Here is a 119,328-nt window from a genome sequence, read left to right as displayed (position 1 = left end):
GGGGAGTTTTTCCTTATCCGCTGCGAGGGTCATAAGGACAGAGGGATGTTGTATGCTGTAAAGCCCTGTGAGGCAAATTGTGATTTGTGATATTGGGCTTTATAAATAAAATTGATTGATTGATTGATTGAATACAGAGGATATAAAGGACTTGAGTAAGTATAATGAAATTCAATATGTGTTCAACAGTCCCATGTTTTGAGGGTACAAAAGTTTAGGCAAGGGGGGCATCTTGGAAAATGGTCTTACTTAAACATAACCCTTAAATTTGTGTATTTTTGTAGATTAATAAATATATCAAATTTAAAAAAAAAAATTGTGTAACTTAAATTATGTTTGGCAATTGAATATCTGCCTTTCATATCACTCAAAACGAATGGTTTGGTCCAATGGTTTCACGCTTTCAAAGTGGTATTTTCTCTCATGAATCAAGGCAAACTATGGCTTAGCCAAAAAAGCTATCGTTGTCATTTTAATAAATATATTTTCTGCCATAAAATGCACTTGTTATTGGGATTGCTTTAACCGTAACTTCCCTATTTGTCATTTCATTTCCTCAAACGCGGGAAACAGCGCCCCTCTGGGTTTTAACGGTTGGTACATGTTAGTCAATGTGTGTGGTTAAAAGACGACACTGCACCCGTATGGAAGTTGCCGCAAACAGGTCAAGTGAAGTTAATTGAAAAGTATTAAGCAAGATTCAGTCACCGTCATGGCACTAGTTACGAATGGACACGTCTGAGGAAAACAAATAAGTGAGGAAACAACAAAATGTCAGTATTTTATCGAAAAAAGTGTTTGAATTAACGCTAGCTTAATAGTTTTTAAATGTGACTGATGTCAGTTAACATTCACGGTTAACCTTACCGCTCTTCTGTAAGCAGCCTTGAGGAGACCTGTCGACAAACAAAATGGCTGCCAACATGGATACTCCTTTTCAGTGAAATGAAGGAGAAATGACTTGGTCGTCAAATAACGTGAGTCAGACACACCCTCTGTCCCTCTGTGAGTCTGTCCTTGCTAGCTATCTTTAGCTAGCCATGCTAATTTGCTAGCTCCTTCGCTGACGGTTGTATGGCTCTGGGATTGGGATGTGGCCTTCTGGGTCTTTAACTCCTGGCTGTGTTCGTGTTGATATTATAGAGGTTAAATACTAAACTTAATTTATATATTTTCAGGATTCAGTATCAGTGTGTACCTGTATCAGACAAAAGACATTATGCCGTGTTGTGCTGTATATATTTTTTATGCTAATAAAATACTAAGACATGCATAAGTCATGTTTATATGTTCATAGTTTTTAAAGTGACCTTAAATCTGCTGTCAAAAAGTTGACTAATTATGGTAACTGGCACCTCTTCAGGAATAACTGCCACCATCTGTCCTCAAGGATTTATGTTGGGGCTTCTGCCACTGCCATCATTACTGCATTTAACTATCTAACTATCAAATTATTAATGGTTGATGTATTTCTTTAAAGGACTGGTGTGTAGGATTTGGTGGCATCTGGCGCTGAGGTTCCAAATTGAAACCAAATAAATACCCCTGCCCTCACTGCTGCCTTTCCAAGTGTGTGGGAGAACCTTCAGGTAATGTAAAAACATGTAAGGCATCACTAGAGCCAGTGTCTGGTTTGTCTGCTCTTGGTTACTGTCCAAACATGACGGCACAACATATAGGGCTCTGTGGAAGACGACCCGCTCCTATATGTAAAGATGAAGGACTCATTCTGCCCTAGCAAAAACAAACAATTCTTAGTCACAGAATTATACACATTTGAAAACATAATTATGGATATTATATTCCTATATTCAAAGTATTTATAACCATTTGATCAGAAATGCATTGCATAATGCCAAAGTAACGGACACAAAGCAGTTCTCATATAGCAAATAATTCTTGTCTTGGAGTGGATTTATCCTTCATGAAGTCAGCGTTCAGCTTGTTTTGCGCTGTTCAAGTCGATCACTGTCAAAGCTGAAGTGAGTAGAGCAGAAAAACACGATTAAAAGCCAAAGCAAAGCAAATCAGTGTGTGTTTACATATTGCAGAGTGCTGGATTTCATCGTACAGTGGAGCCAGTGATTAGAACATTATTAAATCCTGGGGTTCTGCCTCAGTCATCATATCTGGAAAAAATATTTCCAAATAAAATAACGTTTTGTCAAAGGTCCTGGCTTAAAGAGCTTATCTGATCTCAACTCATGTGTCACATGTCGCAGAGAAAGTGAAATAACTGCTGCCGCTGACTTTTAACAGTTACTGTAGCTCTGCTGCTGCCGACAGCTGTTCCTGGTAAAGTGACTCCTGCTATCAAACACATGAGATAATGCTGTGGCTGCTCAGTTAGCCAGATAATTGTGGCAATAATCTATGTAGCAGCAGACAGTTTGGTTAGTGATGGCAGATTAACCCTTCAAAGGCCAGTTTTACAATTGTCTTATGGCTCCAATTGTCAAGCTGTCCAGGAAATGTGCAAGGTGCCGTTAGAAAACTGAATATCCTGAGCTGCTGGGGGAGAATATACAGTGTGTATGAGAGTCTGTGTATGCCTTTTGATCTGAGGGTCACACACACACAAACAGATGAACATATGAAATAATTACATTTCCTGCATCCAGGAAGGACCTGAGTCAGCATAATCCATCAGTAGGGAAATGATACTGCGTAGATCAAGTGTGTAACTAGATTGTAGACCAACCACCCACCCGTCTGTTACATGTGACTTATAACATTAGCGTAAGCAGACCATGTATATTCAATTTCTGAGGGACATGATGCACAGGCCTGATGCCTCAAGCGGTGTGATCATTGTTAACCTGAACAGACAGTTTAAATTATAATTTGTTTGGTCTTCAGGAGAAAGAAGTCAGAGATTTTTCACTGATAAGAGTATTTTGTTAACGCTGATGCTTATATTATCATACATTATCCTAAATGAAAGCAGACTATTGTAGTTAAGTAAAAAGGCCAGTTTTGCATGAACTGTTGCTTTGAAAACATTTAGCTGTTGCATAACGCCGACCACAAAGACTGGTTTCAAATATCTGTGCAGCAGCCATACAGGAGTCTGATTCAAAAGCAAGTCAGCACACATGCAGGCACGTGCAGAAGGAATCTGGCTTTATTACAAGGTCAGCGTACGCAATCAGAGAGCTGAAGGCATAATGGCACACAGATGCATGAGTGTTAGAATGCAGAGACAAAGATGTGGTAATGGGGAGGCAGAGACATGTATGTGTGTCATTGGTGTGTGTGTGTGTGTGTGTGTGTGTGTGTGTGTGTGTGTGTGTGTTGGAGAGAGAGACAGAGAGAGAAAGAGACACATGATCCCAGTCAGGCTTTAGTGGGGTTAAAGAGTTATGGAATCGTGTTGGGAATACTTTTTGAATGTGGCTGTGTATGCTGTGTGAGTGTGTGTGTGTGGGAATATACTCCAAGATTGTGATCAAATTCTTGACTGACCATGATTACACTAAAATTCCTGTGGGATGCTCCTTAATTTGTGTTCTCACAGACACACACACATACTCACACAGGAGATCTCACTGCTAAATAGGGCTGAACGGTATGAGAAAATAATCTAATTGTGATTTTTTAAACTAATATTCAGTGTGCATTTTTCAATCAAGGAAATATATAATAACTCTGGTATGGACACCCGGCTGCCAGATTCAGGGGCCGTGGAGCATGCTATGGATTGTGGATATATATTTGTATCACAGCTAAGTAGAACAGCTGTTTTTGGGGGGCCAAATTGCCTGCTGTTGCTCCTTACAGTTGCTCCTTACACAACAACATGATTCAGAGTGTGTGAGTCTGCTAACTTGAACTATGTTCTGTGTAGAGTTTTTTAATGTGTCCCTTCACTGTGCCAACTTCTATATTAGCCTGTCCTTTGGTGTGAGCTGCACCAAAGCAATTTCATACCGATACTGACTGATTGATGAAGGCAGTAAAGTCCTCATCTTGGACAGTTTATATCAGTCTCTCTTTTATGTGTCCATTCTGCTGCACACTTTCCAATATGCTGGTATACTGGATCATAAAACAGGAGTGCAGTCTGTTGAAATAAAGAGCAAGTGCTATCCACAGATCCGCATCTACAGATGCTTAGAAGATTTTGTATTTTTGAGATTGCGTGTGTTTCATATCCAACTGACTCTTTTGTTGAATTCAGTGGAGGAACAAACAGTATATACTTCCTTTTTCTGCCTGGTGGGAAAATCAGTATTGCCATTGTGGTCTTCAGGAGGTCAGTGAGCAATCATGACAAATGTATGAGTGTGTGAATGTGAAAACATAGCTACACTACATTTTTTATTAGTATGTTTAATTTATCAGCCCTAAAGGTCACTGCTAATATTTGGCCAGCTGCCATTGGTGACAAACTGTGTTGTCATGGGAACCTCTCAGTGCCATTTCCTCTGTAGCGTAAGGGGAAAAAAAGAGAGAAATGGGAATTAAATTGTGCAGGGCGTAGATGAATAAGATGAGTCAGATTTATTTCGAATGTTGTGTCTGTAGTAAACTGAGTCCATTCCCATCCTGCAACCTCATCATGACAGCTGAAAAATATAATCACATACTGTAAAGTAACTCTATTTAAAGTCCTTTATTATTTTAAACTGAAGGTGTGCACAGCAAAATTAAAAAAGAAGAATATTGGTTTGAGAAAGTGATTAAAATCATCCCTGCATATTAAAAATATCTCTGTAGTGGGCATTATATTGAACTTCCAGACACCTCATAAATGTCATCTTTTTGTATTATCACTGAAAACTGTAGAGTACCAAAATGTAATTTTCACATCTATTAAGTGCAGAGAATTGCATTATGGGATTGAATGGGATTGTGAACAAGTCATGGACACTGCTTTATTTGTTCTATTGTGGGAATTTTTGAGGGTGCCAATATAGTGCACAAATCTCACACAGAGATTTGACTCAAATAAAATGGTGGACAATAAATAAAGTGCACTACAGAATGAATATGGAGTGATTTTAGACACAGCGTTTGTGAACACAACTACTCAAAACTTGACTATAATTATGATGCAGTTTGGATTTGGGACACAGATAATATTTCCTGCAGCATTTTATAGTGGAGGTGCTTTGCCTGAAACAAATGTAGTTCATCTTAATGGGTTATATTGATGTCAAATTAACTAGATTACATGTGACGCATTTTATCTTGTGCTTCTGGAGTTATGTGTTTTTGCAGGCACGAAAGGAATTCTTACTGTCATATTTCTTAAAGGGACTTTGGCGTATTATTTTCCACCAGGAGCAGGATGGGGAACAATCTCAAAAGGAATCCAGTTGTTGTCTTGCAAATAGTGACCCTGCAAGATCCCCAGTCTTTACAGAATCTTATAATGTGTGACTATAAACTCACATTGTCTTTGAAAAGCCTGAAAACACTTTTAAAAGACTGGAGTCTGACTCTGTCTCTTATTAAAAGTCTTTAGTGCGTGGTAGGCATTAGGCTCAAGGGAAAACACGTATTTGCATTGACATCACATGGCAAAGGCCACATGTTTAATGAATGAGGTGATTGTAATCACAGCTACAGTAATTAATCAAAGCAGCAAATTGCTATAAAATTACATTCTGAGTATATGTTAATTGGGAAAACAGCCCAATCAGGCCCAATCAGGTGATCATGTCTGATGTATAAGGAAAAATAAAACCCTCGCTGCACTGCAGGTCAGACACCAGGCTGCGGTTAATTATGTAATCAGTTTCCTTTGGGAAACATCGAAATGTGTTAGGAACTCACAGGGAAAGAATAAAAATAAAGCTTTAAAAAATTTAAAATTACCAATTTATTTTCATGTAGATTAATGATTTCATTTAACACATACTTTACCATTAGATGAGTGATTTACTGTTGTGAATAAACAGTGCAAATACTTTACTCCATATACAAAAAAAAGCAGTCTACCAAAAGGCATACTGACACACTCAAACAGGCTGCTGGCTTTAAAGCTTTAAAGCTCCGACATAAGTGTGGCGTACGCACACAGGTGTTCTCACTTATTTAGCCTAATCCCACATTGTCTCAGGAGTGTGTGTAAACAAACAGCTTAATCGACATCTCCCTCATCTCTGTGTCAAAGTTATTGCACAAAATTGGACAATTTACACCTTATTAGTTGAAGTTTGATGACCTCATGAAATTTCCAGTCTAACTCCACCCATCGTCAAGCTGAGCTGACGTCTAACTAAGAGTGAAGACACCTCTATAGATGTGCCGTTCCTGCATTTGTGTTTTCTTGTAAGTCAAAACTATAAATTTAGGAAGAAAATTAATTAGTAGCAAGTGATATTCGCATGCCTGTGAGGCTTTTTTAAATGCATTTACACAAAGATCACCATTTACTGTATACAGTCAGCCAATAGGGGGAGCCAAAGACATTATTAAGTCACCCCATGGTGTCTCATAGATGACCTTAGTTACAGGTATGGGTACCTCTCTATCTGTTTATGTTCCGAAGATGCTGTACACACAAAACGTCTCCCATTAGTGCACATTTTAGGGAATATATTGTTAGTTTACTGTTGAATTAAGATGATGTTATGAAATAATTTTATGTATTTCGCCTCACTGGATTGCATGCCTTTTACTTTGAGCTAAAAACGCTTTTGAATTCCAATAGTTGAACTCAAAATCACTGCTCTCAACTAATAAGATACTGACATTTTAGAGGTATGAATTCACAAAAAGAACCAGACAAACAAAAAAAGGATGAACATTGTCACATACTTTAACTTTTTTCAGATTTTTTTTTTTTTACTGAGAAGAGCTGCAGCATTCGTTAAATTTCTGATCAGGGAGGCACTTTATTGAAATTGTGACTTCTATTTTGGATGCTCTTGCTTTAGAGGACTCCCACTGAGACTTATAATGCGTGCATTTGTTGTGTTTGTATATAGACAGGAGATATACAGTGTGCATGTGTGAGGGAGAGATAGAGAAAACCATCTAGGAGAGAGACCTAAAAGGCTTTTATTCAATTTGTTGCGCAATTCTGGGAAGAGAAACACAATAGCCTGCCATGAAGGAATAACTGTCAGGAAATTTGGTGTTTTTCTGTGAGTGTGTGGTGAGACGGAGAGAAAATGTGGCAGATGGTAACAGAGGTCCGACAAATCCTCTCTCACCATAACAGGATTTGATGTTTTTTTTCTTGTGATATTTCAAACACAACACATGACTGGTCGTGCTGCACTGCTGCCAGTTTAGGAGCTGGTGCCAACTGGGACCAGCAAGTAAGAGACGTACTTTCTTTTTACAACACAAGGTTTGACGTCAGCAGGGAAATTGTGATGGACACTATTTCACTGACAATTTTATAGAGCAAACAATAAATCAGTTCATCCAGCAAATTTATCTGCAGATTTATTGATAATAAGTTTAAAGATAATACATACCACCTTTAAATAAAACTAATATCTTCAAAGTTTCTTTACATTTCTGCTTGATGTTTTAGTTTGAGACAGATCTATGATGAATGGTGATTATATGTGCACAGTACTGATGGTGCCAACAAACACGTTTGCATGAAATAATGAAAAGAGTTTGCCACAGTACAAAGACATTCTCTCCCACATCCATCTCCCGCCAGCCTCACACTACAATACCTTTCAGCACCTATTGGAATGGGAAACAAAAGCTCTGTTTGTGTGTGTGTTGGTGCAGATTTTGGACAGGCCGACAAAAGCAGCGAGTGTCAGAAAGAGGGAGATAAAGTCTTGCTGTCAGCTACTCTGTTAACTCACAGAGATTTTGCAGCCAAACACAGACAGTTTGAGGTTTTGTTTTCTTTCTTCCTGGCTGTTTAAGGGAAAATCAGGATCCATGTTCAGTATTTTGAAATCAACCAGGCATGCCTAAGATTAGTAATATGGTCTCAGGACTTTAGAGGAATGTTGGAGCTGTTTAATTTGATCAGGAGAAACCAGCTGATGGAATTTTGAATGATTATGATGTATTTTAAATAGATGTTATTTTCCTAATGTGGTCAGATGTCTCATACAGTCAGTAGTTTGTGTGGATCAATATCTCTTTGGCCTACTTGTATCGATAATGTCGATATAATTATTAAGCTTATTTTTATGTGTCGATCCTTTTATAAAATCGAAAGGTGCTAGCAGTTAACGGTGGTAACCCCATACATAGTGCCAAACACAAGCAACAGAGTAATGGTGTTAACCAGGGGGGAACCAGAGGGTGGACGCTACGCTTCTGCAATGACACCATCCTTATATCAGTGGTAAATGCCGTATTAGCACAGTGCAAAGTGACAGTAATAAGCTAGCCAGTAGGATACACTCATGCACTAACATGCACTCACACCTGGACCGTCTTACCATAACAAACCACAGAGAAGCTCAGACTACAGCGCACATAGACAGAGCTACTCAGGATGCCATTACTCAGCTATATCTTTACATACAGTGGTTTGCTGCAATATTAACGCTCTGAATGTTGCATATAGGGCCTTAAAATAGACATGTAGAATATCTGCCTGAAAACACTACTGCACAGCTTCTTTGTGTAAGTACACAGGAATAAAATGAACTTGTATCCGAAAACCGACCTGTTGTTAGAGTGAACGCTCTCCCACAGTCATTCAGTTATTGACTCCTAACCCACAATCCTTTTAAACCCAGTTGGACTGGCTGACAAAGGCAGTGCATGTGCACGTGTGTGTGTGGGAGCGCGTGTGTATGCACTTTGCATTTCACCTGGGATTGTCTGTCTCATTCCTCCTTAAACCACCAATTTCCAGCATAATAGACTTTGAAAATGAAGCACAGAGAAACAGGAAGTTGTCATCAAATTGCCATGAAGATGCACTAAAGAAGAGGTCCCCATGGGACATGCAGGATAAACACATGCGCGTCATGTTTATCTGTGTATGTTTGTGTCTGTGTTTGTGTTACAGAAGCCAGTGTGGGGTCAGTGATCACCAATAAGGAAGGGATTTAAAGTTGTGTGTGCTTGTGTGTGTGTGTCTGGGAGGGAAGTGCAGCAAGTGCAAGTCCACCATGTACACAGTAAAAGCTATTGTTCCCCTGCGGCCCTCTTAAGGATGATCCGGCATAGCTAGCTAATGGATTACGTCCAGTTCATGAATATGAAAAACCTTAACCAACCTCATACATCAGACAGTGTTTCTCACTCATGCACTTAAAAGCATCGCTCCATAATGTTTGAGTGTCCCAATACGACCATATAAAACATTAATTGTGCTACAAGTGTTTATTATATTGCAAGAGCAGATATTGTCGGGAAAAACCTGGAAAACATTAGTGAGAGATAAAATTTGGGCATTTCTCCTTAAATGTATTTGCTGTTGGCAGGCTTTTATTTACCTTACATCCTTTACAGTCTCTGCTCTTTGCTGACAGTACAGTATGAGAAGCTCTCAGACCAAACCCAAATGATGGATGATTGACTTTTATTGGAATTCCTTTGGGTTCCTCCTTTCATCTCATTTCTGCTTTTATTGTTCTTTTGTAAATGACTCTTCATTAAAGTTTTTTATAGTCTATACATCGCGTTTAAAGAAATGGAAAAGGTAAGCAGAGCTGCGCAGCTGTAAATCTCTGTGATAACGTTTCAGAAGTAGAGGTGAACCTTTTAAATTCTCCAAACATGGATCGTCGGGAACAGAGACGTCTGATTTCACATGGCTGCCAGACTCTGCTGAGCTGCTGCTGCTGCTTCAGAGTCGTAGAGAGGTTACAGAGTGCAGCCTGCGGCCTCTATTCTCGCTTTGATCCTTTGGGATGAGTCCGAAAGTCCATCCTGCTGAAGTAACCTTGATCTCTGACTCTCTTGTGGAGAAAGATGAGACAGAAGTAGAAGTAGAATTAGAGATTAACTGACTATCCCAAACAAATAGAGGTCAGTGTGATGTGACCTGATAATTTATGTGTGTTTGTTCTCCTGCTGGTTTTTCAAGTTTATTTGTGCGTAACTGATGTTGCTCCCTCGGCTGCAATAATAATATATGAAGGATGACAGATGAAGATCTCTCCTACTTGGAGCTTTCCAAGTTCAGCATGGATTAAAAGGCACATGTTTTTGCTGGAAACTAATTGCAAAGTAGGGAGGGAGAGACCCAGAAAGAGGAAGAGCAGAGGTCAGCATTCCTGCTGGTCCTCCGAGTCTAAGAGACACCCACTGCACTGAACAGTAGAAAGCACAGGGTGTCCTGCTCAGAGCAGTCAACTCTGCCAGAGGTCAGTGACTGCTCAGAGTCATTAAAGCTGCTCAGTTTTTAATGTGGTTAACAGAGCAGTTATATGCTTTTAAAGATGTGGGAATTTGTGGTGAATGATACAGAGAACAAAGATAAAAGTGCCCTTTGTATAAATGTAGATTGGCATTGAAGGTTGTGAAGCAAAATTCAGGATAGCATTCAGGCTGAGATAGAAATCACCCACGTATCCTGGATCAGTGGTAGCCATGGCAACAGTTTGCCATCCTATAGACAGATAGTGGCACTAGCTGTGTCATAACGCTTTGGAGTTTATTGTCAGTTGATAGCAGCACAGCTCTGTAAGTCTCGTTTCTGTTGTTTGCAGTGGAAAAGACATCTAGCTGTCTGTTTCAAAAATCCCCTTTTCCACTGCTCAAAAAAACCCAGAAAACTCCCGCTAACTTGTGGCCTTTTAATGCCTGGGAAACGTTTTCATCGGCATTCACACCTGGGTGAAGTGACTCTGCAGTAGACACGGGTATTTATCGCCTCGGCTCCGTTCGGCATTGATGGAAACACGAAAACCCGTGAGAACACACCAATTTTGGCTCCTTAACCGGTGAGTTGCAATGATGAGCCGTCACCAAATACTGCCTGTCTCCGCCCAAGCAGCATTCAAGCATTGATCCAAAATAGTCTGCACTGAGTTTGAAAGAGGGTTTCGTGCTTTGTTGTGAAGTACCTTGTAAAGTCTGTTTGAATGTGTGCACTAAAACTGAGTAATCGATTACCTTTCTGACATTTAATAATGTTGATTGAGATATCACTACCAATTATGGTTTACAGGTACATGTGATGAGTTGCTGATATGGGCGCTATAAACAGCCACAGCAGTGAGTAATGGTGGCAAAAATAGCTGCTCTGGTATTGACAGCTTTCACGAGTGGCAGACATATTGATTAGCAAAGGGTTGATTAATTATCTGCACCCATTAATCAGGATGACTGAGACATATAAAGCAGAACCATCAATTACACAACTGATGAAAATACTGCACATGAATGTTACTGGCTTTGTCCGTAAGTAGAGTTTTAGTCGCCAATCTACACAGAGTTTTATGCATCTGGCCAGATGTGCTGACGAATGTTAATTAACACCATTAGTATCTCAAATCTGGATCTCATCGAAATCTTTCATCTGCATCCAAAATAAGTTTTACAGGGCAGGATAATGAATTAGTCTAAACAAAAGCTGTCTGCATACAAGTAATCATTTTCTATCAGGAGACATTTTTGAGGTCAGAGTTTGACATCTGTCGAGTTTGTCAGAGGACATTTTTGATTGTATTTAAATGGTTTATTGTTGTTGGAGTCAGATGTGATGTGTGTTCACAGTTATTCTGAAGGTCAAAGGATATGTGTATATATACTTTTCTAAAGGAGTGATTAAAGTAACCTTGATGTCACCAGGGTTGAGTTACTAGAATCAAATCCCATGATGGCCTTTGTTGTGCCCTTTGCAGGACTTCCTTTAAAGGAAAAGGGGAGGAACTCTGGGGAAATGTGAGGTGAAGTGTTAGGGAACAGAAGAATGGTGAGTAAAACAAATATATATATATTTAAAATACTTTCTTTGTTTTTCTTGAGCTCAAAATTCCACTAGATTGATGATTAGAATAGGATAAAAGAAATATTAGATTTAGATTAATCATGGCTGATTATGTCCACCAAAACATGTCCAAACTTAAAAAAACAATAAGTGGGAGACTGTAAGGATATCCTGTTCTACCATGTGTAATGTCGTAAAAAGTTTGTGTTATATTTGATCCCATGTTATAAGTTCCCCTGCGCACCCCTACGTATCCAGATACCTCGGCAACAGTATCTGTTTTTTTGAGCATTTACTAAAACAATTGTCATTTTTGTGGAGTAGAGTCTCTAAATTCATCGTCTTTGGTACAAATAATAGGTAATAAATTCAGATGGAAGACACATATTGGCCTAAATTATGTGAAATTTATTATCACAACCCTGTTTAAGATTAAAGACTTCCTAAATCATTTTTTCTACTACTTTATTGTATTGACTTCTGTAAATTAGTGCTGGAAATATAGGGGAATACATATTAAACAATTGCAATTCTAGTTATACCAATTAAAATTTTGTACATCAAAAAGAGAGCCATAAGTCATCAGTTTTTTTTTTAAAGCAACTTATCAGAAACCAATGATGTTAAACAGGTTGTTGGTTTTTGTTAAAAGCTGCAATAAGCTGTAGCTATAGCTCATACCTCATACCTAATTGTCGTTCTCTTCCTTTCTTTTATTTCATGTTGTTCAGTTTCTATTTAAAGTCCCTGTGAAAGAAGTTAGAGCATCCTTAGCTTCCGTGCTGTGATGTATTTCCTAGTGAAACAGAATATTTGTATGGTGTACAGTTAGGATACAGTCACACACGAGCAAAATTGTCATTTGTCAAATATTTGCCTCCTGTTCACTTCCATTCACTGTGTACGAAGGGGAGAATAAAACAGCTGCTTCTGATGGTGAAGCAAATTCACATCTTCACATCACGTGAAGTTCAACTGTGATGAACTTTGACTGGTGCAGTTGCAGCCTCAACTAGGGATGCACAATAATATGGGCACGTCATCGGTATGAGCCGATATTGGCTTTAAAATGAACGAAAGCAGCCAGCATGCTTATTCTTATTTTGCACAATGAATTAATATGACATACATTGAAAAGCATTATATCTCATGTCTCCATCTGCTGATGGGCCATTATTGTAAGAGTATGCATGCATAATATGATATTAATTCCGCCACAGAAGCGACTTGATGATCACTAAAATTAGGGGGGGGGAGTTGATATAGTTTGCGCGATATGGAGCTACAGTGGACTGTTGGCTTCACACACACCTCCCTTACTGTTAGATCAGGAAGAGGACAAGGGAGAGATGAATAAATTAGACCTCGAAATGAGAACAAAGGTTTCGCTCTGTCATCTAATAGCTACTACTCACAGACAGTGGAGTGTGGCTTTATGTGACTGCCGGTGTGGCGAGCTAGTTGCCTAGCATCTAATTTGATTGTATGAGCTTTTGTAAACACCCCTGAGCACAGGATGATTAATCATCAGTAAAGTACTGTGACATATTGGGACATATATTGGGCATATAACAAGGGATACGTGATCAGTTAAAGGCGCTGTATGTAAGAATGTGGCCAAAACGGTTACTGCACTCAAATTCAAAATCCTGCCGCGAGTCGTGTCCGCCCCCCCTCCCCTACAGATTCGAGGTTGCTGGACAGCGGCACGCTGGAGACTGATTTGTTTGCCCACGGGCGGCTGCCGTGGCAGGGCCGCGTCGCCGCGTCCTTGATCTTCGGTTTTCCAGTGGACCGTTCGAGCAAGTCCGGCTTCTCTGCTGATAACGCTGCTTCTGGGATACAGCTGAGGAGGAGTCGGCTGCTAATGCTATGTACCGGGACACTGCTAATGCTGCTGCTGCCGGGATACAGCTGAGGAGGAGCCAGCTGCTAATGCTATGTACTGGGACACTGCTAATGCTGCTTGTCGTGCTGCTGTAGCTCAGTTGTAACTGTAACTGATGCTGACTCTACTGACTGTGTGACTGGTAGACGGCGGTGGGTGGCGCAACAGGCCAAAACACAAATTCAAAACATAAACATGATTTGCGGACCGTAAAATTTTTTTTTAAATGCGAATATTCTGGCTGTACTATTGTTGTCGGTGAGATCAGTATGTTATATGAACATTATTCCTTAGTCTCTGTGACATATTAGGAGGATTTTACAACTATTTGCTTTAGATTTCTTACGTATAGCTCCTTTAACACTGGGGAACAGGATTAAAAATGGGTTTTGTCATTTCACTCGGTCTTTGAAAAGCATCTGGACAAAATTTAGTGTAACTTCTTTGACAGTTCTTACTTCATCCACAAGGTAAATAAAAGCCAAACTGAGGCGGCCACAATCTAAAACAGCACAGAAGGTTTCAGTTATCTGCTGCTTTTTGGAGGATGTGTTTTAGTGAAATATGTACATTCCTCTTTTTTATGGAACATAACATCCTGGTGCGCAGTAAACATCAACAGCAGTTCACTTTATTACAGTGCCAAAATGAAACGGTGAACTTTGTTGGCCTTCCAGCTTGGATGTTTCTGTGGGTTATCATGCAGTGCCAGCATATTTCATGCTAATGTCAAGGCACAGAAGAAGCATCAGCTTCACAAAGAAAGATATGGCTGATCTCCATTGTGGATCTCAGAAGTTGTGGTTTCAGCCCAGATGATACTTTTCAGCGTTACCTTCCCTCACTTTGCCTCCATCAGAGATTTCAGAGATGCCAAATAGAGGCAGTAATATGAAACCCAACATGGGAATTTTTTAAGTGGTTTATGTTTGATTTATTAATGAGGGCCTGTTTCTAAATATCATCCTCTGTGATTACAATGCAGTTTTACAGTAATGTTCCTAATGCACACACACCTCTGGAGTCAGCATTTGATAACATCTGCTGCCATTAGGAGGCTTTTGCTGGATCAATATGGAGAAAAGTTCTGCATACTCTGTCCTGTTATGATTCTTTTAGGCACAGAAAGGGTCAATACAGTGTGCTGTGTGTGTATTTTGAGAACACGCACAGCTTTACTTAGAATTTCCTCAAAGTATGGACCTACAGTCGAGATAACATCCTCCTCTTTGTGCCTCTCTGCCCCCATATGTACCACCTAGTAAACATCCTCCTCTACCTCCATTCCTCAGGAATGTCCCACAGCGTTTATGTTCTTGATGAGAGCGAAAACCTATGTGTGTGTGTGTGATAAGCCTGAACAGCTCTCCCCTGTCAGAAGCGCGTGTGTGTGCAGCTGATGAGTGTAATGACGTCAGAGCTCTCCTCTTTCTTTTGTGTCCACATTCCTGTTTTACCTCACACACACACTCTCTATTGATAGTGTGTTGTGTTCCAGCATGTCATTTGGGCAGTGATTTACTGTGTCTGACAGAATTCTTTAGTTCTGGTATTAATGATTGGGTGTTAGTTGTGTTCCATCAGTGTATGAAATCAATACAACACAGCATATTATATTGTGCATATTGTGCTCACTGGACAAGGCAAGCTGTGTGCTGTTATGCAGACAATAGAGCTGCACCTAACCATTATTTTTTTATCTATTAATCTAACAATTACTTTTTCAATTAGTCGACTGATCTGACGACTGATTTATCGTACTTGACTTAAAACTTAAAATGACTATGACATGAATTTATGTCTTCACTGGAGTAATATGCAGTTAAGTTAATTACTGGCAAACGCATTTTTACATCAGTGTGGAGCGAGGAAAATAAATGATTTACAGACTGTAGCAACAGTCTGGAAAATCAATTTAACCCTCTTTCTTGCTCGTGCATGCCCCTTAAAGCAAACAGAAAAAATAAAATGGCCGAGTAACAACGTTAGATGACATGTGAGCTATCATTAGTGGCGGTGCAGAAAATTTAAGTGACTTCTACTAACAGAAACACATTGCGCGTGTTGATAATCCTAATTTATCACGCCTGGGTCGGGATAAAAATTAAACAGGATGGTGCTTTCTGCTGCTGTCTTGACAAAGCGCTTCAGGATGCTTTCTCTTGCAGTGTCTGTGCGCTGCAGTTGCACTCCTGTGAGAAGTCATTTTCATTTTGTAAGCAAGGTTTTCAGCTGCAGCTTATTCTCTGGAGCAGCCGGTTAACATAGGTTATTACTGTCATGCTTGAGACCCTCTGGGACACAGGCTGAGGGTAATGGGGGCACCAGATCAATGTAAGTGTTGATCCCTGCAAATCTCTTATATGTCTGGAACACATCACAGCGAGCAGGCGCCTTGCATCCGAGTACTGGCAGTATCTTATTTTTAACCTATTATAACAGAGTCTGATTCATAAAAGAACATTTACAGGTTACTTCAGGCTTGTTCCTAGTTCACACGACGTGACTTAAGCCCTGTACCCCGACAGATGCTCCAGATCAGAGGCAAATTGGACTTGGCTTGGCGCTCACAAATCGTCACTTGGGCATCATGTGTAAACTAAAATATGCAAGCTGAGAGGCTCACCAATGTATTGCTGACGCATCCCAGATATCTAGGATCCCATGGAGCGATGCCTGCTTCCTTTTGGCGCCCATGTTAACCAGTTGGGCTGTTCACGCAGCACTCACCGTGGCCCCAAGCTCTGCGGCCGGCTTGCGATCTGCAGCGATAGTCTCTGCATCTGGTGTATTTTTTCCATGAGCTGTGAGTAAATCTGGTAAGAAAGCACTCTGATAATCTAGCATGAAGGATATAAAAGATATATTAGATATGATCTGATCATGATAAATGATAGAATATGCATCTAGTGCTTCCACATATTTGTCAGTTGTGTCTAAACAGAGAGCACACACACACACTCTCTCTCAAGCATAATCACACAGAGCTCTCTGAGTGATTAGACAAGAGCAGAGGACCAGAATCGCTTGGCATGGAAAAATGTGCCCCTGGAGTGAGCAGCTAGGCAGGCTGATTGGGGGACTGTGTGAACATGACATAAATATCTGGACCTGCTAGTGACCTACAGCTAACAAGAGCGCAAGACTCGGATGGGTTGAGGGGATTCCTGGGGGAGGGTTTTGACTGTAACAATAAGAACCTTTCTGTATGTGTTGCATTGTTAACACAGACACCGACTTTACCATTTTATTTTGAGGGAAATTGTAGTTTGGAGATCAGATATCAGGGGATTCCTCCTGGTGAGTGTGTGACCCCTTGTCTCAGCCTTATGGTTAGTCATGTAATGTGAAAACCACAACTTCTAGACTCCCAATTACAAGACAGCGTGTTGTTTAGTGTGAACAGTACAGCTAACTGATGACTTTGACAGTCCTGCAGTGTGAACTGGGCTTTAGTTTCATCCACAAACTGTGCATCTTTTTAATGTGCATGCACATGAAGCAGCAGATCATAGACTCAGTGGGGCTTTAAATAGCTCCCATGGTGACAGCACAGGTCACCTACATGCATTAAACATGTGATGTATTTATGAATGGGGAATGATGAACGGAGGGGTGAGGAGAGAATGAAGGGATCGGGTGAGTTTTCTATTCTGCTCAGGGATTCAAGAATGATATGGGAATAAGGATCTATATGATGGATTAAGATAAGTCACTTGAATGTGGCGGCTGTGTGGTGATCTCACACACATGCAGCTTAGTTTGAAGCACTGTGTGAATAATTCTTCCAGTTTTAACCTGTGTTGATGTATGGATGCCTTATTTGGCGTGTATGACCTCGACAGCACACACACATACTCACATGATTGTACTGAGATTAATGGGAATGCCACCCTTTGGCATGTAAATGGATGAAGTCATCACAGAAAGAGCAAAGTCAGTAACAGCATTATTTGTATCAGACTGGATGCAGTGTGAGTCCCGTGAAATTGTCTGTGTTTTTTTTCTCTGCTGATGTCTCTCTGGAGAAAGAGAGTAGAGAGACTGCCACATACTTCTGTGTGTGAGTGTTAGAGATATCAGTCGTAGAAATGTCTGCCTTCTCTGTCTTTTGCTGCAGCAAGGACTCAGCCTTTAGTACATGGCGCACCCGTTCTACCAGGTGAGCTACTGGGTGCCTCGACTGTTTTTTTGTCCCCTAAACTACACTTGCCAACCATACCACAGCGCAAAAGGAAGCATGCATCTACTCATGGACGAGAGGCTCATGCTTGTGACAGCACGAGGTGAAAATATTAATGGTGTCCTGCTCGCTGATACAGTTGGCAGGTGAAATTTAGTCACTTTTTTAAACACATTACATACTCAAAACCTGCTAGTGGGTAATATGGGCAGCAGTGAGAGGGAAACAAGTCAAAGGCCATAGTGAGAGCAGAAAGTGTTCTGTGATTATTTAGGCTCAACAGAACCTGAGCTATTTTTTTTGTCCTGACTGTCTGTTGTGCTCTTACAGCAGTCTAATATTACTACCCTCGTCAAGACAATTATATTTAACACTACACACTCTGCTACCACAACCTCTTCCTCTTCCTCGCATCCTGCTCTTTAGAGAATTCATATGTGGGTTTTAACACCTTGTAAAAAAAAAAACCCTGCTTACATGTAGGCATTTGTTGTGTGACCTTTTACATTCACACCGTGTGTCCTCCCTTCCTCTTCTGTGATCTGCTCTGCTCTCTGTGTGGTTCACTTGCATCCTGCAAAAAAAGACTCTCAGTTGAACCCTGTTATTCTTTCATCTTCAGCTGCGTCAATTCCTACTCGATGAGTTCAACCAACAGCTTGGTGCTGAAGCCAATGAGCAAGTGTCGTATCCTGTAGGTCCTCTAAAGCACTGTCACTTAAAGTAATGGATAAACAGTGCCACAATATTAATCAACATCCAGTTTAAAATTTGGTCCAGTAAACGCATTTTGAACACTGCAGCTGGAGTTGATGTACATGAGTTCACCAGACAGAGCGATGGGGATATGTTAAAAACCAAAAAGCCTTCTGAAGAAAAACCCCTGAAGTTTATTAAAAAGAAACTTTTCAAGAAAGCAGTGACTCATCACTTGAATTAAACAGATGCTGTGGCTTGTTAACAACCTGACTGCACTTTGTAAAAACACTTTCGCACCACTTTGAATGAATTCTAGGATTCATTTGTGAGACTGAGACATGATATTAGTAATACAGCAGTGTGCTTTCTCAGAACTAAGGCAGTACCATCCTGTGAATTATCCTTTTCTTCATTGGATAGTGACATAATAAGACTAGATATTTTCCACATTTCTAAAGGAAAACCAATGTTTGTGGCTTCAGGCCATGTTTTCAGAATCACTGATGTGTGTTGTAATTCACAAGGAGGCACAGAGGGTAACGTGGGAGGACAGACATGGCAGAAGAGGAAACATAAAGAGAGGTCTATCAATATTTATGGATGACAAGGGGTCAGAGGGAAAGGAAGTCAGACATGGAAAGCGATCTGAGGAAGGTAGACGTGGATTATGTATGAGGGGAGACCAGAGGAAATAGATGGAAAGGAGTGTATAAACAGAGATAAATGGAGACATGTTAATGTTTGTGAATAGTTTAGAGCTTTAAAAATAATATTGTTATTCCGGCGTACATGCAGTTTAGGTTTGAGCTCTTCCATCTTCTGTCTTTTATTTGTAGCAGCAGTTTTATCTTGCTGTCACTGCGGGACCACCTACTGTTGTTTTATCATTTAAATAGTCCCCTATACACACACACAAACATGCTCAAAATGCACTTTAGAGCATTTTTTCAGAGCCAATTGAAACAAACAGCCTAATTTATCAAGGGCACTGACATGTACCAACAAATAAGGCTAAGAAAAGTTTGTAAATATGATTATATTTCCTTTCCTGTTCTGCTTTTACTCATCAGGAAGTATAATGACATACTGTATGCTCCATCCAGCTGTTAAAGGGACAGTTCACTGCAAAGTCAACAATACATGAAGCTGCTCACAACAAGGTCTGTGGATTATCTCGAGTAACTGGCTCTTGATTTCTGCAAAGAGTTTCAAATGTATTTTTTTTTTTTAAGCACCACAAGCTGAGTGCCATCTACTTTATTATGTTGAAGAGAAAGCAGACATCTCTACGGCTGATATACTGGGATATACATGTGAATTTGTTGTTGACATCCATCCATCTATCCACTTAAAGTGCCTTAAAGTAGACCACACATCCTCCAGCTCATCCTGGGAGATCCTGAGGCACTCCCAGGCCACGGCCAGATGCTATATACGCTGCAGTCCCTCCAATTATATCTAAATTACATGACACAGTATTAGAAACAGCTTTTGTGGTCCAAAACAGTATGACCATAAACTACAGCTCTAAAACATGCCAAAGAAATGCAAACACGCATGTGAGTTCAGTACATTGTCTGGAAATATTCAGAGATTACTTGATTACTGTTAGAAGCAGTGTGACATACTGCACTGACAAACAGAACTTTACTCATACATCAATAAACTGTTTTAGTCACGTAAGCCAATTAGCAGATCGAGCTGCTGACACATAATCTTTTGACCGATACATAATGTCATCTTGAGGAGCATAATCTCCACATAATTCATGTCTGCAAAACTGGATTGGTTTGACCGAATCTAAAATCACTCGGCCTGTGTCTCTTATGATGAAGTTGACTTACTAATTGAACTGGCTGAGGTCACAAGGAGAAAAATTGCGGCTTTATGGTAGATTTTCCCTTTCAGATTGGAGCCTCACAGGCCTCATTGACCTTCAGTTTATTGATCAGGAAGCCACTGCCAGAATGCTTTCTGTTCTATTGCGTTGTCTCAGAACAACAGTATAACCGAGTGCACGTCAGTATAGGGACAACAACAAGATTAAACTGCAGAATCAATAAACCTGTTTCTTTCAAAATAAGATTTCAAAAGATTCCTGCTTTGTTGAGGTGAGTTTTTGAAGAAAAATTGCACCTGACTGTGGAATATATTATTCAGATAACCACCTTACAATTGATAGTTAAAACAACAAAGAGACGGACACAACAAGAAAAGAACATGAAAAATGATGCATTGTAGAAATGGAAATACTCGTAAGTCAAGTTAGGAGATAAATTCTAACTTTTCTTTTCTTTTCGTGGCAGAAATGGGCCTCCATAAAAATTCTGATGCTATTAAGTAAAAATTTTAAGTCGTCACGGGGGCTGTGTTTGATTGACTCCTGATTTCTGGAAAATGCAGCACAAAACATCACAACAGTATAAAACCAGCATGGCGCCAAAGTAAATATGTGTGTGATATTTAAAACAGACGCTGGTTACTCCATCACTTTCTGACACACGATGCCAGGAAATAGCTGCACACACACACACACACACACGAGGTGCATTATAATAAGTTACAAAGCTCCATCAACACACACACACGCACATGAGGGGCAGCAGCTGGTGACTAAAAGGCTGCGGTCTCATCCAATCAGGGAACATTTTAGTGTGCTATTAGAGATCACCTTGCTGTTCTGGTTTTGCTGTAAAGTCTAAAGATGTGGTTGTGTTTCCGGCCAGGATGAACGGAGCGTGGGAATACTGAGCCGGTCACATTTCAGGCATGTAATAATGTTCTACAATCAGGGAGATTATCTATGAAAAACTCCCAGCCTTCTGTGGTTCTTCAAATCAGCGGGGAATCTCCTGTGAAACCAGATATCTTTTTTATTTGGCTAATATAAACAGGATTTCTTTTTTAATAATGATAATAATAGTAGATGCACGGCAGCTATAAACGTTTATCCAAGTCAATTTTTTTTCATTTTATCTTCCAACAGTGAAAGTTGATTGTTTAAAATGGTGTAACATCTCTAAGCATTTATTATCCTGCTGTACATTAAAGGCTTTAAAGTTTACTTTTAAGGTGCTTTCACACCTTACCTGGTTGGTTTGGTTAAAACAAACTCAGGTCCGTTTAACCAATAAGTCCAGTTGGTTTAGACTGGTGTGAAACCTGTCAGTCAAACCCTGGTGCGGATGAAACAACCGAACCGAGACCGCCTGAAAAGGTGGGTTTTGGTTCGCCTCCAAGTGGACTATGGTGCGGTTTGTTTGTGGTGTGAAAGCGAACCAACCAACCACAGGATTGTGCTGTTTTGTATCTGGCTCTGTGAACTTCGTCAGTGTATTAAGCCCATTGCAAAGTATGTGACAGCAATCCCACAGTACTTAGGATCATTTTTGTACAGGAAACCTCCTTTTCTTCCCGTCACACCTCTACCTGTCATCTATAACATGTTGTCATTTCTATAATTACTGCTACTAATAATGCTTATAAGATAAGCATAATTTATTTCTTTCCAAGTGCGGAGAGAATTTAAAACTGCATCATATTGCTTGTGACATCCAAATCTTGTCCAGAGCTCTGTGGCATCACTTACCTTTATAATATTGGCGTTTTGGTTTGGAAAGGAGACAGAACTTGCAATCAATAATATCCATTCTGCCCCAGCGTGGCCACAAAAACATCAGCAGGAAGACCACAGCAGCATCCGTCCGCCATCAGTCTCTGAGGAAGACCAATACTTTCTGTCAGCACACTAGAGATCCTGGTGTTTATTTCAGGAATCTGTTGGGAGGATACGACTCCCAGCACTAAACTAACAGGTTTAGTTTGGGTAAAGCTGTGTGGTTGAAGACAGAAAACATTTTTCCAAACTTCTTTTTTGTTTGAGTTTCCTTCAGAGTTTGTCCTGTAATGTGTGTGTGTGCACGCGCTCCTGGCTCTGCCTGTTTGCCAGGTTCAGACATCAGTTTCTTATAGCAAGTCCTGACAAGGCTCACTGTTGGCTCACACACAGAGCTAACACACTTCTTCAAACACACACCCATGTACACAAAAATGTGCTACCAGTGAGAATGACTTATTTTAATGTTGCACTGTTTTGTTGATTTAGTGTTAGTTCCCCTTGGCCTAGCAGAAAATTCCTCATGGGTTGTGGACTTACAGATGAACAGAAAGAGAAAAGTGTCTCAGAGCTCAGAGTTCGCTTCTTCAGAGGAGGAACCTGGCTGTGGTCCAGGTATGAACTCATTGCGCTTCACAATCAGCAGGTAGGAAGGGAAGACACTTACCTGAGCTAATCGGCTATTTCACAACAAAGCAATGACTCAGGATCACCGACAGCAGATACTTTAATGCATAATCTCAGGAGATGGGCTGTCATCGCTTTTTAAACTGACCTTGTTCTCACAAGTTACTCAGCTTCTCCCAGTCCTCATTAGTGAGAATGTCATAAGGAATAAAATGAAAGACTCGCAATGAGAAATGCAAGGCTTCAGCAGAAGATTAAGAATAAAAATGTGTTTGGCAGAAACAGGGCTCTGAGGTACTACAGGTGGAAAAGAAATCAACATAATGACTGTGGCACAGGACAAAGATCCTCTGAGTGTTTGAAACTGGCAGACAAATAAAAAATACAACTGAAAACATCAATACATAATGTTGTTCGTTAAATAATTAAAAATGAGCCAGCTAAACAAAACATGAAGGCCTTTTGACATTTCCAGCGAGTGGGAGCAGACTGTCAGACAGACCTGTTGAGGGTAATAAGGCAGCTCTCAGAGAGACAGAGGAGGGGAGGGGAGGACAGTTGCAACCACGTTAGAGTGAAACTGGATGTGTTCAGACCTGAGACACGGGAGGAATAGACACAACTCTGCAATAATAATAATCATGTAACTCTCAAGAAGATTTTGTGTCTTCAGGTCAGATTTACAGTCATTAATGTGGCAGCAGTCAAGTCCTTCAACTTGCTGTATTCCAGCTTTTTTTCCAAACTGCTAATTGCTGTGGTTTTGTACTACACTTACCACAAATCAGCTGTCAGTCAGAAAGCAATACTTTGGTTTTCTGTTTATAAAAGCTTAAGTTTTAGGTGATCGTACATTTAAGGTGACTCACGCGAAATATGTTTTACTTTATTTCCCTCCCATATAAATCGAGAAAGGTCTAGCTGCAGAGCTCCAGGCTCAAGCCCATCTCCTTTGTCGGACTCTCTCTGGTTCCAAGCTTGGAGAGGAAAGTCTGAAAGTATGTATGCCCTCCAGAGACAATCATCAGGATACATTAGCATACGTCGATTAGTTTGAATAAGCTACACACCCTCCACCAATAACGCCAAGGTAAACATTACAACCTAATATTCAAATATAACTGTAACTTAAAAAGTTAGGTAATGTTACATGAAATAATAATGTCAATGCTAATGTCACAAGCAAACTAACATTAACATGAGCTGAAACGACATTTGTTTGCTAACAGTATTAGCATAGCCAGCTGATGTTAGCGAACTCATGGGATTAATAGGCTTACTTATACAGTAGCATGGACATGATAAAATGTATTAAATATACGCTCAGTAGGGGCTACTTTATTAACGATATCTCAATAAATAATATACTTTGCAGTATTATACAGTGGCATATAAATGTTATTTGTTGATGACACACGCAATAGCACTCGTGATTTTTGTTACTTTTAGCACCTAGAAGAGAAACACTTCTTTACAGTCCTTCAGATTTCATTCAGTGATTTGGTGACATTTGTGGTTACAGGTGGTAACACTAAATGCTGTTTATTACTACAGTGAACACTCATTAAGCAGCTACTTTGTACAAAATACAACAGAAAAGCAGCTGGTGTGTATATTTACAGTGCAGCCAAACAACTTATATCATTTTAATAAAGATATGCATTTTATTTAAAAGTGATTACTCTTAGTTCGGGTGACCGCTTCATAGTAAAAGCCCCTGAGAGATTCACCAGTTGAACGCTTTTAATGTGAAGCTGTGAAAATGTTCGGTTAGCATTGGCAGTGACTTAAAGCTGATATAGCTGTTGGAGACTGTACACTGAGACTGATAACAATGAGATAAAAAACGATCACCTTGGATTACACTGGTGCCTTGTTCCTGCGCATGAAGGTAATTCGAATCCTGGACTCCGCCACTAACAATATTATAGAGAGGTAATAATATTACCTGTCTATCGAGTAAATGAGTTGACTGGCTATTTACCGTAAACGAAATCTTAAGGATAACAACTTTAAACTGAATATACTGTACTCATATTAAAATGTGATGGGATCTTAAATGGTTTCAGTGTCCCTATATGCAAAACACAACGATGAATACAGTGTCTCTTCTGGTAAAACAGGTTTCTAATGTACAGTCACGTTAAAGGAAAATGCTTCCTGACTCATTTATTTTTCTGCTCTCACTGTGGTGCAGTACTCACTGCGGTAGCTTGAGTGATTTATGAAAAAAATTAGAAATAGTGACAAAAGCACACTTAACTTCTCCCCTAGACGAGCCATGTCTAGACCACTGACTTCTCACACAAAAACACACACACCTTTTACCAAGTCAACTTTGCCCACTTGCTATTGTCTTTGGCAGTTTCTGTACTCACAACATCACGTCTGCATCGTCTGTCCTCAGAAACACTATTTTGTACTTTTCTGTCTGAACAGATGTATCCTGTAGGGCTGCACAGACCCATCTCCTCTGATAAAATTCCTCTAAGAACAGAGAGCAACTACAGTTGCCCACCACACTGCCGTTACTCAAACTCTTATTATCAAGCCAGGATTAGTCATTTGGTGTATATGTCATATCTGTGGTTTCATATTATCAGCATAACCAACGGCCAGGAAAATGTCAAACCAATCAATGTTATGCTGATATGAATAGAGTCACATAATACGTAGAATCACTGGCTTCTGTCTGATAAGTGTGACAGCAGTGATTTCATGACTGTTGCTGCCAGTAGATAGTTTTAGACAATATTTAGAATTTATGCATTGGACCTTTTTAATGCCATGAAATGCACCATATGGGCTTACACAACACTGGACAGCAACAACAACCAGGATGACCACATGACCAGTCACGATATACAGTTCCACAAATTCAAAAAAGGGAATACTTCCAAATATTCAACATTCAGAAAATGCTGTGGCCACATCTTTTCACCAGGGATAATTTTGTGTGGCTTCATAATCCCAGTATTCACATCTGTGCTTAACAAGTCAAGACTCCCATCCCATGTATGTACGTATTTCTTATAGCCTGTTTTGCTGTGAGTGTATGCAAAAAAAACCCACAACAATATTTATTTTTAACTCAACCTTTCCTATTTCTGTTTCAAAATAAAAGCCCTCTGACAACATTTTTGTCGACAGAATCTCTTCATTAGTCGACACAAGGATTATTTTTGTGAAATATCTGTAGGACCGTGGTCTTTCCACGGCTCTGTAAACTAGTGGAGTATTGGCTTTTAATTGTGGAAATGCAGTACTCATAGCAAAGGGCAGCTCTGCAACAGCACCACAGCAGCAACACTGTCCGTGTGAACACCTCACACGCGAGCTGCAGCAGTTCAGCGAGGTTGCTGTCACATGCTGCTCCCGCAGGCAGTGTGGCCCGGGCATCAGGAGCTTCCTTATAACCCCACACTGATAAACACAGGACATTACTTCCTTTTATTCGTCACAGACCCTAATGTTCTTGCTGCTAACACTGGCAAAACCTTCATAGCCGCTGTAAAGGACACATTTTCAGTCAGAACAATACCAAAATATTATCCACAGTGACTCTGACACCAAGTTAACACTCTTTAAACACACTTTTAAACACCTGGTTATCAAGCTTACTTTGCAGATAAAATTCAACAGAAATACACAAACAAGTTTAGTAGGCAACTACATTGCCAGGAAAATAGTAGAGGTGTGTGTGTGTGTGCGTGTGTGTGTGTGTGTGTGTGTGTGTGTGTCATTCACATGTACTTCCTCAGAATTTCAGTCAAAGTCAAAGTCAAGTCTTTCTCTTTTGTCCCCTTTAATCACTGGATGTGATGACTGATACCTTAAGCCCTGGGATAATTACTTACTTCTGTCAAGCTGAAACATTTTCATTTTGCGTGTATGTGTGCCTTGTGTCAGAGCGCACAGTTATATTAGGATGCTATAGCTATATAAAGTAAACATAGGAAAAATACTATGAGCAAAGCTTGCGTCAGTTGGGTGTGACCCTTAGTGTTGTCTGGTTTTGTCTGACTTTCTACTATTTTGCTGTTTTTTTCCTGTAAATATTTCAGCTCTTACCTCGTAACAGCCAAACACACAAACTTACAGGACGCTGACTAAGACCAGGGTGGTGTGCTGTCTTGTTCGGTAATGACACGACCAAGGAAACAAGTGACATGACCTCATGTGTGCCCACACAGCTGGGTGAAAAAACACTGGGTGAAATAATTAACACAGACAGACTGTAGTTTCCCAGTTGTCATCTGAACCTTTGCAGTAGAGATCTTTGTTTTTGAGTCATAAAGTGCACAGTTGTTTGTCATGATCTGACTTTGGGTCCATTTGTACAGCACTTAAATGCTGGAATATTACATAAACACTGGCGTCTCACTTACTTCGGGTGAAAACTGTTTTCACAGTTGTGATTGTAACACTGGAGTTGTGGAAACCCTGTTTGTTGCTATATTTAACTACACTATGTGTCCAGAGACTGTTTGTCACCGCAGCATGTAATAGTGGACATTTAAGAGTTAGGCAATCCTCCGTCTGATTTCTCTGTTACCAAAGGGGAAATCCCTCTGTGGCTCATCCGTTCTTTCTCACTGGCCTCTCCAGCTCACTCTCATTTTCCCCCATCAGTGTTTCTCCCTGTAAATAAGGCATGGGATTCGTATTGATGTTACAGTAAGAGTGGAGGAGAGTGACTGCAGTTTGCAGAGGAAGCGGTTTCATGGGGAGAGGAGAAAAAGGAGAAGAAGAGGTGGCTGTCAACAGTCAGCCCTCGGTCAGGGATCGACACACCTCTCCTGTCTGATTTATGTGTTGTATTTCTCAACAGTCCGTTAGGCGTGAATTTAGCAAAATAGGCCATCAGTGGGTGGATGGAGAAGATCTCATCACACTTGAATGTTCTCAAAATTCATTTCTAGATTTACAAAGCTTCAGACTGTAATCCCTCTGCTGTGCCTCATAACCACTGAGGTACATTTTAGCAAAGCAGCTAACTCCTGTTTTCTCTAATGCTCAAAGGCCAGTGGCAGAAAACTAAATGTCAACTTTAAATCACGCAGTTGTTCAAAACATCTTCTCTCATCCCACCACCTCCCCTTTTTCTCCTCCCAAGTCATGCTGATATCACAGCAGCAGGTTGGCCATGTGTTAAAGACTGAAGTGTCCTTCAGCAAGTGGCTGATTGCCTCCAGCAGGGATTCAATTCTGTAAGTCGTTGTGACGCACAGAAAAACACAGTTTGCCCAGGGCCTTATCATACATCACCTCCCCAGGCTTTGCAGCTGTTGAAGCTGTAGATGGTGAACTGAACATGTCAGTTTAACCCCTTCTGACTCCTTACTTACTTTTACCTTTTTTACATCATTCATTCATAGCTGTTCAAAAGCTTAGAGATAGCAAGGCACAAAGCAGACACACAAAATATCTTGCCTAGATAATTTTACACTTGAGAAAATGCTTGCACTCAAGCCCGTTATCACCAGTGGACTCCCTAAAAACTTTCACCTTGGAGCGGTGCCTCAGGACCTGCTGTATCTCGTCTGCTCACATGGGGTCGTCTTGTCACTTTTTGGATAAGTTAGCAAAGCTGTAACCTAAAAAGTTGCTTATTGACCAAATCTTTGCCCAAACTCAAGATTAAACATACAGGAGACCTCAGGCCTAACTGTAACTTCAGAGTTTATTTTGATCATTGATTTAAGAAGATACACTTAGATGTTTACGTCTTTTCAAATGACTTAAGCTTTCCATTTTAGCAGATTACAAAGACAATGGCGGCAGATTTACAACCCCAAATTCTTAGTTACATTTGAAACAAATGTCTTGAATTCAAGGGTCTTGAATTTTACTGAAAGTTAGGCAAACACACACTCCTCATTTATAGCTTATTTCCTTAGCCAAAATTAACTGTTATTGGCTGTTTCTATCACCAGGAACTAGCTAGTTAATAATCATTAATTATGACCAACTTGATGCCTTAAAAGTCAGTCTCATTGCTGGATGTGAAACTTCCAGTGAATGTGTGTCAGTCCTGACGAAGGCTTTTTTCAACGTAACCTGCAACAAAACACAAATGATGTAGTTGGGTAATGATGTTGTTCTTGGCTTTTGAAGTCGTGCCAGGTCACTACCCTGTAGGCAGTAAGCTAGTTAGCTGGGCATGCTTATATTTGTAGCCTGTGTTAGAACAGATACATTCTTTTTAATCTTGCACTTTTGCAGTAGTGCTAAAATAACAGAAAAAAAGTGCATAGATGATTTGTAAAAATGTTCATTCATGTCAGCAAATGTGTTTCTGTAAAGCAGCTAAATTGCTTTAACTAGATTTGATGAAGCATTTTGTCTAAACTTAGCTATAGCAGGCTGTATAAGGCTCCTTTTTGGGAAGAACTAATGAGCAGGCATCTTATTAACCAGCAGCTTTTTCACAGTGTTTATCTGCTATCTAGGGACACTCAACTAGAAAGCCTCCCAGTTGGAGTTTGAAGAGGAACAGTGCACCCTTTCAGATGAGGCACTGGTCTTCAGCTTTCAGTTTTGTGGTTTCACAGTATGACTTGATGTGATTTCTGTGAAAAAAAACCCCCAAGGACAAATGAAGCAGTTTTATAAGCTATTACCAGAAGAATGTTCCTTCATTATAATCAGGGGGAGGAAGATGAGTAGTCATTTTCAAATGGAAATTTAAAGTCGGGCTGGAAAAGCACAGCAACAAGGAGTTTTTAAGCTTTTTTGGCACAGTCAAGACTTTCAAGACTTATGTTGGCTTAACTGGACAGACAAAACATTGTCGTATTGTTAAAAAATGAGACTCCATTTTCCTCTTGTATCGCGACTCTTCTAACAAACATGAAGCATACATGTGACATCTACTCCAGTCTTGCATCATTTCCCAAACATTTGCTTCATAGAACATGAAAGAAAGTTTTTTTCAAAATGCCAAAGATTAGAGCTCGATATTAGCACTGACGCAGCTAAAGTCAGTTAACCACCATAATAATCTGCATCTTGTTCTGACTTAGTCACTTCCCCCAGAGCTATAGGCCTATTTTCCGGTGTGCATGGTGAACTGGTGACCTCAAAAGTTGCTTTTAATCTTTGACCAAATGTTACCTCCAGATCATCAGCTGATCGCTGCAGAGAGAAGATAAGGGCAACTCTCCTTATTATTGCCCGTTGGTCAGTAATTCACTCATTCAAAATAATAGAAATTATTTAGATTACAGATTGACAATGAGAACAACCAGAGAGACACTACTGTGCTTTTTCACAGAGGATTATTCCTGGCAGACCTAAAGTTACAAGCTGTGACAGGAAATTGTGGCAAGATGCAGTGCTTAATTTGTAAAATTAGAAGTAGGGGAACACTTTGGGCCTCTGAGTGAGCAGTGTTCCCCCACTCCCAAAAGTGGGGGAACACTTTTTTTAAGCGGCACCCGAGCCGCCTCACTGCGCGACTCCAAATGGAATGGTTGTGACATCTAGTTTTGTCACCGTACCAAAATTGGGAGCCACGGTACGATACCAGTGGAAGTATCACGGTTCTGAGTAGTATCAGGATACCACGGCAAAAATGAGGCAGATGTGCCTTTTGTCATTTATAAAAAGATAAATCACTTTTCTATNGAGAGAAATGTGAACGGCTCGTTTCTCCTCTGACACGCTACATACCTGTGTGCCGCCATGGCTCAGTTGTCCAGGTACTACTGGGCAGTCATGACGCCAAGAAGAGGAAATTACTGGACCTGGAGTCGGACTCGCCGGTAAGCCGTTATGTTGCGGCGCGGAGCACTATGAGCCTCCGCCATATTTTACCGCCGTATCCTGTCTGTGACCCCCGTTCAACCCACAACCGGCAGGATTTGATTTTTCCCTTTCTGCTGCTGGTTGAAATCTGTACTCACACAGCGAGCTGAATGATTTAATTTGCGCGCACAAAACTATTTTTAGTCGCCAATGCGAGTAAAATGCTCGCACGTAGAGCTCTGTGGAAAACAAATCACTGCCGACAAGTAAAAATAAATAAATAAAAACTTTCACTGCTCAAAGATACTCACATGCCTGGAAAACAAACCACTACAGCAGCATATTATTGACCAGCGCATGGACACTCACCGTCTTGCGATTGGACTTTGAACTATCATATGTAGGCTACTGTGGAGTTTTAGTACCATGGTCTACCATTACTAGTATACCCTGCAACACTAGTGACATCAGCCAAAACTGTATGTAGTTTTTAGATGCGAAAAGTTCTAGACCCATGCAAATTAGTTCCGGAACGCACCAGGACCTTTTCTGAAAAGATCCTGGTGCGTTCCAGTACGTTCCGGCTCAAATTAAGCACTGGCAAGATGTTAATATTACTATACCATATTTGATTTCTATCTGCATGGCAGGTTCTCCTTTTCAGAACTAGAGCGGATTGAAATTTGTCATATGAAAGTGAAAAGTATTATCCATCAACAACTCGTGTGGGGACAGTTTTATGTGACTGCACCACAAGTTGTTAACTGACTGAATTTTTTTGACTAATAAGGAAACAGATAATCTGACAGTAAAAATCTGATAATATGACTCAAGTTTTCTTCGGTCAGCAGGTTGATGCTGCATTTCAGTTGCTTTCATCATACTGTTTCTGTTTCTTAGATAAAAGCAAATAGACATTATATACATTCTTTTCTATGCTGATGACCCCCAGCTCTGTAACATCTTTAAACACAATGATTTTTTTTCTTTAAAATATGTTTTTAAATTCTAAATGTTGTCAGGCAAGAAATAAAATGAAAAAGAAAGGGGCAGTGATACAGTTAGATAATCAGGATGGGACCCCAAAAACAAAACCTTGAACCCCTGCAGATTTTAAAAACTAATACTCCATCATAAACATCCCTTTGAATCTTTTTTAATTTCTCACAGCTCTCTGGGTCAGTCTCTACTATAATGGTCTCACTATCTGGAATCAGAAAAGTAATCTGCACACTCACACATACAAACTCAACACACACGTCAGCTCCTTCCTTCCTCTGACCTAATCAAGACACCGAACAAAACGATATTATCCAGTTAAACAGATGGGGTAATTAATCATCTATTCAATTATGTGGAATAAACTCAGTTACAGCTGATGTGTTCCTGGTGTCTGGTTAGCCAGTTGGATGTAATTGTTTATTAGTGGGACATTAATTGACAGAAAGCAAGCAGCTTATGTAGTGAATTATGGATAATTGTAGGGGGAAATGGCTTTCTTGTCAAAGTGTAATTGAATGACGTGGGCTTTCTTTGGCGCAGGTTTGAATCTGACTCTCAACACTTTTCCTGTTATCCCATAATGGCCGCAGTTTGACTGTAGGTGGTGTGAGCTTATAGGGAGGTGTCATTGATGAATGACATCATTATCTGGAATCTGAGCAGCCAGCAAAGCTGTTTAGTGTGAGCCTAGCAATCGATCATGTCTGTAAAGTCGTATATCATGTCTCATAAATGTAGGTTGCATTTGTTGTGTGAATATATCTTTTATTTTTTATCTAAGATGTGTTACTGTTGAATTGTTGAACCATTTAACATGCTCTTACCTGTGATTTTCTGCTCCGATCTTTTCGTAGCTACTAACAAAATCTACTCCTGCTCCTGACCACTCGTAGTGCTTGAGTAAATTTAGTAAAGCACATAAATATTGCTTGTCACTATTTGAAATTACACAGATGCCTTTGAAACACGTAATCTAAACATGACAAAATATTAAAAATATAACACATTTAGTTAAATTAGTTGGCAATCAGCAGGTTTAAGATCCAGATTAGGTTCATGATTGTGAATTATCTATGTAAATCGACTCAATAGATTACACGTTCTTTCTACATGTTGAATGATGATAATAAAAATATCCATAAGGACAGCTGGATCACAGCCTCTTCGGCCTCAGTTTAGCAGGGGCAGCAGGAGCAGCAGGAGCAGCAGGTGGTGGAGCCACAAAGGAGCACGCGCCATCTGAAAGAATTATTTGAGACAACACGTGTTTTTTGTTTGTTTGTTTTTTGTGGCTTTTTGATCATTTGAATGAATAAATCTGATTTGAAAAATGTTTAATTTACGTTGTATAAAACAGAGCTTTAGGCTATTAAGATTCAAATAATTTGAAGACGATGCATACAAAACTGCTGTAGGCTATATGTTGTCCGTATCATTTGTTAAATGTTAAATAGCTCTACATTCCGACAGCCATCACTGATTTAGAGTTTATCCATTACGCACAAAACATCTCTGGTTTCCCGTTCCCACTTCATTCAAAACCCCACAAATGAATCTTCTGTTTGTTTGGTGACCACTACGCTATCAGTGATGGTTTTCAGAATGTATTATGATACAACACCTTACCGTGCCAGCGATGCGCTTGTCTTCAGCAGATAGCTGTGACTGTGAGCCTCCTCCTTCTACGGCTGCTGTATTTTTTTGTGTGTGCTTATGCGTTTCTTTGCCTCCAGTTTCATATCAAACCATTTACGCTTCACCTCTGACATGGTTCTTTGTACTACGGAGACAACATTAACAGCATCTGTTACCTCCCTCCAGGCTTTTGCCTGTCCCTGTCACACCACTACTAACTGAAGAAAATAAAATGTTTTTTCTTAAGTCCACTTCACCCAAAATTATTTTGATCTCCGCTTCGGAAAAATTCTTTTTTTTCTCTCTCTCTTCCTTTGTTTGCACCATGACTGACGGGTCGACTGGATGCACCTACACCTCCTTATATGGTGGTTATTGGCTATTCATGGGCGGGGATTTATGCTAATTGCTGATTACCGGGAGCGTGCTGTCACTTTACGATGGATTGGCATTCATGATCATACACAAGTGTTTCCCGCGGCGTTCCTGAATCCGGAGTAGGTTTTTAGTAGCGTAGGCTTTTATGTGCACATCTACACACAGATTTACTCACTTTTCATGAATGAGACCCTCTATGTCTAACCCCACTGAGCAACTTTGATTGGAATAAATGGGCCTGCCTTAAATGCTATTTCCATTTTTCTTTATACATCCATTGTGCAGGTAGTTTGGTTAGCCAACAGCTTGCCTTGGAAGTAGATCCCCATGCAGTTAGCTGCCATCTAATGAAATCCACAGGCTGCTTACTGTGTTACAGACTTTGTGTTACAGACTTCAGACAGACTTTAAATTTAAGATATTTGGATAGCTTACCCCATATATGTTGTTTTGCTACAGTTATGTTTTGAAAATCTCTACAAAGGAAACTGTAAGTGCAAAGTTAGTGCAAAATGAGACCTGTATGGTGAAATACCATAAAGTTCTGCGTTCAGACCTTTACTTAAAGGAGCAGTGTGTGGGATTTAGTGGCATCTACCGGCGAGGATTGCAGATTGCAACCAGCTGAAACTTCTCCTGAGTGCCAAGCATGAACTCCCAGCTAGGATTTCTTCATTGTTCATTGTTCAGGAGGTTTTTACCGCAGCTAAATTATCCGCTGAGCTCTCCTCCTCTCCAACACAAACGGACCAGGTGATTAAAACTGGTGAAAACACATAATAATACAGTATCATGTTACAAATGAGTGTTTCTCTGATGCTGTTTGGCTCCAGATGTTGAGGGTTTTTATTTCCATGGGAGCTGAATTATCGGCAGAGGTCTCTTACTCTCCAAAACAAATGGAACCAGTGATTTAAAGCGGTAAAAACACTGAATAAAGAACTTTTCCACTGTCCGGCTTGTAATGGAGGGGCTGCTAATTACGGTGGCTAGCCCCACTCCATATGTAGATATAAATGGCTCACTCTACGGTAACGAGAACACAACAATTCTTATATTCAGGTGATTTTACACTAAAGAAAACATACTTATTACGTCATATTCAATTTCTGTCAATATATCACCCTAAATCCTACACACTGAACCTTTAACTGAAGGTAAAGAAATATATAATTTACCAGTGTATCAAACTTCAAAGTACTCATTGTGACTCACACTCTCACAGTGTCTCACCTTTTTTGCACAAGAAATAACTGCAGCTTTCCATCAGCACCAACAGTCACACCTTGATCTTATCAGTCAGCAGGAAGAAAGCCATGATGACCTTCACGAGGAAAAACTGTGGTGGTGTTTAGGTAAATACTGATGGTGATTGTGGTTATAGTAGTTCACGCTTAGATCATTTGACATACTTGTGACTCATCTGAAAAGCATGCAAAGACACAGGAAGTTACATAACTTCAGCCAAACTCGAGAACACATGGTCTTTACATACTGATAAATAGCCCCATGCAGTCAATCACTGTGTTATACACTAACACTTAATGACAGACTGTTCACACCAGTGTCTGATGCCAAGGGGCTCTTATTTCACTGAAAAAGTGGGAGGCAGGGGGAGAGAGATTAATTTTCAGAATAGACTGACAGAGTAGGAGAGGAGATATTGGCATATAAATAGGCTGTGGCATTTAATGTCCCAAAAGCTGAATCATAATTCTGATAAATTAGATTATCTGGCTTTTACTGGCTATTGGTGGAAGGAGAGGAGAGAAGGAAAGGTTGCAAGAAGAGAGGAAGAAGAAATAGCGAGAAAACAACTCATGACATTAGAATGATTTGTTAAAATGGCAAAAGTCAGGGCAAAATGGTGAAGTGTGGCTGCAACACATTAGATCTCAACTGATGATTGATTCTAATTACTTAAATGAATCTATGTTGTGTGTGTGTGTGTGTGTGTGTGTGTGTGTGTGTGTGTGTGTGTATGTGTGTGGTCACTTCTCTGTACACAGGAAATGATGTGAGATTTCTCCATCCACACAAAGCTGAACTCATGTAGGGGTGTGCACAGAAGATGTGCTGACTTTGTGTAGACTGTTACACTCATGCAATATACAAAATAGTAAAATTTAAACCCATTGCCTAAATGAATTGCATGATTTCAAAAACAAAACAGAAAGTCTAAACTGTGTCAAAATAAAAGCTGTGTAACTGTGTGGTGTGGGTGGGAATGAGTAGTGGGAACCGAATGCTTTCACAGTGGGGAAGTCAGAATTGCATTGGGCCATATTGCATAATTCTTCTTTAAAAAATGGAAGTTGTGCATGCAGCAGGTGGAGTTCAAGATAAAAACAAAGTCAGTCATTTGTTTATGACAAACAATGAGAAGGCTGTTGACAAAAATCTGTGAAGTCCTCCTGACTGTTTTCATGCACTTTTGAGACAGTCCCTAACTTCAGCTTGTGGGTTTCCCGTTTACTGTCAAGTCAGATCATGAGATAAAACGAACACCTGTGCAATATCAGGCAAGCTTTTCCACAAAACTGATAAAGATGAAACATGCTTTAATGTCTGAATATTGAACTTTATATGAACTACACCTCTACAGTTTAGACTGAAACTATTTGTTTAGATTTTGATCCATCAATATTGTGGATAATCATGCTGCTTTGGCTACTGGCAGTTCCCGCTCTTACTCAGAGTCAAGATCTGAAGATAAAAGACAAAGTTGGACTGACTGGAAGTGTGGGTGTGATGTCTGTGCTTTTATATAGAGTTACAGGTTATGACTCTGAGAAGCGGTGGTGTGAAGTCTGTGGCAACTTCTGTCAGTAATGACAGGAAAAAGTGAATATTACTGCAAAAAGTAAGATGCTGTATCTGTTCACACGTGAAAAATGTATTCATAGTTGTTCAACATCTTTACTCTGATCGTGAACATGAAATGACAACTGACAGCAGCAGACAGGAGAATGGTTTTATATTTGACAGCAGCGATATGATTGGCTCAGGAAGATCGTAGCAAAATCTGGTAGGATCACTGAGAGTGACGCATAACGTCAGCTGACAGAGTAGAGGCTGGAATGAGGCAGAGAGATCTGTAAATGAAATGAGAGTGAGTGACTGAGCTTCATTTGTGACATATCTAAGAGTCCAAGATAGTGATAGAGACGTCAGTTGCTCACCTTTTATTTCTTTTATCAAGCAAAAGTGCAAGTGCAGTTTTAAAATATCATTTTAGGTGTTTTGATTTGACAGAAACTATTTATATTCCATCATCAGATAGTCAGCGATAATGAAGTCTGCATGAACCAAACTATGAACCATGTTTTATTGTATATTGCTTTTACACAAAATGCATTCAGTGACCACATTTTCCCAAAGTTGCAATACTGATACTGTGATATAGAAGTTACTCTGGATATTAAATAAGAAACCCTTAAACTGACTAAATGAGTGTCTGCTTTTGGATAATCCAGTAACCAGACAATTCGGTAAGTCTTACAGTAATTACTCATTTGCAAATTTTTGATTACTTGGATGTTGGAGCTTCACTGTGCAGAATGATGCATGTGAGACTTGAAAGCTGCTTTCACATCCATCTGCTGAAGGTGGAAAGTTTCTTTGTGTTCCCAGTAAATCAGTTTACAGTAACACATGAAACATAGAGGCATGATTCTGTGACATCAAAACTAGCACACAAGACATGCAATGTTCATGTCAAACTATGGACAAGAATGTGTAGATGAAATCTGAAGAATTTTGTATGAAGTAATTGAACTGGGAAAACAAAACTTAACAAGATAGAAGTTGATCAACTATGTAATGCTTCCTGTTGTGAGTGTTTTTAAGGTCAGGTGAGCCAGTGTATGCGTCCTGAGTAAGAATTGTTTCCAGTGTTACGGTTGAATAAGCTTGATTTAAGACATGTCAAGTGTTTGGTGGTTTGACTCAGTTTTAGCGATGAGACTAACTGCTTGGCCAAGATGCATTTTTGTAACGCAGACTGAAGACTTTTAAGAAAGCAGCTTATATCACTGACCTGTAACTGACTTATGAAGAAAAGACACCAGAACAATGAACACACTTAAGATCATAAAACTGTGGCTGGAAGCAAAGCAACTCAGCTCAGTCACAAGACCGTTCTTGACTTCCTGTTTGCACATATTGTCTATGATTTGTCGTCAAAGACCACATAGGCTGTTGCGGTCATTGCTCACCTTCTACACATTGGCCTACTTTGCTTAAACCACAGAAATACATTGTGCTCAAATGATTGAAAACACACTGTAAACAAGTCTTAAAGCGACGTGGAGGGAAAGTTCATTAAAACAGACACACAGAAACTGAAACACACGTCTAAGAGAAAGAGTCGCCTGCATTCCTCACATCTGGAACCCATCCACAATCAGTGTGTGTGTAGAGGAGCAGGGTTACAAAGCAGGTCAGACAGAATTTGTGGTGGATGAGATGTTTATTTAAACAAGCCATAAAACACACACATACACACTCAGTGCATTCAGTTTTATCTACAGTACCTTATAATTACAGAGGACAAGACATCCAGGTAGTTAGCATTCTGACATCTTTACATTTCAGTGCTGTCTGTCACACACACACACACACACACACACACACACACACACACACACACACACACACACACACACACACACATTGCCATGCACATATACACAATCTTTTACCTATCTTCGGCACATGGACATAAAAAAACATACATAAAAACAACAGGAAAAAGCAAGGGCATGCACACAGAGGCTTAACTCACACATCGAGCCCACAGGAAGTAGTAACACACTGTGGTAAACACTGAACATTTTGATGCTGAGCTCAGAACCAACAGCAGACCTACGGAGGCAATAAACTGCTGTTCTCACAACACACGAACCAAACAAGATCATCACTGCTCACACACACACACACACACACACACACACAAAGGCTTACAGCCCCAATGTTTACCTGATGCTCACAAGTACTCTGGCATCCTCAATTGAGAACTTCTTGTTTTCTCACATTTTACACACTTGGAGGACTCCCAGTTTGAACTGGACCCCTGCTGTTGCATAACCCCAGTCACTTGAGTTTGAATGTTTTTCTATTTCAAGAGATTTATGACCAGAGATCACATAAAAATCTGTAGTAGCTTATTTTTTTTTTGTCAGACACTTGAGCCGTGTTTGAATTTGATTCATTTGAAAGGAAGAGATGCTGTAATGCTTACAAGTCCCCATGGTGTTGTGTAACTTTACCCAGTATGAATCCATCATGTGTTACTTTAACCAGTCTGACAACATAAAAAAAATGGAAACAGGAAACTCAGTGGTCATCTAATTTCAACAAGTCAGACAGAGCTGACATCATTATAAAGTAATGACGTGTTACATCGGTGGTGTGAAGGCAAACCGGCATTTTCTGGTTTCGCTTCAGTCGGTAGTTGAACATGTTTGAACAATCAGCGCGAGGCTGTAATCAGAGACTGAAATCAGGACGTTTTCCATCTGGGCTATTAGTGGCATTTTAAGTGGATGTCCTCAGTCCCATAACAATGGTGGTCTTCTTGAGAGACACACATCCACCAAAAATAACATTTCAGTATGTTCCCTCGTAAAACTTATGCAGTTCAAATGGCACTTCAGTCGGAAAGTTGATGGATAAAAATAAAGGGAGCTGTTTTCATAGTTTCCAAATAACTTTAAGGCGACGTGACAGAACAAAGTACCTGCCAAGAGAAAATCAAACGCAAGCGAGTTCGTCTACCAACTGAGAACTGATATATGACACGAATTGAAAACAAAACATGGTACTTTTTAAAGGGTAACAGACAATTTATATCAACAACGTAGAGGCTCAATACTCACGTCACTGCCCATGGATTCAGGCTAAGCTAACACCTTTCATTTCGAAGAAAGAATAACCTCCAGTTAATAATAATTAACAAAGAGAGAACCTGATCTGTAAAAGTGTTCTGAGAATTGTTTGTCATTAAAAGAGGTAGTTTGCTCTTTAAAAAGTACCATCATTTGCTACAACTGTGTGCTATCATTCATTTGTCATACATAAGCATCACAATTATAGCCGGATTATACCAGAATATTTACTCTCTGCTGCTACTTGGTTATATAAGAAGCAGAAGTTTTCAAGTCAAAAGGTAACTGCAGTCTCAAACGAAGAACATTTTATAAAATACCGTTGTGATATAATATTATGTTATATGCTACATAATGTACATGTCTGTATAAATGAGTATATATAATCAGCATGACCTCTTCTGTGTTTATCACTCTCCCACCCACTCCCTGAGTGAAGTTTTGAGTGTCCTCAGGCTTGTTGGCCTTTAACCTTTCCAGCAGGAATCTAGTAGGTGTTTGAGGGGGAAGGTTACCAAAGCAGAGCAGGGGTTAAAGTCATCAGTGAAGAAGCTCAGAGGGGATGAGATAATGTTCTCAAGATGAAGTGTTCGAAAGAGAAAGTCATGCCCCGCATATTTCATATCAAATATCTGAGTTCTCGTTTGCACTTGTGTGAACGTGCCTCATGTCTAGATTATATCTAGGTTTGCGTCAGACAGGTACACGTGGCGTTAAAAGGCACCACTTTGTTTTACTGTTGCAACAAAAGGCCCTTCTAACAATCTGTGACATTAAATTTTACATACTTCACAAACTGTGGGCCTCATTCACCAAAACCCACTTATGCAGTTTTCACCAATGTTTCTGTATTTGGGATTTACTTACTTACACTCAAGAGCACTCTTACTCACATTTTGCGCTGACATGTTTGTGAAATGATTGCATTTTCTTTCATTCTACAGTTGTATAATAATATAGCATTTAATTTACAGTGATATTTTTACAATTTATAATGTTTTTAAATTATTTTTTACAAAGCATTATGGTCTTTTAAAATAAACATTCGGCTTCACTAACACTTTTCATATCAGTTAATGGGAATCATGCCTCCTAGAAATAAATGATTAATGATCATGCTTGAAAATATCAGTTGGTTTGGGCAGGCAGGACAAAAAGTGAAAAAGCAGCACTCTGAGTAACACAAACATTGCGTGAAATGGACCACCTGTCACCTTCTCCCCCTCTCTCTAACTCAAAAACACACACATACACAGCTTGGAAAGCACTGTGGCACTAATGTCCGTCCTAACTCCTGACAGTTGTGCTTTTACAATGCATAAAGTTTGAGGTTCGCGGATCAGGTGGTTGATTTAACACGTATTTTAAGCATCCCACGCATCTTCAGACTTTGGGTTTGGCACTCCTGACTTACTTCTCTAAACTTTTCCTGTCCTTCTGCAGTTTCTCTGTGCACACAGCCCTGCAGTCTCATGGCGTTTACCTATGCTAATTATGATCAACTGGCACATGCTTCTTCTGATTCAGTGGGATTCATCATTGCAAGAACACCGGTGCGAACAGTAGGGTTTAAGGATACGTCATGAATCGAATGTAGACTTTTCTTGGGACCTTTCTTAAGAACAAATTCAAGAAAATATTGGTGAATGAGGCCCTGTCTTCTTTCAGGAGCATCAACTGATTTGATTGTGGTTATTTTTTGTAGGCATGCCATTAAGTTTATTCTGGTTTACTTAACCTTTTACCGACTCTGTAGGACTTTCCTTGACTGTGCTCTATACAACTACATGTTTAAGGAATGCTTCACCTGCAAATTACCATTTGTATGTCAATTAGTCATCACGTTACCTTATACTCGTACGCATGCGCGTGCTTAGGCACAATCAAGGAGCACTTCTTCACAAATTCAAATACACAATGAGAAATCGATATAGGCTACAAATAGTCATTTTGCTGGTAAAGTATTCCTCTAATGTTTGTGGTTCATGCCTGTATGTGACATCTCACTGGGCTCACCATTCCCAGGCCCAGTAATAACTGTTTGGAAAGCAGCATTTGAATCAGAGAAGGCTTCAAGTCACTGGTTACCTCCTTCTTTGATAGATGAATATCTTCAGTATGTTGCATTCTGTCACATCTCCTTTCATGAACATCTTCTTCCAACTGAACATCTCTTTTTTAATACAGTGTAGACAAAAGCACAAGTGCAGTTTGTCTTTTCGAGATCATCACAAAACCTGAATGAAGTCTCTTTCTTTCTCCAGCTCCCATCAGCAGCCTTTTCTTTGAATAACTGAAAATACAAGCAGCAAAGGAGACAAAGTGTTGAGCTTTTACACTTAACGTAAAGCTGTGGAGAAGTCAGTATGCATTCAACATGCATACACTTAGCTGAAATGCAAGGAGTTGATGGAAAGACCCAGTAAATGGCAAGAGGCAGCCACCAGCTGATAGAACTGGTTAAAGTGTGTGTCAGTTAGGCAGACGGGGCCATTATCTAACGGAAACACATTCATAAAATAGATAAGACACACCAGCCACGTGGGAGGGATGTTGTGGCCAACGAAGAGCATACTGTCCAGTCCGGTGTCCAATAAATATGAATATGAAATAAGAAAGTACTGTTATGGTCATAGATCCTCCACAGTGTGAAAATTCTCAGTGTACTCCAACGTGGGACGAGACAGCTCCAGGTTGGCCGGAGAATTCTCTTTGGCTATCGATGATTTAAAAAAGGAACCCCTGGTGTGTTCCAGGGGGCCACGGCACACCAAGGCCCAGCAAAAGTGCAGCACGCTGGGGGAGAGGAGGATAAAGACCCAGGGGTCGATGATGGAGTTAACAGAGATGAAGCGCAGGGCGATCAGGTCCAGGCGGTGAGCGTCCACTTGCATTATAGAGTTGATGTAAACCCGGATCTGAGAGATAGATAGAGAGGAAGGAAGAGGCGGGGAGAGGGAAAAGAGACTGTGTTAAATTGGCTGCCACGGTATAATCCCACGACTAACACCATCCATGACAAACACACAGACAGACACATCCTAGATAACATTCTGCTTTAAATCCTATACTAAACCATCTATAGCAGCTGTAACACATGAAGCCTGGGACCAGTTTATGGGGGCAGTAGGACAACCTGACATAGAAATTGAAACCACCTATCAGTTAAAATGCCAAGCTGATATTCATCATGCATGTTTAGAGTCTTAAATGTCATGACCTTGTCAATGACCTTTTCTTTGTTTCTGTTCCTCTCAGTAAAACTGTAAACTGCTCTCAACTCGAGATAAGTATGCACATTGGAAGATGAAAATAGACAAAGCATCAACCAGTCACCTGCTTTCATTTTCACATGCCTCCTGGTCATGATCTCTCTCTATCTATCCTCCAAACATACAAAGAAGCCTTGATATTAAAACATTACAGAAAGAAAGAATGCACGTGTGAGAGTGGATGAGAAAAAAAAAGAAACTTAACAGAAAACGTACCTTTATTTGGTCTGTACTTCATTGCGGTTACATAATGAATTAAAAATGAGTCTAACAGCTTGTCAGCCTCGGAGGGGTTACAGCTGCTTTTTCAGTCATCCATCTCAAGCGAGTCTGACATCACAAACACGCTCCTATTTTAATTATTACAGCTCCTGACACAGGTGGTGTCACGGCTCATATATATAAATCTGACCTGAATCATATTTTTTACGAAATTTTTTTTGTTCTTTTTTTTTTGCATGGGTAACTACAGGGATAGCATGTTGGGATGCGAAAATGCAGATGTTTGACAACATTCAAGATAATTTTCTGCAAAGTAACATAATTACAATTTAGCTCTCATGTCTATTTATATTTCCTTGCAGCCCTGTAAATTATGATCAAAGTATTGTTGGGCTAATATACCTTTTTTTTTGTATTGTCGCCAAGGGATAGGGCTGCACGTTTTATCAAATTTTAATTTTGATCACCATTTTGGCTTACCATAATTAGATGAACATGATTGACAAAAGTGCTGCATATCAAATCAAGCTTCCTTAACTAACAGCCATGGCAGCTGTCATGCACACAACAGCAACTTGTGAAAAAATGTGTCGAAAAATGATATACAACAGAGAGAAGACAGGTGAAACAGACATCATATGACTAGATCAGAAGGTGAGAAACTAGTTCCTCTATTTTGGTGCATGAGACTTGTGCCTGCGCTGCAGAGCAACACATTTAACTTGTTAAACCATCTGAAAATAGCACCACAAACTGCAGTATCATAAAGCATGAAAGGCAAGAGGAGGAACGCCGCAACTTCCACCTCACTGAATACCCGTCCTTACCCAGCGTAACCTCAGACATCCACAACAGCAATATAGTATCACCGTACTCATCCAGTTTCCAAAGACAGACTGGAATAGCCAATGCAGTCGCATCCCATTAGGCAAAAGACACGTGTCCAACAAACACTTGTATTTATATTTTGCTTCTCGGAGATGCACTGAGTTGAGCTGAAGAAGAACCTCGTTTAAAGTCTTAATCTGATGCAAAGATTTAATGAGCAGGAATGTAGTGCAACGTGAAAGTGAAAGCAGTGCTCGTTGATTTAATTTTGCATGTAAAGTTTTATTTATACTGTCCTTCCAGGAGATGCACTGTGAATGAGGACCAGTCTTATTTTAATGTAAATATTTGTAGATTACCAGGAATGCAGCACAACATGGAAGCAGAAGCAGGGCTCTGTTTATTTAAACGTGAAAGCGCAATGAAAAATATCTTGTCCCTAAAATCAGTGAATAATGGCATCATGCAGCCCTGCTCAGGGAACGCATACATGTCAGTTACCAGAATCTCACAACCACAAAGACTCCTCACAGAGATCACTTAAGTGAGTGTGTCCTTCGGGTTTTAGTCTCAATGTGTTTGCTCAAACTAACTTGCATATAAATGTTGTAAAACGCACAGCAAAAAGCACGCTCTCTAATGTCATCCTCGTACATGCAGAAAGCACTATCATTAATCCCAGAATACACAGGATGTTTGCAGAGAATGGAGTGGTGCTCTCGTTCAGGATATTTGAATTACTCTCGCCAGCATCATTTTGTTTGCTTTGAGAGGCTGAGCGGCAGATGTTCAATGCTGAGACCAAACCAAATAAAATTTCCCAGGCTGATATGTAGCTGTGTTAGTTTACACACTAAGATACACAGATAATCAAAGAGTCTTGGCTGTGAAAGACGGATTGTTTTCATTATCACTGTCTTTGTACTGTCATTACCTCGAACACCACTGTCATCACCAGGGACAGTACTATAAATAGATTCAGCCATAATTTGTTCACCCAGTATTTTTTGACAAATTGTTTTTGCCCTCTTTATGAAATGACTTGTGATTGGCGGTAGTCTCCTGTCATGGGCTAGTTTTTCCAAAGCCTGAAAACAGAGCCAACAGGAAGTGCCAAGATCGAGTTTTCTCTTAGTCCTCTTGAATTAAAATACCCTGAAAGGTTATTATGGGATTTTTGCCCAGTGACGCCAATATCAAACTGCCTACCCCAGCTTTAACCACAGCCCCATTATGTTTCAGAAAGAATGTTAACTGAAGAACAGGAAGGCAAAGGTGAAAGTTTTTGTGGATACTTCATCATCTCCAGACTTTCGTTAGCACAGCAGAGCACCGAACTCCATCACTAACAAATGAAACTGACTGACTTATTTTACTGTTATTTATTATTTTTATTTTGACCGAATATGGTCACTGGGTTTTGGCTTCGTAGAGCAGAATGATAATGATTGCCTGTCTTGTGAAATGATGAATATGTGCAGCCGTTAGCCTTTTAAAGGAAGATTAAAATCAACACTATATTACACACACACACACACACACACACACACACACACACACACACACATTGTTGTGATTTGTGTTCTTGGGCAGCTGATCATTAGTAGCTGTATTACAGTCTTTGACCTTTTCAAATAAAAACAGCATTTGAATACAGCTGTTTTTAGTAGCACCATCACAGCCAAGAATGAGCAGCTGATTGCATTCATTATTTCCTGTCTATGGTTTAAATATGGCCGTGAAATCAGCTTCTGCAATGACTGGCCAAAGTGAAAAGCAGTAAACTCACTGGGATGATGGCCACAAAGTTGAGAGCCAGCACATTATTACAATCCATGGAAGCTATGACTAGTTCACAGGTTCAGAAATTCCTGCTGCTGATCTCTCTGGAGGTCTGAGAGGAACAATATCCAGTCAAATGTGAAAGGAAAGTTGACCTTCGAGGTTATGAAGTCAGTCTATTCACCAACACAGCGCTGCTTCTCTTATTCCTCCCTGTGACATTTTCCATTCAATCCACTTTATGTCTTCAGCTCTGCCTCACACCCACTCTTTTCTCTCCAATTTCTCATCTGTTTTTTGTACTGAATCAGATTTGACTCCTATAAAAGCAGCCAATTTCCTAAGATGGCAGTGGTTGGACCAACATTGTCACGCCAATCTCATTAGGGCAGCTTCCTGTTGCTTCGTCCGACAACCTAGTGACTAAATTGTTGCTATGAAGACAACAGCTGCCTTCCCAGCTAACTACACAGCTGTAGAAGCCACTTAAGAGTCGTGCTTAAGGGCACATTAGCAGCTGTTAGCTCTTAAAAACTCGCTTCTGCAGATTTTCTCAATTGCAGCAGGGAAATGTTGTTAAACGACTAATTCAGGGAAAGTTATCTCACTGCAACAACAAAACCTGTATACAGTTCATACATAAAACAATTGAGGTGTGCTGTTTTTTCTCTAAGTGTTGAAAAACTCCACGCTACCCCAATGTCATTTTAAACAAAACCACATGAGATCATTACTGTGATTAGTGCCAGGCCTTGCCATGTGTGTGGGACCAAAACAAAGTAGGCGAAAGATCGTATGTGCGTGCGGAGACAGATTTTTTTTGTTTAGCTGGGCTCAGCCGTTAAATCCAACTCTCACTGTGAGCCCATTTTCTTCTGCTTTCTCAGCATCAACAGGAAGCGTAACAAAAGTGTTTATGTGAAGTGTCTGTGAGGGGTTGATGCTCAGAAGGAAAAAAAACACTGTCTTCACTTTGAGTTTCATTTTCAAGGTCAAAATTTAAAACAAGCGCTGAGCAACTATGCAAGTAAGAGGTGACAATCTCTCTTAATCTCCGCTTCTGGCTGTTTTTCATTAGATTTAATGCAAGAGAATGTTCAAAGATCCAATTTCAAAGGCGCATGCTTGTCTGCACCCCAACACATCCTCATACAACCACATCTAACGAAATAGTGCCTCACGACTGACGTTACATACTTAACTTGAAGTTATGTAGGTTAGGCTTTGGCAAGTAAAGTTATTTAGGTTAGGTTCAGGAAAAGAAACATGATGACAAATGACAAACCATGCTGTAAAGAACTGTCACATGATGATAGACACAGATTAGGAGCATGTGTCATTTAAACAGTAGAGTTACTGTAGAGCTTGCGCTGTCTACCTTTATAGGCTATGTATTTTTTCCTTTAGGCGAGCAGAATATGTATGTTTCACAGTTTGAGCTTAATGCTTTTGAAATGGCTAGGACAAGCAATTGCATCCATGTATATGTATTATTAACAGCGTAATTGTTTCAGAGAGGGAAAAAGATGCTATCAGATTTGTATCGGTATCAGCAGATACTCAAGGTTGCGTTATTGCTATCAGTATTGAACATGAGACAGTGATATTAAGCCGTCCCTAAAAGGTGGTGTATGGAGTTAGGAGATTTAATTTGAACAATTTATTGAGAGTTAACTGAATGAAGCGTCCTGTTCACTCTACTGCCAAAAATACATCACATGTGATTGTAGTTTCATGGTTTCAAATCAGGCCTAGGACCTCAGTTGTCATGAGAAGGCAAACATGCCTCCATAATCAATGCGTTTGGAACCTGCAGCTGCACCATTTAAACTCCGTCACTGTATTCAAATGTGATGTTGTCAGTGTTCTCTACACTGTGTCTATCTCTCCATCAATGTCTCTCTGTGCCAGAAGGCTTTTGTCTGGCCTTTTCAGTCTTTAATGCAATCACAGATAACCAGAGGCACATCACACAGACACAAACACATTATCAGCCCCAAGTTTCAACTGAACAGAGGGCACAGCAGAGAAATGCAATATGATCTTGCTGTGTGTGCACATATGTATGTGTGTGTGTGTGTGTGTGTGTGTCTGTTATCCTGACCTCAGACTGTGGTATCATATTGCTGCATGGACACCCCTGAGTGTTTATATAAGGCTCTTAATAAATAATGAATTTGTAGTATTGTTTAGTATGCTTGAATGTGAGGCTGCAACTTACAGCTACTTTGATAATCGATTTATACTTTGATTGTTAATCGGCTAAAAAAAATAAAAGCTAAATATTGTTATTTCCAGTATTTTATTTAGAGATGTAATATATATTTAAATTGGATTCACTTTAGCAAGCGTCTTACTAATAGCATGAAATACGTCACATTATACTCCAGTGTCTTTCCGACCTAATTTCGGCAAATTAGTGTTAGCTGTGTGTCTGTTTTGGTGAAAAAAATATATGATTACAGTTTCAAAACAAATGCAGCAAATAGAAATACCTTCCATCTGTTTTCTCTCAGTTTTGTGATGGATTAATATCAGGGGCTCAGCGGCTACGTTGATCCAATTGTTGGTCAAAACAGACACGAATCTGCTTGAGTATAACATAACGTTATGGAGTTGTGGAAATATTTCCAGCCATTAGTCAGAGACAGTCCAAAGTAAGTTTTTGATTCCTGTACAACTGAAAAAGCTTACTTTGGAGACAAACCAGATGGCTTAATTTCCTTTAAGTCATCACGTGACCTTAGGAGACGTTGCTACAGCGTTTTCCGTGCATCATATGATAGAGACCCAAAAGTTTAAATCGATTTAAACGATTAGTTGTTGCAGCCTCACTGTAATGTGTCGCTTTGGCAAACGTGACCACAAAGCAAATATAAAAAACCTCTTGCGTCTGTCGAGCTTTCCATTCTACCGCTACACGTGTCCTGTTTCCTTCACTGGCAGATTTTATCAGCTGATGAATTCTGTGATTATCTGTGATAATCTAAGTCCAAACTGCAGCAAGTAGCGAGAACACTTTTCAGAGGTGTTAAGTGACAAGTTTGTTCCCACCAACACATTCACAGACATCACTTCTGTAAAAGAATCTTTGAAGAGGCCACTGAGGTCATAGACAATGCCCTGCTCAGGCACTACAACACATTAAGGATAGACCATCACCTGAACACTGAACAGCTGCTATCCGCAGAGATGTTTTTACCTTTATCTACATTATAAAGAAGAAAACAGGAAAGGTAATTCTACGTGAGCGTAGATGCTCCTTGAAAATAAGAGACCACATCCCCCTCTGCATCATCACTTAGTGCGCAGTTCCAATGAAATATGGTTAAAAGGTTTTCTAGGTCTTCCTGCAGGGCAATGAATGGAAATGTCTGCCACTAAGTTAATGTGGCCATTCTGGGGAAATATGAGGAGAGGAGAGGAGAGGAGAGGAGAGGAGCTACAGAAGAAGAAGATGAAGAAGATGTACTTTATTAATCCCTGGAGGGTAATTTAATTTTTTCAATCTGATGTCATAAGTACACAGGCCCAAAATACACACACATGCACAAACAGGAGCCATAGATGCATTAAATTGAGAGATGTCAGAGTGAGGGGTTGCCAATGGACAGGCGCCCTGGGAAGTTGGGAGTTCAGTGCCTTACTCAAGGGCACCTCGGCAGTGACCTGCCGTCAAACTGGTGCCACTCCAGCTACCAGTCCACACTCCATATTTGGTCTGGATGGGGACTTGAGCTGGCGACCCTCCTGTTCCCAACCCAGATCCCTATGGACTGAGCTATTGCCGCCCCAGAGGAGGAAAGGAAAGATAAGAGAGGAGAGATGGAGGATGAGAGGAAACTACAGATGGAACAAGAGGAGAGACAAATGCGACAGCCACAAGTGATTCACCAGTAGGAATGACACCGGAGTCCCATTATAAGATAAATTAATCATTTATGGCTGACATTAATGTTGTGATGACTTCTGCCTGCAGTGGTGAAAGTCCTAGTTACCATCACTGGATATCTGATATAGAGGTAAGACAGGCTAATAGCTGGACACAGCAGACATCAAGATGTACATATACAACCTAATGGATAAAAGGGCTAATGTACTGACTTGTAATCAGTGGACAGCTAAATGATAAGGTGTTTCCCCCCCTTTTCATCAAGTCCGCATGTGTATCTGTCCGTTTACACCACTCAGTATTTAGGAGAACCCATCATCAAGTTGTATTTAACTCCAAAAGTGGATGCTAACAAGCAAGGCTAACTAGCTTCCATCGGGAAGTGGAAACTCGTTAGCCAGAGTAACGTAGATACTGGTTAACAACTGGTTAACTGCCTGTGTGGCTGTTGGAATTTAAATGATATTAAATATTCTGTCCACAGAGATATTGCATCAAGCATTATCAGCCTGAGCCTAAGATTTATGTCCCCTAAATAACACTAATTTAGGGTTGCTGTCAATTACAATTTAGACCAAATAATAACACATGTCAAAGCAAACATTAAAGAACAATCTGCTGATACCACAAGAGAGTATCTGCTGTAACCTAATCTGATTCTCTTTCAATCTTATCTTCTGTCCTGTTCCTTTCTTACTGTCTGTCCTTATTTAATGTCCCTGTACCCGAGTCATCTATTTTACTCAGCTTCCTGATGAGGTAGTTAAGAAAGCCAATGTAGTAAGCTGATACCAGTGTCCTTTACCTGCCTTCAGTAGTCTACATCTGGTACACAATGTACAGCGGAGGACAATTTAATAAACCATCTCTTTTAAAGCTAGGGTAGGTGGTTTTATTTGGGTGTCACTGGGCAAAAATCTTAAAATAGACTTGCATCCATAACATATAGTCATCCAAGTGGTCTGAGAGAAAACTAGACCTCTTCACCCCTTTTGGCTCTATTTTCAGTCTTTAAAAGATTTAGTCCGTGACGGGAGATTTTAGATATCATAGGTCATCTCGGCCAGAGGGCATTCCTATTGGCTGTTCTACAAATGCAGACGTGCATGCATGTCCCTTCAGTGAAAGCCTGATTTGATGGTCCTGCAGAGAAAGCTGCTATTCCAGCGTTGGCAACAACTGCCAACACTGCGGGGCAACCCAAAAAAGGAGGATGGACGTTTCAGAATAGAGTCTGACAATAAACCCAAGAAAATATATTGGCAAAGTGTTTCAGAGATGTTGCTAATACTTTAGCCCCCTGCTAACTGGAGCCGCAGGCCGACGTCTGTGGCTTCATGTTCCTGTTTATGGAGCTAACATTCTAGAGCCACGAATGACAGTGTGTCCTCTGCTTCACTTTCTGTTGCTACAGATCACCTCGCCAATAGAAGAGTGGGCGGCAGTTTCGAAGAAGGACCCCCGAATCCAGCCAGCGCAAACCCCAGCTCCAGGTGACTGGATAGCCCCGACTCCCCGCCAGATATGCTGCTTTTGTTACACAGGATAGACCTGGTGCTGCCACTAGCCACCAACCCACTGTGACACCTGGTGCTGGGGTATTTATGTTTGCCAAATTCAGGCTGTCTCTGAGCTGCTTTCCTCCCAGGAAGGCAGTCCACAGCAGCAGGGACTGAGGCGGAGGGACTGTGGGGTGGCTAACCTCCTAATTCTTGTCTCATTTGTGGTCAGATGAGCAGAGACAGACAGAGAGAGGGCGGGGCAAGGAGGGGCTGAGTGAATGCACAGCACCCAAGCACCCAACTCGACCAACGAACTAAGTAATATGATGTTTTCAGCAGATCATCTGGAGGCATGTTTACTATGCACTGTACTCATCACTGACAGTTTTCTGTAAACGCCCTGTGGATATGCTGAATGTTTTCAACTTCTCCGTTTAGGCAGCAGTGGTCTGGCAAATTGATTTCCCTCGCCACAATAGGAGGGAGTGGAAATAAAAGTTGATTACATCATTAAGTACAACTGACCCTCGCTTACTGACAAACAGTATCTGATTGTGCCTCTTAGATTTCAAGCACTTTGTGGCACCATAAGGCAGCTACTGGCTGTAGGTGCTAATTTGTGGATCCAAGTTAATCCTCATATAATCCATTACAAACACTATCACATGGAGGGATCTATTATACAGACGGTGCCCACTTTGTATAAAGTTTAATAGCTTTAACTCTGCCTTTAGTAGGGTTAAAGGATTACTTGCACACATGTTTTTAAGTGTCAAAATATACTTAATTTACTGAAATTAAACTGCTGCCTAACTGAGACTCCACTGACTGTGTTAAGGCAGACTCTTCAAAGCTTGTTTTGTGACAACACAGAGCTCATTTAATGGTCAGCGCTCTGTGTTTGTACTGTTAATGATGCTATTAAATTAAATGTGATGCAGAATAGGCCGGCCATTGCAGAGATGAAGGTTATGACTCTGCATTTGAGCCCACAGCTGAGACGCAGCAGCGCATGAGATAGCACTTTCATTAGTGCTGTCTCTAATAAAGTGCACATTATCATACACTGCTGGGAAAATTATTGATTTAGCGTTGAGAATCCAATGTGACACTCGCAGAAGTGAGGTGGTTACAAACAGAATGCCCAGAAGTCATACTGAGATCAACAAAATGGCGAATCACTGGATGATGAGTCATTTGTGGGTTGAATCCATCCATCCATCCTTACTTCCTTATTTTTCTTATTGTATTTGTCTCCAGTATCAACTGGCCATCTGTCAAAACTGGTTTTCACTGGCCTTTTCAGTGTATGGTACCCAACAGCAGGTTTGATGTCAAGCAGAAGCTAAAGACTGTTTGCAACCAGGACATCTGAAAAGGTTCCTGGCTGCTGTTCACATGTGTTATCACTTTATACATCCCCTGTGTGTAATTCATTTAATGTACTGGACACAGGGTTTCAGTGGCTATTCTGCTGCCATGGGGTCGATCTTATTAAAATGTGATTGCAGCTCATGTAACAGGCATGGTAAATGGTTATTAGGTCCATCCCCCAATTAGTCATCAGTCACAGATGTTTTTTCTTCTTCTTGTTGCTACATTTTAGACCAAATTTATAATTACAGTTTCGAAAACAGATCTCCTCATAATGGCCTCTGTCCAAATTGCTTCCTGATGACATTAACTGATCAAATCCAGAATTCTTCAAAGGACATGTACAATTATGCAGTTTACTGTATGGAAAGTCTGCTGTTTGTATCGTCTTCCTTGCTAATGATGCTAAAAGTGCTCCGTAAACTCCCCTCGCTAAAATGATTTCAGTGATTAGACTCTCCCCCTGAAAAAGCATATATTGTTTTCTTTAAAAAAAAAATAGTTTCTCTAGTTTGTCTTTTGACTTTAACAGTTTCAATGGACTGAAAAGCCCATTGAAACGGGCACCTTATCTATTTATGACAGTAGTAATAATAATATTGTGATTTTTATTTTCTTTTAAACTCTATGAACTGAAACAAGTTGACAGCATCACAATAAGCAGCTGAGTCCGACTCGCTATTAATGGCACCGATACAGCGCTTCCTGTCTACAACCTGGCATCAAAACAGCTCATAGTCTATTGTATTATTTATAAAACGCTGCATGTGCACAAAAAGCCACAAGTGTGCGGAGACACAGCTAAACACAGATCTATATCTGGGTGCATAACATTTTGACATGCTTTAGATAAGATTGTTGTTTTTGTAGTTAGCTGGCGTATGGTTCAAAGCTGTAAAAGGAAATGATAAACCCACCCTAGTGGGTGGAAGAAAATAGCCCAATTTCAAGACACCTGATGCACAGACTTTTTTTGTGCAAGACGTTCAATTTAGAACAAGACGGTATTAAATCAACCATATTTATTTAGCTCCCTATCAACCTGTGAAGTCAAGCAGTATGTGACTGTAATGTGAGGCGTTTTCCAACCAGAGGAACCCTTTTTTTGTTGTGTCCACACCGCAAGAACCAGGAGCAATCGTAGTTCTTAGAATGCTGTTTTTAGCTCCTATTCCAAAGTGGGTAATCTCCAAGCACAAGAGGAACCATTAGTGACCTAAGTCTATGACAGTTGGTACAGACGTTTTCACGTCTTACAGCTCGTAACAAAAAAAAAGCAGATGAAAATGACAAATGAACCGACAGTGACATCCAGGCTTTGCTGAGCATATGTGACGGTGGAAATACAACTAGTCAAAGCAAAAGTGACATTGCCGTACCAACTGCTGGTCGGCTTATAGCACATCATGTCAGCGTTCCTATTGTTGTTGCAAAAGCAAACAGAACAAAAAGTCCTTGAAGATATTTCGTTCTTGATTAAGGACTCCCTGAGTGGGCAGTTCCTCTCAGGGAGTCCTTAAACTGTTCAATCTGAAAATGCATATACTTCCAGATTGTTTTGCTGGCGGTGGGGTTGGGGGGTGCCTAACAGTAGATGAAGATATGTTGTGACCCCGGTGCATCAATGTTAGGTAAAACACTGTCAGTCCCTCAGGAGCTGTTCACTCACAGCATCATGGAACTTAAATCAATTTATGCTCTGACTGTATCGACCAGCTGACCAATTGAGCTGATGAATCCCAAATAAGTCAGTTAACGCAAGGTCAGCAGTCACTAGTCACCTTTACTCAACTTAAAACTGTGCATAAGTGTTTATTTTTAAATAACGGCAAGGCAGTAAAGCATGCATGTGTGATATTGGCTTTCATCTTACCACCAGGGGCAGTGTGCAGATGATGAAGATGATGGTCATGAAGACGAGCAGGATAAGATGCTCCACCTCCTCAGCCATAGACGTCGCCCTGCGTTCGCTGTTGGATCTGGTGCCTGCCATCACCGAGCCGTTCCTCCTCCGACGCTGGTACATCCTGAACAGCTGGTATACCACAAACCCATTGCACGCCACTATAGCCAGCACCAGCACTAGCATAAGAGTGGCGTACAGGGTGGCGTAGGCCCGGTCCACCTTCCCCTTAGGGTTCATGTCAATGAAGCACCACGTTCCAGGGCAGTATTGTACATATTTACCAAATCCCGCAAAAGGGAGGAGACAGAATAACATACATAATAGAAACACCAACGGGATTGTGATGTAGGCACATTTCTTGGTGACGTGCCGGTTGTACAGGTAGGGGTACCCAATAGCAAAACACCTCTCTAGTGCCATAGAGAAGAGAAGTGACATGGTGGCCAGGCTGAAGAAGGTCATGCTGACACCAAAGTACCAACACACGCTGTGTGATTTAGGCGACATCGCCACCAAGGTAGTGTTGCGTGAATACGACAGCTGCACCAGCGGACTGATCAGGCAGGTTCCCGCCAGGTCCGTGACCACTAGCGATGTGATGAGGATCTGAAACAAGGAACGCCGCCACGTGTTCCCGGTCCTTGTGTCTCTACGTCGCCGGATTTCCAGTATCACCAGGGCAGCCACGTTGCCGAAGATGCCTGCTGCGAACATGATGGCACTGATCAGCGGGCTCTTTGTCCCGTCGATGGACTCCTTGCTGTGGCAGGGGTCGTAGTCTGAAGTCATTGTGGCTGAAAACTGGCTGTGTTTAACTGGAAAATGTGTCTCTGCTTCAAAAAGAGGTTAAAAACGTGTCCTTAAAAAGTTGTCTGCAGCCATACCTGTTTAAACAGAAAGGAAGACAGAAAAACTCAGAGATCTAGAGCTGTAACAATCAGTCGATTGTCAGAAGATGAATCTGCAACTATTCTGATAATCTATTAATTTCTATTAAATTAATAGAAAACTATCTAATAATTAGTCCAGAGGCTGCTAGAAAGTAGCGGGGGTTAAGGAGCTGGCCTCCAAGTTGTTTTTTCCTCGTCCAGATGTCTGGGTGATGTTGGATGTGTTTCCATTCACATACCCTACAACTGCAGAGCAACAGCAGCACACATTCCCGTTCTTATACATAACTCTCTCACCTGTGCTGTTGCAGCTGACCGGCACACCAGGAACAGCAGGTGTGTCCTCCTGCTCCGGTGTATTTATTTGCGCTCGTCATAGCAACTTAATCACATGCCATTCTGTTAGTTGTGTTAACCTCAATATTTGTTTACTGCGTTTTATATCATAGGCCCACAAATATTTATCCATTTCTCATAATTATTAGACTCTGATCCTCTGCCTGACCCTCCCTGTGTCCAAAGCTAACCAAAATTTAACCAAAAATCTTTCAGTCACAGCCAATAATTTGGCAACAACCAATCTGCCTGTGCATCAAACACACGATTTTGGCTGCCATAAAAATTTAATTGTGAATGAACTGCAGAGAAAGCTGCATATGAGTGCAATGTTACAGTCTTAACTTTAAAAATAACACTAACATTTGTTTACTAGCCACTCATTGTCCCAAGGAGACCCAACATCATTTGTCAGGGATGTTTTCCAGTCTCCCTTTGAGACTCTGTTTTGACTCAGTGTCAACAATGTCGACTATACACACCACTCTAATTTAATGCTTGCAAATCTTTGTCTAACTGAGCTTACCCCATATGTACACAGAAAAGAGAGAACATCTTCCTCTTCTCATAAAAGGGAACATTTTGCATATAATAAAAAAATTCCACAGCTTGAACCCTGCTCCAGTATAAGTTTTTGGAATTGTGAAACCCCAAGTTGTTCCTCTTCTTTCTCACCAGCTAACAGATATCAGCTGACAGGCTGGAGGTTCAATAGCTGCGGTCCAAGTTTTAACACGGAACTGTCTGCTCACATTACCAGATGTGCTGAATCATTAAGAAATATTGCACGAGGATCATGTTGTTTCACACTATCTATCTATCTATCTATGCAGCTGTGGGCTTACTCAGAAAAATGTGGAGCCCCTCATGGGTGATATGAGTGTTCTCTGACTAGAAATTATCACCATACATATCAGCCCACATCTGTGAGTGTGTGTGCCTTCACTGGGTGTGTGACGACCAGATAGTGACTCACCTACTTGCTTTGTCCAGGGCACAACGTGTCACCTCTGGTGATGCCTGCTCCTCCAAGTGACACTGAAACCGTCAAAACAGATGCAGAAAAATTGTGGAAATGCAGGTAGACTGCCCCAGAACCCAAAGGAGAGCTCTGACAGATGTGTCCAGGTGTTGGGACCGTGAATGGCTGGATGTGTTCTGTGGAAGCTGAACGCAGATTTTGCGTCACGTGCAATATAAGCCGGATAATACCGTACAATTAGACGTGAGAAAATTAAGGTACTTTTTTATTAAAAGAGTCCGGTTTGCACAGGCGCACACAGCGTGCTGGCTGAGTGAGTCAACAGGCGAAGTAACTTGTCAAAGTTGGATTTTATGTACATAAAGGTGCTGCTGGGTGTATACAATTTGTGCCGAATTGAAGATTGACTACAGACTTACAAAATAATTTACGTCCAGCTCTCAGAGCAAGAGCCTTTTTCTTTAACAGCAAGGAAATTTTACAGTTTAGACTTTTTTAAATGGAGTTTCGCTCTACGTTCGCTCCGTGTGAGAAAACATTGCGAGGCAACAACTGTCACATCCGCGTGAAACAATCCAAATAATTAAGTTCTCACCTATTTCCTAAAGTGTTCCCTGTAGTGTGGACGGTTATTTCCGTGTGTTACAGTCCAGGCTGGGTCGCGCAAATACAGAAATGAATCCTAATTTATCTTTTGTTTCACTTAAAAAGCCGCCCCGGTTTAAAGGTGAGGTGTGGAGAAGGCGAGGCGCGCGGCACTGTGGTGAGGTAGGGATGAATGGGCCCGGGGTACAGGGAATGATGTGGTGACGTCACGCGGAATGGGTACACCCACCCCGTGCATGCAGGCTGGAGCTGGATGAAAAGCCTTTCCTTCAAGAGCTACTGGATAATATCATTTACCTTAGTGTTAAGCTGAGAAATACCCCTGTATTCATATATTTATATATATAGGGAATGATATGTATAGCCTACCATTTAATACATATTTGATACTTTTCAGTTTTAAACAAGGTGCCGCAAAGATCTAAAATCTCCTGGTCACTTTCTAAATATTAAAATATTCAGCTTTTAAGAAGGCGTACGCATATTAAGAACTGTGCACAGTCACAAAACAATGTTAAATATAGTTAACGATTAATTAAGGATTTAATTGATAGAATGCAAGAATTTAGTGGAAAACAACAGTACAAAATGCTAAAATATTATATTAAATCATATGAAACAGCGTTAAAACAGCAAATCTGCCCACTGGAGAACTTCTTTTTGCTTTTTTTAATTAATACTTCAAACAAGTAATCAACCATCCACTTAATTTCCTTTTAAACAACTAATTGTATTCGAGCGATTGTTTCAGCACAAATGACATGATTTTTGGGGAAACTACTGTTGTGTAAACCTCTCACATACTGAACAATAGATATCTGCACAACCGCAAGTTCTACCTCCATATGCGTATTTTGAATAATAACAAAATGGAGGTGTTCATCTTGAATTATGCAGCACACAGACACTGCAACTGTGCCGGCCTGCAAATATTATTAACAACAACAAGAAAAATGTGATATTTTGGGAATAAAATGTGTGGGTGGAAATATGTGGACGTACTGTATGGTCGTGTCCTTTTTCCTCCCCAGTGAGTGGAGCGCTCAAAGCATTCCAGTGTGAAAGATGTATGTTTGGTTTCCTGTGTCTTTATGTGTGGAGATGGCGTGTTGTTCTCCTGGGTTTCCTCCCATGCACATGGATTTGAGGCCTTAATTTCCCATCGGAATAAATGTAAGTGTCTTTCTATCTGTGTGCGTGATGAACCAGTGATACAACCAGCATGTCTCCAATCCAATATAACAGTCCCACATTTGTTTGTTTTGCTTTTCAGGGCTGTGCCATGCTTTTTAATTTTTTTCAGGTGGATACAGATAATTTTATGCAGCGAGGATGACATCAACCATATAGGCATAATGCAGCTTCTGTGCATTTTTAGCGAAGAAGCTTTCAAAAATTCCATATTGCATTAAAATGTTATTGTAATTGCACTATTTCGCCCATTTTAAGAAAAGAATAAATGCCTAACAGGATGCTAAAATGGGCTGTGAAGTATGCTAAAAGCACTTGAGTGCTTTTTCAGCCCCATTAATGAGTCCTTAATTGTAACGTATTGCCATTATACCATCACTGCTTCCTCTCTGACTTTGTCTCGCTCTCTTTCGGTTGACAGTCGCTCTGCACATTTCTTTCCCTCTCCAGAATGACGTCAGACATTTCAATATTGCTAAACCCCTGAAGTGCTTCAGCTGGTGAAGTGTTGAATTTATGGCACAACGAACATGCAGTATTTCATACACGGTACGGGGTTACAGTTTACAGCCTGACTCGTTTATTTTTAGTTTTGACAGCACTGGGCAGACACAGTATTCCTCCTTCATGCCTCTCTAACCTTGTTGCTTCTCTTCCTCTCTCTTTGTTTTTGAAGGTTAATCTTTCCATTCATTTCTCGCTCTGTGTCCTTTTGCCCTTGCTCTATATTTGTTTCCTCACGCAGCCGAGGCCTCTTTTACCTTGTCCTCTGCCCTCACTGAGGCCACATTTCCTTTCCCTTGTCTTACTTTCCTCTTGTTTCCTTGCTTTTTCTTTCTTTTTTCCCTTTTTATTCCTTTCCTTTCCTGACATTTCCTTGTTTTATTTCCTTTCCTTTACTGCCATCTCTTCTCATTTCCTGTCCTATACAGTGCTTAAAAGTATTGCACAGTGTAGATATTGCACATAAGTATTGTTTGTTTTAGTCTGGAGGTATAGGCTTTTAGTGACCTGTAACGCCTGCCTGAGGGCGTCAGGTCAAACAGATGATGTGCTGGGTAGGAGGAGTCATTGAGGATAGATCTTGACCTACTGAGGCAGTGGGAGCAGGACATCTCCTCCAAGGAGGGCAGAGAGCAGCCAATGATCCCCTGGGCTGTGTTTATGACCCTCTGCAGAGCCTTTCTGTCTGCAGCCGAACTCCCAGCATACCATGGCGTAATGCAGTACGTGAGTATGCTCTCGATTGTGGAGCGATAAAAAGTCACCATCAGCTTCTGATCTAGTTTATTTTTTCCCTGAGAATTCTCAGAAAGTACAGTCACTGTCGGGCCCTCTTCGGCACCGTCTGTGTTTTCATGGGCCAGGAGAGCTCCTCTGAGATGTAAACTGCCCCTCTCTACATGATCCCTGTTGATGTAGAGAGGGGCGTGGTAAGCTCTTATCCTTTGGAAGTCTATGATGACCTCCTTGGTTTTTGTGGTGTTCAGCAGCAGATTGTTGGCCTAACTCCACGCTGCCAGTTGCTGGACCTCATCTTTTCAGACTGCCTCGTCCCCTCCTGTGATGAGCCCGACCACAGTGGTGTCATTTCCTTCCCATTCCTACCAAAGCAATGCCAGACAGCAAGTGTGTATAAGTTCAATTATCTAAGAATCCAGACTTTTAAAATGCGCTGATCGACCCTAAAGTAGATACTGATTCAGATGATGATGATGGGAAATACTATGGTGGGGATACTAAGTGGGGATCCTCGCCGTCTGTCTGTGGCCTTTATTTAGAAGCAATTCAATTATTGATCAAAGTCTTAATCCACAAATCCTATGGTCTGCTCTGCTGGTAAACAGCCTTTGTTGAGGGCTAAAGTGCTGACAAGTGCTGCATGTATTGTTAGTCCTACTCTCTCTCTCTCTCTCTCTCTCTCTCACACACACACACACACACACACACGCACACAAAGTCCCACCGCAAGGCTTTATTTCTCACATCACTTGTATATAAACACATACATTAGTGTGTGTGTGTGTGTGTGTGTGTGTGTATCCAGCCTGCTAATGGTCCCTGTCTGAATCATTGATGAGATCATTGATTTTAGTGAATATCTGATGTCACAAATGAAGCCGGTCAATCTGCAGTCTGTAATTACACACTGAAATACAGGAAAACATTACCAGAGAGAAAAAAACATGATCAGATTAGACTGCAGTTATAAAACTTTTAAAATTAGAATGATTAAGATACAATCGAATTTGTGTTTTATGCGCTGTGGTTTGTTCAGCGCACTATGATCCATAATTGTAATTTGATTACATGAGGGTGTTTGGAATGAATGTAATACTTGTAATGATGAGTTTTTACAGACTAAATAAATAAAGTAAAAACTGTTGTGTATGATCTCAGCTTGGCCTCTGCCTCCACCTACAGGTTGCTCTGAGTAAGTACAAGCATCAAGTGTTGCTGAATATTAACACTAGAAAGCATGTTCTGTTATAGTGTGTTGGTTTGGAAACATTTAGTCACATCTGTGAATGTCATTTCTTTTTTTTTCCTCATTCTTAACTTGTCTGTGGTAAAGCTTATGATTACTTTTGCACTCTTGCTGAAAAAAACAATGGAAAGTATTCAGACCGCAGCAGGCTTTGCACGTTTCTGTTGTTGTGTTGATTTAATTGAAATGTAATTACATTTAATTTTTTGCAATTAAATCTACAAACAGTGACTCAAAAAGATGAGGCAAAAACATATTTTTTGTCATTATTTAAAAAACAAACTGGAATCTCTTTGCATTTATACATGATATGGAGCCTTTGTTTGCTATAGCACTTTAAATAGGTCTTTCTCACAGTGGACATTTTGACTTGTTGTGGTAGGAAAAGCACAGGTGTTAGTGACTTAAATTGAATCTGCATTTTTTTCTTCTTCCAGTTTTAAGCAGTAATCCCAAATGAAAATCTGTAGAATTGAGCAGAATTATGTTGGGTTTTTTTGCTTGAAATGTGATAGATAATATTAACATTTTTGTTTTTAAAGGTACAGTGTGTGGGATTTAGGGAGATACTCTGGCAGAAATGGAATACAGTATAATAAGAATGTTCTCTTTATTGTACTGTATAATCCCTAGTGGAGCAGGTCCTCGTCTACACAGTCTGCAATGTTGCACCATCATGTGTCTGTGTCTACAGTAGCCCAGAACAGACAAACCAGATAGGAGCATTCCTATTTTTGTGTCACCCACCACAGAATAAAAAAAACATTACTGCTTTTTTTAACGTGAAACTGCTTCATTTAGCGTTTTTACTGGTTTTAATCAACCGGTCCGTTTGTTTTGAAGGGGAAGAGAGCTCAGAAGTAGATGTATTGTCAGAATCTGTAGGCGCAGATGTAGGCCAATAACACTAACGATGGCTCTGTTCAATTCAAGTGTTCCAGTGACAGTGAGCGGAAATGCACGATACCAGGACCCTGAGATCAAAGCAACAAAGTAGAATTCAGCCATCATTAATTTCATTCCTTACATCTGTGACAGTTCAAAATGTCCCCTGTGAAAAAATGCCTACTGCATCCTGTTCATTTGACTCTCCTCGAGATTAGTCTGGAACTTGATAGATGTCCACCTGTGCCGGCTGATTGGACATTATTCAGACAGGCCCACACCTGTGTATATTAGGTGCCACCATCATGTCTGCAATCAAATTGTGTTGAGGCATAGATCAGGACAGGAATTTAAGGAGTACAGTGGGCTCCATCACTGTGAAATGGAAGACATTTTCAACCACCAAGACTCTAAACCTGGCCATCCAGCCAATCTCAGCATGGGTGTCAGTCAGGGAGGAGACTAAGAACTCAGTGGTCACAGTAACAGAGTGTCAGAGGGAGAACATCTGTAGAGAGACCTGAAGATGGCAGTTTCACAGATACTTCCCAGCCAGGAGCTTGACAGGATCTGCCAGTAGGAATGAAGGAGTCACAGTACCTCTGTGAGTTAAAGATATCCAAAAATGTGTTTTGCTTTGTCATACTGTGTAGAATCCATTAATTAGATTACCCAGTGTTATGATTTAATGCTCTTGTAGTGTATTCATCTGGGCTTTTTGCCCTCAGTCTGATCTGCAGCAGGTGAAACACATGCTCAGCTGAATGGACGCCATGCCTGACGTGGCCAGTCAAACATGTTCCACTTGGGTTTTTTCCCGTCTGTTTTTCAGATAATTGTCTTTTTGCATCGTCCTAAAATTGTGTGATGATTGAGTGTTTTCTCATTTCCTGTCGTCTGTATACATTGCCAGAGCTGCTCTGTGATGGACCATCAAAGGCTCCGACCTCTGTCTCTCTTCCCTGGCTGTCGCTGCTTCATTCCAGACGTCTTGGATCTGGTCTTCGTCCTCCTTTGTCTCCTCTTATCTCTGCTCTTGAGTTGTGTCCCTCTTGTGTGTTTGTGTCTTCATTCCAGGTCTTGTGGTGGAGAGAAGATCATGTGGTGTAGGATCTTTCTGTTCTGGCAGCATCTAGAAATTGTTCGAAATCCTCCTGGATCATATTCTTCATTTATGCTGGCAATCTATCTTCCTATTGTCATCCTGATTTGCACAGACTAATTTTACTATTGTCTGTTCTGTACACACAACATCTAGTGTGTCTGTCCATCCTGGGAGAGGGATCCCTCCTCTGTTGCTCATCCTGAGGTTTTTTCCATTTTGTGGGAGCTTTTTTAAAAATCTGATTCACAGTCTGTGGATAGAGGGTGTTGTATGCTGTACAGATTTTAAAGCCTTTTGAACAATCTATACAACTAAAACTGACCTGATGTTGATGATCTTGTTTTGTCTGATGTGACTAACAGTCCAAAACCCAAAGATACAATTCTTTAGTGAGTTTTAAATTCAATTTGCTGGAGTATACCTTGCATGCTGTACTGCATGCTGCCATATTCTGTTGCAACACTAGGTGGAGCACAAGCTTAAGTATTTTATGGTTGCATCTTATGGCTTTTAATGAGTGAATAACCTAAAAGGATGTAAGAATAACAATGTAAAGTAAATTGTGTGAATGATGATTGACTGAGATGTGTTCAAAAGGAAAAAACTAGTTCGAAATATGCAAAATAATAGGTCAGTAATACTTAACTTACAGCCCATGGGCCAAATCTGGTCTGTGATGGGGTGCCGGGTTGTCCCCTGATGTTGCCCCCAAGCAGAATTCTGGGCTGATTATTTATACATATATATATATATATATATAAATTAATATTTGTTTATTAACTGGTCCCTTGCCTTCTGTCATTTTGCAAAAGTGGCCCCTGAGTAAAGCAAGTTGAGTTTCCCTGCTAATAGGAGCTAAATATAACAGTATTATAAGGTCTTTTGCCTCTTTAAAGGAGCTCCGTAAGGTATTCAGAGCATAAATACAGTAGTAAACCACTATTTGCCAGATAAAGATGCGTTTAAATGGTGCACTTACCGCTGATATCGAGATGAAATCGCAGCAGAAGCTTTGCACCCACCCTCTGGATCTCCCCTGGTAAACAGTGTTAGCTCGGTCAGCACTGTTGCTGTTGTTAACACTGTTGACAGATTGTAGATATCTGAATATCCAAACATTTCACTGCAGATACTTTGTTTTACTGCAGATGTTAATCTGTAGGGACCATAATATAGTCTGTATAATGTGTTTTAAGAAAATATACGTCCCCAGGCATTTCCACGTACACTTGTATCTTGATAAATGTCTTTCAGTGAAATTCTCCTGTGTGTGTGTGTGTGTGTGTGTGTGTGTGTGTGTGTGTGTGTGAGTTAGTGTGTAAAAATTACACATGTCTCTTTTTCATTGTTGTGAAACAGATAGAGTTACATCCGGATTAAAAACGCTCTATTTGTCTTTTCTGTAATACAAGCCAGATGTTACCTCCAGCACCGGGCCTGCTGTCACTCAGCCCGCCTCTGGCCAATCAGAGCGGGCCGTAACTCCTCCCTCCCTCCCTGCAGAGTATCAGAGGCTCGGCGGAGAGGAGGAGAGTTCTTCTTCTTTCTGCTGCCCTCTGTGAGTCCATCTGAACCTCTCTCCTTTTGCTCCCTCTCATAGTGCAGAGCTGCTCAATCACCCCCAGCTCTACAATGGAGAGAGGGGAAATCCTGGCTGTGTGTCTGCTGTGCTGGAGCTGCAGCGTGTGTGTGGTAACAGCCATCCAGAGGGCTGATATGTTTCCTTATGGCACTCTGAGTGGAGATTTGATTTTGGCAGAGGGCGACGATGAAACCTCCAGAGTGCTGTCCCTGCCCAAACCCTTATACTTCTACGACACCCTCTTCTCACAGCTATATGTAAGTAGAACTCAATTAATGCTCATTTGCATGATTGTTACTGACGTTTTTATGACCGCACAGCTCTCTGGCTGTGAAAGCGTGAAATACTTCTATAAAGTTTTGCAGGTGATGTTTGCAGCTGTTGAATCAGCTCCACAGTAGACCGGTGGCTATTTTTAATGGTGCCAATGGAGCGATTTATTAGCAAGTCTGTGGATTGACCACAAATGATTCCCTTATGCGGATTGGATGAAAATAAACATGTTTTATTTAACAGAAAAGAAATGTTAACTTATTTTAACGTCACAGCCAATTAAAAATCAGTTAATACCCGAGAGATTAGAGAATAACTGTAGTCCCAGAGGTGAAAGATGAAATAAAACTAGTAGTACTTAACTATAAAATTACTAAATTACAACACCTACAGCATTCAAATTTAAGTAAAATCATCCAAGTATGAAAGTATTGGTGCTCATTTTGCACAATGTCCCCTGCCAGTGTATTTTTACTATGTAATTGGACAGTTATAGAAAGTAACTTTACTCAAGTACTGTACGTCAGTGCAGTTTTGAGGTACTTTAATTCCATTTTAACCTGCTTTATACTTGTACTCCTTTAAAGTAACTTAGTAGTGTCTTTCCAGATTCCAATTACCAATACAAAATATGATCAACGAATATATTATGATGTAATGTTATAGGTTAGGCAACCCAGCACTATGTAACGTAGCCCCACCTTCACCAGCTGCAACATCGAAGAGAAGTACTCAGATACTGTACCTCAGAATTGTACTTAAGCACTTGAGTAACTGTGTGGAATGCACCCCGTTCCACCAGTGATTAGATGTACTCAACATGTCGCTACAAACCACTGAGTGTTGCTTTGTAAGACACTTGTCATACATATCATCAGAATGTGTCATGCTCTATCACACAGCATAATACATCAAGAGCAAAGCCACTAACTGTTATATGTGGGACACGTAATCAGGGGCCAGGGATCGTTGAAGGAGCCCCAGAGGTCCTTGAGGATGTTCCAGTGGTTTATGAGGGGGATCTAGGGGTTCATTATGTGGTTCCTGGGGTCCACGAGGAGGTTGCAGTGGTTTATGAGGGGATACGAGTTCATTAGGGGTTTGTGATGGTATTCCAGATATTTCTTCGAGGATTGTTTTTTATGATGAAATAGTCAGTGGTCTGCAGGAATACACTGGCAGCTGCCACTAAACTGCAGTACATATCGTTAATTACTGACTCTCTGTCTCTAGGTGGCTACCAATGGTATCATATCAGCCCAGGACCTGCCGATGGAAAAGCAATACGTAGATGACGACTTCCCCACAGATTTCCCTGTGGTGGCTCCGTTTCTGGCTGACATTGACACCAGCGGAGGGCGAGGACAGATTTACTACCGTGTGACCGAGACGCCCAGTGTGCTCAACAGAGTGGCCCAGGTCTGTTTATAAGTTTAATCAAATAAAATGTATGATTGAAAATTGGCTACAGACTTTTGTTGTCTTGAAACATGGCAGAAATGAGAGAACATATTTTGCACTGTACCTAACTACAGATCTGGATTTTTTCTCTTTTCAGTTCTTCATCTATTAGTTCAATCCATTATACATTCTGCCATTTCTTTTTTTCTTTTTACTGTTTTCCCCTCCATCAACCATTCATTCATTCATCTGCTCACCCAGGAAGTACATCGGGGTTTCCCAGATGCAAAATTCACACCCACACATGTTGTGGTTGCAACATGGGAGAATGTCGCGGCATATAAAGAACAAACTCGAACCAGTGGATCTTCAAACAAGGTAAGATGGATGGAGGGACTGAGAGCACTACGCCATCTTGTTTGTCTGAGAGTTGATTTATGACTGGATGAGTTCTTTTTATCATCGTGAAGCCCACAAGTATGTCTTCCTTCTTCTGAAAGACACAATCCCAAATTCCTGGAAGATGTGCATCACTTGTAATCAGCCTTGGGTGGGGGGCCTATTTGTAATTCCCCTTACCCTCCTAATCTGCCTCTTAACCTTTTCAAGGGGTCAGAGGTCATCTTTAAGGGTCATCAAAGTGCCCCCTCCTGACTCGTTATCCCCTCCTCCAATTCACACACAGGTAGACACAAACATGCCTTGACCATTAATGTTCACATGCTCTGTTAAACTTTACTTTCCTCCCTGTTTGTCAGCCAGTGAATAACTTGGTTTACCATCACTCCTCTCCACCAACCTAATTTCACCTCACTGCTTATTAGTTTCTTCCATATTCTGATACATTACAGCACAAAACCAGATTTTTCTGGCATTCTTATTGTCTCCAGCCCCAAATCAGTATTCTTGGAACAGTGACATGCACCTGTCCCTTTCACCTCACGCATTATATTTACCTCTGGTTATCTTCCTTCACACTCCTTTCTGAACTCTCCCGCACCCCTGTGGAGTAGGATGACACTTTAATTTACATGTCCGAAATTTTCTCTGAATTTCTTCGGAATTGTCGTGGCAATAATAAGCCTGTATTTTAATTACAGGGAAAATGGGAGAAAAGCTGGATATAAATCCAAGTAAATATCCACTTACTATTCATATTAAAATATTTTATCTCTACATTTGTTAAGTTGTATACTTGCCTGTCGACAAATTTCACATTTTTGCATGTTCAGCGGACCCACTGTTGGCTGACTGAAAGACTCTTTAAGTGATGCTAGCAATTAATTTAGTAATGAAAGGACTACTCAAGCGATGTAGTACGTCACTTTCATAAAATTTGGTGATTCCAGTGAGACATATTGAAAAAAATAATGGTCAAAATTGAGCCATTTTAAGTCTAGCATGGGTCAGGCTCGAGAATAAGAAGAAAACATTCAACGGTTGCGTATAAAATTACCTGAATGATTGGCGCTGCCTCTGCATCATTGGGCTCATAGAGCAGGCACACTAGAAACTTTGGTTGCCTGAGCTGGCTACGTCAGGTTTAGCACTTCGCTAACTTAAACGGGGCTAAAATTATTTAATTTTGTGGCTTTTCTAGCCTTGTCAAATGTTAACAGACAAATTTGATCAAACCCTGATAGTTACAAAAGTCATTTTGCTGGGGTCATGACGCTCAAAGAAATGTATCTGCTGTTTAACAAGCGTCTTTTACAATGCAAGTCGTCTTTTTGCGCCTAATGGTATCATGTGACGGATTCTGAAGTTGTAATTCCACTGTTTGGCCACTAGAGCTTCAGAGCCTAGTGCACTTCCAAGGGGCCTGGTCAAACTTCTTGAGCACTTGATCCGACCTCTTTCAAACTTTGCATCTGTACTTTGTAATGCAGACTTTGCGGAATAAGACCAAGCACGGTATTGTTATGGTTCTTTCCAGAAGCTTTCCCTAAGACATTATGGACCTCAAACAGAAAGTATCACCTAGAGGAGCACTAGAGGCTTTTTGTGAGTTCATCCATGGGAAAGGCTCCAAGTAAAGCCAGGCCTACTGAACCTATCGATCAAACAAACAGTGCTTTGTTGTTCCTGGTTTGTAGCATGTGGGATAGAGGGATGAAGGGAGTGGCAGATTTAAGGAAAAACCCCAGGAGATCTCTCTGTATCTCTCCCTCCTTCTCATCTGTTTGTCCTTTTATTTTACTCCCATGGTCTGGTTTCTTTTATGCTTCCTGCTCTCTTCCTGATTGATCAAAAGCTAAACATTCAAATAGTCCAGTGGGGATACGCTGCATTAAGCCTTTTACAACCGATCTCAGTACCTGGGGCTCATTGTGATCGCATTGCTGCCAAATGGACAAACAAGTCATTGCATCTACTTTAAGCCTTACATATTGGAGTTAAGTCTCAGTGTCTCTGTCCAGTGTTGACTAAATGCTGATTAGCATTTGGTGTCCACCTCTTAAATTGCAACATGTTTTGTGCTGGGAAAGAGTTTGTGTTGTTTTTTGAGGGTCTGTGTGGCTTGTCAGATTGAAGCAGTCTGGGATTTGCTTCACTGGGTCTCTCTTCGGACTGATAGCATCTTGCTTTGAAGTGATTAGCCAGAGGTGCTGGGTGGGGTGCATTGGGGGTAGAGTGGTATGTGTGTGTGAACTGATTAACCTGAGGTGTGTGTTTGTCGGGATGTGTATTTGGGGTGACGGGGTGGGGGAGGGGGCAGACTGTGTGGTGTTTGGGGGTCGGAAATGGAGATGAGAGGAGCAGCGTGGGAAGGACAAGAAGGAATATAGAGGAGAGAAAAGTAGATCCTAAGAGGGAGAGAGTTCACATCCCTAAAAAATGGGGTTGTGTTTTCTATGAAATTAGTCTTAAAGAGGCTATTATCATAATTGGAAAGTAATTACTTACTTGAAACCTATAACACACACTCCGCTGTGTCTGCTACCAAGTAACCCCAATTTGCTAATGACCAGAGCCATTTACAGAGAATCTGGCCTTCTGTATGTTCATGTTTTAAGAGGTGTTGACCAGGCTTTACCTTGAGCAGCATATTTCTAATCCCTCTTTTCATGGGAACACCTGTCATGTCGCTGGATGCTGTTACACAGTTTACCTTCCACTCCAATGAATGTCATTATTCTAAGCGGCCGAAATTAACTTCTCAGCTGTGGAGTGCTGCTTCACCCACAAAAAAGTTATGCCCTAACGTACTAAACAATTGGCCATCGGTCAATTTTAGCCCATCAGTCAGCATCTGTCACCCTAGTGTAGTGTGTCCCGCACTGATGGCAGTATTCAGCCCTTGTCAGAGGCTTTTTCGTCAATTCAGCATTTTGAATTGGTGGCAGGGCCAGCGGAGCCTGTTAGTGAGAGAAATCACTCTGATTGGCAGTTCAGGTCAGTGCTCAAGTGGGGAAACGGTAACGAGGAAAGCAAACAAACAGCTAAAGTCAAGAGGGCGTGAGATTGAACAAACTTGTTATTGCGCTCTTTAGCACAAACGGCTCGTGAATAATTGTGTTACTGTTGGTTAGCACACGGAAATTGTTCTTTCAACATCTGGTTGTGATGCTAATGTGCTAACTGGCTAACTAGCATCTTGAATCCATCCTGTCGGTCTTGTGGCTTCACTTTTTGAATGACAAATACAGACGACTGCAACCTGCTGGTATGATAGTTACATGGTTGTTGGCTGTTGGCTGTATTTTGTGGTGTGTTCAAGTGCAATGTTTTGGCTGAGACACGCGATGTGAGGTGACACAGGCCTTCGTTGTCACCAGTTCTTTGAAGTCGGTTAGGCTGTGTTCAGATATGAAGGTTGATATTGCTTTCATTTTTGTACAATAAATATGAAGTGAGACCCAGCAGACTACCTTCACTTTGCATGTCGGTTTCCATGTGATTAATCCCAGTGAACATGGTGATCCTCTGACTTTTCACCTAGGACCATCATCAGGTCAAAACTTAAATTTGCCCACTACTTTGGTTTATGACCAAATACCAACAAAGCTAATGACATTCCCATCAGCCTCAGCTGCACTCTGTGTCTAATGCTAATAAACAAATGTTAACATGCTAAAACATCAGCAGATAAGTATCAGTTTTTAGCAAGTTAGCATGTTGACCTTAGCATTTAGCTCCAAGTATGGCATGTCTAATACAGCTCACAGAGACACTAGCATGTCTGTAGACGCTAGGCTTGTTTTAATATTTTACAGTGGGTAATTGATTAAATGTCTCAATTAGAAGATCTAAAACATCCAATTGAATGTTCTGTGGTGGGATTCATGCTAAAAATGGGGGTCCATGGTCTTAGCTGCTGTCAGGCAAGAGATAAAGAAGTATCTGCTGTTGTACCTCCAGACTACAGAACAGCTTTTCTCCTCAACGCATCCTCTATAGTCCACCATAAAAATAGCTTATTTGTATGGGTTTGTAGCATTATAGACGGTTTATAAATAAGATGGTACACTTAAGAGTCTTTTTCATGTCCCTGTGTCACATGTGTTTCGCCACTGCCCTGCCCCTTTGGGAGACCAGCGTCAGGTCCCGAGTCTATTCATTCCAATGGGAGAAATGAATGTGAGCATAGAATATGACAAATTCTTTCGCCCCACAGCCACTGAAGTAATTACTGGACCCATTCTTCACAATGGACATATTTTCCGAACATTCTGACAATAAGATGGCATTTTTCACAAAGACACATCAGGAGAAAATGAACATTCTTGTTAGATCTGGCAACAATCATCTTGTACTCACTTGATATCAGTTATTAATCTTTCAAAATGAGATGACAAAAACAGACAACCACGCCCATTTAGAAGACCGGATGTGTACTACTTATCCCGCTGGCACAGTTTGTAATTGTCATCTTCTATGACAGATCATCTTGGGTAGCATGAAGGGACTACAGCTTGCATTTTGTTGTGCAATCCCGAGTTGTAGAATGACAGTCAATGAATCTTGAACTCTTTGAACCCATCATATGAAAACATGTGAAAGAACATGGTCGGGTGACAGTAGAAAGCATACCTTACAATAAACACAATATTGCATTACTGCCCTCATATTCCCATCCTGCGTGCTCCTGTATATGAGCAGCAATTTGAAGTGGAATGTGATTTTACATTTTACCACAGTAGACCCTTTTATTCTGCTCTAGTCCTCCCCTCGAGCTCTCTTCAAAGATGTATGTGCAAAAAAAGAAAGTGTTGTAGGTTGAACAGCACATTACATGTCCGCTGTGTGAAGGTCAGATGAGACTGACTGAATGAATAAATGGACTTCTCTGTTGGACTCGGCCCTCGCCTTTCATTTTGCTATTTGCTTCTCCTCCTCTGGCCTCCTCTCTTCCCTGTCTTTCTTCTTCTCTGTAGCACAATAGGAACTATTGTTTCTATTGGTGTTATTTGTTGTTTCTGGGGGGCTCCTTGCAGTGACACAGGGGGCATCTCTTGAAATATGTTCATCTTGGTTCAAAGCAGAGTCTCGCTGAAATTCAGCTTTCATTTGTTATTCTGTCCTTCTGCCTTGGGACAGATTCTGTCCATCAGCAACCATTTAGCCTGTCTGTACCATATCCTTGTAGCTGCACAGCTCCATAATAGCCACATGAGTTTAACTTGGGCACAGACTTGAGACTCGGGATCTGGACAGCTTTACTAATTACTAGTAGAGTCATAGTGCTCTGGTTTGTAGCTGCGGGAGAGATGTTCATGTTCACAAACCTTTCAGGATCTAAGAAAAGCAGCTATGGTTTTACCCACCATGTGCTCTTGAGTTGATCAAAAAGGGTTTGAAAAGCTTTCATAAGCCCTGAAGTTGTACAATTTCCTCGTGCTTATGAAGAGCAGGAGGGAATCCTTTTGAGTGCAGCTGAAGTTATAACAGGAAAGCCACCTAAAAAACCGGAGCAGAGATTTTCATATGACAACAGTGAAATACTGACTGGACTGTTCCTGGCCACAAGCCTGGGCTATGTATGTGTGTGTGTGTGTGTGTGTGTGTGTGTGTGCCAGTTCCCACGCTGTAGGCAGTTCCGTTTGTAGCACTCTGGCTAGGCTGGCAACTGGCCTGCAGCTGCTCTCTGTCTCTCTCTGCCTGTTTGCAGCTGTGCTGCGGCCGACAAACTGAAAAACCGGCAACCAACAAACAAGTGTAGCATGCTCATCCAGACCTCCCTCTCTCTCCGTCTTTCTCTTCTTCGGGATGTTCCAGGCTAACCAAAGTGGGATCCAGCTCTAGATAATTATAGGATGATTCAGAACATTTGTTACAGTGTGTTGAGTCACTTATGCGAAACACAGGCAAGATGAGAAGTCAATTAAACTGCCTTTAGTAAGGCAGAGTAGACTAAACTATTCTAAGAGAGAGCAAACGAGACCAATGAATAAACAAATACTAAACACGACCAAATAAAAGTAAAATACAGCGAGACTAAAGTGAGTGAGACCTAATAAATGCTTGCAGCTGCTCTCGGGGATACAAAAGTTTAATGAAGCCAGGTTATGTTACATATTAAAGTTACATGCTTGAGTTGAAGTGTACAGTATATTTAGAATATGTTCATCGCTTTACCTTACCGTCAGACTGCAATATCCCACAGGGAACTGAAGCTGTTATATCGCTCTCCTCAAAGCCAGACTCCATTAAGAAAAACAGTGATTAAACATCGCGGAACACAGGAGCTGCTGGTTTACCGCTGCCTCGATTTTTGCTTGTGTTACTCTGTAACTTTGGCATTTAATGGGGTTAGTTTGGATTCATGAAAGTCACACAATAACACAAACTAACTAACTGAAAACTTCCTAAATATAGCTTACATGTAACGTGTCATCACTCCAGCCTGCTTCTCAAAACTTGGGGCATACTGACTATGGATCAGCACCCCATACAACCCCAGCTGCAAAAAATCTGAACTATCCCAAAAGTCTAATGACCTACACTGTTTACTGTATATTACAGTCACACACATCTTTCATGGTCGCAAAAGTTACCATTAATCCAAAACAAGCAAACAGCATTTGGCCTACTTTAAAAGAATAGTTTGACATTTTGGGAAATATTTGCTTTTTTGCTTGGAATTTCATATAAATAAATTAAGTGTGTTTAGTTGCACCCCTCAGCCATCTCAATGAACTTCCTGTATATATTCATTTAATCTGTTGGGTACTTTTAGACTCTCTAACCCCCTGCGGTGTATTAGATAAACGTAGCAGACTGATGATGTTACCACCCAAACCTTAAAGGACGACCCTGACAGCAAACATTTGTTGGTCCCACAGACAATTAATGAGTGTCTGGTCCGTGTAAGGAGTGTGAGGACACTCTTTAAAAAAGGTGTAACAAAATGCCTGTAGGGATGTCGAGGGTTGTGAGCGTGTGTGTGTGTGTGTGTGTGTGTGTGTGTGTCACATACATACAAGGCTACACACTGTCTGAAAGTCTTTGATGTGTCTTGGCTGCAATTTGTTGTCTTCCAGCTGTGAGTCTGTAAAACTCACCAGGACGACTTTACGCACAGACAGACTCAGCAGCAAATGACCACACAGATAGAGAGGGGATGGAGAAGACAGCACAAATTAAAGGAGTGGTTTAACATTTAACAAAATGTTTATTTTCTTAACAGTTACTCTCTTGTTAGTACACCTTAATAAGCAAGAGCAAGCTTCATTACTACTTGACAAATATGACAGTGGTATTGATCTTCTGATCTAAGTGTCTTTAATAAAACATCTAAGTGTATTTTCCAAAAAGATCTTTATCCTGTACACAATACAATGGAACACCGACATTATTTAAAGTAGCCACTTTGTCAAAAACAGCATTTAAAGGATTACAATCCAAGAGGAAAACGCACTTTCTCAAACTTTTGCATTGGTCTGTCTGAGAGCTTCAAATTGAAAACCTCAGACCTTTTCAGAAAGGTGCTGGTGATGTCACTGCAGCTTTTTTAGCTAGGCCACTATCACAGCAAAGTTGAAAAAGTCCATCTGTGAGAGCAGATTGTCCAGCAGAGACAGGGTGTTGCTTGTGAGTGTTGTGATTTTATTACCGTGCTGTTGTAAGCTTGTTATGAACTGTGTAGTCAACCCTCTGTTAACGTAGCGTTGCATTAGCTACCTTACTATATTGTTGCCATAGAAACATGCTGGGAGCATTTTTAGTTATAAAGACCAAAACTGTTGTACCAGGCTGTAAACCTGTTTATTTCTACTGTTAAGTTGTGCATTTTAAACTTAAATGTCTATGGGAATTCTCCCTTAATGAGCTGGCCTCCAGTGGCCATTAGAGGAACTGCAGTCTTGGCACTTTCACAATTGCTTCATTTTTCAGTATCGGAGGTCACCACTTGGTCTGCGGTGTTTCAAGTCCACCTGGTATTGGCTCAGCTTGCTTGGAACCTTGACTGAGGTGGTACCAAAAAAATGTCGAGTCACCATGCTGTGGAAATGTGGCGTCAGAGTCTATGGTCATGCTAGCAGCTCTGTGACACTGTACTGAGGCACAGTGATTTGAGCTGGAAGTTAATGTCAACACCTAACATGCTCACAATGACACAGTAGAGTTTTCAGCACATTCACCATCTTAGCTTTGTGTGTAAAAGTGCTAAAATTGGCTACTTCACACTCAACACAAAGTACAGCTGAAACTGATGGGAACGTCTTAAGTTTCACATGTATTTGGTGATAAACCAATGTATCTTTTGGGGACCGTGGATGTCTGTACCAGACTGTGTGGCAAGCCATCCAATAGTTGTGAAGATATTTCAGTCTGGAACAATGTGTTGACCAACAGTGACACTACCATTAACAGAAGCACTAAAACATATAGATGGGGAACAGAAATGTAAAATTTTGATGGAAACATACACAAACTCACGCTTTCTTTTGTTCTCTGAACTTTTCGTAAGTGTTGGAATGAAAATGCATCTTCGTTTCTGTCTTCCCATATTTCTCCCACTGTAAACCAGACCCATGGCCTCTCCCCCAACTGTGCCAACCCCCCGCATCCTTTCATCTCTCTCCCCTCACCGCCTCCTCCCAGGAAAAAGGAGGGATTGCAGGGGAAAAAAATACAGACATTTAGAGAGGATATTAAGGACAAAGAAAAAGCAGATCCCCTCTCGTAGCTCCAGCCTCCTCTCCTCCTAAAGAAAAAAAAAACACAGAAAGACCCCCTCCTCAGTAATTACAAAGAGCCTGGAGGCTACAAAGTCTTCCCCGCCCACAAACAACAAGATAGTTTAAAGATGTTGATGTAAACAATTAGGAACACACACATACATTCACATGAGATGACTATAGGTGGAGGGACATCTGTGCTTGTGTAAGAGTGTATGTGTGCACACCCCACGTCTCACATTATAACGATGTCTGGTTTGTATGTCGTAACATCATCGTGAAAGATGCCCAGACACACAGGAAGACAGCTGTGGAGATCAGCATCTGGGCTGGGGGTTGAGAGACCGAGGTGTGTGTGTGTGTGTGTGTGTGTGCGTACAGATAATCTGATTGTGTCCCTAAGGAAAACAACATGGGATCACTCACAGTCTTCCACTCATTCACCAAATTTGTGTTTTTTTAACTGTGGTTTTGGAGTGGGCTGGACACCACCGCATGCACATAGAAAAAAAGTTCCCCAAATCCGCTGTGTTGAAAAGAAGGTCGGGTGGGAAAAGTGCCCCGATTCATTTACTCATACTTATTCAGTTCATTTATTTCATCCTAATCTGTGAAAATTAGATGTTTAGAAATTTAGACCCTCAGTGTGCCAGTAATTGGTGGTGGTCGGCGGAGGGGGGTGTGAGGAGTGAGAAGTCTCAACATGAATTCCAGCAGAGGAAGAGGAGGAGACATAGGGAGGAGGAAAGGGGAGGAGAGAGGAGGTGCGAGGAGAGGTGTGAAGTTTAAATATGAGGAGTTAGTGCTAGAATAATTTGAGGGTGGTTGAGCTGGGCCGACTGTGTACACACAGGAGGTGACCTCATCCCTCGGACACTCGTAGAACTGGAAATGATTAATAGATACAATCCTCAAACCAGTAAGCTGCTTTACTTTTTGCCATCAGGGGCAGAAAATTAAAACAAAATACTTAAATTTGACCTGAGAAAGTAGGTGTTTAAGGTCTAACATGTGTTAATAAAGTTATTGACAACCTTAAAGAGGAGTTGCGGAGCCCCTAATGTTTAATTCTCCAGCATCTCCAAAGACTTCAGATGCACACGTCCACCATATAATGGAGGGAACTCAGCTAATTCAGTTGCTTTGAAGACACTGGGTGATCTGACTGAGAGCAAATGAAAATTAAAACAAAATTAGCAATGCAAAAACTTAGGGACATGTAATGACCATGTTGTCTTAATCAGTAGCATTCTGGATTAAACTGATGCTCTTTCTCTTCTCTCTCTGTAGGTCAATACGTTCCAGGCAGTCATTGGTTACGATGAGACCGATTCATACGTTCTCTTCCTTTACCCTGAAGGTGGCCTGAACTTCTTTGGGACCCGCCCCAAGGTAAACTGGTTAAATACATGGCCCTAATTTTCCTTAGCAGACATTTTGACATGTTTGTGTAGGAAAAAGCACAGATGATACAAATAACACTAATGAATGAGAGTGACAGTGAGCCAGCATGCATGATACCAGGCCCCTGAAATCAAAGCAGCTAAATGGAATTCAGCCATCATTAATTTCAATTATTTACACCTGTGCTTTTCCTGCAGTTACAAATCAAAATGTCTTCTGTGAAAAAGGCTTTTTCTCAGCTTGATAAGCTTGGATATTTTACCATTGTTACTGTTCCATCTAATTATTTGTGGAAAATCTTGTACTTTCTTGTACTTTTCTGCTTCCAGGAGCCTTATAATGTTGAGCTAGAGCTTCATGCTAGAGTTGGCTTCAGCAGAGGAGAAGTCACATATCTGATCTTCTCCCGGACTGAGGGACCTCACTACAGTGTCACCAGCGATGTGCAGAGTGTTAAAAACCTCTACCAGTAAGCAAAACATCTTGAATCTTCTTTAGTATAAAAAGAATATGGAAATCTATCTAAAAAATACTGTTGTTGCTTCAATAAAAGCTCAAATTTTACAACTAAGGTTAATATTGTGACACTGAAATCTGTATCTCTATAAACTTATTTATAAACTGTGGCTAGAGAAGAAAGCTAACATTACTTTCCACAAAGAGGGAAGCTACAGTAGCTAGTTAACCGTTAGCTGTTGTTGCTAACAAGCAACATGGCAAGAAAAACAAAAATATCTGAAAAATACTGTTGTTTGAAAGTTTAAGTTTAGTTTAGAAGATTGAATATTGTGACACTTAAATTTATGTTTCAACAAGTTTGTCTATAAAACACTGTAAACTGTGGCTAGAGAGGAAAGCTAACGTTGCATTCTACAAAGAAGAAAGCTACAGTAGCTAGCTAATTACTAACTGGCTAGCAGGCTAATTTAGCAAAGCAGCTGTTGTTTATTAACTGTTAGTTGTTGTTGCTAACGAGCAACACACCAAAAAGTGGCCAGCCACATGGCGAGAAAAGAAGAAATATCTGAATAAAACTGAAGTATCTAAAAAATACTAGTATATTACTAGTACTATATAGTAGTACTAGTAATACTTAGTATTGTGACACTGGAATCTTTATCTCTATAAACATTTCTATAAAACTGTAAATTGTTGCCAGAGGAAAAAGGTAATGTTGCACAGTAGCTGGCTAATTACTAACTGGCTAGCAGGCTAATTTAGCAAAGCAGCTGTTGTTCGTTAACTGTTAGCTGTTGTTGCTAACGAGCAACACACCTCTAATGCTAGCTTTAATATAATACATTGTTAAATAAATGTCTTTATAGTCAGAGTCAGCTAACAAAAGAGTTATGTAACAAGATTGCAATTTGATAACTAGCTAAAAAAAAATACAGCTGTTAACATTAATTTTTATCTTTGAGCTAATAGCATCCAATATGCTTTCCAGCGTGTGCTTTGCATCTGAAAATAATTCACATTCTGACATGTCATTGCAGGAAAAGCACAAGCACAATATAAACCGGTGAAGTTACTAATGCACTCAGACTGGACTGTGTGCTCACACTTTACTGGTTTCTTGCTCTCTAGGGTTGGTAATACAGGAATTCCTGGGGTTTGGCTTTTCCACACTGGAAACCGTTACTCTTTCGACAACATTGTTCCTGCATCCACTGGTGGCCTCCTTGTTACTCCACCAAGTGGAGGATTTCACCTCTCCCTGGTAATTTTGCTTTTATTTTTATTCATTTTATGTACCGCCAAGAGTTGTTTTTGTGAAAACACGCGCAGAAAAGTCCTCTGACTCCTCCATGGTTTCTACTTTTAGGACACCACCACCCCTGAGTATGGTGAGTTTGAGGAATATACAGATGGCACTCTTGACCCTTATAATGAGGAGGAAGATGATGATTATCCTCTGACTGGCGGGAACCCTGCATTCCAGCCAGCTCCTGCTGGTGGTGACCACTCAGCACCAGATGCTCCCTCTTCACCTTCAGAGGATTCTGGTCATCAGGTGTCATATGGCAGCAAGGATGTACCACTGACCTCTGAACCCAGGTACAGTTCAGAGCCAGCAGAGAGGCAGTATGTTCCTCCTAATCATCCAGAAAGAGAATCAGAGGGAGGTGCTCGGCAGACTCAGGAACAGCAACCACAGGTAACACCAAAGCCTTCGTGCAGATGAAATGTATTAACGTGTTGTGTGTATGTTACTGTAAACACCTAATTGTGTAAAGGAACATTTTAACACAAACGGGAATCAGGGTTTTATTGGCATTTTAGTGCTTTTTAAAATCAAAGAACACTTGAAATACAAGCATTTCAAAGCTTCTACATCACATTTGTGTTGCATGACAGGAATTCATAAAATCCTCATGTAGACAGCAGCGCTGTGTGGCAATCTGATTAAATTCTCTGAAAACATCACTTGTAGTGGATTTGAAAAATGAGGGATTTAGACTGGCAGTGCTGTCTGAGTTTTGTAATAACGGTTTGAAATTGAAGTCGCTTTTTGTAAATTCTGTGGTTATAATGGAATGCTCTTTTGGAGACAGTATAGTGGCGTCAACGAAACACTGACACAACTGCACTCATTATACCCTATATACTGTACAGAATATGTAAAGAATGCACGGATCATAGCTCTCTGGTTTATAGCATCTGGAGAGAGTTAAAAAGTATTGGCTTGGCTCTCAAAGACAACAGGAAAAATATATTTGAAGTTAAACATAGCCAATTCCCCCTGTAGGTTCCTCTGGAGGTGGTGGATGTCTACCCCCCCCACAGAAGTGTACCACCTCTTTCCCCTGGAGGTCACGTGGTCAGCGTGGATGAAGACGATGTTGATTTTGACACAGGAGGTAAGAGACAAACCATGTGTCCATATAAATATCTGTGTATATATATGCATATATTGTCGGCTTAACTTATGAAAGGATAGTCACTTTGAGAAACAGGAGGGTAGCATTACTTTGCCCTCAGCCACAGAGCTGCTCAGCAGCTGGCAGTACAATACTGCCGTTGTGCTGGGCAGCTCCCAGGTGTGTGTGTGTGTGTGTGTGTGTGTGTGTGTGTGTGTGTGTGTGTGTGTGTTCAACACTCCCTCCCCTGCAACTACTCCCACAGGCTTTTGCCGTAAATAAGAATGTGTTCTCAGTCAACTTGCCTGGTTATGTAAGGGTTGAAAAGCCTATCTTATTAGGGTGTTTAACTCAGTTTGGAGTGATGAAATACAAATTTTCTCAGAAGAGGCAAAGAAATATCTGTCAACAGATTAAGCATTTTCCAGAAATGAATCACAGTATTTTAAGACCAAGGCCAATCCCTCGTCTAGTATTTAAGACAGCTCTCATATCTTGTCTAAAACAAGATGTTTTGCATCACATTAATCAATTATCCTTGGTTGTTTTAAGGTTATCTAGATTTTAAGACTTCATACATGTGTGAGGTGCTGTCATGGGTTAGCTGTCTATGAAACTTAGACAGAGCATACTTACATTGTGATATTGGTACGTGAGTTTCACTCCGTAGCATTGGCACATGTGTGTGTTTATATGTGTAAAAGCACATTCATTTGTCTCTTGCGTTTGTACAGTTCCTGTAAAAACAACTGGACATCCTGTGTTCATCTGTATGCGTGTGTATGTGTGTCTGTGTCTGTGTGTGTAATGCCCTGTAGGATGATAGAATGCTGCATTTTGATCCCAAATCAGCCATTTACTGAAAGAGAAACAGAGAGACACACAAAAAGAAATACTGGAGAGAGCAAAGCACTCATTTGGTAGTTATGCAAGTTGTATGTGGTGTTTTGAATCCAGTGCAAATTACTGCAAGCAGGATTGAGAAATCTTTGACACGTTTTTTAATCGTTACTGCACTGTTTTAGCTCTTGAGTTACACGAATGATGTCATTTTAGAGACATTTAAAGTCCTTCATCCCTTTTGAGACTTAACAGTTGTGTGAGTGTGTAAGTGGTCTGAGAAATATTGTCAGATATGTGGGTGAAAATGTAACTTTTTGTCTGCTCAGCAGTGGTGACTGCCACTTTTCATGCTGACTATCCACTTCTTTTTTTGTTTATTTTGAATAAATCAAGAACAGAGTTCATCACTTCCTGTTTGTCAGGGGATTTTTTCTCAGGAAGAAATGATCATCCCTGAGTGTTTGAGAACAGCACATGTATTAATACTTCTATGAACTACGTATACTGTACAATACATTATATATATTACTTTATCAATGTATCGTGATTTTTATCCTTCTGAGGTTAGACTTGTGCCTTTCAGATGTCTTTTGGAGTTCATGAAGCAACAGTGAATTTGTGTGCATGTGAGTGGATTAGTGGGTGTGGGAGGCAGCAACAGCTGGTTTTTCTCCAAGTAGTGCCTTGATGTGTGTCTTTGAGAGTGTGTGTGTGTGCCTCTCCCTGTGTCTGGTCCACCGTCTTATTCTTTCTGTCCATCTGTACTTAAATGGAAATAACCTTTAATGTTCTGTCTCAATTTACACGTGCATGACTGTATGATGTAAATACTGTAAACCAGGGGTGTCAAACTCATTTTAGTTCATGGGCAATATGTAATCTCAAGTGTGCCAGACCAGTAAAACCATTACACAATAATCTATAAATAACAATACTTCCATTTTTTCCTCTTTCTGTCAGTGTAAAGAAGAAGTACACCCTAAAAACAGATGATGAACAGCCTGAGATGTCTTAAGCATAAAATATGTGCAATTTCAACAATACGTCAGTTTTTCCACAATCAGTCACGACTCCCTGTCATGATGTGCATATTTCCATACATTTGCAGTCCTGTGTAGTAATATTAGCAACACCACACCAAACTTAAGTGAGGAAGCAAGTTAAGTTATCAGCTATACAAACCATTTACAAATCTTGGTCTTCACAAGTGCATCAATATTAGATGTGCAAAGTCATCCAGTGGGCTGGATTGGACCCTGTGCCTGTCACAATAGTCTCATTTATGCTTAACATTTAGAGCCTTCTGTTCGTTCTATGCTTTCCTTTCGTCCATATTACGCACATTTTCTGAAAGCTTATGGATATGGATGAAATGGAGCAGTACCACTAGAAATCATGGAGGCAATGTAGCGTAGTTCAAGCGAGATATGACCGTAGGAGACAATGCAGAAAGAGTGCAAAGAAAGAGTAATAATACAGGTTGATGTGAAGATTGCAAATGATGGTAATGGTCTGCATATACACTTTTCTCCTCCTAGAATCGTGGATACAAGACAGAATAGTATAATATATTTATTGTTTTGTGTCTGTCATTCATAATCATTATTATTTTCTCTCTGTCTCTTAGTGATTCATTACACTACAGAGAATAAGGAAACATGTGCCAGGTATGTGAAGACTAGATAGTGTGATATTTACCTGTTGCTGCTGGTGTAAGAAATATGTATTCTAACTATTTGTAGTGGTTGATTGTTTGAATTGGTGACTGTATAATGGAGTCCAAATTTTCATCAACAGCATTAAACATGTCTTCCATTGCTCTCTGTTCTCATTTTAGATTCCAACAGCAGTGCTCCCAGAATGCATTTTGCTCCGACTACGCCACAGGCTTCTGCTGTCACTGCCGGCCTGGCTTCTATGGAAATGGACGCCACTGTCTCCCTGAGGGTTAGAGCACTGTCATTAACTCACCCAGAGACATTAACTTTATTGCGTTTTTAAAATGTAGTAGCATTATTATTTTTTCGTTGTAATCCCTGTGCTGCCCCTCCAGGTGCTCCACAGCGTGTTAGTGGTAAGGTGAGCGGAACAGTGACTGTGGGTTCGACTCCAGTGGAGCTGAACAACATTGATCTTCATGCCTACATCGTGGTGGGAGATGGGAGAGCGTACACTGCCATCAGTGAGGTAGGAGTTTGCTTTAAAAACGTGGTATGAATTCTCTTCTCTTCATCCACATTTAATTTTTCTGGTTTGTCTGATTTCTCTTTGTAATCTCTGTGCCGATTGGTTAGGTACCCGAGCCAGTGGGCTGGGCTCTGATGCCACTTGCACCAATAGGAGAGCTGTTTGGATGGCTGTTCGCTCTGGAGCTGCCTAATAGCCAAGCAGGATTCAAAATCACAGGTAAACTGTGTGTGTGTATGTGTTTGGTTAAGTGTGTTGCCTTGTACATTTTGAGTCTTGAGCACATCTGTAGAGAGGTGAGGGAACTCCTCTACAGTGTGTGTGTGTGTGTGTGTGTGTGTTGTCGGTCTCCCAGCCAGCTGTATTGTCTCCAGGGATGTGATGTGATATCAGGCTTCCACCTCCCCTCTCTAATAGGAAGCAGCTGCATGTGTGTGTGTGTGTGTGTGTGTGTGTGTGTGTGTGTGTTTGAATGAGCTTGCATGTGTGTTCTGTACAGATTTAACCATTGCAGACATTCCACTTTTTATATGCAACTGCCGCACTGTTGATGTGTCTGCAGTAAGAAATTAAATAATCTATAAATAGGCAAACAGGAAGAGAACTGATCAATCGAATAATTTTATCACCAGGTGCGGAGTTCACTCGGCGTGCAGAGGTGATCTTCTACCCCGGAAACCAGCGCCTGTCAATCATCCAGACAGGCCATGGCCTTGATGACCACAACCACCTCACTGTGGATACTGTAATCAATGGCAACGTGCCCTTCCTGCCCCCTGCGGCTGAAGTTACCATGGAACCCTTCAAGGAGACCTACCAGTACTACCCATCTGGTAACCGTAACAACCAGAAGAGACAGCTTGTGTGTTACATGTGATGCCTCCGTTTCCCTAACTCCTTTCATTTTGTCTTTCCCCAGTGGCCACCTCCACTTCTGTCAGGGAGTTTTCAGTTGTTTCGGCAGAGCGAGGCTCAGAGTCCTTCTCCTTCCAGCTGAAGCAGAACATCACCTACCGAGACTGTCGACATGACAACCGTGCCGCTGTCCAGGAAACGCTGCAGATCACCATGGAGAGGGTGTTTGTGATGTACGTCAAGGAGGAGCGGATCCTGAGATATGCTATCACCAACAAGATCAGCCCAGTTGGAGGTGAGTCAAACTGGGATTAGATAGAATTTGGTTTAATGAAATACTTAATTACACACAAGTATCCTCCTCTTTGTCTTCTTCTTAATATTAAAGGCAAATACGTATAATGACAACATTATTATAAGTAGAATCAAAGATAAGTCTTTTAGGTTTAGTCTTGAAAAGATATGTAACAGTTTCAGAGGCTTTCAAGGAGTGTACAACTGGGTTGAAAGAAATTAGATTAAACTTAACCTTATTTTTTTGTTCCACAACTTGACTGATTTGCTCGGTGTGAACACAATCGTCATTACAAACTACCTCGCCTTCCAGACCTCCTAACGTTACACAAAGAGCACAATGAAAGCGTACAAGAGTCTAGTGGACTATAACTTTAAAGTGTGCAGTTGGGTCCATGACTGAAACAACTGCCTTCTTGTTTGTGTCCAGATGAGTGAATGTGCTTGAGTATAACCGTCTTTTGTATTTAAACTCTGTACATGGATGCACCCCTGTCTGGCTAACGTTACTAGGTAATGTTAGCTAACTTAAGCTACTATTTACTACCTGCTAGGTCAACCATTCCCAGAGGTCTGGTGAAATGCTGTTAAAAATCTGTGTCATGGCTAAAAACATGGAGAAGCTGTCACAGCACATTGCAATTTCATCCCACCTGAGGCATGTTAAACACAATGCTTTAACGTTTATGTTTGACATTAGAAGATGAAGGTTTTTGATCCACATTTGCTGCTATTTTCTATTTGTGGGACTTAAAGTGGCCTTTGTTTCACAAGAGGCAGTAATGCACCAAAGACAAATATACATTGTGAATGAAAAACAGTGTAATCTTGTATGAAGATTACATGGGGTCAGGGAGTCTCATCCATCACATGGACAGCAGCTACCTCATGATGTCTCGCCAACTTTGGCCAATTTATGTTGAGAGCCGAGTACCTGATTTCATTCCAGACAATCCCTGTCAATCTGTTAGTGGGCAAACACACTGAAGGCGTTGAAACGTGAGGTTTTCTGTTCCAGGGCCACAACGAGCAACCAGGCCACCTAGTAATTGTTGCAATGCTGCCACAGAAACCTCAGCCAAACCACGGCGCAGAGTTGGACAGAGCTTAGCTTTAAACACACACGCTGCAAGCTGAGGGATAATTATACACTGGAACCATAGAGAACAATGTTGAAATGTCCGTATTACCTCTGCTGTTCTGGGTTCATTGTCTACTTAAGGCTGCAGTAACACTACACCACTCTTAGGGATCATTGTAACCGCGATTTGCGTCACAGCTGACTTTGGATATTTGACTAGTTTGGTTTGTTCATTATGAGTGGCATTTATGGCTTAAATCTGGACAAGTGTAGAGTGAGCTGGTTGAGCAGTGAAAACTGAATGGAGGACAGCAGTATTCAATGAGATTTTAGAATGAAGAGAAATGAATAAATATGAGGGTAGAGAAAAATGTGCACCTTATTGTTGAGTTTGGTTTCTCAAAGTTGACCAACATCAGCCAGAGAAACAGAGGTTTCCTAAAGATCCCAGTCAATGGGAAGTTGAGCACAGACAAAAGCACACATTCTTCTTCTTAATTATGTTTGATTACCCCTCTGTCTTTTCTTCCTTTGCTCCATTCATCTTCTCTTGCATCATCTGCACCCTCCCTTTCTCCAGATACCAACAGATAAACAGAGACCGATACAAATATGGAAATGTGTATAGAAATACTGCATGAACATGTCATGTTCTTTTTCTGTCAACACACAGCGGTCAGTCTTTCTTTACCCACTCTATCTGATGAAAACCAGATAGAAACAGTGACACGAGACCCCAAAAGATGGACAGGAAACTAAAGAGGATGAGAGGCAGAGAGAGACTGGATTTTGTTTCCCCAGTTTTTGAATCCAGACCAAGTTTCTGTCATTTAAACGTCAACACGTTGATTAAAAAGGTTATGATGACACATCTCGCACATGCACATGCACACGCACACGCACTGATATACCCAGAGCACAGCTGGAAGAGCTTTCGGGGATCAGGGGGTTTTGTAAACATGAGTTAAGTGGAGTGTGTGTGTGTGTGTGTGTGTGTGAGAGAGAGAGAGAGAGAGAGAAAGAGAGAGCATGTGTGTGTTCAGTGGTCTTACACTTTCTGGGAAATAATATCCTGGCCAATGACAGATTTTCTATCGGGGGGGTTGCCGGGCAGAATAGCTGCCCACTGATGTCATGAGAATCAGAGATTGCAGAAGAACTTAAGGCACTGAACTGATAAAGACACAAAGAGCGAGATACAAAGAGTGAGAAACCAGCAGAAACAGACAGAGAGAACAGATAACCTGACTTGAGTATGTGTTATCAATATCTTACTAGCTGTCATACCATATAATCCGAGGTTCTAATGAATCTCAAAATTATTTTTTCTTTTGTCTTTATTTTTAATTAAGACAATTAAGGCAGCTACACAAAAAGTACAATATTATTTGTTGTAAATAGGTTACAGTGTAATTTTATTGTTGCAGTCTACCCTATAAACTAAAAGCTGTGCAGTGTAATGCCAAATATATAGGCTAAGAAAGTCGGCCAAAAAACAGTAAAAGGTCTTCCAATGTAAGTACTACCCAATTTAATATTATTTAGTAATAGTATAGTGTGTGTGTGTAACCTATATGCTATATAAAAATGTATATCTTTTAGTTCAGTCACAAAACAGCCTACACATGAGATTTATGTCATGTTATCTGCTGGTACAGATGAGCAGAGGCATTTTATCAACTTCCGCAAGATATATGACAGCAGCGATCACCGTGTACATGACTGGCTGGAGCTGTCGCTCGAAACTTTCCCTGGCAACCAGTGGAACAGACTTGAAGCCCTTCTGTCAGCAACTTGCAGTCTCTGTCCTAGCAGACTTTACATGATGACAGTGAACATGTCACAGTATGTGCGACTGAAGTCCGCGAGGGAATTTGTGAGAGGCAGAGTTGAATAAGAGTGGTCAAGATTAAAGCAGCAGAGGCCGTGTGGTTCATAGTGCGAGGCCTGAGAAGTACTGAAGGCTCATTAAGATGCTACTTTCGTCACTTTAAACACCACTCTCTTAAATTTCAGGTCATTTCGATGTGTCAGTAAGAGTCAGTGATGATAGATGGCGTTGCTTAAAGGGTGATTCCACTGGATTAAAAGAGAAGGCAGTGCACCTTGACCAGCCTGATACAGCTATAGCTACGCCCCTGTAAAAGCTGCCTGTGTGTGTGTGTGTGTGTGTGTGTGTGTGGAGGAGTTTTGTAAGAAGCAAAGAAGCAACAGGTGGGAAACTGCAGTCATTGCTTTGATGGTGTGTAATGCATGCGTGTGTGTGTATGTGTGTGCGTGTGTTTGTGTTTGTGTTCTCCACCCCTCTCTCCCGCTCGCCTTCTCTCTCTCTTTCTCTCTAATTATCCCTCAGTCTTTTCTCCCATCCATGTGTATCTCGCCCTCTCATCTCCCCTTCTTCCCGGCCACATTCAGGACTTTGAAGAGTCTCTCTCTCTCTTTGATAACGAGCCAAAACTGGCCTAAGGAGATGGAAGCAAGCTGTGTCTGTGTGTTTAATTTTGTTTAGGTGTGTGTGTGTGTGTGTGTGTGTGTTGTTTACAGTGGATGATGCCCCTGATGGTAAAGAAAAAATCCACCCTAAAACACTCATTAAAACCAGATATTAGTCATGAGAGTTTTTTAAATTTTCTTTTTGGTGGTTTGCTTGTCTTATTCTTGTGGAAAACTGCGCATATGTAGACACAAAGATCAGCTGGACTCCAAACCTCTAATGGCAATGGCATCCTTAAAATTCAGCCGAACTATATACAGACACCAAAAACGCTTAGTTTAAACTTAATATAAATGCCATATTTGGAATTATATTTAGATGATGCAGCAACAAGGTTGTTAAATGAAAACCGCACTACTATACGGTATTTAGGGGAGATATTTAGACAATGTGAAAACAGTCATCCATCACCAGTGCTGTATTTCTTTTATCTGACCACAAATGCAACAACAGAATTTTCTTTGAAAGTCAAAACACTTTATTTTTCATTACTTTTGACATTTTTAGAGCTTTATTTTAGTCATGGGACACCGAATCCACAGCCAGTCTAGACGAATGATCAGATAAATATTTTCACTATAGCTCGAAACCAGTTATAATTAACAACAGTTTATTTCAGTGGTTCAGTGGATCAGATTAAGTTGGTAGAGAAAGGCACGAGCTGAATCACCACCAGGATTTGTGGCTTGATTCCCACTGTGCCACCCAGCCTGATGAGTGCTCTCTGGAGCATTTTGATTTTGTAGCACTGCTTCACATAATTCCAAGCATATTTAGAAGTCCTCCACATTCTTTTCTAATGATCTCCCACAGTTTTCTTTACTCTGCTGTTTTCTTCCTCATTTTCCAGATATTAGTCTGAGGGTTGCCGTTTAAATTGTGTCCGAGCGGAGCTTTGGTATGAGGAAACCCTGAACACACATCCGCTCACTCATCCCCCTGTCTGTGTGTGTCTTTCTCATGTGTACGTGTGTCTAACATTGTCCATATGTTGAATATTGAGAACATGAAGGGAGTCACTTCCTAAGAAGAAAGCATCCTATGGGAATTGGTGTGGAGTGATTTCACATGTGTGTTTGGTTAGGCCGGGATCATTGCTGTGATCATTTGACTTTGACTGTCGGATAATCCAGATCTCAATTTATCTCAATTCAGGACATTTGGAGTGTTGAGGAGTTGGTGCAGTCGTGCAATAGATGTTTCTTGTCATGTGCCTCTGGATGCACAAATAATACTTAGAAGATTTGTTACTGTTTGTCTCTTAAGGTTTATTTTAGCACTGTTCTATACTAGCAGCTTCAGTATCAGCACTAACACACTCGCTTTCTCTTTTATCCCTCATGTTATTTAATCTGTCTCTCCTCCTTTCTGTAGCTGAGGGAACAGGACTGGAGCTGGTCAACCCCTGCTACGCTGGAAACCACGACTGTGACACCACGGCCCAGTGTATCCCACTGGAGGGCCAGGCCTTCCAGTGCCAGTGTGCTACTGGTTACAGAGGGGATGGACGCAACTGTTACGGTATCTATCAGTCAGCACTTTAAACGGGCATGCATGTGCACATACAGTGTGCCGTTGAAGAATACTGACAATGCTTTATGGTGCTTCCCTCCAGTTTGCCTTGTCTAATGGTGTCTTCCTCCCTCACACATGTACACATACAAACACATGCAGACAGTTACAAGACAGTTCAAGGCTGCGTGTCTGTGTTTCATCAACATCTCTCCATCTAGTGCAGAGGGGTCAAGTACAGGCTGAATGGAAGGAATAATCTGTTTCTCTTCTCTTCTCTTCTCTTCTCTTCTCTTCTCTTCTCTTCTCTTCTCTTCTCTTCTCCAGTTTAATTCTGTAGTTAACAGGGACTTCCATGGCTTTAAGGTGGTGCGTGTCCTGTCATTAGCCCAGCAGCAGGTCTTTCCCTCCTGCTGACAGCACTAGGAAAGCCCCAGGCTCGGTCTTAGTTCCCATGATTGGGCCTCAGTGTATCTCTCTGGTCACATATTCTGTGCAGTCCAGAATCCAGGTGTGGGGGCACATGTTATAGCAACACAAACAAGCAGGCGGGCGATGTATATGCACTAAAAGCACCAGTAATGAATCTTAATTACAGCGTTTACACTCACATGTTGTTAGATTGGGATTCCTGGATTGCAGTCATATGAGTTTGGAGAAAAACTATCTCACTTTCTCTCTTCTTCTCTCACACAGACATAGATGAGTGTGCTGAGGGCCTGAGTTCATGTGGTGCTCATGCTGAGTGCATGAATCTGCCCGGTAGCCACCGCTGCCAGTGCCAGAGCGGCTATGAGTTTGGCTTTGACGGACGTACCTGTGTTGGTGAGTTGCAGTGAAATGCACTGAAGGTCCAGTGTGTGGGATTCCAGGGGCATCTATGGGCACAAATCAGAATTCATAAGCAACAAAACACACCCTTTGCACTCATTGTTTTTGCCTCTTGGTCTCATATGACCAGTAGCTTATAGTAACTAGCAAATGTTAGCTAACTTTAGATGCTTTGTTTTTGCTACTGTAACATTACATTCTAGTATCCACCATTTATCCACCCAGATGTTTAGATATTTCACTGGAAATATGAATTTGTTTGCCTGATAATGGTATGAACTGGGAAGTCAGGGGATCAACAGTGTTATGACAATATATCCTAAGGGGAACATGAATGTCTGTACCAAATTTCATGGCAATCAATTTAAATCTGAGATATTTCACCTAAAAAATGTCAACCTAATAGTGATGCCAGAGTAAAAATCAGGGGATCACAAATATTAATAGGATTCATTCTCTGGAGTCTGCACCAGATGTTCTGGTAATCCGTCCAAAAGTTATCATATTTCAGTTTGGAAGTAGTGAACCAACCAACTAACAGACTTGATTTTGCTTTCCCTGGGGCCCTGCAGCTAGTGTGGCTAAAAATTAACCTAGAAAATATGTATACTAGCCTGATACTTTGATGTAATCACAGGTGCTATAGTAATTCCCAGTAAGGCAACTGCTCAGTAATACTTTGAAGCACCCAGACTCCCACCCCACCTTTATGTGTTTTGTGTCTGTTAAAATTGTTTCAACACATTTCAACACCTGTTAATTATTCTTTAAAGCTCAAAAACTACATCAACAGAGATATCGGCTGAAGCCATTAAACATAAAGGCTTGACTTTACAAACATGTCACTTAGAACCACGAACATGCAGCTGTTTTCTGCTGAATGAAGCAGTGTCAGCCTGTCTTCCTGCATACACTGTAATCATGATGTATGTGACGTTCTTCACGTGCAAATAAATATGAATCCTCTGTAAGCCTATACTTTATCACAATGGCAACCGTGTCATTCTCCCATCTTCATCATTGTCTGTTACAATTGTTGGTCACGTAAGAGATTTTTTGGAGCATGTAGTACTGCATGTTCCGAAAGGAGCTGAATATTTGGAAGAGATTCACATATTTGTCCGAGTGCAGGCATAACATTTCCTCCACAACAGTAACGCACAGCTGCAAAAGCTAGGAAACAGCGAGAGGGGAGGATGGGTGACAAATGTGAGAACAAGAGTGGGAATGAGAGGACTAATGTGAGAAGGAGAGGGTGAGATAAGACAGGAGAGGGGGTGAAAGTGAAAGACAAATGGAGCAATGACACAATGTGTGTTTTGCTTTGGAATGTGTGGAGGAGAGAGGTCTTGCCGGTGTGTGTCCTCCTTTCACCTGTCAGTGTGAACTTTTGATGAACTTTTTCAAACCCTCCCTACCTCCCTGCTTGACAGATACTTTACATAACGCTGTAAAATGATCCAAAACTACAAACTAAGTTCTGATAAGATACACTGAAATGAATTATTTTCTAGCCAGCAGCCCATTTTTTATATCACTGTAAATTTGCGGAGTTAGTGGGATTTATATTTATTCCCAAATTCCAATTTGATGAGTGTGTGATTGATGATGTGTTTCTACATTTGTGGTTGTTGATTTTTTTCTCGCTCTCTCTGTTTTTTTAGATGTAGATGAATGCAGCACCTCTCCATGTCACATCGACGCCAGATGTATCAATGGACTGGGCTCCTTCCAGTGTCAGTGCCAGCCTGGCTTTTATGGTGATGGTTTCTTCTGCTCCCAACAGCAAGGTTAGTAAGAATGACACTGGAATTAAATTAATCACTTTTAGAATTGTTTTTTGTGTCATTTTTTATGGAAAAAAAGTCAATTCTTTGATTCCAGCTTCTTAAATGTGAATATTTATGTTAGCTCACTGAGTATCTTTGGGCTGTGGACAAAACAAGACATTTAAGGATCTATGCTTTGGGGTAACAGTATGCAATGTGGAAATAACTGACAGCTATGCTGTGTTGATAACAATACACATCCAAAATAAATGAACTACAAAGTTATGGGAGGAAAGAAAAACACAATAATAAAATGTGTATATGTCGTAATATTTGTCTACAGGACAGACAGGTCGCCCAAAGAGCCAGTGTGAGCAGCACAGAGACAGCCTGCAGAGTGGAGCGGAACACGGTGGTCGACCAAGTGTCGGAGCCTTCATCCCTCAGTGCGACTCTGATGGACGGTACCGACCCCTGCAGGTGGGTACAGGTGGCACTGACTGATAGAGTGGTAACGTGTATGGCTGACTGATGACTTAAGTTAAGTGACATACTGATATGGAATAATTAATTACAGTGTCACGGCTCCACTGGACACTGTTGGTGTGTGGATGAAAGGGGGCAGGAGAGAGCAGGAACCAGGACACCACCTGGTACAGCACCCACAGACTGTGACAAACCAGGTGAGATAAACATCCACTGATGAAAACACACTCAAAGTCATTGTTGTAAACTCTTTTCTTAGAAGCTGGGTCTTCAAGAGAATAACTAGATTAGTTTATCAATTAATTTCCTTCTATTTTGTTCATGTTTATCTCCCCAGATGAACCAGAGCGTCCTAAAACACACTGTGAGCACCACAGAGACAGTGTACAGACCACCAGTCCAGAGGGATATCCTTTACTTGGAGCATATGTACCTCAGTGTGACTCTAATGGACAGTACATACCTTTGCAGGTTTGTCACAGACTAACAGTTTGAAAGGACTTTTTATCACCTTCAACTGAAAGACTTAATTAAATACTATTAAAATACAGTGTGAAGTTACTGATGTTAATGCTGATATTATTGACTGCAGTGTCATGGCTCCACTGGACATTGTTGGTGTGTGGACAATAATGGACAGGAGAGAGCTGGATCAAGGACACCACCTGGTACAACACCCACAGACTGTAGCAAACCAGGTGAGGAACATTCCTCAAGATCCATCCCAATATATAAATGTTCTCTGAGTGGGTTCTTTGCAAAACAACTTGGTCTGATTAATCTACAAAATCACTTAGTTTTTCACTTCTGTAAAGTTAGGGAAATTGTGAGAGACAGAAAAATGATCAAAATCGAAGCAGCAGAGACATCCTGACTTAAGTCGCTAGTATAGATCAAGCTCCAAAAACACAGGGACCTACATTTCCCCTAATGCAACTGGGTGGCATCTTTAAGTACTCCCTCCCTGCCTGGTAAACACCCATGTCCTTTAAACTCCACACCTCCAGTTTGTAATGTAGAATATCTGGTAGAAATGTGTAACACAGCTGTACAGTTGTCGGACCTTGTCTGGAGCTGGCCAATGCTATGCTGTGATTTGCTAGTCTGTGTTAGATGATGGGACTTCATAAAGGGTCAATTGAAATCCAGTGAGGCAAAAAATAATGTGGACTCACCGCACTAAGAATGTACTTTTCACACATTAGTTTCTGATCTAAATTTTTATCCAGTGTTGTATATCTGTCCAAATCACAAAAAATTTGCACATATGCAGACGACACCATCCTGGTGTGACTCATCACCAGCAAGAAGGAGAAAAGATGAAACTTCACTTTAAAAGAGACATCACTTTGCACTTTTTAAATGCTAAAAAATTAACAAATTGTCTTGAAGCTTATGTTGAATAGGAAATGATGGGGTCAAAAGATGTATGAGATGTATATGCTAATGTATGTACAAGTGTTAATGCTAATGAGCTTACCAGCATGACAGAGACATCACATAATCCATTTTCTGGGAGACAGCATTCGTACCTTATTACACATTTGTTCAACAGCAGATTCTTGTAATTTTGATTATTATTTAAGTCCCTCTTTCTTGTTATAGATGAACCAGAGCATCCTAAAACTCACTGTGAGCACCACAGAGACAGTGTACAGACCACCAGTCCAGAGGGATATCCTATACTTGGAGCCTATGTACCTCAGTGTGATGATGACGGACAGTACAGATCGTTACAAGTTAGTGTTTGCAATTTGTCTATTCCATGAAAGAGTCAGTAACGTTACTGTAATTTTGAAGCTGAAAATACATCAATTCATTTTGGTTACTGCTATTGTTATTTCAGTGTCACGGCTCCACTGGACACTGTTGGTGTGTGGATGAAAGAGGACAGGAGAGAGCAGGAACCAGGACACCATCTGGTACACGACCGAAAGACTGTGACAAACCAGGTGAGATCTCTTAGAAGAGCTTGCAGGCTGGTAGCCTGTGCACACTGCACGTATACTAATGGCTGCTGTTTTGCCCGTGCAAACCAAATTTAGCAAATTAAATCTAATTTTGAGGAAACTCCCAGCACAGTTATTTTTTCCACCTTCACAAAGTCATTTGTGTTATCTGTTAAAGATTTCTTGTGTAAACAGTTATGTTTTCCTCCCCAGATGAACCGGAGCGTCCTAAAACTCACTGTGAGCACCACAGGGACAGTGTACAAACCACCAGTTCAGAGGGATATCCTTTAGTTGGAGCCTATGTGCCTCAGTGTGACGCAGAAGGACAGTACACACCACTGCAGGTCAGCATCTAATAAGTGATTGGTTAATTGATAGGCAGATAAACTATTACTGTGTTTGAATTTTTTTCTTGATATATAAATCTGACTGCATGTGTTAAATCAAGTATATATTTTCAGTGTCATGGCTCCACTGGACATTGCTGGTGTGTAGACAGTAGGGGACAGGAAAGAGCAGGAACCAGGACATCACCTGGTGCACCACCAACAGACTGTGATAAACCAGGTAAGAAAGAACCACAGACAGATCTCTCCCTCTATTCAGCTTCCCATGAGTCTTTCAGACTGTTTTGTTATCTGCAGTAACAGTACCAGTGTCAGCAGGTGTACTATGTCATGGCTCTCCAGGGCTTTGTAGCTAAACATTGACCTGTGAACCCCGTAATTCCTCAACTCTATGACAAGTCGAACTGACAGCACGTTTACGTGAGTGTATGTCTAACCTCGTAAGTGGTGCACGGTTGAGGTTATCGGGTCACAGCCTTGGAATGCCTGGAAAAACAGGTGATATCACTGCAAGACTGTGTGTGTGGTGGGAAGTTAAACGTACATGACGTCTAAGTAAAACAGTTACATGAAGCAAAAAAATACTTTCAACTTGCAACCGCATCTTGTCATTTTTTCTTTTATAAACCCAAAGTTGACACAGGTATATATCAGCAGTGAAAAACTACAAGACCTAATTGTTGTCATGTGTTACTTGGTGAATTTGAATGCTTACCAATCCATTTTGAAATGATAGGAAGGTTTTCCTATTATGCATGCTGTAAAAAAATATGCATATGATCCTGTTATTGTTGTCTTCATCTCCCCAGATGAACCAGAGCGTCCTAAAACTCACTGTGAGCACCACAGAGACAGTGTACAGACCACCAGTCCAGAGGGATATCCTATAGTTGGAGCCTATGTCCCTCAGTGTGATGATGACGGACAGTACACACCACTGCAGGTAAACATCTGGTGACACATCAGTAGTTATATTTATGAATTTCATGCGACTTTGGGTAATATGAAGAAATGTAACCATAATTTTAATATCAATTTTGCTCCAGTGTCACGGCTCCACTGGACATTGTTGGTGTGTAGACAGGAGGGGACAGGAGAGAGCAGGAACCAGGACATCCCCTGGTACACGACCCAAAGACTGTGACAAACCAGGTAAGGGAATGGCCTATTCTCTCTGTGTCATTTATGCTACAACATAACATACACTGAAGAATGATTTCAGGGAGAAGTATTTGCATACTGGAATTAATGCTCCCTTGTGAAATATGTTTTAATGGTTACATGTCAGCTACTAGCTTTGAGGAATATCAGTCTTAAGGTTTGTACTCAGGTGTGCGTTGTTATTTACTATTATAATATTAAATCTGAAATCATCAGATGTACCAGAGCGTCCCAAAACCTTCTGTGAGCAGCACAGAGACAGTGTTCAGACAACCAGTCCAGAGGGATATCCTATACCGGGAGTGTTTGTCCCTCAATGTGATTCAAATGGACAATACACCACTCAACAGGTACAGTCTGGTTTTAATGTATAGAGACATGCTGCCTCTGTCTGTACCCTGTCATATGATTACTATTATTGTGTATTTCAGTGTCATGGTTCCACTGGACATTGTTGGTGTGTGGATATTAGAGGACAGGAGAGAGCAGGAACCAGGACTCCGCCTGGTGAACCAACTGTAGACTGTGACAAACCAGGTGAGACTGCTGTTTCATAGACATGTGTAAGTATCAGGTCTCAGCTTAATGTGAAGCTGGAATGAAGGGGATGATGATAATCTATGGCAGGTAAAGTCAAACACTGTGCCGCTTTCAAAATGAGCTTTAGGGACTAATGAGAATACTTTAGGAGCCCAGTCTAAAGGGATTCTCAGTAGTCCATGCAGGATATGAGTAGATCTTGCAGTAGCAGAAAGATTTTGGGTTGCCCCAACAGAGCTGAAGTATCTGGTGTGGAGAGGAATAGTAGTGGGTTCAGTACTGAACCATGTGGTACCCCAGTGCAGAAGACTGGTAAAAACAGACATTCCATGCACAGCTCTCAGTAAATGCAGCCAGTCAGCCAGGACACAGTCAGACCTAAACCTCTTAAAAGTCTTTAAAAGTGGAAAGCTTGTAAAGGTAAAAGAGGTCAGGGACTGAGGAAAGAGAGAGTCCATTAGCAAAAGCAAAAATGAGGTCATATAATCTTAAACGATTATTTGTACTTTGAAGATATTACTAAAGTCTGTAAGAAAACATAATGACTCACCTCTGTTTGCTATTAACATGTGTCCCCTTATATATTTATCAATCTTTCTAATCCAGATGAACCAGAGCGTCCTAAAACTCACTGTGAGCACCACAGAGACAGTATACAGACCACCAGTCCAGAGGGATATCCTATACTTGGAGCCCATGTCCCTCAGTGTGATGAAAATGGACAGTACATACCACTGCAGGTAAACATCTTCTGACAGATTTCACTGCTTTACCTGTGGCTTTATATTAATTGGAGTACCATGAATAGAATTGTAGACATAACACTTAAATCATCTTCCTTTATTGCTCCAGTGTCACGGCTCCACTGGACATTGCTGGTGTGTGGACAGTACGGGACAGGAGAGACCAGGGACCAGGACATTACCTGGCACACAACGCAAAGACTGTGACAAACCAGGTGAGACTGCTAATTCTCGCTGCCCAAGTCTCATTTGGGTGACTTGTAGATTTTGCCAAACACTTAGGGTGGAGATGTGCATCAGGTTGTAACATCTCAGCTAAGAAGCAAGAGGCCTGAGTAAAGGTGCAGGACGATAACACATCATTTCTTCATGAGTTGTAGGGGTTTCTCAACATAATTGAGGGGGGTTTCTAACAGTTTATATAGCATATGAAGAGAGCTTGAGCAAGCCTCTAAGCAGATTAAAATGTTGTATAGTGCAGATCTACAGGAGATCCCTATATAACAAGGCTCACTGCAGCCCAACAGGCCAGTCTGTGAAGCATTATTGACTCAGTAAAACTTAATAACTCACCAGGGCTGATGTGGATTTAGGAGCTATCACCCGGAGCTGCAACTTCACATTTGTTAGAAACAATGTGGGTGTTACTTAATAACTTTTGTAAACTTGTAAATGTTTTCCAGATGAACCAGAACGTCCTAAAACTCACTGTGAGCACCACAGAGACAGAGCTCAGACTACCAGTCCAGAGGGATATCCTAGAGTTGGAGCTTATGTACCTCGGTGTGATGATGACGGACAATATCTACCTCGACAGGTCTGCAAACAGACAGGTGTCTTTTGTGTTTCTTTTGTTTTCTCTTCATCTTCCTCTGGATAGTAATGTTTTTAATTGTTGTGTATTTCAGTGTCATGGTTCCACTGGACATTGTTGGTGTGTGGACAGTAACGGACAGGAGAGAACAGGAACCAGGACACCACCTGGTGCACCACGTGTAGACTGTGACAAACCAGGTGAGACTGTTATCACAGCTTGAGTTTCACAAATCTTGACTCAGCCAGGTATTTGGGCATCCAAGTGAAATATAACTAAAGAATATGCTTGTTTTCTTTTCTTTCCATCACTTGATTGTCTCTCTCTCTCTGTGTGACCCTGTGGTCCTCTCACTCACACTCTAATGTACACACACTCTCTAATGTACACACAGAGGCCGTTTTATAAATTCAGTTCTTGCTATAAATTCCATTTATGACCATTCAAACATCTGAAGTGGTCATTTCGTGGTAAGATGAGCAGCCGGCGTTGCCAGGCAACCAAAACAAAACAAGACGGGCTGCCTGACCAGCTGAGTGACAAAACCGTGTTACACCCTCCCTACAGATGCTACACAGGCAAACACATGCTTGTAGATTTGTACGTTTGCTCAGCCTAAAACTTATCTGAACACATATCTTGGTTTCTGCTTTGCCCTCTATTCAGCTGCACTCAGTCACACCTGGAAGCTGCACAGCACAACCTCAGTGTTTTTTCTTTGGTCAGTGCACTGGAGCCGTATTCAAGGATTCTTCTGTAATAGTTCATGATGAGGGAGGCAAGGGCATTTCCTGCTCATTTAAAGTTTGTTATTCATATCCTCTGCTCCAGATCAGGAGCTGAGGTAAGGAGCATTATTTGTGTAGATGCAACCCCATAATTTGACAATTTTAGTTGGATTCTTGAATAACATTTGTACCAAATGTAGAAGTTTGCGTGATGCAGGCATCAGACACCCATATTAAACTCTTTTTATATGCCCACATAAGTAATACAACTCATTGCCAACCCAGAGGACTGAAATATTGTTGATAGAATGGACTATCCGCATGCTGTCGATTTCTGGGAAGGATGACCACTAAATTTAGTTGGTCATGTGGTTAAACAGCAAATAGAAGTAAAACCAAGTGATTCATAAGACTGGACTGCAGCATGCTAACCGCCGCGACGATAAATCCTGCTGGAAAAACTTACCAAGACATCAGCCTGATTGTTTAGTTAGTCGTCTTCTCCCTTAACCTCTGTGATCTCTCACAATAGAGCTTTTCTCTTCTCACCCTGCTTTCAAATATTATCCTAATCTCCTTCTCAGTCCAGCAACTGCAGTCTCACATTATGAATGTACAGCGAGCGAGAGAGAGGCCTGTATAAACATCAGTGGAAGCCTAAAGTGGTTTCAGGTTTAGTTTTGAAGCTCTCCCATAAAGTGAGTTATTAAAGAGCTTTTACAAGGTAAACAATATTGACAAAAGCAAGATGTGTGTATGTGTGTGTGCCTCTTTAAACACTGGGCCTCCCCACACCATTAATCAAACACTCTGCCTATCACTGTGATATAAGCTCCAGCTAGATAGCACCCGAAGAATATAATTAAAGAAGGATAAATTACAACAGAATGGGATCTGAATTGTGATGTTACAACCACGTGGCATTATATTTAACTTTAAACACGGTAACAGTGTTAAGTCTTTTGATTGGTGTGCTCCTCAGTCCCTGTGGCTCCGACCCAGCGCCCTGAGAGTGTGTGTGAGCGATGGAGGACCAGTTTGATTGAGCATTATGGTGGAAAACCAGACTCACAACAGTACGTGCCTCAGTGCGAGCCGGATGGACAATTCAGGTACACACACACACGCACACACAAACAGTAGTTGAAATTGTTTTTAATGACAAATTACTTGAGAAAGTGAATTGTCCCTTAGTCCAGTCCAGTGTTACGGAGAGACCACTTACTGCTGGTGTGTGGACCAGGACGGGCGGGAGGTCCCTGGCACCCGATCACATGATGTCGTCAAACCTGCATGTGAGCATCTTTACATCTCATCTTTGTCTGTTCCAGTGTTAATGCCACCAATCATGGCTGACACTTTTTTTTTGGTCACATCAAATCTTGTCCCAGGTCTTCCCTCAGTGGCCCCGCCCACCATGCGCCCATTGCCACGCCCAGATGTGACCCCTCCAACACACACTGACATCACACTGCTGTATGCTCAGGGACAGAAAATAGGAGCATTGCCTCTCAACGGGACCAGACTGGATGCAAGCCGGTCTAAAACACTACTGACCCTACATGTAAGAGATGAATGGATAGATACACACTTACATACATACTGGTTATTCAGTTATTTAGAAAGATGTTTTAAGTCGACAAAAACATAAAGATGTTTGAGGTTATACTATGCACGATTGTCAGTTGCTGTTTGTGAACACGCTCGCCAGCGAAAGTGAAAGTAAAAGCCAAACCCAGATTCACTCTCATTTGGTGTTTGGCCTCACTATATTTGTCTTTTTTTCAGCCCTGTGTCTCTTGGGTGTCTGCTGCTTATGGTCTGGCACCTGGTCACTACCTTTTTATGAGTGCTGTGGGAGTACACACCCATCAGAAAATAAGAAAAAATGCATAGAGGGCAGTGTTTCTGCAGATAAATACACAGCCACACACTGAGAGTGTTGTATAGGAAAATCCTGCATAGTATAGCTTTAAAGGATGAAAAAGGTTACAAAATTAACTCGATAATATCTCCTATTTGAAAGCCAGTTATCTCCACAATAGCATAAAAGAACAGTGATGGACCGCATGTGTTTTAACAGGTGCTCCGACTCCATTGTTTCACCTTTTAACTTCCTGTCTACACCAGAAATAGGAATGGGTCATGTTATGTGGGAGGACATATCCTGCTTGTGACCTTGCAGATGCATTTCAACAAATATCTGACTTGTTTTACATTTTAATACAGTGCAAAAGATATACTACGCTGGATTTTTTCTAAAAATAATGTATGGACTCATACAGAAGTAATCCCTCTCAATCATCACTTGTGGTACACACTTAGTGTGTGGTGGTGTATTTTTCTGCAGAGACTCTGCCTCTGCCTGTATTTTCTCATTTTCTTCTATTTTCTGTGTCCAGGATGTTTAGTGGTTTGTACCCGCACAGCGCTCAGGTGAGTCGGGGCTTTAAAAAAAAGGTAGCAAGCAGGTGCCAGACCGTAAGCAGCAGGCATCCAAGAGACACGGGGCTGAAAACGGAAGGTTAAGACACAAAACAGAGATAGAACAAACACAAACAGGAGCTAACCGCAGAGGGTCAATAATGATGGGGCTGTAATTATGTATGCTTATGTTCATATGTGTGTGTCTAGGGCTCAATAGTTGTCGGTATAGCCTACGACTGCAAAGAGAACCAAGTCTATTGGACAGATTTGTCTGCAAGAACAATCAACAGAGCGTCAATGGCAGCTGGTGCCGAGCCAGAGATTCTCATTAGCTCAAGTAAGAACTCACATTTACACTCCTTCATTTCTGTAACAAATGTTGTGTGTTTCTAGATGATGTCAAAACATTCTCTGTGGTGTCCCTGCTCCATGTAGATCTGGTCAGTCCAGAGGGTTTGGCAGTGGATGTCAAACGTAGGTTGATGTTCTGGGTCGACTCGAACCCTGACATGATTGAAAGCGCCAACCTGGACGGCAGTAGGAGGAGGACGCTGTTTGACACAGACTTGGTCAACCCTCGAGCCATCATAGTGGTCTCTTCCACTGGGTAAAGCCCCTCTGCCTTTCCACCAGCTTCTGTCTTTACCTCTCTGTCTGTTTTGTTGATTTCAACCTACACAACCTGCCACTTCTGAAGTCTTTGGACAGTTTAGTCTGGATTTGCAAACATGTACAAATCTCCTCCCTGAGCACGAACAAACAAGCACCCACACATTCCCTTCACGATCAAGTGTAACATCCTGGAGGAGCTCCGCTGAGGCAGAGTAAGATACAGCTTCCACTGTATACAGAGGGATGTTCTATCAGGAGAGGGCACAGATGGTTTTCAGCCCATAACCACAACCATGACAAACATATTTAAGTCCTCAGACAGGCTATGAGTCAACAAGGCCTGTGTCTAATTCATTAGTACAGTGCAGATTATATTTAAAGCCATTTTGCAGAAAGGATTCCTGTTGAGTCTGGTTTCTAAACATGACCTCATCACTATGAGGCGGGCCATCGCAAGAAAATTGATGGGATTTTGGTTTCAGGGTGGAGTCTCTCTCTTTAGTACGGCTTGTTTGATAATTCTGTCGTATAAGTGACTTTTACTGCTCTCACTGACGGTGTTGTACCGAACTGAGCCAAGAAAACTGGACTGGATTTACTGGTGCTATTAATCCTGGACAGTCACACACACACACACACACACACAGGCAACGACAGCATGAGGCTGTCATCAGTCAGCTCTCCAGGAATAACATCTGCTTTTTATCAGTGCAACTAATCACATAATCAACAGGTGTGTGTGTGTGTGTGTGTGTGTGTGTGTTAATGTGCTCGATACAAATAATTAAACATAGCAGCAATAACCTAAATCATAAACCTCAAATGTGTGTTTCACATTATTGGTTTGACAATTTAAAGTTTATTTTTTGACTGAGGGGCAAGTACGTGTGTGTGTATGTGTATATTTGTGTGTGTGTTCTGACAGAAAGCCAAGTCCTAAAGGTAATTACTGCTTCACACGGGTACACTTATGATTGAGCATGTGCTCTGCGATTTCTGAGCCTGCACATGTTGCCCTCACACACACATACACACAGACATAACCACACACAGCGCCGCAGACACGCCGAAATTACGTGCGCACACATTATGAAAGCATGCACACGTGTATCGGTGTCTCATACACCAACATCTGCTCACCCATACATTCATGAAATTGATTAAAGTACACACTCATAAACACACGGTGTGTGTGTGAGTTGATTGCTCATGTGGTGTGTATTACCTGTAGTTCCCAGTGGACTGCCCACATGTACACCATCATCTACAGCCGAAATGCAGCGTGGCGTCATACACAGCCCACACACGCTCTGCCTAAAGCTCCGCTATCGTCCTGCTGAAATGTTGCAAACAATAAAATATGATCTGGTTCATCACAGAAACATATCCGTCAGAAATACAAGGAACAAGTTTGTTTCAAAATGAGAAATGTGTCTATTTGCATCAGCCAGTGTGGTCCATATTTTCTGACTTATACAGATGAAACAAGAATGCGCAGGGAGAGCTGGGGTCAAAGGTCGCACGTTGCTCAGAGTAACCTGACCATGACCTCATCAGCATGAGGCAGCTGGTCCCTCGAGTCCTGTGCCCTTGTACCTTAACATACCCGCTCTTCTGTGTGTGTGTGTGTGTGTGTGTGTGTGTGTGTGTGTGTGTGTGGTTTTCCTCTTGTCTCATTATATTAGCCAGATCCCAGCGCTCAGTACCATAAACAAGTCCATGCAAAAACCCACAGATGCAAAAAATTCAGCCAAGATAAAGCTGAATGATTTGAAGAATGGAGTTTAAGAGTCATAAGTTTTATAATCCCCCCTCCTGTTTCTCTCTCTGCAGTACTCTGTATTGGACCGATTGGAACCGAGAGGCTCCTAAGATCGAGAGTTCGTCAGTGGACGGTCAGAACCGCAGGGTGGTGGTGTCTGACGGCATCGGTTTACCAAACGCTCTTACGTATGACTCTTCCTCTGGACAAGTCTGTTGGGCTGATGCAGGTAAACACCACATCTACTACCACTGGTCAACCGCTTCTGCCATGAGAGCCTCGTTTGCACCAAGCAGTGCGGTTCGGTTCAGTTCAGTTTGTTATACATATTAGTGGTTGTTTTTGCGTTTCCATTATCAGAAGTTGTGGATGGTACCAATAGAAGCATTTCATTCCCTACTGTCTTTTCGTTACCTCTCTGTTGAGGTACCCAGCACACCCAGTGAGAAACAACCTGCCTACATTTAAGAATACTGTTTGCGGTGGAAAAACTACACCAATCTAGGGTTTGGGTCTATATCTGTGCAGGTTACGTAACATTTCTAAGGGTACTATACGAGAAGTGTATGTTGGAAACGTGGCTTATACTCAAGGGAGTATTTTTCTCTAGGGATGGGGTGATACTTTTCAAAATCATAGTTTTGTAAGATCTGCAGACAAGGCAAAGGGCTAAAAAGTGCCACAACCTCCTATATATGTTTTTAAAAATGATTGTATCTCTGTTATTTTTCTCCTCAAAAGACACGAGCAGGTATGGAGTATCTAAAAAGCAATAAGCTTCAGGTAATAACGATCCATGTTCCTCTCTTGTTCTGTGCGTCAGGTACAAAGCGTTTAGAGTGTGTGTCCCCGGATGGTTCGGGTCGAAGAGTGGTCCACCCCAGTCTCAACTACCCGTTCAGCATGGTCTACTACAGGAACCATTTCTATTACACTGACTGGAGGAGGTAGCCATCTTTATCTGTCTTCCTGTTGGTCCATTACTGATCACCAATCAGTGCTCCCCATTCTTAATGCCTCTGTCTGTGTCCTCTGCCTCGCAGGGATGGAGTGATCTCAGTGAGCAAAGACACCAGTCAGATCACTGATGAATACCTGCCTGACCAGCGCTCTCACCTGTACGGCATCGCCATAGCAACTACCCAATGTCTATCAGGTGGGTACCTCGCTGTCTTACAAACACACACACTATCACTCTCTGTCACTTACACGCACACACACTTTTCAGACTCTGTTGAGATGTATAATTTTGGCCCTGTATAATCACAACCAAACGCCCCCTCTCTCACACACACTGACTTTAAGGTGCACCAGACAGTGAGCTCATTGGTTTGTGTGCAGTGATGTCATCACATCAGCCAACTCCCACCAGATGTCACCTTAACCCTGAAGGCTGCATTTACGCAGAGACAGAAAACACGGTTAACCCTACACGGGGATGTGGTGGCTGAGAATGTTGAATTCAAGTCTCATGGAAACAAAGGATATATGAACTTCTTACTCCATGTCTGCACACACTGCGTAGCAAAACATAACTGGAGGGGATCTTACAGTGTTTCATGTGAACCATACTATAAGGACACTGCACATAAATCAAATTAGAAATCGAAGACAAATAGTTTAGACATAGTGTAAATAATTACCAGAATATTGGATGTATAATGGTCCTGGTGGAAAACAGCATCACAAACACAATCTGCCAGTTTCATTAAGAGGCCGAGACCTGAGGGGAAAAAAACGGATTGTTTCGGCTGATTCAAATGCAACCTTTGTTGTCTGAGGAAAGCCAAGTTTGTGTTTCATCACCCTGCACCCAGAGAGCAGTCATCACACAGCTGGCTCACACCCTCCACTCCACTTTGTGTGTGTGTGGTGACTTCACATGCAGCCATGAAATAGACACAAGAACAATGATTACACAGCTGTGTGTGACCCTCTACTTGTATTTAGTGTTTGTGTGTCATGTTTGATGTGTTGATGTCTGCGGATGGCTTCGAGTCCTTTCAAAGCTTTGTGTTAAACACCTTGAAAGTACAAAGTAGCCCTCTGATCACACGATAATCCCTAAAGTAGCACCTTGGCTCCACACACATGTGCTGTGTCATGATAGAAGAGTTTGCACACACAGCTCAGTTTGTGCGTCCGAATGATGGCCGTCACTCGTGTGTGTTGCTGTAAATGTCATGTCTGTGCGTCCTCTAACGCTCTCCAAAGCCTCAGACTAAATAACAGCCGCTTGCTTCAAAGACGTGGACGTGTGGTGTAATTGTGACCATGATGACAGCTCTAAAACACACTTGTTAAGGGTTTGGGAGCTGGCTGTAAGAGGCTTAAAAGCTGTTATTGTTGAATACATGAACACAGACACACACATGCTCTTTACGGAGATAATTCTCAGTCGCCTCAGGTTGCTAAGTGTAGGGCTTTGTTCAGGATGGAGGGTGTGTTTGTTCTGTCATTACACCACTGCAGCACTCCAACTTTCATCCTGTTACATTTGGATTCACACAGGAAGACCTTTGACTCTTCATTTCCACCTGGAGCTATCAACTAAAAGAAAAAAGAGGTTAGACTTCCACTAGAAATGTAATATATGTGTCAACGATATATTTTTGTGTGTCTCAGGGAGCCACTAACGACAGACTGGCAGCTGCAGGGTCCTTTGGTGCTAAAGTTCTGGGGCGATTCCTGATCAGAGGGCAGGACCACCTCAAGGCGTGCCCTCCCCAGTGTCCCTCAGTAATAAAAAGGACACTCAGTTGGGAGCAAGATGGCTTCCTGTTGCCAGATCGACCGTCAGAGCAAATTTACAACCCCTCCACTCACCCTGACCCCGACCCCATTATCTCACCTTAAAGATATAACCCCAAAATAAATGTTTTGTAAATTTGTTTTATACCTCATTTTTAGTTTTTTTTTCTACTGTATTTTTGTACGTGAGTTGTTTTTGTTTTATACCGATTAAACCTACAGAATCAGATTTTAAAATGTGTGTGAGAGTAGGTTTTCTGTTTTGTTTTTAAAGCCAAAGAAGAATGACCTGAAGAGCTTTTAAACCATATTCGAGCCAAAGTTTTGTTGTGAAACTGAGCATTACATTTCTTTTTGGTCCGCTGGCCACAGTGGCTTTTTATATTTAGTGTCATTGTTAAGCTTTCAGAGTGGATTCTGGACAAATATAAAAACGGGAAACAGAAAAGTTAACTGTTTTGGGGGAGATTGTTATCAAGTCTTGACAAGAGATGCGAAGATCGATACTACTTTCAGAAATGAGTGGTAGCAATCTCTTCATCGAAGTCTCGGCAACAATTTGTACTTCCAGAAATGTCAAGCTATGACATCACAACTGAAATTGAAAAGAATTTAACTGATGGAAGTTAAAGTCTTCAATAATTAGTGGGATCATTAATTTACCCGATTAGAAATAGAATTAGCAATTCAAGAAAATACATGTTTGAGTATGTCATGCAACATGTTAAGAGGAAAATCGCCGCCACTGTTGAGACTGAAATAAATTGTGTAATCAGATTACTGTAATCTGATTCTTCGTAATAATCTCTTCCCCTCAGCCCTGTGGCCACGGTCAGATCCCAGTGACGACAGTCCTGCCATATTTCTCTGCACTACTAATCTGTATTTCACACGTGATGAAAGGACGTTTTTCTTTTTTTTTGCCAAATATTTTTACTACTACTACTTTTCAAATCTTTATCTTTTTATAAGATGTGATATTTATAACAATAAAATGTGATTTGGTACTTGACACCGTTTCTTGGGATTGTTTTGTTATTCTTTCAGCTCTGATGCTCCTCGGGAAAATTACCACCACACAAGAAACACAGGAGCCAGAGTGTGTTCAGCTGTATTTATATATTTTCCCACACAGCGTCAGTGTAAACCATTTCAAAATAACCTATTCTTCCATCTTGAAACAAAAGACACGAATGTAACTGTCAGTTTGAATATTTCATAAGCTTCTCTGTGGTTTCTGCTGAGGGAGACTGCAGGGCAGCCACTCTGAATGACCAACATATTAGCAGTAATAAGTACCTCGGTGTGTGTTTTGGCCTTAACTCATTTATGCTGCAATACAAAAATCAAAAACAGCATCTTAAAATTTGGCATTTGCTCATATTTGCTCCGAGTTCCCAATCGGATTGGTCTCATCTCATGCAACAACGGAAAAAACAAACTCATACGTCCAACGAAGACAGGCTTTTCCTTTCAAAATCAAATTAAAACTCCTGTGGTTCAGTCCCTCCCTTCGTCCAGCGTCATCCTCCTCATCCTCGCTCTCATCTGCCCACCTTGCCCAGCCTGTGGTCTGTCTTGGGGTCGGCGATGATGGCCTGAACGGCTACGATGGCCTCGTTGATCTTCGTCTGGAGCTCCCTCAGCTCCTCGATGTGCAGCAGGCGCAGGATCTGAGCCGCTTCGTTCAGAGTGGCATCTGGAAAGAAATTTATTTCAACTAAGTTTGTGTTCATACTGCTCTGCATCAAAGCACTATTGTACCAATGACCTCTCTGGTGGTCCCACCAGAATTTGCCCTTCCTGTACCTCTTTCATCGACAAAGCTGCACTCACCTCCAGTATCAAAACCCAAGATGTGCTTGTCTAAAGTTACTGGAACACCCTGAGAACCACAGAAACATACACATGTAACACATATACATGACTGGGACTCATTTTGAGCCACCCAATTAACTTTAAGGTTTTAATTATAGGACTTGGAAATAGAAGAATCTCCAGATATCATTCTTTAAGTTTACAGTACCTCTCTGTTGTGGCTGGCTTTAGTGATCGCCTCTGGAGAAAGTCTCTCCTGGATCAGAATACGAATAGCCTGGCAGGAGAGCATGCAGACAGAAAAATGATTAGTATGACAATTTTCTACTCAATAAGGATGTAGTGATAATAAATGAGCACACACCCACCTTGAGCATCACCAGGTAGTCGTCATGTCGTTGTATCTGCAGGATGTTGGCCAGCGCCATCACTCCTGATTTGAAATCTGGTGAACTACCTGAAAAACACAAACAAAAGCTGACTTCATGTTTCACCTGGAGCACAGAGGAGAAGAAATCAAAAAGAAAAGGAACAGATGTGTGAGATCAAAGTGCAAGGACAGGCAGAGGAGCAGAGGTGTTTCTTCTTACTGTCAAGATTGACGAGAGGGTCCACTGCTTTGTCGCTGTTGCCAGAGGCTGCCAGCGGCTCACAGCTCTTATACTTGTCCACTGAGGAGAGACCAACAGAGAACATATTAACGTGTCAAGTGAGGATCCAAACAGGCTTATACAGATTATTTTAAACTTGTTTGACGTTATTCATTTGTCAGTGTTTATAAGAATAACTTGACTGGTGAGCTGGTGTCATTGGAAAACATTTTTCCTTTAATAATATCTCCATCTACTGGTTAGCATCAGTATTACAGCATAGTCCAGTCCTGTAGCCAGAGTTATCTACCCTACAAAACTTTTCACTGACATCATTGTTATCATTATAACAACAGACATGCACGTAATGCCATCTCACCATTGTCTCCGTATTCATATCTTACAGCCAGGCCCAGTAACCAGTCCACAGCCTCCTGCTTCTCCTGGACTCCAAAGGGACAGTTCAGGTCCTGCAGGTACTGCACACACAAACAAAACACTCAATCACATATCATGCATGTAAGAAGGCACTGACAGCTCCATGACAATGGAGAAGAGACCTCTGCAAATAATGTGACTCCCAATTAAAACTTTCTTAACAATAAACACTGAAGGAATTCTACCCAGGAGAAGTTTCAGCTGGTTGCAGTCTGCAGTCCTCACTGCTAGATGCTACTAAATGCCCCTGAATCTTACACACTGTCCCTTTAAATGTGGTTTGGCAATGGACGAAAAAGTGGTCTCACCTTCTGGTAGGCTGTGGGCCAGTCTGAGCTCGGGATGTTCCTCAGGTTTCCTCTGTCCTCTATCTTGTAATGTCGGATCTTCTGGTCCTCGAGCCACACAATGCAGTTCCTGAACTGTGTCTCATCTGAGCAGAAAGGACAGACACTGCTGAGTAGCTATTTTTAACAGGATGCAGATGTTGTTAGCTAGCACTTACTGAGCATTTAACGTTACTTTAACAGTAGTAAATATATATTTACAGCCCAGCAATATACCCGAAATCCAAGTGAGCATATTTACATATAATGCCATTTCACAATATTACATAATGCTTGCCAAATTGCTCTAAAAATTGCATTCAAAATATATTGGAATACAACTGTGGACACAATAGATGGTTAAATACCAAGGGCGTTCTTCAATTATCAGTACTGCCGAATAAAAGTGTGGTGTATAAGTGGTTGTAAAAGACCCAGTGTCCCAACAGATATACAGGGTTATGAGCCACATAGCAGAACAAAGCCAATATTTTATAAATAGAGTGGCATTTCGTTGTCTCCAGTGACAGCATTTGCATGACGTTAACGTTACATGTTAGCCGGCTCCACGTTTAACTCACCGGACTAAATTTAAGAGCTCCTTTACTAGTTTTGTTTCTCACCTGTGCAGTCAAATCCTCCGGGATTGTGATAATCTAGCGCTGTCAATTTTCTCCGAAACATTTTAACGTATACTTTGTGTCTAAGCGGCTGCTTTCTTTAGCTAACAATCGGCTAGCTCGGATGTTTCTGCTAGCTAGCTGTCAATTTGTGGCATTGCGCATGCGCGGCTGGACTTCCGGCTGTGACTATCAAAATAAAGTTCTCCAGCGCCACACGAAAATGAATTAACTGTGGCACTGCCACACTAATTTTCTAGACCAACTCTATTTTTTGTCTGTTTCCAGTACTTAAAAAAACAATTATATTCTGCATAATTTCTTCAATGTAACATTCCTGTGTTTTTAGGTAGCATTTAACTAACTGGGTATTAACCATATTTAAAGGCAGTGATAATACTTAAAATCATTGCACACTAGCTCCCCAATTAGAAGAACCCACAGCAGTTATAATTAAGTGCATTAGTTGTTTTCACAAACTTCTAAATCAGACGCTCTGACTCCAAATATGTTATGTGTTGTTGGAATCTGGACCATCTTAAACCTGATCAAATGGGGAGATTTTTCACAACTACAGTTCACGGTATGTTACACAGAAAGGAGCAGAAACGTTGGAAAAAAAATCACAACTTTATTACACTTCACATTTTAAAAAATGAGGCAAAAACCATCCAGGATGAGGCAATGGAAAAAACAAACAAAGAACAGTTTCATGTGTGTTGGTTTATGTTTCGTGTTTAGAATTAGAAGGGCCTCATGCGTGTATTAAGGGGCAGGGCTCTGTTTGGTGGTGTGATAGCTATGTCCAGATAGTCTCCAATTTGGAAGCGCTGGGACTGCAACGTCATGGAGTCATCTGGACCCTTTCTGCCGGACACAGTGCTGCCAATATCTTTCAACCTGTAAGGAGGGACACCACATATGTCAATATACAAGCAGACAAATTCACCAGACTGGTTCGCAAGTGGCCTGATCCATGAGTCCAACTAGTGCAGATGAAGTGTGATACCAACCTGTACACTTTCCCTCTAGGATCAGGGTAGACGATGGCAAAGCTAAAGTTGGTCCCCTTTTTTCTGGCCTCTGGATGCACTTCCTTCACCAGGCTGGTGAGTTCCTTCAGAGTAGCATCCATCCTGAAAAACACACAGAGTCAGAGACCTGTTCCAATGCCAAACTGTACATTAGAATCACACAGTACTTTAACAAGGAGCTTTTACTGTCATATAAACTCAACTAAATGCTTAACTGACACATGCAAAAAAAATAAATATTTGCAGTTTCACCATGTGTATATCTGCAGTTCGCTGGAGGGGACGTTGCCACGGGCAAATTCATCTGCTCGATGGTGACGGCCACTGTTGGTGGTGAATACTCTCAGCAGAAGGGGACAGGTCTGCAGCAAAAGTAAGCATCAGACATAAAGGTATATAGAAAAAGTAAAGAATAAAGTAAGAGCTGGCTGTGCCAGACAACACAGGCAATCTGACAAAGACAAACATTTTTCATTTTTAATTGGGACAGACTGATTCCTTCAAGTAATCCAGTTTTGTGGCACTGCAACAGTCAACATGAATCACTACACAGGCACAAGGGTCATATCTCTGTCTTTGGTAAATAGTGTACTTTTGTTTTGAGTTTGACAGTGGTTGGTGACAGTGGTTTCTTTAGTTTGCTGCCCCTTTGTGGTCACACCGAGTAACTACAACACAACATATTCTTATTAAATGTAGGTATTAACACTATTATAATTATCCTCATTAAGTGTTGAAATGGGTTATTAGTCTTCATAGTACCAATTTAAATAGTATCTGTATAAATATAAATGTACACATAGTGTACTCCATGAACTTGCTTTATCAAACGCAAATGAATGGAGGACAGCACATTGGAAACACCTGTGGAAGGCAGCCTGTGTCATCTCAAATCCCTCTCATGACACCGACTGTGCCAACTGTACCATTGTAGTTATTAGGGGCAGTACACAAACACAAAGCGATTAACCCATCAGGAAAACTGAGCTCAGGTAAGTTACAAATGTGGCAAAAAAGATGGGTGTTGCTTGTGATTATATACATGCCGAATATATCCGAACACACCGGTTTGAGAAAGAGAGTTACATGTTACTGGTCTTGTATGTCTACCTATAAGAATAAAGTATTTAAATTGCATTTTTTCCCCAGGTCACGTAGGTAACATTGAGTCAGCTAATGCTATTAAAGTCTCAAGGTAAGCAATGTATTTAGTGAGCTACAAATTGTCTTTAACCGTTGGTTGGGGATATAACGTTATTCATGGTTAGCTAGCACGCTAGCATTAGCATGCTGCAGAGGCTACTGTTCAGTCTCCTTTTATTAACTGGTGATTACCAGAACATTATATGGCATTGGATGAAAGCAGACATACGGGTCTACATTTTTTTAATCATGATATAATGTTCAGAGTTTGTCCCGAAGTCTCCAAACTGTTAGCATTAGCATTAGCTAACAGAACCAGGTTAGCTTCGATAGCGCTGATAAGGTAAACAAGCTAACGTTAAACAAACTCCCGCCATGCACCTTTTCTCGGTCGATGGGCTTCTCTGGTTCCTTCTTGATTTCTTCTTGTGTGATGCGGGATTCAAGGGCCATTCTTATTTTTAACCGATATATAATACACTTCGGTACCGACTTTTGCCACCTTGCTTGAGTATTTTATCGTAGCTGCAGCAACGAATGGGGCCGGAGCCGTTTCCGTTTCCGGTGTCGTTTCAGTGGAGTTCAGACAGCGATAACTATCGCCCCCTAGTGTTTCGGAGTGAGTCTCCATGCATCATGTTTCGCATGACTACAAATATTTTGGCTTAAAGCAGTCTAGCCTGAGAGATTTTTTTCAATAAATTCAACTTTATTGAATATATTTATTACACTCAGCTAAATATTTAAAAAATATATTAAGATAATGTAAAAGCGATGTAAAAATGAGCTCAATTACAACAGATTCAAGAATATTATTGTCATTATGCAAGCATAACGACATTGCAAATATGTCATCCTCAATAATGCACACTTTAAAAAAGAAAAACTTCACACATATTTAGCCCACATATAGAATAACACACGAAAGTAAGCTGTAATAATGCTAATGATAAGAACAAGAAGATATCATTTATCAATCGCTCTGTTGTCAAATAGAAAAAGGTCAAAATACACACACATGCACAAACATGACCTATACATGCATTAAATGAAGAGATGTCAAAGCAGTTGGGGGTCCAGTGCCATGCTCAAGGGCACCTTGGCAGTGCCCAGGAGGCAAACTTGCACCTCTCCAGGTACCAGTCCACGCTCCATACTTGGTCCGTACAGGGGACTTGAATCAGTGACCCTTCGGTGCGCAGGCCCAGTCCCTATGGACTGAGCTTCTGCCCCTGTTCAACATTGAAATCTGACCAACACAAGCACAAACATAAGTAATATGGGGTGGCAGTAGCTCAGTCCATAGGGACTTGGGTTGGGTCGCCTGTCCGGACCAAAATATGGAGCGTGGACTGGTCGCTGGAGAGGTGTCAGTTCACCTCCTGGGCACTGCCGAGGTGCCCCTGAGCAAGGCACTGAACCCCCCAACCGCTCAGAGCGCCTGTCATGGGCAGCCCACTCTGACATCTCTCCACTTAGTGCATGTATAGGTCCTGTTTGTGCATGTGTGTGTTCGGACCTGTGTGTAATTGACAACAGAGTGAAAAATTGAATTTCCCCTCAGGGGATTGCTGAATAAATAAAACTGAGATGTCTAAATAATCTAATAGTTGTTGCCAATTTATAATGTTTGAGTTTTGTGTGTTGAATTTTAGTGGCATCAAGTGGTGAGGTTGCACATTGCAACCAACAGAAACTTCTCCTGAGTGCTAAGCACGTCGGAGAAACAGGGTGGCCGACGCGAAAAAGTGAATGGACCTGTCTAGTATAGCCAGCATTTGATTTGTCCATTCTGGGTTGCTGTAGAAACAACATGGCGGACTCTGTGGAAGAGGACCTGCTCTGCATGTGGATAAATGGCTCATTCTAAGGTAACGAAAACACAACAATTCTGAGTGTCAGGTGATTATACACTAATGCAAAAGAGTTATGAATATTCTTATCTATTTCTGCCAATATATCCCTCTAAATCCTACACACTGGACCTTTAAATTTTCAACAGTAGTCAAGTACATTTTAAAATCAGTATCTTTAAAGACATAAAAGAAGGGTTGTCTTTTAAGCCAAATCATTTTATGTATATAACATTTTGCTATAATAATATCAAGTTAATTATGTAGCCTGCTTCTCATCTGCTAAGAAATTGGGATTGTTAAAAATGAGTATCAAGCTTTGTTAGTAACCTGAAAGTTACACAAATCATCAGGACGTCTCGCAGAATCAATGGAGTGGCTGATCCAGGATCAGTCCACCAAGTCCACCTACAGAACTGAGATCTGCCATCCAGTCACATGCTGCCCTCCCCCTCACTCATTACAGTGTGTGAGTGTGTGTGTGCAGCTCTCTGGGTATCATATGTGAGTGTTGTACAGTGTGTGTATCCTGACACTGGCCCCCTCTGTTCTCCTGCTGGCTGCCTGATCAGGAGCTACTCTAACAATCAGCTCTATTTTACCTCTCTCTCTCTGTCTCCCTACTCATTCACTGTGTGTGACTCGCCTGAAACAATCCGCCAGCCTTTCTCCCTCTGTGTTTTTTTCCTTTAGTCCTGTCCTGACTGAGAGATCAAACAGTGGCTCTTTGAGGCTGGGCCTGACACTGATATCCATTCACTGATATGCATCAAGAATAAGTGTCGCTGTTATTCCCCTAATGACTCCATTAGAATCACTGACGCCCTCTGTGTCTCAGCCCCGGACGGTTTCCTGCCCCTTCACATCATCGCTGCTCATTTTGCAGGGTCATGTTGCGTGATGTGATTCAGAGGAGACTCTTGATACGGCGTCTGCAACTCTTGCTTCATTATAAATGAAAACTCACTCTACTGATACACCCATGTCTACAGGCCGATTCAAACATTTTAGCTCAGGCAGAATATGCTGAAAATGTCGCAGCCCCCTCAGATGTATTCATTTCAGTTTTGTGAGCATCCACAGTGTAAACTGAGGAAGTTGGTTTTGCTCCCACACATCAACAAACAGTGGGGAAAGCTCATCGGTCACAGTCATTAGCAGCACACAGAGCTGCACTGTCCGGCAGGCTGACCGCTGCCAAGGGATGGTTGGGCTCTGAGAAGTAACTTTGACTCTCTACCTGTGTCCTGTTACAGCCACAAAGGGATCACACACACACACATGCACACAGACATGCACACACCTTTTACTACAAAGCAATGTTGTTCTTCCAACCTCCTCACTCCCACCCTGCAGGGGCATCATGTAGGAACTACAGATGTGACCTTTTAATATAATTAAAGTTGTGTAACGTGTGAAAAGGCTTACTGTGACATTAAAGCTGGGGTAGGCAGAAAAGAAATAAAAAAAAAAAACAGCAGAATTTGAATATTCACCCTAAGCCCCTCCTACTAGACGACCACAGGCATATGCATGCACTTCATACATTAACTTAGTGTTTCCCATTATTGATTTATTTAATCTTGGTTTATTCTACAGTTGCCACTGTAGAGGTCACTCAGCCCCTCCTTGCCCCGCTCTCTCTCTGTGTTTGTCAGACTGTAAATTAGACAAGATTTAGCTAGCTAGCCACCCTGCAGTCCCTCCACCTCACTCTTGTCTTCTTGTTGCTGCAAGGGGTCCGGGCAGCAGCTCTGAGATGAACCTTTGGTCGGCAGCTATAGCTGCTCGAATTCAACCAGTGCAAACCCCCAAGTAGCCATTGGGTCTAACTTGTGAAACAGCAGCAACAGAAAGTTTGCTGATCTATCGGGGAGTCGGGCTGTCTGGTCCCCTGGAGCTGGAGTTTGCATTGGCTGGATTTGGATTGCCGCGGCTGCTGACTGGGGTCGGTCTCCAGGGCTGCTGCCTGCTCTCCTCTTGGCAAGGTGGTCTGTAGCAACAGGAAGTGAGGCAAAGGACACACAATGATGTGAGGCTCTAGTTAACATTAGCTACAAAAACATGAACTTGACTTTGCTGCAGACGTGAGCCTTTGGATCCTGTTAGCAGAAGGCTAAACTATTAGCAACATGTTTTCTTAATCTCCGAAACACTTTGCAGATAATAAAACATATTTTGTTTTGTTTATTGTCAGACTCTCTTTAAAACTCTCTTTATGATAAGTCTGTCTTCCTTTCTGGGTGCTTTGCAGTGTAGGCAGTTGCTGATAATGCTGTAATAGTAACTTTCTCTGTGGGATTCTTTGCCTTTGAATCAGGCTTTGACTGAAAGGACATGCACATGGATGTATATTTGTAGAACAGCCAATAGGAACACCCGCTCTCTGAGATGAGAGTCTCCCATGACGGGATTTTCTGAAGCATTAAAACAGAGCAAAGAGGAGGTGCAAAATAAATCTGCCTACCCCAGCTTTAATTGTGGTACCTTGTTAATTCAAGTTTACTTGCTGCATAATGCCTTTGCAAAATAAAAACAAACAAACAAAAAAAAACAGATGATGTCATCAGGGTTGTCTTGATTTGGGCTTGAGACTTAAAGTTTCACAGAAAGCTTTAACTTGACTGATGAAGGTCTCATTAAGGTCTAGTAAGTAGGTAGGATCCAACGTTTTTGCTGAGCTGAGCTTGACTCAAACTTGTAGCCCAAAATCAAGTATTCTCTGACTCTGCTGCTTTAATTTGGACCATTATTTTTTCAAGATTTTCCTCTAGCCTTTCACTGCCTTTATCATTCACTGAAACTCTCACAAAACAATCCCATTAGTAGTCTGCACATTTATTCAGAGTGACAAACACAGTATATATATAGTATTAGTAGTTTATTATCAATGTCTGTGCAGCCTTTGCTACATTTCTCTATGAATATTATCTCCACGTCTTCTTCTGTAATACTTCTGTTGCCTCTTGCTCTGCCACTGTGAGGTTTTATTTTGAAAGCCTGCACAGGAAATCCCCTCACATTGTTCTGACTGACTTGACGTTGGAGACCCATCTTTTCTTTGATGCAGAGGAAACAGGAGCTGCAGGTTTGTTTTTTGTTCAGTGTATTAGACCTAGATTTGATTCAGTTTTGCTTCACTTGAATCATACCAGCAGTGATGTGACAGTGAGCTGTTTGTTTGTTTGTTTGTTTGTTTTTTACTAAAAAGGACCATGTGGAATATTTTCCTGAAAACACCCTGACTCTGCAGACACAAGGTAGGACACGTATTTTTTTGACAAAATCACTCCTGGAAAAGGATTTTCAGAAAATAAAAACTTTTATTATCCCCACAATTTCTACATATCTAACTTTTTTCAGGAAGCATTTACCAATAATTGCTCCTAATTAACATACCATGCATACCATCATGCTGTATCAGTACAATCAGTAATCAGTGAATCAATAATCAATCAGTGGTTGACTGTGAATGGTGTGGCTCAGTGAGGACTGTAGTAGTGTGGGTTTGTACAGTGTGTTCAGTGTGTTTTTAGTTGAGTGGGCTCGGCTCAGTACAGTCCACAGTGGGCAGAGAGGTTCATCAGTTCACATGGACTCTGGCTCTTTGCCTTCTCTCCTCCTCCTCTCACTTTCATTCCTTTTCATCCTCTTCTTCTGTCAAACTTCTCTTTTGTTTCATCGCCTGTCTCTGCTTTCATCTTCTGCCACCGCCTTCCTTCTCAATTTCCATCTGTGTTTCTGTCAGATGAGCAGTTCAAAGGAACCAGCCAAACCTGGTACATAAATCCATTTCTATACAGGCAGCTAGTTTGATAGTATTGTATTCTCATGTGTCGGCCTGTTTCCCCAGGATGTCTTGGCCCGCGCTGTACGCTCAGTTAGTCGGGGCAAACCGTCACTCCACCAGCCTGGGGAAGATCTGGCTCTCTGTGCTGTTTATTTTCCGGGTCATGGTGCTGGTTGTTGCTGCTGAGAGCGTCTGGGGGGACGAGCAGTCTGACTTCACCTGTAACACACTCCAGGTAGGGCACCCAGACACATGTAATATATCCAATTCCTCACCATGTCACCTTGCTGTGTGGGATGTCATGTCATCAAGATGTGATTCACCTGTGTGTGTATACAACACATATAAATCAACTAAACTGTTATATTGCTGTCTGTTTTTCAGCCTGGCTGTGAAAACGTCTGCTATGATCAGTTCTTCCCTGTCTCACACATCCGTCTCTGGTGTCTTCAGCTCGTCTTTGTCTCCACGCCAACACTCCTAGTCGCAATGTATGTGGCCTATCGGAACCACAGAGATAAGAAGACGCTCCTACAGGTGTGTGTACCATTTCATTTGTCTGCCATCCCGGGGGGAGACTGTTCCTGTGTCTTGTCTTTTCTCTCTTTTATCTTGTCATGTCTTGCTCAGCAGGGATTTGCATCTCCATACAGGGCTACCTGTTTGAAAATGTGTCTTTAATTGACGACGCACTTGCCTTGAATGGATGATGTTTCAAAGCAGCGCCCTCTCTGGTGCTGTTCACTATTGCAACGTGCACCAGTTGTTTGTAGACAATGCACACTAAGGGGTTGTAGTGAGGTGCTGATCACGAGCAGTAGACTTGGAAGTAGAAAACAAGCGAGCGAGTTATAATCATGAATGTTTCAGGATATTGTCATGATTTTGCTTTGCACCTTTCGGTAATTGCTTGAAAAATTTAGGTTTACGTTGACGAAGCCCATTTGACGTCAGTGCAACCCATGTGGAGGTGATCAGGTGTGCTTGGACCTTACTTTGACAGGACTCGCTTTGACCCAACACTCAGGCACAACGTGGCACCTTTAAGCTGCTACTGGAAGCTGCGGCATGGTTTGACTCGGTGCAGCCCAAAGTTCCCATGGAAAAGCCCTATTGGAGGTGGGAGGCTGTGAATTGAGAAGTGCATGCTGGGTGGTTTCTGTCAGTCAAGTGATGACTGACTTGACGGGCTTGGTAAATGGACTTGCACTGTATAAGCCCTTTTAGTCTTCGGACCTCTCAAAGTGCTATTATTCTACTTTTTACATTCACTCAGACATTTACACACTGGTGGAGCAATTTAGTGGCAATTTGTGATACTTCAACCTCCAGACTAGAGGAGCTTGGGATCAGACCACCAGTTTTCCATCCAGATTGCAGACAAACAATATTTTCACTGGCTCCATTTTAAACCTTCCATGCTATGCTCTTCTTAATGTTCCTGATTGGTCAGTATTCAGACTGAATTGAAATACAAGATCATGTGCCAGTAAAGTTTCAGGGAAACTTTAAAGTAACACACATTAGCTGTAGTCAGCAACAGGTTTCTCATCGTTTTACCTAAGATCATCCCTGATCTTCTTTAATCCTTTTCCACCAACTGCACCTTACAAGTAAGACATCTCACCTCCACACCTCTGTATAGAAGATACAGAGTTATCACACAGGGACAGGGGTGCTTCAGCCTCTCTTCCAAGCTAGTGTCTCTCATAATGAGCTTTTCTTGTATTTCAGTTTCAACAGAACCAGGAGAGTTATGAATCTCCTGATTTGGGACTCATCTATTCATGCAAGCAAAAAATATGACATTATAGACCTCCTCAAACACTTTCTGATCCTCTCTGCTCTATATTTTCTTAGAATAGACAGATCTAGTTATGTTTAACTAATTTTCCCTCAACTGTTGTTTTGTCTTATAATGCCTTGCTTTATCATGTCATGTTTTATCATGTCATGTTTTATCTTGTTTAGTTTAGTTTAGTTTATTTAGTTTATCAAGGGACAGTGTGCAATAGCATTAATCATTTACAAGAGATGAGGAGATGGTTGCACCAGATTTAGCAATAACTGCTAATTTCCATCTGTAGTCCCAACATATAATTTACAATATACACAGACCACAATCTAAAAA

At 41.2% G+C, this 119,328-nt stretch overlaps 5 protein-coding genes and 1 long non-coding RNA gene across 22 annotated transcripts in view; 3 read left to right on the top strand and 3 right to left on the bottom strand.

Moving 5' to 3' along the window:
* Window positions 1-38,060: 38,060 nt before the first annotated feature.
* ptger2a (prostaglandin E receptor 2a (subtype EP2)) lies at window positions 38,061-57,698 on the bottom strand. Of its 4 annotated transcripts, none has more exons than XM_050063467.1 (4): window positions 57,071-57,698; window positions 56,470-56,660; window positions 54,235-55,151; window positions 38,061-42,407 (listed from the first exon to the last, which is right to left on the bottom strand). In XM_050063467.1, the coding sequence occupies exons 3-4, from the start codon at window positions 55,054-55,056 to the stop codon at window positions 42,120-42,122; spliced, it is 1,110 nt and encodes a 369-aa protein (XP_049919424.1). In that variant the 5' UTR covers window positions 55,057-55,151; window positions 56,470-56,660; window positions 57,071-57,698; the 3' UTR covers window positions 38,061-42,119. The 4 variants fall into 4 exon arrangements, with proteins under 4 accessions (XP_049919424.1, XP_049919426.1, XP_049919427.1 ...); XM_050063469.1 differs by having other exon boundaries at window positions 56,470-56,531; XM_050063470.1 differs by having other exon boundaries at window positions 56,474-56,531.
* Window positions 42,225-54,377, top strand: LOC126401911 (uncharacterized). The gene is made up of 3 exons (XR_007571135.1): window positions 42,225-42,365; window positions 50,900-50,978; window positions 54,241-54,377. It is a non-coding gene; the product is annotated as an uncharacterized LOC126401911 (long non-coding RNA).
* A 6,579-nt stretch (window positions 57,699-64,277) lies between the features above and the next one.
* On the top strand, window positions 64,278-106,597 carry nid2a (nidogen 2a (osteonidogen)). 12 transcript variants are annotated; one of them, XM_050063134.1, is made up of 42 exons: window positions 64,279-64,589; window positions 65,839-66,024; window positions 66,268-66,384; window positions 76,422-76,523; window positions 76,865-77,004; window positions 78,123-78,255; window positions 78,361-78,693; window positions 79,285-79,396; window positions 81,867-81,906; window positions 82,077-82,186; window positions 82,293-82,426; window positions 82,534-82,645; window positions 83,059-83,259; window positions 83,346-83,576; window positions 88,525-88,671; window positions 89,359-89,487; window positions 91,158-91,283; window positions 91,606-91,742; window positions 91,840-91,945; window positions 92,086-92,219; window positions 92,341-92,446; window positions 93,354-93,487; window positions 93,595-93,700; window positions 93,911-94,044; window positions 94,162-94,267; window positions 94,857-94,990; window positions 95,094-95,199; window positions 95,425-95,558; window positions 95,640-95,745; window positions 96,355-96,488; window positions 96,601-96,706; window positions 97,175-97,308; window positions 97,400-97,505; window positions 99,016-99,145; window positions 99,228-99,328; window positions 99,425-99,597; window positions 100,668-100,797; window positions 100,896-101,067; window positions 102,906-103,063; window positions 103,658-103,781; window positions 103,878-103,990; window positions 105,460-106,597. In XM_050063134.1, the coding sequence occupies exons 1-42, from the start codon at window positions 64,383-64,385 to the stop codon at window positions 105,468-105,470; spliced, it is 5,595 nt and encodes a 1,864-aa protein (XP_049919091.1). In that variant the 5' UTR covers window positions 64,279-64,382; the 3' UTR covers window positions 105,471-106,597. The 12 variants fall into 12 exon arrangements, with proteins under 12 accessions (XP_049919093.1, XP_049919092.1, XP_049919094.1 ...); XM_050063136.1 differs by lacking the exons at window positions 92,086-92,219; window positions 92,341-92,446 and having other exon boundaries at window positions 64,278-64,589; XM_050063135.1 differs by lacking the exons at window positions 94,162-94,267; window positions 94,857-94,990 and having other exon boundaries at window positions 64,278-64,589.
* Window positions 106,598-106,685: 88 nt separating this feature from the next.
* Window positions 106,686-109,551, bottom strand: rtraf (RNA transcription, translation and transport factor). Its single transcript, XM_050063146.1, has 8 exons — window positions 109,381-109,551; window positions 108,740-108,864; window positions 108,373-108,472; window positions 107,994-108,074; window positions 107,772-107,860; window positions 107,612-107,680; window positions 107,422-107,470; window positions 106,686-107,284 (listed from the first exon to the last, which is right to left on the bottom strand). Exons 1-8 carry the CDS (start codon window positions 109,439-109,441, stop codon window positions 107,130-107,132), a joined length of 729 nt encoding a protein of 242 aa, XP_049919103.1. The 5' UTR covers window positions 109,442-109,551; the 3' UTR covers window positions 106,686-107,129.
* Window positions 109,552-109,988: 437 nt separating this feature from the next.
* sap18 (Sin3A-associated protein) lies at window positions 109,989-112,120 on the bottom strand. Its single transcript, XM_050063289.1, has 4 exons — window positions 111,936-112,120; window positions 110,664-110,773; window positions 110,391-110,513; window positions 109,989-110,277 (listed from the first exon to the last, which is right to left on the bottom strand). Exons 1-4 carry the CDS (start codon window positions 112,005-112,007, stop codon window positions 110,121-110,123), a joined length of 462 nt encoding a protein of 153 aa, XP_049919246.1. The 5' UTR covers window positions 112,008-112,120; the 3' UTR covers window positions 109,989-110,120.
* A 4,271-nt stretch (window positions 112,121-116,391) lies between these two features.
* Window positions 116,392-119,328, top strand: part of LOC126401867 (gap junction beta-6 protein-like) — a 5,438-nt gene continuing 2,501 nt past the window's right edge. For 2 of the 3 annotated variants that reach the window (XM_050063391.1, XM_050063394.1), the window contains exons 1-4: window positions 116,392-116,495; window positions 116,619-116,667; window positions 117,261-117,432; window positions 117,582-117,734. In XM_050063391.1, the coding sequence (XP_049919348.1) occupies window positions 117,262-117,432; window positions 117,582-117,734 (324 nt within the window). In that variant the 5' untranslated portion in view covers window positions 116,392-116,495; window positions 116,619-116,667; window position 117,261. The remainder of the gene's footprint in view (window positions 116,496-116,618; window positions 116,668-117,260; window positions 117,433-117,581; window positions 117,735-119,328) is intronic. The other variant, XM_050063392.1, reaches the window with a different exon arrangement.

Source organism: Epinephelus moara, chromosome 15 (genome assembly GCF_006386435.1).
Source record: "Epinephelus moara isolate mb chromosome 15, YSFRI_EMoa_1.0, whole genome shotgun sequence".
Taxonomy (NCBI): Eukaryota; Metazoa; Chordata; class Actinopteri; order Perciformes; family Serranidae; genus Epinephelus; species Epinephelus moara.
Note: the sequence above shows the minus strand (reverse complement) of the source record. Positions and strands in the feature narration are given on the sequence as shown.

Excerpts from the sequence above, each read along its gene's own strand:
- ptger2a (XM_050063467.1), bottom strand. The coding sequence starts at position 55,056 with ATGACTTCAGACTACGACCCCTGCCACAGCAAGGAGTCCATCGACGGG. Across the intron at positions 42,408-54,234 it reads TCTGCACACTGCCCCTGGTG|ATCCGGGTTTACATCAACTC; the intron begins GTAAGATGAAAG and ends TCTATCTCTCAG.
- nid2a (XM_050063134.1), top strand. The coding sequence starts at position 64,383 with ATGGAGAGAGGGGAAATCCTGGCTGTGTGTCTGCTGTGCTGGAGCTGC. Across the intron at positions 95,200-95,424 it reads CAAAGACTGTGACAAACCAG|ATGTACCAGAGCGTCCCAAA; the intron begins GTAAGGGAATGG and ends TGAAATCATCAG. Across the intron at positions 95,559-95,639 it reads GACAATACACCACTCAACAG|TGTCATGGTTCCACTGGACA; the intron begins GTACAGTCTGGT and ends TGTGTATTTCAG.
- rtraf (XM_050063146.1), bottom strand. The coding sequence starts at position 109,441 with ATGTTTCGGAGAAAATTGACAGCGCTAGATTATCACAATCCCGGAGGA. Across the intron at positions 107,861-107,993 it reads CCCTCTCGTCAATCTTGACA|GTAGTTCACCAGATTTCAAA; the intron begins GTAAGAAGAAAC and ends TGTGTTTTTCAG. Across the intron at positions 107,471-107,611 it reads AAGCCAGCCACAACAGAGAG|GGTGTTCCAGTAACTTTAGA; the intron begins GTACTGTAAACT and ends TGTGGTTCTCAG.
- sap18 (XM_050063289.1), bottom strand. The coding sequence starts at position 112,007 with ATGGCCCTTGAATCCCGCATCACACAAGAAGAAATCAAGAAGGAACCA. Across the intron at positions 110,774-111,935 it reads AGCCCATCGACCGAGAAAAG|ACCTGTCCCCTTCTGCTGAG; the intron begins GTGCATGGCGGG and ends CTTTTGCTGCAG. Across the intron at positions 110,514-110,663 it reads GAACTGCAGATATACACATG|GATGGATGCTACTCTGAAGG; the intron begins GTGAAACTGCAA and ends TGTGTTTTTCAG.